Raw genomic sequence first — 144179 nt, forward strand, 5'->3', positions numbered from 1 at the left:
AGGACCCCCCATTGCCCCCCCAATCAAAATTGTCCGAATCCGCCACTGCATTGGACTATATAGCCCTGGTGGTTATTGTATGTATACGAACACAAATAAAGCGGAGATGAGATGAATGGCTGCTGTTATGAGTTATGATTTCTATTCAAAATAACGAACGTTATTTTTATTATTATTAACGGACATTTACCATACCCGTGAAACCGTGAACGGCTAGTGATAACATTAACTAGCTAAGTAATGTAGAGGTGACTTGAGTCAGTTGCATGAATCTACCGTGAACCAAATTAACCTAAAAAACATGAAGTTTAGTACTGTTTTCCGAGCTCATTCACTTTGGGCTTGTAGCCGAGGCCGTTTGCGGGCATCAGGAGGAGGGCTGCTGTGTTGACGGCGCTTAAAAAATTGCCGGGTATCCATTTTTGAATTTTGATGCAGTCTGTTACGTGTTTGAACGAATCTTTAATATGACTCGGGATGACCGAGTTGTCTCAGAGAGTTTTTCTTTCATTTTGTGTTGACCGCACATGTGCATTACGCAGCATATGGGTTCTGAATCGACAGGTGAGGTCCGAGTCTTTTATTCTTCCTGTCAGTCCCATAGAGATGGAAAGAGAAATGATTAGTTCATTTTGCTTAACGAGACTCAAAAATCTGAGTCAGTAAAATGATCCGAACTTCCCACTACTACTGGCAACACCGCAAGAAATTGGTCAACACTGACAGTTGCAGCGCAATATGAAAGACTTCGTCTTAGGTTTCACAACTAAAAACCTATGAAACTAAAAATGAACGATATGAAACTAAAATGACAAAAGCTTAATTTAAAGTGGATTAGGAACTGTAGGCTTTTTAGAGGTGGATAAACTCAATTTAGAGGTGGATAAACGCACTTTGGAGGTGGGTAAACGCGATTTCCGAATTTTGGGAGGTGCATAAACGGCGTTTACGTGCATTTAGCCTCCACTACATCCCTGTATATATATATATATATATATATATATATATATATATATATATATATATATATATATATATATATATATATATATTTGTAAACACTTATTCAATTTCCTATATTTCAATAGCACAACAAGGTTTTGTTGTGGCTCTGAGTGTTGTGTGACTGAATTAAAAAAAAAAAATTGATACACACTGATATCTTACACTGTAAAAATATCTGCATTATGGATCCACACTGCTCAGGCAATGCATACTACAGCATGCTGAAGTTCAATGTATGCAACTGCATGGGTCCTTCTGAGACTACTTTTAATTATGTTGCCTTAAGTGTGTTGGAATGGGGCCGTCAGCAGCAGGTGTCAGCCTCTCTTCCATCCAACTAAGACTTGATAACATGTTTGAAATGTTTGGCTCCATCTCTCTTCCTACTGGTCACTTAATTACTAAGTGCTTTTCACCATTAAGCTCCACAGCTGTTAGGCTGGCGTTTATATTCTCTCCAACACATTGAGCTAAGTTTGCATTACACATACAATATGTATTTGATCCAGCACTCCAGTTCCAGATTGTGACCTCGATCTTCTCATTCTCGGATGAGATTTTCCTCTCTTTGTGCCAATGATCTAAAATGGATTTTGAAAGATGTAAATTTGCTGAAATTATGCTTTTTTTGGCCAAAAGTGAGTTGGGGGCTGTTTTTTGGTGGGTTGCATTTTTGTGCCACTGGCTGGATAAAATATCTATTGTTGCAGTTTCCTTCTCACAGCTTGTTCATGCAAACTGTTTGGGAACATTGATGGCACACCTTTTACTGACCCCATACCCAACTGTTAAAAAGGGAAAAAGTGAAACAGCCTTAGTTTGGCTCTGATATCACATAGCTATCACATGGTTGCCAAACCAATTTAGAAAGCGAAGAGAAAACAAAGTATCGCTCTTCTTTTTTTCCCCCAGATGAAGCTTTGGATGGGGTGAGACCCATGAGAAAATGACTTAGTTCCTGTTCCCTGAAGCTTTGGCTTTTGCTCTTGGCTAAGCTTGGTGATGGTTCTTCATCATTGTTTCAAACAGTTCCAGTGGCAAAATAATGGGCTTTTGGAGGGTTGTCAATGGCTTGGGGAAAAAATGGCCTGCTGTGAGATAGAGTCTGGCCCTGTTTATTTTTTATTTTTTTTTGCTCTCAGTCAGCACCTTTCCTTTTGTTGTTTATTGTACTGTATTAAGAGGACCGATCAAATTTCCAAAGATCAGATATACCGGACTCTATATGTAAATCACTTTAGATATTCTTAAATCAATAAGCCTTTTAAATCTTCTTAAATCTTCAACCTGCGGAGATTTAGAATAAAAAATGAAAGTATTTGTGTAGGGCCATTGTGTAGGATGAAACTGCAATCAAATTAAAATGTCTGTATTGCGAACTAAAGTTTGAATATTTTCTAAAGATCTTGAACTTTTTGAATCATTGCTACATTTTAAAGTTTGCATTGAATTGAATCATATTGCATTGAATTGATACTTTTCACTCATTTTCATAACACTTTTAACCTGTTAGCCAGCACCCCCCATTATAGGACTCACAGCTGAAAGTGCCCTACCTAATTTAAAATTGCAACAGTTCCTTACTTCAGTGTGTTACACATGGTGTCATTGGAAAGAAGACCCTTTGGGCTTTACTGTTTATCAACCAGATTTGATAAAGCTAAAAGATATTAAAAGTTATAGACACTGAAGTGCCTTAGAAATTTTTTTTATTTGATATTAAAATACATGAAATCAGTCCTGGAGCAATCTAGAAAAGTAATGGGTTGAAAGTCACATGTCTCATGGGTTTCTTTTTCAAATCTGAAAATCATAGTTAATTGACAGCGAATTGGGACTCCCAGGAAAAACGGGATGTCTGGTCACCTCATCCCTACCCCTTCGGGTGCTGAGGCCACTGTTTCAGATCGTTTTGTTCACGTTTTGGTAGTCTGTCCATCCACTGCAGCTGCCATACTTTGATTAGATATGCGAACGCCCCTTATCCGATTGCAATCCAATGACAGGGACGCACATTTTTAATGTCCGGTAGTCCTCAAATAAAATTATAGTCCCGTCTTGTCATGTTAATGAAGACTCAGCATAACTTTTGTCATAGTTTTTAATCATCAGACATTAGTTTTAGCTTTTCAACGTCTCGTCTTACAACAGCCTCCACAGGGCAAAGAAGGTAAGCTCTCCATTTAGTATCTATTCTTTCCTTCAGCTGTTCAAAGTGTGCTGATTTAGCACAAATATGGTAACTTATTTTCTTCCCTATTCTTTGGAAATCCATAAATTCAAACCCCTTACTAAAAACACACACAAAAAAAAATATTAGTGTTCTTTTCAAATTCAAATTTTTTTGGTGACAACTTTTAATGCTGGAAAAGTTCTAAATACCAAACCATCAATTAAAACAAAATCTACTGTATAAGTGAAGTGAATACTGGGGGGAAACAAGCTTTAAGGCACTCAACGTGTTAAAAAATAAATAAGTACTGTAATATAATAAAAGTTTAGTCAAATAACATAAAAAAGACCAGACCCCTCGATGCCTGTGAAACTTTTCTCCCTCAAACAGCACGCTAGCGTTACTTCTACACTACAGGCTACACACAGCAATATAAACAACATATCTGCATGTTCTCACATCACATCGTTCTTGTAAAATAATAATAAGTAAATAAACATCAAAATCACTTCGCTGAGAATGAAACACCACTTACCAGCTGCCACGGTGTTGAAAATATCCTCTAAAAATTAAAAAATGCGCGTGTGGCGTGAGTAATCGTCCCGGTCGGTTGAGGTCGTCGTCGTCAGGTGAAAGGTCATCATGTTGGTCATTTTATTTACGGCTAAATTATTATTAATAAATTGTACTAATATTATGATTGGGCATGGGCAGGCATTCACAAAAATGTATGTTATTACAAAAAAAATTCGAGGAAATTTTGCTTTGACAAAAGGGCACTTAAGGGGCAAAGGAGCAGGTGCTCAAGTGAACCGGTTCTTTCGGACAATTGGATCTAATAAACCAGTTGAAAAAAAAAACGGTTCACCGGTTCTTTTGCGCTCGATGTAATGTCATTGGCGATGACTGCCCTTCATTTAAGCCCTCGGTTTACCCGCGCTTATAACATTAGCACAGAATCAGTTCAGAATCAATCACCAAAATAATCAGTTCGGTTCAGATGCTCTGTGTGTCAGTCTGCTTCACGCTGAATCACACATGCTCAGTATCATCAGCTCCTCGGTTCTCGAATCGGACGCGTCTGACAGAAATGGTTCTCGGTTTAGTGTACGAATAAATGCCGAAATATTATTTATTATTGTTCTGCGTAGTTTGAAGATATATATTTTTTAATCTTTATCCCGGATATATATATTTTTTTTTTTCATCAGGAAGAGGATGGGGGGTCAAATGGGGGATCAAAGTGTTTTTTTTGCAGGGTTTTGAGACCCCCCCAAGGCCCTCCCTGGTGCCGCCGGTGGTCCAATGGTGCGCACATTTGGAGAAATAATAATTTTATGACATGTTTGTAAAATATTTTGTCATACAAAATAACATTTCTATTCATTTTGCACTGATTTATGCGATCTGAAGAGCTCAAACAGCTAACAGAGCTAGCGATTACTCTCCTCTTATTGATTCCCATCAGCTATGACATCAGTGCGATATCATTAGTTTGTAAAGCTGTCAATCATCTCACGTGAACCACTTGACCAAAAGGATGACCTTCTGCAATGACGCTGTCTGTGTCATTTGCAGTCTGTGTCATAAATAAAATATATGAAAGCATCTTATCAGCCTTTTCTAAAACTTCTCCAAAGCCTCCCATGATATGGTCTTACAATTATAAAATGCATAATTTTAGAGATATCATTCTCAGATTTGAGATGAAGCATGACCACACTTGTAGCTACACTTTAGTTGTGGTTAGTGTGTAGTTGATATACTACATTCAAAAAAATATTTTATACATTTAATAAATATATTCTTAATATTTGTTGTTTTTGTTTTGCTATAGCATTCAGACTGGGTACCTAAACATTGAATGCATACTAAATAATTTATTTTAATGGTTTGTCTGAAAGGGTTGGTCCAGCTACTTGACAGGATGTGGTGTGCTAAGCTGTTTTTTCTCCATTTTAACTTAATTTTACAGACAGAGGTGAGACAGACAATTATGCAGAGAGCACAGAGCGATAGTGATTGTGTGACCTATATAAGGTGACCATCAGTGATACCCTTGGTAGAAATATCAAATGATAGCCTATAGCGATGTCATCAGGATTCACATACACTGGTAGGCAGTGGCCCACCTTACCGTGACTACGATGTGGTCACCCAGAATTTATAGTTTACCCACCTCTTTTTTTACCACTACACCTCTGTATATATACAACCCGAATTCCGGAAAAGTTGGGACGTTTTTTAAATTTTAATAAAATGAAAACTAAAGGAATTTCAAATCACATGAGCCAATATTTTATTCACAATAGAACATAGATAACGTAGCAAATGTTTAAACTGAGAAATTGTACACTTTTATCCACTTAATTAGCTCATTTAAAATTTAATGCCTGCTACAGGTCTCAAAAAAGTTGGCACGGGGGCAACAAATGGCTAAAAAAGCAAGCAGTTTTGAAAAGATTCAGCTGGGAGAACATCTAGTGATTAATTAAGTTAATTGATATCAGGTCTGTAACATGATTAGCTATAAAAGCTTTGTCTTAGAGAATCAGAGTCTCTCAGAAGTAAAGATGGGCAGAGGCTCTCCAATCTGTGAAAGACTGCGTAAAAATTTTTTGGAAAACTTTAAAAACAATGTTCCTCAACGTCAAATTGCAAAGGCTTTGCAAATCTCATCATCTACAGTGCATAACATCATCAAAAGATTCAGAGAAACTAGAGAAATCTCTGTGCGTAAGGGACAAGGCTGGAGACCTTTATTGGATGCACGTGGTCTTCGGGCTCTCAGACGACACTGCATCACTCATCAGCATGATTGTGTCAATGACATTACTAAATGGGCCCAGGAATACTTTCAGAAACCACTGTCGGTAAACACAATCCGCCGTGCCATCAGCAGATGCCAACTAAAGCTCTATCATGCAAAAAGGAAGCCATATGTGAACATGGTCCAGAAGCGCAGTCGTGTCCTGTGGGCCAAGGCTCATTTAAAATGGACTATTTCAAAGTGGAATAGTGTTTTATGGTCAGACGAGTCCAAATTTGACATTCTTGTTGGAAATCACGGACGCCGTGTCCTCCGGGCTAAAGAGGAGGGAGACCTTCCAGCATGTTATCAGCGTTCAGTTCAAAAGCCAGCATCTCTGATGGTATGGGGGTGCATAAGTGCATACGGTATGGGCAGCTTGCATGTTTTGGAAGGCTCTGTGAATGCTGAAAGGTATATAAAGGTTTTAGAGCAACATATGCTTCCCTCCAAACAACGTCTATTTCAGGGAAGGCCTTGTTTATTTCAGCAGGACAATGCAAAACCACATACTGCAGCTATAACAACAGCATGGCTTCGTCGTAGAAGAGTCCGGGTGCTAACCTGGCCTGCCTGCAGTCCAGATCTTTCACCTATAGAGAACATTTGGCGCATCATTAAACGAAAAATACGTCAAAGACGACCACGAACTCTTCAGCAGCTGGAAATCTATATAAGGCAAGAATGGGACCAAATTCCAACAGCAAAACTCCAGCAACTCATAGCCTCAATGCCCAGACGTCTTCAAACTGTTTTGAAAAGAAAAGGAGATGCTACACCATGGTAAACATGCCCCGTCCCAACTATTTTGAGACCTGTAGCAGAAATCAAAATTGAAATGAGCTCATTTTGTGCATAAAATTGTAAACTTTCTCAGTTTAAACATTTGCTATGTTATCTATGTTCTATTGTGAATAAAATATTGGCTCATGTGATTTGAAAGTCTTTTAGTTTTCATTTTATTAAAATTTAAAAAACGTCCCAACTTTTCCGGAATTCGGGTTGTATATATATATATATATATATATATATATATATATATATATATACAGAAACAAACTCATCTATATCTCCAAAGCCCCAGAGAACTGGCATGAGGGTGAGTACATTTTAACTAATTCAATATTAATTCTGATATGAATCTAACTTAACTAACTATACTAACTCATATTTCCAATGTAAATAATGTTGTTGTCCAAAAAAAAAAAGAAAAGAAAAGAAAGAAAGAAATTGTATTCAGTTGCCTAAAAACAGTGAAAGTTGGGAAAGTTAACCCAACAGGTTGATCAGGACATGTATCAACCTGAAGGGGGTTATTCTGCGATAACAACTGGCTGGATGTACATTATCCCGCTTATTGCTTGACTACTTGCCACATAAGTAAATAATTAGATACAATATATTGATTTGAGTTTAAATATTTGAATGCAAAGCTTCTGTGAACACAGCAGTTGCAAACAAGTGGTAAGTTAGACGTACATTAAACTAGGATGGACATTTAAGGGAAATGGTGCAGTCAAACCACTTATTACACAACATCTCACCACATATAATATCACAATATCTCACAACACAACACAACACAACATCTCAACCACAATATTTTAGACAATTTTTTTTTTAAATCTTACCAATTTGTTAGTTATCTTATAATCCATTACAGCATACAAAACAACTGTAGCAAAATGGCAGCAGCTGCGTTTGTATGAAACAAGAAAGCGAGTCCACCATACCATTTTAAATCAAGTTTTAATATTTTATCAGCTAAACAAATGCAGTTGTTATCGCAGAGTACCCCCCGACAGGTTCTTGTATAACCCTGAAGGGATTTATTCTGCGATTACAACTGCTGGATGTACATTATCCCGCTTATTACACAGATACTTGCCACATGATTAAATAATCAGACACAAATTATGGATTTGAATTGAAATATTTGAACACAAAGCTTTCTCGAAGACAACAGTTGAGAGCAAGCGGTAAGTTCAATCTAGATGGATATTTAAGGGAAAAATGCAGTCATACTGCAACATTTCACCACATAAATAATTATGGCGATAAAAGTTTTAAGGTAAAAATGTTTTCAAATCTTACCAGTTTTTAAGTTATCTGATAATCCATTACAGCATACAAAACAGTCGTAGCAAAATGGCAGCAGCTGCGTTTGTATGGAACAAGAGCGAGTCGACAATACCAGGATGTCATAATTAAATTATTGTACACAACTTTTAAATAAAGTTTTCATATTCTATTAGCTAAACAAAGGCAAAGCTTTCCACCAAGAAAAAACTAAATATTTTTATAATATTTTAAAATAAAGCATTTACTTTTACTTTATTTGCTCAACAACTACCAAACGATTCACTCAACGATTAATTTTTCCAAACCTCTCCTTTGCATGACGCTAATCCACGGTGATTGGTCTACTGCATGCAGCGGGTGTCAGAAACGGAACGCCCATCACCATTACTGGATTACGGTGTTGAAAATTTTTTACAGTGTATGTACAGACAACATGGCTTCAATTTTACCTAATCAATTTGATCCCGAGTCCGATGAGGAAGCATTCAGAGTTGCCGATGAACCAGAAAGTCAATCGCAAACATGACTGGAGCATGACCTTTCTAAATGGTAAGTGTCAATATTGTTTATGGCACTTTGACGTAAACACACGACAGTCTAATTAATTGACAATTTTTTTTTAGGTGCACGTGTGGGAACTGTATCAAAATCTCGCATTGTACACATTTAGGTTGCTGTAGCAGTCATCAGTAAAATGACTTGGACACAAACACAGGGTTGGGGCAATACTGCTGTGGTATTTCTGTAAAAATTTACCTTTACCACTGATTCTTCACAGCCTCGTCTTTTGGCAGTAAAAAAAAAAAAAAAAACATTTAATCTCAGTGTCTTCTTTATTCTATCCACAGGAATTTTCAACAGTATATGATAATGTTTTATGTTGACCCCAACATGAAAAAATTACTTGTTCAAATGACTCAGAGTCTACACTTTCTTTTGAGAGACAAGAACTTTATACACAGTGCACTTTCAGATTGAAAACTTTGCAGGATGTGTTACACACTGCATGAAAGGTAGTTTTCAAAAATCCAAAATAGGGGCACTTTAAAAGCGACATCAAGGCATCAAGGTATACATTTTACCAGTTCATACTTTAGCTGGGAATCAAACCATGCACTTGCTGTTGCTAGTGGCTTTTTGAACAAAAGGAAGGCATTGTTGGGGAAATACATGTTTGTGATTAAGCAAAATTAAATATTTCAATTGATCAATTAAACTGATTAATTACTCTACTACTTAAAAATCTATTTACGTCCCCATGCTGTAGATTGTAACATGTATAACTCAGTGAGTAGTCAAACTTTGAAGTCTGCATCTGATCAAATCTTTGCTTTACATTTTTATGAATAAATACATGTAATAATGAGCTCTATTTTATGCAAATATAACAAAATTGTTTAAGTAGAGATAATTTCAGAGCTTAGTTTGTAGCTCTTTAAAGAGAACATTTGTGTTTTCACATTCTCAATACTAATTGCAAGGCTTTTCTTTACACGTTACTCCCCAAGGTCTTGAGTATTGCACTAGAATCCTTTGCATAAATCACACACCAAATCTAATATGGGTGATTATAGATTATAGATTATTTAAGACTGTGCTGACATCCCTGTGCTTCCCTGAACATTGCCCATTTGGGCGACATGACGTTGAATATCTCTCCCCACAGTAATAACATAATTAAGAGAGACTGGTGGGTGAACATAAATCAATGACAGGAGTTTGTTCAGGCAGGGTGGGCTGTAATAAGTGTGTTTTGGTGGTACATGTACTCTGTCAAGCACTGGAGGATATGTTTAGTAGCACTTCTGAACTGTGTAGGAGGGACAGAGACAAAGATGGAATGAGAAAGTACATGATAAGTTTATTAAAACATATTAGTCCTGCATAGGGTCTTTCACTCTTCATTCTGAATAGATGTATTATATTTCACCTACCAGCAACATAGAAAAAAAAAAAAATCTTTTTGGGAAATGAACTGTGGTTTCCTGTCAGTGTCGTGCAAACCTCCATAGCGCACACAGAGTGTGCTCTGGTCATGCAGACCGTTCTTGAGGTGTCTGGTCTCGACTACTACAACACTGATGAACTCAGATAAATTTGATAATTTGTAAAATGCTTACGAATTGTCATGAAATTGTGTTTGGCTATCCTGATCCTGACATTATTGAATCAGCAGACAAGGAAAAGTATATGGGTTTGTTCAAACAGAACTAATTTTTGCATCTGAAAATGCAAGACCAAGCACTCAGGAATGTTTTTTTTTTTTTTTTTAAGTGCAGTGCAGAATATTTCCCCTGCCATGTTGGAAAAAAAGATGAGAAGCAAAGCAATGGGGGGGTTGAGATAAAAGGATTAGCAAATAAAAACATGTCTCTCCATGACCTTGGAGTGAAATCATTTTGATCAAGTTTCATTTGGTTCTGTGAGCTTTTCAAACAAATGATTAGAAAACATGGTCACATTTAAATACACTGGCTCTGTACTAATCTGTACATGTCTACATATCTTAGTTGGTCAGTCCAAAAATAAATAAATAATAATAATAAAAAATAAATAAATAAAATGCCAGAACCAATTAATATTATCTTTTTCAGTTCAATTCCACAGCTATCATAGCACATGCTAAATGTAACTGAATTAGCATGTATATTTAATAAACAAGTAAGATGTTTTAAGATGTGGTCCCATTGGCAAAATTTGGTGGGGAAAGAAGTCCGTTGTCTGTTGTCAATAGTTTAAAAATATATGAAGCACAGCTCACACAGAAAACATCTTCACAAGCAGCTTTCTGTTAATCAGTGCTTGACTAACTTGAACCTCTCGCGAAATCTGTTTTGGGAAATCTTTTACCCTTGTGCAAAGTTGCCAATCATTTGTATTCCTATTGAACGGACTGAATTTTGTCTGTAAAAATTACTGATAACTATCATACATACACATAAATTCACAGTACACTTTGATTGCTGATTTTAGTCATGCTGATACAGGACAAATAGTAATGTTGGGCAAATCTTGCTCATAATGAAGAAGCTCTATCAGAGTTGTATGAAAGACCACATTTAAGCTTCTCCACTGGCTGGTAAATAGCCATTAGTGCCAAGTTGCTTAAAGGTAGACAGGGGAGCTTTATAGTGGACAATGACTTTGAAATGCAAAGCAGCCTCAGCCAATCAAACATTTACTCAGTGTGCCTTGGAAAAATGGGTACAGTGTTTCTTGATTTAACTCTCATGTCAGACTTCTGCAAAAGTGGCAAACGCACAAACTTTCATTTTAAAGCGAATACAAAAAGAAAAGAGATAAAAGCAAAGATCTTTCATCTTTGGCCATAAAAAGGCATCAAAGAGATTTTGGAGAGCCTGCCACGCCGACATGTTTTGTGTTGCAGGCAAAAGACATTGTTCTTCTAAGCATTTTTACACTTGATGACAACTGGTCATTTCATGAAAGTGAACACAGCTGGAAAGAAGCTAAAGCAACGAGCTGTCCACTATTTGCACCCGGTTTTCACAACACTTTACCTGACTTTACGAAAACTGTTTATGAGGTTGTTTAGCACATTATTGATCATATTCATAATAATGACCATAATCATAAAGAACAGTATTAGTTTAATTTAAACAAATCATGTTTTATGTTTTTTCTTTGTTTTGCTTAAGTCTTTCAACACTGTGCCAACCAAACCAACAACCTTCGCCAACAATGCCGGTGTTGGGGTTGGTTGGCACAATTGGAGAAGACACTTTAGTCAGGGATTTACATAATTTAGGAAATATTCTGTTACATGGAATATGTCTGATTTTTACCCAAGTACTTCAGTTTCAATTTGCATGGATGTGTTATCTTAACATTTGCTCCTCTAGATCTATTCAACAATTAAAATTGTGTGCCAACTATACTGCCTGTCAGTTTAAAAAGTCATTTCCACAAAGCACACAATTTGAGATGTGGTGGGAATGATATTGCAGAAAAATAACAGAGATTTTTTCCAATGATGGAAAGAAACTATGCTAATCAACCCCTTTCTCACCTCCAGAATGAAGGAAGGTTTTTAAAGACAAGAATGATGAAAATACATGAATTGTGATTGGTTTGTGTTACGGGAACAGAAAATGGGATGCCACACAAATTCAAAATTGAAATATTTACAAGCCACAAAGCATATCTGTGACAATATTTCATTAATCCTGTCTTGAGCAGACGGATCTCTCCAACAGACTGAAACTGAATGTTCGTTAAATGTATCTGTCTATTTTAATGCTACAATAACACCATCAGTAATACAAGGTGAAAATGTCTTTTTTTCTTGTATAAAGACACTCGAAAAGCATTACTTTTACTACAACTTGTAAAGATAAAATTAAAATTAAAATTCTAAATAGAATAATTGTTGGATGAAGTCACAACCAAGAACTTATATAATAACACTGAACATAATCAAAAAGTAATCATCATACTGGCTATAATAACAATTAATAATACATTCTCATTTAACATTTAAATTAATCATGCACTTACTAAAAAAAATATATTATTAAGACAAAAATATGTTGACTGGTGTTATTTTGATTTCAAATATTTTTGTGTCTCTCTGTGTTGCTTCCCTCTAAACCTTTTAACACTTTACCAACCAAACCAACAATGTGTGCCAGTAATCCCTGTGTTGGTGTTGATTGGCATTATTGCAAAAGACACTTGAATTAACATTCATAGTCAGGAATTAGCATAATTTAGTAAATCATTTTAAATAAAGACTGCTTATATTTACACATCACTGGGTATTCAGTATTCATCAACTTGGCTCAGCCTGAAAAACAACAGCATGAACATCATTATAATGATTAGTGATGTGTTTAGTTTTTCAAGAAACCAAGTACAACATTATGGAAATACATTACATGCATACATAAAAACATACCATACTTTGTGTCTGCCAATTTTAACTATATGTCATAAGATTCTGACTTTATATTGTATAACTGTAATTATATCTTACAATTATGATGATATTTTTCATATTTGCAAATGCATTTCTCAAACGCTCAACTTTCTTAGAATTTCACCATTATGTCTCACAGTTGTATGTTTTGTAATTGTTACTTTATACCGTATGGTCATTGTAAAGTGTAGTCAAGGTGGATTACTTATCATAATTGTCACTTCATATCTCACAATTTATTCTTCTAATCTTGACTTTATATATTGCAAATGTGACAATTATATTACTATATATTATGCAACATATCATATATATATATATATATATATATATTCAATCATAATTACAACTTTTTATTCTTAGAAATTAATAGATGGAAAGATTAATTGATATTTGCAAATTCATCATAATTGCAACTTTGTCACAATTTTATTTATGATTACACTTTATATTGTCAATTATATATTTTCATTATATAAAACCAAAGCGTCATACTAACAGATATTCAAACCCAACATAATAAACAAGGTTGAGAATGAATGAGGAGGTCAAACACACATTTATTTGCCGTGAGCTGTTCTGTACATTCCTCTCACTCATAAAAAGCAAACACAAACTAAAACCCAGGCCTGGTCCTCTCTCGTCCGTCACTGTCGTCGCTCCTGTTTTATATCCCTCCATCTCCTCCGTGGGACTCGAGACCGGTGGGCCGAGCAGGTGTCACTCATTCCCAATCACTCCACCGGCCTCGCTCCTGTTCCCACGTCTCTCGGCCCCGCCCCACTTGTCACATACCCCCATCGCCCCGCAGGCCGGGGGGTACCCTCAAGACTGCGCTCATCCCCGCACCCCCCCCCCCCCCCCCCCCGGTCCCCCGGTCCATGGGGACCTGCGGGAACCTGGGGGTAGGACAGACGAGGCGAGAGAAAAGGAGATGGAAGGAGGAGCGACAGAGATGAGAGAGGGAAAGAGGAAAAAATAAATAAAAAATTCTGGTTCCCAGACGCACTGCTGCTCGGCCCTCCACCAGCTGGGGGATCTCCTCCGCGGTGCCTGGCGGTGGCACTGGATGGCCCTCGGCGGACGGCACTACACTCCTCCGACGGCTCCTCCGGTTGTGGGCAGCCGGTAGGAGTCCCCCGTTCCCTGCTCCTCCGGATTCCTTCACGGAGGCAGCAGGCTCTGGCCCCCTGTCGAACGGCGCCGACTCCTCCTTTCCCTCACGGACGGCAGCCACCCCTCCACATCACGGGCGGCCAGCAGCGAGCTCGCCCGTCCCCGGCAACTCACTCCAGCCCACCGCCTCGAGCGTCCATGGCGGCACACTCCCTCGCCTGCTCGATGGCACCGCGGATTCACCACAGCGGCGAGGGATCTTCAGCAGCGCGTCCCTCCTTCTCCCGGGTTTCGGCACCACTGTAACGATAAAACTCCATAATCATCGGGAAGAAGGAGGCGGGAACCGGTGGAATAAAGACTTTAATTACAAAATAAACACAAAACAGCGCATCAGCTCCTCACGGACGACTGACGCGCACAAATAAAAACCAAATACAAAATAAAGTCCAGGCCTGGTCCTCTCTCGTCCTTCACTGTCGTCGCTCCTGTTTTATATCCTTCCATCTCCTCCGTGGGACTCGAGACCGGTGGGTCGAGCAGGTGTCGCTCACCTCCAATCACTCCAACGGCCTTGCTCCTGTTCCCACGTCTCTCGGCCCCGCCCCACTCGTCACAACTGTTAACAGCTTCCTCTGTGATGACAGACAATGTGTCAAATCTGACAAATTATTCAGAGTCACAGATGGGATAAGCAAATGAGAAACTTCAGTTGTTCATTGTGGAGCATTCATCCTGCAGTTTCGCATTATAAAGAGCAAGTGTGTCCAATCAAAATTAAATCTTCGCAAAATGTCATCTCCATATATCAGAGTGGAGTGTGGTCCCTCCCTACACATTATGAATGTTAGCGAGGCGAGATCTCTCATTGTCATTCTTTCAATCATTGCATCCCTCAAGCAGCAGGGTGACATTTACTATTCTGGGATGGAGAGATGGATAAAAGTCTTGTACTGGTGACACAGAGCAGATGTTTTTGCTCACCGGAGAATTTCTGAACTCATTCATACGCATTCAAAGACCTTGTGTTAGTTTCAAAGTGAACATACCCTAAATAACAGCTCCAGTGGAGACACATGACTTCGCTGTGGAGTGTTTCACATGCTGCAACAGTCTTTTTCACTCATTGTTACAATTATTATTATTATTATTAATCATTTTCTGTAGACTTCCTCAATTTCAGAGGTTATATTTTAAAAATTAATTAGCCTTGAAAGGAATGAATGATTATATAAAAAGTCACTTTTAAAGAAGTCCTATATAATTAGGCTGGTTCAGGTCACACTTAGACAAGGTTTCTTAGACAAAGTACACTGGAAAGGTTCTTGCAGTTTATATGACGAAAAAAAAAACGAAAAAAAAAAAAACCTTTAGATCATTGTGTCCTGGCTAAATTATGAGTCATCTATCCACAATACTGCTTTTACAGTGAAAAGGCCATCTCAGCTGAACCACGAGACAAAGTCCCATTCACTGCAGATGATAGTGGGCAAGTGAAATATTGCTACTCTGAATGAAGAAACAAACTCATCTATAGTGGTGGCATCATTTCCACAACAACTAATACATTTCAATCCTTCAGATAAATTTTCATCAAAAGTTACTAGACTTGTTTAATAAGGTGACAATGGTCAATAAATATAATTAAGATAAAGATAAACCTATTAATAAATATAACTTGTGTACAGAAAATGTTATTGTGTATCATTAAAAACTGAGCAGTAATTATGTTTGGTATGCAAATTTAATAATATTTAAAATAGTATCTGTGTGTATTCAGCAAACAAGCTTATAAAATAGCAAAAGAAGAAAGCAAAAAAGACAAAGAAGTCTTGTTGACTTTTGAAACAAGCAGCAGCAGGTGATTTAAGAGTTTAATTTTTATTTAAATTGTCTGTAAGTGAGGTTTGATGAGCTGAGAAGTTTCCATTGCTTACAGGAAATTACCACTGTTAAAATACTATAGCTTAAAAAAAATATTCCCATAGTTTCCTCCAGAAAGGACAGCATGTTCTCATACATGTTGTTACTAATACACACACAGGTGCAACTCAAATTGTGAAACTTGTGTATTAAATAAATTCAATTCAGTTGAATTACTGAAATAAATTAACTTTTGCACTACATTCAAATTTATTGAGATGCACCTGTGTATATATAGACAAAGAGTAAAAAACATGCTTAACCTAGGTTTAATGAAATCTGCAGAGTATTGATCTTAAACCTGCAGAATATTACACATGAAAGTAGCTGTACTAAAATTCAAATGTTCAACATCATTTGCATATCTTCAAAGCGGAGCAACACAGATACAACAAGACAAGCCAGAACTGCAGTTTCCCCTCTGCATTTCCATAATTGGTTAATGTAACGACTGGGTGAAGGAGTGGCAGGAAGCAAGTGCAAGATATGAGATGAGATATGAATGAGATTTAATGAAGATAATGAAACAATACAGTACTCAGACACAAATAACGCTGGGAGGAATGCACAGTCCAAGATGGTGGTGATGAATGATGAATCCAGAAGGCGGAGGTGAGTTGGCAGCAGGAGAGGGTGACACAGGAACTGCAGGGAAGCGAGCCGAGGGTAAGTGTATTATCGCTTGTCTTGTAATAAATTCAGACTGCAACAGATGTCAACTGAACTGATGTGCTTTATTCACTATCACTTCACGTGTCTCCGTCGTACTTCCCTTGCACGGCTTACCCCATGACGTACAGCTTACGTCATCACGTATTACACATGTAGAATACATTACATCCCCCTTTTTTTTTTTTCTATCTCAATACTCAATATGGAATTCACCAACAAGCATTATTACTCTGTTTTGTAATTAAACATTTACTCAGATGTCTCAAGTTAGTGCATTTTATAGTCTCTAAATCTTGAAGGATTTTTAACCTCCCTTCCTGATCTTGTGATGATGTTTGGTTTGATTCGTCCTTCAGTTGAACAATCTTGATGTGTGTCTGGATTTATTTCTCTCTCCAGTGTTGCACTTGCGTTTGACTCTGTTTCAAAGTCATCTTGATCATTTGTTGATGGAAATTCTTGTTCTTTTGTCTTTAACAGATGCTTTCTGTTTCTTCTGTAGATCTTTCCATCTGATGTGCGAAGAACATACGATCTTGGCAAGTCATGTTTCCTCAAAACGGTTGCAGGATTCCAGATTTGTCCTTGCTGAACTCTCACTTTGTCTCCTGGTGATATCTCAGGCAACTGCTTGGTGTTTTTGTCATAGTACAATTTTTGCTTTAACTGCCTCTTTTTAAGTTGTTCTTGAACTTTCTTACTTCCTTTTGGAGTCAACAATTTGCTTGAAGTCGACAGTTTGGTTTTCAATCTTCTGACAGACCAATGCCATCTAGTGGAGTATTGCGGTATTCCAGCAATGCAATATATGGATCTCCATTCTCACTTTGTGACTTTGTGAGCATTCTCTTGATGGTTTGGATCATTCTTTCTGCTTGTCCATTAGATTGAGCATATCTCGGACTAGACGTCTGGTGCTCGAACTCCCAGTTTTCTGCAAAACGCTCGAATTCTTGACTGGCATATTGCGGACCATTATCTGATATTACCACATCCGGTATACCATGTCTTGAAAACAGTGATTTCAGTGCTAGGATTACACTTTTGCTGGTAGTGTCATTCAGCTTTGCGATCTCTGGAAATTTGGAGTAGTAGTCCACACACATCAAATATTCATAACCATTGTGCTGAAACAAGTCAGTGCCAACTTTTGCCCATGGTCTTTCTGGCAGTGCATGAGGTATTAGCGGTTCTTTTGCGTGACTGTTTCAATGAGTGTTGCATGTGGCACATTGAGATATCATTTTTTTCAATTTCAGCAGACATTCCGTGCCAATAAATGATGTCTCTCGCTCTTTCCTTGGATTTCATCATGCCCAGATGCGACTCATTAATTTTGTCCAACATTTCTTTTCTCATTCTACTTGGAATGATGAGTTTTGATGCTTTGAACACGAGACCTGATGCATAACTGATTTCCTCTTTAAAAGTCCAATACTTCTGAATGTCTTTGTGCACTGAACTTTTCTCTATAGGCCATCCATTCAGTATGTAGTCTTTCAGTTTCTGCATTTCAAGATCTTCAGCTGTTGTTTTCCTGAACTCTTCCAGTTTCTTTTCAGACACAGGTTGCTGAGGTGTGACACAGTTTACCTCTAGCTCCTCTTCAAGCAGGTCTTCGTTGTGTTCATCAAGGTGAGCACGACTCAATGCGTCTGCTATGTGCATTTCTTTGCCTGGCTTGTACATGACATTCAGATTGTACCTTTGAAGTCTTAGCAACATCCGTTGCAGTCTTAATGGCGTTTGATGCAGAGGTTTTTTGAAGATGCTCTCAAGCGGCTTGTGGTCACTTTCTACTTGGACTTTTCTGCCATATACATATTGGTGGAACTTTTCACATCCATATACAATGGCAAGGAGTTCCTTTTCGATTTGTGCATATCGGCGTTGGCAATCCGTGAGCGCTCTTGATCCATATGCTACAGGTCTCTTGTCTTGAAGCAAAACTGCACCCATGCCTTCAGAGCTGGCATCTACTGACAATGTTAACTGTTTGTTGACATCGTAATATTTCAATGTTGGTGCATTTGTTGCTAGAGCTTTAAGTTGCTTGGTGGTGGGTTGCGTAGAGTGGACGGAGTTCCGGGGAGACACGGACATCCAACGTAGAAACACACAAGAAAGCAAAACATAGGTCACAAACATGAAACAACGCTCTCACGAACACAAGACGCTAGACAAGCCAATGTATAGGGATGAGTAATGAGTGACAGCTGTTGCTGATGACAATTAACGGAGACGCCCACAAACCAATCAGTGCTGACGTGTAACACACAGACTTCATCCACAAAGTGCAAGACCCAGAGATCACGGTTTACCAACCGTGACAGTTAAATGCTGATAAATGAAGGGTGCCATCATTCTCTCAAAGCTCCAAAATTAATATATAATCACCCTGTAACCATCTTTGCTTTTTACAGATGTTTGCTACAGTACCTCTGAATAGCTTTCCATTTGACCTTTTCTGTACTTTATTACTCCAATCAGTCACACAGATCACCCAGAAACATTCAGAATCCATCAAGCACTGAACATAAATACTTTAAGACATTAAAACATGTCTTCCCAGCAGTCAAAATCACAGCATATTATGTTTTTACTCAGTCCTGAATGTCTTACTCTTGTAATTACAACCACTATGTGCTTTATAAAAGATGGAGGTAATGATGATTACGGGCTGCTTTTATGCCTTCTTTTTAAATGTTCCAGATTTTTACAATGTGATCTGGAATAATAAATACAGCTATTCATATTTTTATTTAGTTATTTATTTTTTAATTTAGTTATTATATTTGTAATCTTTTGCAGTATCTCGCCAGTCAAGTCAAGTCACCTTTATTTATATAGCGCTTTTAACAGTACAGATTGTTACAAAGCAACTGAACAGCATTAATTAGGAAAATATTGCAAAAAGGCAGTTCATCATTGAATTCAGTGATGTCTTCATCCAGCTCAGTTCAGTTTAAATAGTATCTGTGCAATCAAGTCGACTATATTGCTGGAAATGAAATGTCCCCAATTAATCAAGCCAGAGGTGACAGCAGCAAGGAACCAAAACTCCATTGGTGGCAGAATGGATAAAAAACACTTTGGGAGAAACCAGGCTCAGTGGGGGGTCAGTTTTCCTCTGGCATGACAAAACCAGCATCTCAGTTCCAGGCTCCAGCAAAGTCAGATTAAGTTTCCTGTGGTCTTGTCTTGTTGGCCATCTAGGAGACAAGGTCTTGACTGTGGATCTGTCTCTGGGGCTCATCTAGTTGTCCTGGTCTCTGCTGTCTTTCAGGGCTGTAGAGGGCTTCTCTAGGTGCTGATCCACCATCTGATCTGGATACGTACTGGATCCAGTTGACTGCAGTGATCCTCTGATCTGGATACAGACTGGATCTGGTGGCTACGGTGACCTCGGAATAAGAGATAAACAGACTAATATCAGCGTAAAACCGTGCTAATATGGTCATACTTCCTGGTTCTAGTAAGAACTGTTGCATTTTGGACTAACTGAAGTTTGTTTTTTTAAGCATGCAGAACAACCACCCAATAAAGCATTACAATAATCTAACCTTGAGGTCATGAATGCATGAATTAACATTTTTGCATTTGACACTGAGTGCCCACGTGTTTAACCTGGTTTACACATAACACATTAACACATTTCTAATATTCAAATCCGTTAAAGGATACTTAGGATACATTAATTAGGAAAACCGGAACTGGGGACACTTCCCATAACACACAATGTACTTGCTACATCGTTAGAAGAATGGCATCTACGCTAATATTAGTCTGTTTCTCTCTTATTCCGAGGTCACCGTAGCCACCAGATCCAGTCTGTATCCAGATCAGAGGGTCACTGCAGTCACCCGGATCCAGTACGTATCCAGACCAATTGTGGATCAGCACCTAGAGAGGACCTCTACAGCCCTGAAAGACAGCGGACACCAGGATAACTAGATGAGCCCCAGATACAGTCAAGACCTTGTCCTTGTTTTAATTTTTTTATTTTTTCCTGATCATTTGAAATGAGAATAATAAAAAAAATTAAACAAAAACTTGCTAATAATACAACCATATTTCAATATCAATATTCAATGGTATTTTATTGTGGCCAGCCTAAGGCACACCTGTGCAATAATCATGCTGTCTAACCAGCATCTTGATATGCCACACCTGAGATGTGGATGTATTATCTCAGCAAAGAGAAATGCTCCCTAACACAGATTTAGACCGATTTGTGAACAATATTTGAGAGAAATATGCCTTTTGTGTACATAGAAAAAGTCTTAGATCTTTGAGTTCAGCTCATGAAAAGTGGGGGCAAAAACAAAAGTGTTGCGTTCATAATTTTGTTCAATGTATGTCACAATGCGAGCAGGAACAGGTCAGGTAAACTGCTAAAGCACTATTAAGTTGCTCAATTCCTCAAAAGTGGTTACCTCAGATGCCATACACGGATGCAGTAATGAGCTCTCTAGCAAACTCAACATGAGCCTCATTAAGTCCCCTGGACAACTTTCAAAATTTCTGTCTGTATGCTTACGGTACTAACTTTTACACTTTAAAAACTGGAGCTTTAACAATATAATAATCTTCACAATCTGAAGGTGAAAGTGCAGAATAACACACTTCTTGAGTCAAGCCAGTAAGCACACTTTGTAAAAGCAGTGTACGTTATTTAATAGGCCAAACTATTGCCTCTGCTATCCACTCAAACAGTATAAACAGTATAGACAACCTGCTCTTACAACTAGAGTAAAACAAATTCTGTCCAGCCTGTCAGTTTCATTTAATAGTCTTGCTAAAATGGACTGGAATGGTCTCCAACAGCAAATGGAGACTCCATCATCTCGGCATGTCATGGCCTTTGTGTTTCTCTACTTCATCACACCACTGTAAAGATTTACTTTTGAAAGGGAAAAAAAATCTGACAGGTCATGAAAACTCGGTGGTCAGAGGTAGGAACACAGTTTGGAGGTTAAAAAAAAAAGGCAAAGCATAATGTAAACCACATCCAATATAATATAAATGCAGGATTTTTATTATTATTATTATTATTATCATTGGTTTTATCAAGTAAGACCAATTTGTTGAATTGTTGGGTTTTTGTTAAATGTGAGCCAAAATCATCACAATTAAAAGAACCAAAGACTTAAACTACTTCAGTCTGTGTGCACTGAATTTATTTAATACACGAGTTGCATTACTGAAATAAATGAACTTTTCCACAACATTCTAACCTATTGAGATGCACCTGTAAATAAATGGGCTGAACGAAAATAAAATTTCAACCTTTTTTCTTTTTTTTTGGAAAAACAGATATACAGTGTTTGCCCAGGTTACAAGAGTACACAAGAAGCCCTGAACAACTTTTTTTTCTATACAGCTTGTCATAGAGAAGACTGTAAACAGAGCAAAAACTGGCCATCATACACTAAACGACTAAAGATCACACACTACAAGACCCAAACACAATAAATGACTTATTGCTAAAATATGTGACAAATGAAAACAATATGTGACTTAAATTATCAAACAAGTTTTGTTGAAGTTGCATTGACAGCTGTTAAATGTTTGTGCCATTCTTAAAAGAAACATTAACAAATGTTCAGTCAATTTAAAATGTTTAGCACACCGAATATTCATCTTGATGGAATGGGGCATCTTATACAGTTTAGGATCATTGAGCAACATCTGCAGATGGAACGGCTATAGTGCCTTGGCAATAAAATAATAATAATAAAAAATAATAATAATAAATTAAAATAATAATAATAATAATAAAACTAAGTTGTACTGTGATCATCCACTTGAGGAGAAGTAGGTAAGTAAATGTTATGTTATAGGCCTATTGATTTTTCAGGGAAACATAGATATCATGAAAGTATTGTTTTCAATAAATGTTTATCATATGTTTCTGGAGCACAAAACTGTTCTTCTATAGCATCACTAACCCCCTTAACAAAACTTATTTTGAAGAGTGTATTGAGTATTGAGAAGAGATGCACTTTTCTGAAAAAGAAGAAGAAGAAAAAAACCTCAAAGAACCACACAAGTATAAGAAACAGGACTAAGCCTGGTCTACAATACCAGAAACACTGATTTGCTTCCAAGAACATATATTTAAAGTTCTGTAGAGGAGAGTTTCACCCCAATACAGGTGAAATACAAGACCAGAAATAACTAATATACAATACAATACAATATTTATTTGTAGAGCACATTTAAAACAACCAAAGTTGACCAAAGTGCTGCACAGAATAGATAAAAACTCAAATACGATGGCTAAAACAAGACTATCAAGTTTAAAACACAACACTAAAAAAACAACAGTTGAATCAATGTTCAAGGGAAGTTGAAAGCTAGAGAGAAGAAATATGTCTTTAGAACAGACTTTAAAGCAGAAATAGAGGGGGCTAATCTGATATGAAGAGGTAGACTATTCCAGAGTTTCGGACCTGTAGTCGCAAATGTACAATCACCTCGTTGTTTAAGTCTACATCTAGGCATGATGAGTAGGCAGATATCTCAAGATCTCAATGTTCCAGAAAGGGTGTATTGATGAAGCAGGTCTGTCAGGTACTGAGGGGCCAAAATGTTGAGGGCTTTATACGTAAATAGAAGTAACCAGTGCAATGCCAATAAAATGTGAGTTACTGACTGATATTGCGGGTGCCAGAAAGAAGTCTAGCAGCAGCACTTTGCACTGTAAATGAACAGAGAAAGCTAGTTGGAAATTACTCTGTCATAAGAAGGGTTTTACCTTAGAATGTTGACGGAGATGATAAAAACATGATTTAACAACAGCACTGATCTGTTTGTCAAATTGTAAGTTATGATCAACCAGAACGCCCAGATTTCTAGTTTCATATGGGGCCAGAGATCCACAATCAACATCTAACACACAATTTTCCTTATGCCCAAATAAAATTATTTCGGTTTTATTTTCGTTTAAATTAAAAAAAATTACTTGAGAGCCAAAGCTTAAATTATTCGAGACAGGCGAAAAGCGGTTGTAAGCCTTTTTTTTTATTATTGAGCTTTAAAGGAATATAGATCTGAGTATCATCAGCATATAGATGAAAGGATACTTTATATTTGTTAAAAATGTAAGCCAGAGGTAGCATATACAGGGTGAACGATACCGGCCCAAGGATTGATCCCTGTGGCACTCCACAATTAAGATGTATACTAGAGGAGGACTGATGACCAGTATGAACACTAATACACCTGTTGGTCCGGTAGGACAGGAACCACTGTAAGACTGTGCCACGGAGGCCCCCAGCACCTGACACGAGCATATCTTAGGTCTTCTAGCCCAGCAATGTTTTGGTGCTACTTACGAACCATTTTTTCTTGTTCGGAGCTGGTGCTTTGGGTGTTGAAAGACAAAGAACTGATTTGAAACTAGTATCTAGCTCTGAACCAGCACCCAAACTGCATTGGTGGTAAAGGGGTATAAGAGTATTTCACAGAGCATTTTAGCACTAAAACTAGCTCCTAAATGTGTAAAACGTCAGGAGTAATGTAGAGAACTCCCAAGTCACTAAGACTAAATCACAAACTATCTTAAAATGGCTGTTGCTGGCAATCTGCCTTGGAATGTAAACATTTTAGAAACATTTGAATATAATGAGCTTTTTAAAAAAATATATTGCCTTAATCGCAAGGGTATTATGACTATTTTATAATTTGTCAGGGGCGCAGTCACATCACAAACAAACCACATATCAAGGTTTTGATGACTCTATGATAGCTGGCCACAGGGAAAATCCAGCTATGCAGGTCAACTCCACCCTTACTCTTAGCTAAACTCTTAGCTAAGAACATTCACTGCTATTTTAGGCTCCCAGAGTGGATAAATCTGAAAACGCAGCCCTTCCGTTTTTGTGTAGACGAATCTGTATATTTTCTGAGAACTTGACATCGTCAGGCCACATCTCGCCCATAGTCAGACACCGCTATGTCATGTAACAGCAACAAAAACATGAACAAACACTGAATGACTGTGTTTTTTTAACTAACATTAACACATATTAATAAATGTATTGTTCCATGTTTGTTTGTATACCGCGTGCAAGGTTTATGTGCATAGTACAAGTCTTCTTCTCCATTTTTTGTGTATCTCTGTGGCAGAATTACAGCGCCACATACTGGTCTAGCATGTGTACTACATAGTTTTGAGTCGGTTTTGTGGTCTCGTGTGGACGCAGATACTTCTTGAAACAAGGAGAAAAAAAAGATTGGATATAGAGAAAGCACCGGCTTCCTGTGGACGTCGACTTAGTAGTAAGAAAAAATGTTTTGTGAATAAAGGCCCTGTATCATAAGTCTGGTAGTAGCAAAACCCACTAAAATAATTACAATCTGAGAACAAAAAAAACTTTGCCAACTCAACTATTTTGAATGGGACACTGTTCTAATTCTGACCTAAATCCTCTGAGATTTTGTGTCAGCAATCAAGTAAATGCTAATAAGTCTAAATAAAACGTGTGAGAATCATTACACATGTGAGTTTTTCACAGCCAAGAGCAAAGCCTGAATCAAACACTTTTCTAAACCAGCCTCACCACTGGAAATGTCTCAGAAGACTCAGAGGAGCATTATGGTCTGGAGGTACAGTTCATTGCCTCTGACAAAACTCCATGTTAACTGCCTGTCTTTCCTGTGTCATATGTGCCTGAAGAGAGTTCACACAAACTCTTCCATTATAGAAACAGTCAAATTGGACAATCTGCTCTTACAACAAGAGTAAAGCAAATTCTGTCAGCTTCATTTAATAGTTTTACCAAAATGGACTGGAATGGTCTCCAACAGCAAATGGAGACTCCATCATCTCTGCACGTCATGGCCTTTGTGCTTCTCTACTTCATCACCCCGCTATAAAGATTTACTTTTGAAAGGAAAAAAAAAGTCTCAGTGAGAACTCAGTGTTGTCCATTAAACTGGTGGCCAGAGACACAGAGGAAAAAAGAAAAAGAAAAGGCAAAGCATAGTGTAAACCACATACAATATAATTTAAATGCAGGAGCAGCAGTACAATCATATCACATCAACTCTGAGTGGCTAATTAAACAAACAAACAAATAAATAAATATAAAGTATTTGGTCTTTTCAGCAAGACTGTTGATGTAAGTGGACGAAGATCCATTCACACGGCGTTTCAGCTGCCTGGCTGCTGCGCTGTCCTTTGCTAGATCAGGTGCTCGCCCTACTTTCCCTTTATCAGTCTGCATCTGAGAATGAAGAAAAGAAAACCTAATGATATGTGACATGTTTCTCTCCCACAGGACCAAACAACATTCCCTGACCTTGACCAGGATATTCTCCGTACAGATCTTTAATGTCAGTGATTCAGAAGCACATGGGGTTGCTTTATCGAATGCAGAACAGCTTACCTCACCGAGCTCAAGAGTTTAGTTTGTGCTCCTCAGGGCCGCCGTAATGAGTTTGGACGCAAGCGGTGAGAATCTTTATTTTCAGCGCGTATTGCTGCTGCATTTGCCCCATAGGGGTAAGTGATGTGCATGCAGAATTGTTAAGAGCCATTGTGTGAAGAATTTTTGATGCGTGTTGGTCTGAGTGTCTGTCGGGACGCTGGTCACTCTGAACTGAATAGCTTACTGTGATACTGATTACTCCATCAGCATCACCACCGCTGTCTCATACAGAAATAGTCCACCTCATTCTCACATTTTAAACATGTAAAGTTTTCTTTCTTCTGAGGAGCAAAAAAATGAATAATGAGGTCTGGAGCTTTCAAACTTCTGTATAACTTATGTGCTGGCAAGTCCTATGAAGCCTTTGTCTGAAAAACGGGCCAACATTTTTGTTTTTATTCAATTAAAAATGTACAAACCTCGCATTTTTTAGTGTGTTCATGTGAGGCTTTTCATGTGAAAAAATTATTAATTCATGAACGATTCAGACTGACCAGGGCCCGGTTCCCTGATAACGTTCACTCTTAGCGCGCTAAGAAGACATCGAAAGATATATCTTACCAAAGTTGTTGATGTTTCTAAGTGTGTTCCCCGAAGTGTCCCTTAGGAAGCTTCTTAGCACGCTGCCTCTTACGTCCGACGTTACGAGCGCTGTCCAAAGTCAGGGTGCTGAATTAGTTGGCATCGATTGCTCAGGAATCGATTTTCCACTTCAAGCGAAGGTGCAATAAAGCGTTAAGAAAGACTACACGTTCTATGCAAATGAAACATTCCTCAAATTATTACAGTAACATTTATTTTAACATAGTTTAAGTTATCAGTAAAATATAGACTATAAATTAAATTATCAAAGGGTCAGAAATGTTCACACGATATGTTGTGACGGTAAGACAAACCGGGTATCCCTCGCTTATCATCCATCCAGTTGTGCCACTTGTGCCGCTTCTTGACATGGGTTTAACGACTTATAAAAATTATATAATACACTTTTATATTAATGACAAGGTACTTAACAATTAGAATTGATTGGCAAGCAGCTGCAGTTACTTCTGTTTAATGCGGTATTGATTGCAAATGGTTTATGTTTTTAATAAAAAACAACCTATCTACAATGAACAGAGAGAGAGAGAGAGAGAGAGAGTTAGATACAAAATATGCTGGGGAAGCAACGTAAAAAAGGGCACCAAGCCTCTCGTCAGAGGAAGTGTTGTTGGACCTTGCCACCAGGTCAGATATCACACCCCTATGGTCCACTATAACCTGCACATTTATGGCCGCGTCTTCCTTTCGCGATAAGTAGCCTACGCCTGATCATTCACTGATAGATTGGCGATAGGGATGAGTGTGCCATCAACCAGGATGCAATCCCCAGCATGGCGCAGAAGGGCGTTGGTGACAGTGTGGACGCACTTCCACACAGAGGTCTTGATTAGGCTGTAGCCCTCTCCCACGAACTCGATGAATCTCTCTGTAGCAAAAAAAAAAAAAGACAAAAAAAAAAAAAAGTAGCGCTGGGCTTCAGGGCTTAAAGCAGAATTCCGCCGCGTCAGCCTGGCCAGCGCAGGTCTGGGAAGGTCCAGCTGCTCCACAAAGAGTTGTCTTGGGAGGGGATTTTTTTTTAATATAGCCACGTCAGGCAAAATGTCAAAAGGGCTTAAGTTTTGCCGGATAAAAAAACTGACATGGACTAAACGGCTCCGAGTCCGGCTCTGTCTTTGATTCAATACAAGAACACGTTGGATCGCTGCCATAGTTGGTCGCTTACTGGACACCACCATGCTTACCCATTTAAAGATCTTAGCCATTTAGAGCCAAATTGTTTGCCAGATTTTAATTATCAAAAAAATGATTGCCAATTCGCTTTAATTACATTAAGAAAAAGCCTAGGCTAATTACCACCTTATTAGTTCTGTAACCACATAAAGTCAATGTGACGAGTGGGGCGGGGCCGAGGGACATGGGAGCGAGGCCGGTGGAGTGATTGGAGATGAGCTACACCTGTTCGACCCGCCGGTCTCGAGGCCCATGGAGGAGATGGAAGGATATAAAACTGGAGCGACGACAGTGAAGGACGAGAGAGGACCAGGCCTGGGCTTTTAGTTGTGTTTTGGTTTTTATTCGCGCGCACCAGTCGTCCGTGAGGGGCTGGTGCGCTGTTTTGTGTTTATTTTGCTTTATTAAAATGTTGTTTGATTGTCCGCCGGTTCCCGCCTCCTTCTTCCCGATGATTAGCAAGGTTTAATTCATTACAGTCAACTTCATAAATATGCCTGTATCCATTGCGAACATAATTTATTATGAGTCTTAAAAAATAACAGAAAATCATTGTTGAGCCACAAAATTGTCAACATACCATAGTTTGACTTGTAGCCTACTTCGCTGCGCTGGTTTCTAAAGACTGCTGTACAGTAGCGTCATGAGCTCAAATAACGCTAAGAGAGAGCTACGAATGGTCCAGACCAACCTTACGAAAGTGTGACTTACAGAAGATATACTTAGCGTACGAACGTGTCGGGAACCGTGCCATAAGGTTAAGAGAGAGGTTAAGGAATAGGTTAAGAACTACTTAGCGATAAGAACGTTTTGGGGAACCGGGCCCAGGTCCTTAAGTTCAGCTCACACAAGTTCACAGCTGTTCTCATACTCATTTTGAGACAATATTTAAGTAAAAATAATTACACTTTAGCATACAAGAAAAAAAAAAAGAAATTATATTATATTTTAAATAAATATATAGAGTGAACTGAATCTGAATGTTTTTGGTAAATAATGTATAGATAAAAATTATAGTAAATGCGGTTAGTTTGACTTTACAGTGCTTTTTTTGCACTTACACAAGACTTATGCACATCTTTATATATCAATTCAGAATTACTTCTATTGTCTGTCGAATATATTGACAAACATTAATGGTAAGCTAAAATATTATATAATGCAATTTCTGTTGAATGTTGTATTTCATGTGTTTAAATATATTTTCTAATACTGCACTAATATGCAGTAAAACACTGCTCAACAAAATGTTAATTGCACCAATTATAACATAATTAAACTTTTAGATTGCATTAAAACTGGTTAGCATTATTACATTTAACTATAAAAATAAGATATGCAACATATGCATTGTATCTTGGCTCCAAAGGGGTTGATCAAAACTCATGGCATCCACATCTCCCACATGGACAGCACTGGACAGATTTTGGAATAGGAAGACTGAGTTTCCCTCCAAGCCACTGGATGCCACCCAGTGCTTTCCACCTCTTATTTGCATAAAGTTTAGTGTTCCTCATCTTTTTGATGGTCTCCCCATCCCACTCCACCGTCAGTTTCACAATCCCATGTGCAAACTGTCTCTCACCTTCCACAGAGAATAAATCGAAATGTTCATTCATCTCCACTCATTCCATTGCATACATTTTGGCTCAAATTACCATCACCAACTTTGTCTCTGACCAACTTCTATTTTCACTTTGATTCCAGAGGACTTGCCAGGATTTTGGGTGAACAAAAGCTAAAACGATGTGAAATCACGGGAGGAGAGGCGGTCTTCACAGCTAGAGGAACACTCAGACAGCCTTTTCTCATGGATCCCCATAAACCCTGGGTGGAGGTGATACTTTCGTCCATGGTCACAGCTGTCCGTCTTTGCTGTTTGATGATGGAGACTGATTGGTCTGGCTGAGTTTCACAGGCTTCTGTGGCCGTTTTAACCCACGATTGGCCGCCTGGGAGCTGCTGTGCAGATGGCTGATTAGGGAAACTTGTTCTGTATTTCTGTGTGAGAAGGAGATGACCGACGTGTTATCCTCATAACAAAGTCTCGTTTTTATTGGCCTTTGTTCTATCCTCTTTCTGTTTCATGAAGGACACTCAAGTAGCTCCTGCCTTTAAAAGAGAAATTTTGCCCTAATTTGAGTTTTTTTTTCTAAAAAAACAAAAAGGACAATATTTTGCTCCAAAGCTCCACAAAAAAAGTTCATTTCTTCATGTTCTAATACATTTTTTTAAACATTTTAAGTTGTACAAACATGAAAACAACAGTGTATTTACAAATTAATTAACATTAACCTAGATTAATAAATGTTGTTCTGTTAGTTTGATATCCACTGAATTAAAATATCTTTATTATTATTATTATTATTATTATTATTATTATTATTATTATAGTATTGCTGACATTAGAAACAATATTACATGTTGTTTTAAGTTAATAATCCAACATAATACTCTAAATTTAGTTATATTTATAGAGGCAAATTGCAGCAAATTAACTGTTTTCTTTGTACAGTATGCAGAAATCTCCAAAATAATAAAAAAAATGAAATTAATTTCTTTCTTTCTTTCTTTCTGCCAGTTAGCATAACTAAAAGACTGGTGAATACAAATGCGAGGCTGTATTTAGTTACTCAATTATACTTTATTTTAGATTTAAAGTCCAGTTTTTTTATTCTGAGCTGTTTTATCATTCTTTTGTTCCATCAGAAAAATACCCCCCCCCCCCCCAGACACACACACATGCTACACTTTATTAAGTTTTGTCAAGTAATCGGCTTCGCTCTATGTTTACCAGCATCCCTGACCTGATCTAATTACAATAGAGAAAAATGTGTTGCTTTGGCGGTGTACTGTAAACTGCATAAAGTTCTTTATCGAAATGTAATTCTATGTGACCAACATCTCCACTAAAGGCAGTTTGACATTAGTATCAATGACACTAACAGGAATGAATAACTTTGAGAAATAAAGCATGGTTTTTATAAGAAAAACTATTTATGGCATATTGGCTACAACCCAAAAAATAAAAAATAAATGCCCAGACTAGTAATATGTATTATATTTTACATGGCTGTAACTTTCAGGTATTATAATAGTTAATGCCTTGCGATTCTTAATGACTTGAGAACTTTTTAGACATGCTATGTACAGTAGTATCAGCTGCCATGGAAATACTGCAAATAGCATGCAAGATATGTACAAATGCTTACAACACACTGCCCAGTTTCATGTCTGGTTTATATTGTCTTATCTGATCTGTCATAATGACAAATGGTGAGTGTGAACAGCTGTAACATTATTGGATCATGCTGTATCGACTGCATTTGTGTAATCACAATATTCTTATCCTTGCCTTTTCCCCCTCTTGCAACACACTAAAATTAATCTCAACCCATTACTGCAGCACAAACAAGGATCAAGTATGTTAAGCTCCGCTGTTTTACATTTCTGTTAATCTACTTCAAAAGAAAACCATTTGAATAACATAGGCACTTTTTAAATAGAGTATTAAATTTAGCTAAATAAATTGTTTGTATTTAGAATGGGCATTCATATTAAAGGTTTACAGTTTTACAATGCTGTAACTAAAATTTGGGACATAAAAGAACAAAATGTGAGCTTCCTGGGACTGTCAAACTGGTGGAAACCCGCCAAGAACCATTTGGCACCCATTAAAAAAAAAAATAATAAAATACAATAAAATTGTGGGTTAAAAATTTAATCAGCAGTCCTTGTGATTGCACTTGTGTCATCCTGATTGTGAGATGCCACAATGGCTTTTTGTCCACAGAGAGGCTGTGTGAAGGACACGGAGGTGATCAGTTACCCATAAAGTGTCCACTCCATCAAGCTCTATCAGATGTCATTACTGACCACAGTTAACGCTGAATACAAAATGGCATAAGCATGAGGATCAGATTCTTTCCCAACTTGTGTTACATTTAAAATATTATTTGGCCATTTTAACAACATCCACAAAAGGATGTCATAAATGCGCATTTAAATGACAAAGTTGCCCATTCGCAATATATATTATTATTTGGAGGTCTACAGGCAACTAAGAAAATGAAATTCAGATCTCACTCAGGGACATCATGAATTCAACGCTGACCTCAATGCTGATTCTCATGTGGTGGCACCATTCGCCAGTTCCATTATAAGCAGTGCACTGGGGAATATGTTCCTCTAAAGAGCTCTTACAGGCAGGGAATACAATCTCAGGGAGGATCTAGGGGCCCCTGAATACCAGTAATAACTTTTGATAAAATCGGATTCAGGCTCAGAGCTAGAGCCAGATATAGAATCCTGATTAAATAAAACTCCACTTAAATCCAATAAATGGTAAAGATAATGTGAAAAAGGATTTATATTAGAAAGAAAGAACAACTCTGATAACGAGTTACTGTACAACAGGCAAACAGATGTCAACATAAACAGGCCATGTTTATGCTCAGATTCACATTAAATGTGTAATTATTTTCATGGAAAAACAGACTTTATTCCAACCACAATGAAAGTGATAGAAGATCTTTTTTTTTATAAATATATTTTTCAATATTTTTATTAATAAATTCTTATGAAAGTGAAGTGACATACAGCCAAGTATGGTGACCCATACTCAGAATTCGTGCTCTGCATTTAACTCATCCAAAGTGCACACACACAGCAGTGAACACACACACCGTGAACACACACCCGGAGCAGTGGGTAGCCAATCGATGCCTTGCTCAAGGGCACCTCAGTCGTGTTATTGCCGGCCCGAGACTCGAACCCACAACCCTAGGGTTAGTATTCAAACTCTCTAACCAGTAGGCCACGACTTCCCCTTTTTATTATTAAACAATAATTGTATTGTTATTCATAATAAAATATGATTGTTGTGTGATTATTACTCATGATATATCCTGTTATGGGGCTAACTAAGCAATCAACTGTATATCTGTTCAGACAAAGTGGGTTCAAATACAGAAATTCTGCTCTTAACTAGGGCCAACGTTGCAATATTACAACATTTCCCTAAAAACATAATAAAATGTAAAATAATAATAATAATTAAATATCGTTAATTTCTACATCAGAGGCCTCCTGAAACAATCTGAGAGGTAAAAAAAATAAAAATAAAAATGTTGCTATTTTTTATTTGTTTTTCTATATTTGGGTATTACAGGGTTAAAGCAACGCTGTGTAATTCAAAAATTTTTCAAAATTTGCTAAATGTATGAGGGAGTACATCATAAATCCCTCTACCAAACTGCCTTTTGGTCTTATCCCAAATCACTATGGTACATTTAAGTGATTATATTTGGACTATTGTAGCCTGTTCGGGTCATCACTGCTGCGGAGTAACACATACCTGTGTGAATCACTATAGACATAAACTAGGTGAAGTAGCACAATTATTTTTATATCTGTCTTAAAAATGTGGAAAATTTTTATTGAAGAGCCAAAATCAAATTCCTAATTTGTTTAATAATAAAAGGCCAACATAAGTTACAATGTAAGTTACAAATTTTTATATATAGAAACATGGGTTCACACAGCAAAATCAAACAGTATTTCGAAAAGTTGAATTGAACTATGCTAAGCCAAAGGTCAGTGAGCTCATGACTGGGACATTCTAGATTTAAACTTGAGTTGTAATGCTAAAGTGTGAACCAGTGATTAGCCTAGCCTAGCATAGGTAACATTTTAGTTTAGGGATTGTCACTCTGCATTATTATTCTGTTTTGCCATATTTTGGATCCATTAATACCCCATACCTAAACTTAACAACTACCTTACTAACTATTGATAAACAACAAATTAGGAGTTTATTGAAAAAAAAAAAAAGAAACAAGCTAATAGTTAATAGTTTATATTTAGAATTGATTGCTAAATTAGGCCTACTAACAGCCATGCCAGTCCTAACAAAAGTTAGCATTCTGTGAGAAGTATTTTAAAGCTGACATGTTAGAACGTGAAACAGGAATTCTGTTAGGCTGCTTCAAGTACAGTCTCCACATTGATGCTGTACTGCCATTTGTTGACATGAATGATCGTCTCTGCAAATTACCCTGATACTAGTGAGTTAGACTGAGTACAACCATATGGAATAGTCAGTTGCTTTTTGTTTGATAAATCATCAATTAGTTTGATATTTATGCTAAAGCATATTACTTTTATATTTGTAAAACCTAGTAGCAAAGTATTTTTCCAAGTACCGGTATAAGGTTTTTAGTTTCAGTGAATATTATGGTGCCACAAATCAGGCACAAAGAGCATTTCTATTGTAAATATTTCAAAGGCCATTTATTTGCATCCATGAATAATTCACAACTTACTAAGATCAAGCGAACTGCCATCCCTATTATTTTATAATTAATATGAATATTTATTCAGAGAGCTGAACATCACTTATTTTCCAGAAAATGCTCTGTGCCTCAATTTCTTTGGTTTTGGGGGTAATTATTTGTAATAATGGATTTTCTTCTGAGCACAGACAAATAAAATAAAGCAAATTGCCCATTAACTCTTGAATGTCATGGTTGTCTTAATTGTTACCCTGCAATTTTGTCCCATCTAACTTTCATACTTGAGGTTTTTAATTCTGAAGAAAAATCTTGCAAACATCCTGTTTTTAGAAGCCCTAAAACATTCACAAATTATTATTATTATTTTCACCAATGATTCTAAATTGTATGTGTGTGTGGGTGTGTGCGTATATATATATATATATATATATATATATATATATATATATATATATATATATATATATATATATATATTTATATATATAGAGGAAATAACATGTATGAATGCCATTGATTCGATGAATACAAAACCACGTGGTTCAAAATTTCACCACATATAATCAACCATTCTTGGTAATCTCTACAATTTGCAAAGATTAGTGCATACAGTAACACTTCCACTAAAATGACTTTGTGGAAAGCTGGTTAAAACTCAAAGTAAATGTGATGATGTTTATGAAAATATCATAAACATGTTACACTCTAGAACATGTTGTGATCTCTCTGCACCAGTGTTATACTTCCTGCTGCTTAAATTGCTATAATTATAATGGAACAAACAACACTCATACATTAGTTATCTAACAGAAGCCAATCAATAAGAGATGAGACAAGTGGCAAGAGCAGATGTTGCTAAAGTATGTCATCTAAACAGCCCACATTCTTTACACATTCTGGCATACTATTAAAAACAACATTGAATTGAAGTGAAAGAAAGAAAGAAAGAAAGAAAGAAAGAAAGATAGTGAGTGAGTGGAATCAAAGGGAAGCCAGATTGTTAGTTTACTGTGTGTGTGTGTGTGTGTGTGTGTGTGTGTGTGTGTGTGTGTGTGTGTGTGTGTGTGTGTGTGTGTGTGTGTGTGTGCAGCACTGGCCTAAGCCTTTGTGGGGCCCTAAGCAGAATTTTATTTGGGGGCCCCTCGGTGTCGCCAATACGACTGATTATTTTCCATGCTTGATTATTCACACACTATAAATCTAACTCACCTATTATTAGTTTAATCACAAGTGATTTTTAATTGTAACAGTAGCAAACCCACAAGAGTGGTCAGGTGTTCATTTGTCTTGTCTCGTCTCATTCTCATGAACCCTGACTCGTGTCTCGTCTCGTCACACCCCTATAAAACAGTATGCAGTAATAACGTGTTGAGTGTAAATTATTATTTTATTTTAAATCATTAAATGGATGCCACCTTATTGGGACAATAAAGCCCTCCATACACCTACACAACCCAATACTTTATTTGTAACTTTTTGCGAATTTCCTTAATTTTCATTGAAAATAAATAATAATAAAAAAATGTCAGAGGATTTTGATATAAGCCAAGAGGAGACTGGCTTTCCTTTGCTAAAGTAAGGACACTTTGCTTCCTTTGCTCCTGTTAACAAACACTGGTTTCCCCAAGATTCACCGGCGCAAGCACAACGCTGATTCCCCGGAACTGCTTCCGTTTTACAACAGTAAGCTCAAGCTAGCTTAAAGTGATTATTACATTTTGAATATGGATATCTTTCTTCTAAAAATGCATTGATTCGCTACAGAAGGACTTTGTTCACCCCCCGGATGTCACGGTTCGTGAATGCACCGTCTCCAGTTGTAGTCATGTTACGTCATGTTGATTGGTTCATGTGGGTGTTGCCGCTGATCGTCTGATCAGCGGCAGGTGCGACTCATTCCAACCGCCTATTTAACGCCCTCTCTTTCGTCTCCTGTTTGTCAGATCGTTGTTTGAGGTTCTTGTGTTGATGTCTGTTCGTGCTCCTGTGTTCCTGTCCTTGCTCGGTTTCCTGTTTCGGTCTTCCTTGGATTATCACAGTCACTCACGGATTATCACCGCCTATCACCGATCTACCACCACCGTCATCGCTACCAACGCACTCAAATCACCTGCTCACCTGTCTGTGCTGCCGTCGTGGTCCCTGCGTCCCTCTCCAGCATCCATTCATCACACCTCCTTTCAATAAACTCCATTTACTTGCATCTGCCTCCTGTCCTCCATTGTTAGCGTCACACCGGAGCCGTCTGAGACACTTTTTTTTAATGGATGTGCTTTTTATCAAACTTCCGATGCAGTACAACACCTGCTGAGTGCCATTCAACAGCTTGAAAGATCAAAGACATTTTTTTTAATAACTCTGACTGGACTCATATGAAAGAAGAAATTCATATACACCTAGGATGACTTCAAGTTGAGTAATTTATGGGCTAATTTTCATTTTATGGTGAACTAACCCTTGAATGTAAATAGCCTCTGCCAACAAGGCAGGCTATTTGCACATAAGGACCCGATATACTTCAAAGAATCGAAGTGATATGACATAATTTCAGGCTGAAATGAAGTTCATTTTAAGTTAATATTGGCAGTTTGAAACAGCTGGCCAAAGCAAACTTTCTGGGGGAGTTTGCTTTGACTCCTAAACCCCTTTGAGCTACCACTGGTCCTCAGTCGGTGGGTGATTTCTGGAACTTCCAGAACCTTCTTTGAAATGCAAATTTATTTATTTATTTATTTATTTATTTTTCGGGTCGTTTCTCATTCAACGGAAGGCAGGTGGCAAGAGAACAATATCTCCAAGTCACAAGCAACATAAATACTGTACACTGTGTCAAATAGTTGAGCTGCCACAGATATATCCGCACCTGTATGATCGCTCGATTGTAAAGATTCAGAGAAAGCATTTAATTCCTAGAAATGTTGCAACAAAGCTTGGTGTCGACGACCCGGAGTTAAGCAAAAAGCGACACAGAGAAACATCAGATGCAAGTTTTCCAAAGCCATGAAAAGAATGGAAGGAAGATAAAAGGCATGTGTTTCAAATACTGCTGCTGCTGTTCATTCAATAAGCAAATTTAAAAGATATACAATAAATGAAATGCCACAGGAACATACAATAATAAACCTTTGTTTTTATCAAATCAGCTCATAAAATATAAAAAGGTGTAATAATTAAAATAATCCAGTTTAATCAATTAAATCAACACTAATTAAATAGTAAAAAGTAACAAACTGACTCCATTATATATTTTTTCTACATCATGCTAAAGTTTTCAGACTATGAGCCATTCACACTTAAAGGACTGATTATGGAAATGGAAAGGTTCTTTTGTATTGCAAACTTGACTTCTTGAGGAAAATCTGCTGCCATCTGCCAGAAGGTTGTCAATGGGAAGAAGGTTTACCTTCAAACATAACAATGACCCAAAGCACACAGCAAAAGTGGATAAAGGAAAAAGGTGAATATGCTTTCATGGCCCAGTCAGAACACATCACCATAAGCAGATGCTCAAATATGCATGGACAGCACTTAACTGATATGGTATTCACTATGATACTGTAGAAAGATTTTTCTTTTTATTGTAGTATCAACTTCACCGGTACTTTAAACATCCCTAGCCAGTATGTTCCTCAAACTAAAATAACCATTTAAAAATGTTTATGTTTTGTTTCTCCACGTGGCATGCATATTGCACAATGATGGCTGACAACATCTCCTTCACTTTTGGGTTCACCTCAAGGCTGATGTGTCTCACCACCAGTTTGACGGAAATTAAACCAGACAGCAGTTAGAGCTTCCCCTAAAGAAAGAGTCTTGGAGAGAGTATGTGCTCATCATTGTGAACAATTACCCAGGCCAAAAGCCCTTCTCATGCTCTTACAAGCTCCGGGACATCTGGACAGAAAGTAGAGGTGTAATGACTGACAGCCCTACCCCCACCTCCCTTTGTTAAAAGTGAGGTTGAAATGCTATGATGAAAGATCACGTGCCTGAGTGAACAGCTTCCTGCAGCTACTTTTGTAGTGATTCTGTTTTCATGCTCTGATGGTGCATGTGGCCAGATGCAGCGGCCTCTAATTGGAAAAGAGGAGCTCAAAGAAGGAAAAAATAAACTCTCTCCTATTTCCTGCCAACTTCATTACTTAGAGCTTAAGACTAATCCTGAGCTCAGGACTCTTTCCATTTAATCTTAAACTTGAGAGTAATTTATCCAAAAAGCTACTGCTGTGCTCCAAATCACTGGTGCAGCATATAAGCAGCACAGTGAAGCTATTTAATTTAGTTTCATTAGACAACAATTAATGAATAAATAAATAAAAGTTTTAGTTTTAAAGAAAACCCTGAAGAGTGTCAGTTCAATAGGGCATGTTTGGCTAATGTCTAGTTATTATTTTCAGAAATGTAGAAAACAGCTTATGAAATGTTAATTGATTACAAGGATTAAATCCACTCAGAATTGAGTATTTTTAATAGTTTTGTTCCTGCATTACTTCTAAAAAAATGCAATGGCCCTAAAAATAATTTGATTAGAAATAAAAAACATTTAATAATATTATTTTGTCATTCATACATTAATTTGATCATTTGTTTAAGCATGATAAACATCATCAAAAACTTGGATAAACATCATAACAATATTCCATAAATATCAAATAACCAATGGAGCAAGTTGAGTGAACAGCTTGTATTACGGTAAATGCTAAATGCAGGTGGTCTACAAAAACAGTAGCACATGCATGGGCGTCAGTTTGGTTTGAAATGTGGTGGGGACAGAGACGCATTCAGAAGTACATTTTCAGAAGTGGTGGGTACAATGATGCATTTTTTTTTTCTCTTTCGCGCAGGTCATGTTTTGAAAGACGTCCTGTATCTTATTAATGTAAATAAATAAAAATGTATACAAAAATGTGATGATGTCCGACTCGTTTTATGAAGAAGAAAGCCGTACAAAGCATTAGACATATGATATATGACCCACTAATCTGCTTCATATCATCATATAAGTACCATGTTGACAATATGACATGGCCATGACGTGGTTTAATGTACCTAAACAATGATTACCAAATTTCTCTTTCATGTTGCTTTTTTATAACCACTGAAAACGGGGAAAAAAATCTAACCCAAAATCGGGCCTCGCTCTACATTATCCCGCTTATTACATGGCTACCCACCAAATAAATCAATAATTTGACACAAAATATTGATTTAAAAAAGAGTTTATTGATTTAAACACGATTGTATTGCTTCCGCTAAAGAAAATAGTTCCGTCTCTACGATTAGAATCCTGCCGCGTCCATACCAACGCTCTGTTTTTCATGGCAACGGTGTTATTATCAAGAAATAACAGACTTCATTCTACAGTGGAATTCAACCAAGCCATGTAATAATTTGATTTAATTCCCAGTACAATTTACCATATCTACACACAACACAACTTAAGCACTACAAATTTTATCAAGATTGAAAAAGCAAAAATACGTGTAGCACAGATGAACACTATTGACTATCACACCATGATCTGACTGCTCTCAATTCACAACAACATGCATCCATCCAATCTACATCAGGCATTTTGACTAAAACTTGATCCATTCCTCATCATCATCATCATCATCATCATCACAACTATTTCAGAATTCAGCAATAGATTCAAGCAATAATTAAACAAGATACTGACTACTCAACAATCATCTTCCCCAACACTTGCTGTATGAACGCAAACCGTAACTAGCTAATTAAGTTGGTGGCTAAGGAAGTCTAACGTAACATTAATTGCAAGAGAAGAATTAAAACAGCCGATCCCTTGTGTGCAAATGCACAAGACCTAGCCATAATACCAGCAAATCTTAATAAACATAAGTTATCGCGTCTTACCTTTGTGTCAATGGTCTGCAGACCCATGCTGTGTGTACAACAACATCCATTTGTTCTACAAGTTATCACTTTGATATGTTATAGTCCATGGCACTAGGATGCAACCTTGTGATATTGTATGAAGGCTAAATGACTTGCTCGTCTATGATACATTCGCCAGAAATTCTGGCCAATCCCAGCAAAGACTAGGTAGCCTCGTTCCCGCTCGTTCACTGTCCATTCCAAACTGTCAACTCATTTGAAAAACATTCTTTAAAAAAAGAAGCGCGATAGTCATATAGACGGTTTCATCGGGCGCACGCGCCTGGACCTAAGTTAACTTCCGGTCTGTGTTGTGTATATCGGTCTGGCTGCAGTGCCTTCTACAAACGCGGTTAAAGTCAAGGCGATGAGTAGACTGAGGGCTCAGGTGGTTGTGCTGCGGGATGTGTTTCCCATACATTTATTTATTTTTGGAAACTCACCACAATTTTAAAACTGATCGATTTTTAAAAAGGCTTCGCTGAATAAACATGAGTAACGTTATGTACTGCACGTTTAATAATAATAATCCCTTACATTTATATGTTTAAATATCAAAACGAGGCACAGGTGTTTTTTATATCGCTGTATTTCTGAAGGAAGACTTGCATGTTATATGCCTGATAAAGCAGCGTGTGTGAGCGTACTTTGTTTACAGCTGTTACTGGGGAAACCTCCATTTCTCGCGCTTTATGTCTATGCTTTAAAACATCTCCTATTGGCAAAGAATGGATTTGCATTCTCATTAAGTCCGCCTGATCCATGCAGCAAACATATTTTGTTTGTTATCAAAAAATATCTACTCTAGAGGGACTTGGCTGATGTTATTGATTCTATTTGGAATTCTACCGGAAGTTAAGTTAGGTCCGCAAAAGCGCGCATGCGCTGTAACGTTTGTTTATGTTGTTGCCGTTGAAACCGGCATATAGAGAAAATAATAACAGTGACACGATGACTCCCCCTCCCCCAACCTAGAACGTATCCCAATGTTACAGTTGTTGCAGTTTTAATGAACAGAAAAGCGTGTAGCCAGCGCAGCAGCAGAACTCGAGGTTTAAAAAAAAAAAAAAAAGTGGTGGGTACAAAATGACTCATGACGAAATCTGGGGGGGACACGTCCCCCCCGTCCCCCCCGAAATCGACGCCTATGAGCACATGAATATGCATATGCTGAAACTTTTTAACATTGCATAAACGTTTGAGACTCTTTTGATTGATGTTATAAGATGTTATATGGTCAGGGACCTTGCAGGAGCAATAATGTGACCTGCTAACCATTTAATTTGTTGACTAGTAAAAATGAATAGCTATGCAAGCCCTAGTTTACATTCATACATCTGCAAAGGTTTCATTTGAGTTCATTCTCAGTGTTGATCCTGCAAAATGTGGATAGTAAACTGATTTTATACACATCTACAAAAAGGTCATGTTCACCATGTGTAGTAATATACTACACAAGACACTGAGTCTACAGTATGTGTCTGTTTATATGCTGGAGGACGTAGAGAGAACGAGAGAGAGAGAGAGAGAGAGAGAGAGAGAGAGAGAGAGAGAGAGAGAGATTGGATCCGACTGTCAATTCAGCACTAGTATTCAGAATTACAGACCATCTCTGCCTGCTCTTCTTGCTCGCTGTCTCTCTCCTCTTTCACATCTCCCGTCTCTTCATCCCCTCAAAACACCATGGCTTTGCAGGTTTAGCACTTCATCGCACACACAGACACACACCCACATACAAATCCACTCTCCAGCTCCAGAGTTCAAAGACTGTATATAAGTGAGATTCTCATCTCTGCCGCTCTTTCTCAAAATGGTGCCACATCAGGCTGTGGAATGGAAAATTTAGGCAAAGGTGATGTGCAGCAAGCGCAAAAAAAAAACAATGGAAAGAGTGAGAGTACGAAGGTCTGTGTATACAGTATTTTAAACACATTAAATCCATCTGGTCAACATTTAACCATAAAATATCCTGTAATATGGACAAGACGAAGATGGAGAGGTTGATGTAGTTGGTGATTGTGACTTTTTTTTTTGTGAAGTGATTTTTCTTAAAGTTGAACACAGTCTGCCATTGGTGCACCGATGAGAATGTCTCCCAAGCACCTTTGGTTTTTCTGTAGCTGGATGTATGAATATACATAGCTCTGTCCATTAACTCCCGAAATCTGAGCCACTGAAGACGAGATGGATTAATTTTATTTTTGAAAAAATATGTGCCACAACTCTACCGAAATTTGTTTATGTCCATTTACACCGGACTGCTTTGTGCATGAAGGTCAGTGTAAAGCATTTTTTTTTGCACAAAAGTTTCTCCTGAAGGATCGATCAGTGCCAACTGTTCATGATCCAGCTACACTTCGGAAAGAAGTAAGTATCATGCATTAAGTTTTCCCAGAGGTGGGTAGACTACCCAAAAACTGTACTCAAGTAAAAGTAAAAGTACTTCTAGAAATATTTACTCAAGTAAAAGTAAAAGTACTAGTCTTGAATAGTTACTTGAGTAAGAGTAAAAGAGTATCGGGAAAAAAATCTACTCAAGTAGTTAGTTACTAGTTACTTTGGGTCATATATACTGAGCCTATTTTTATTTAGATATATAGATAAAATGTATGTAATGTATGTGTGTGTGTATAAATGTATATATTTCATCAGCCTTTACTCCAATTTATGTAATTTATTATAAAACCCTGTCTGTTTACTTAAGTAACAGATATAGGTGTCATGCCATAACATATTTTTAATACGACTGACTTTATATTAAATGTGAATTTAACATTGAAAGTTAATGTGATATAAATATTGCTACTAATCTTTCATTGTTCAGAAAGAGAGCAAATAACATTTACATTATTAAAGATCATTTTCACTGACAGTCTAGATTTCAATCACTCTCAGAAACTCCCATTAAAATCACTGAAACTGTTAACACTGTGAAATCAATATCTTAATTAAAGATTCGTACACACATCTGCACTTTGTTGTTTCTGACGAGAGAATTCGCCAGAAAGAGGTATTCAGTTGATGAGAAGGAAGTGAAGGAAGCACCGCCATTTTAGCGATGACTCATCTGAACGCCTCTGATTGGCCAATGCTTTAATAAGCTCAAAAGAATCATGTGTGATTTGTTATAATGCGCAGTGCTGTAAAAACACATCTATCTCTTGACTCCCCTCTGTTATAAGCCACACACGTACAACAAACTAATGTCACAGTGGTATCGTGTACTGTAATCGAATGTAGCCCAAGTTATTACCTGTTAAACAGTAGACAGCACACGCGGTGTTCATCTAATAAGGATCTCCATCGCAAGCAATGGCCTTTGCAGATTTGCTTTCAATTCAGTGCAGTTCCATAGCCACGTTTTCAACGCTGCTGATGTTAAACGTTACAACTCCGAGTGAACCACTTCAGACGCTCAGCGCGTGCGGCAGGGAACTGAACGACTCATTCAAACTGATTCATGAACTAATTCACTCGTTTGCCAATTGGTTTGATCAAGCCTTTGAACAGAATTGACTCAAAAGAATGAATCATTCGCGAAAGCATTTATAACATTTATTGCATTAAGATAAAGTAACGAGAGGAGCGTCGCCCACAGTAACGAAGTAAAAGTACAGATTTTTCCCCAAAAATTTACTCAAGTAAGAGTATAAAGTACCCATCTTTAAATATACTCCGAAAAGAAATAGTTACCCCAAAAAAATTACTCAAGTAAATGTAACGAAGTAAATGTAACTCGTTACTACCCACCTCCAAATTGCCTTTCTGAAAAAACTTCTTGGCACTAATGTTGCTAAAGCTAACATTGTCTGTCTGTTTTAATTGATGCTGCCTTCACATGCTACCAGAATGATAGTGAATAGGAAATTGGGAGTTAAAACTGCATATGAAAGCAATGTGAAGTCGATCGCTGGAATTGAGTTCTTGAAGCTCCGCCCTCTTCCTCAGAGCACCAGATCATTTGCATTTAAAGGGGAAGACACGGAAATGATGCGTTTTGGCTCATACATTTGGCCAATTTAACAAGCTATAAAAAAATTCTGTAAAGTATTTTGAGTTCACATACGCACTCTGGGGACATCATAGACTCATTTTATATCTTGTGAAAAGGGGCATAATAGGTGCCCTTTAAGTTTACAATAATATAATTGTATTTTTATTTAATACTAGGCCTAACTTTTATTTGTAATAATATTATCACATTATTATTTAATTTATTATAAAAAAATAAAATAAAAAATAAAGTGCAATAATATTCTCTCTCTCTCTCTCTCTCTCTCTCTCTCTCTCTCTATATATATATATATATATATATATATATATATATATAATTTATATATATTTAATGGGTCACGCTATATGCAGTGTGAGGACCAAACCAAATCTACAGGGGGAAAGGGAGTTTTCCAGCAGAAAAGCCTCTTAGGCATAGATCCAGGGTTTTGATATGGGAAACATAAAAGGTTAAGTTTAATGTGCAGTCTGAACACTATCATTCCTGACACTCCTCTTCTCTGTTGCGATGATACACTGGGGTCAGCGGGGTGAATGAATCACAGGATTTCTTCAGGCTTGGGAAATGGTTGCACTCTGTGTCATCTTTGCTGACTAACCATGAAACCCAGAACATGAAACTGTACAAATTCAAGATCAGAGCAGCATCAGAATACCTACAAACCAAAAATGCTGATCTCAACACTTAACTGATCACAGTTTCATATATATCTGCAGCTTAACTATATGTGTTTTTGTTAAATCTTAAATAATGCTGTGTGTTTACCTTTAAAAGTTTAGTTTTCTATTCTCAGTTTACACCAGTGTGATGAATCATAAAGTTACCATCATGATTATTATTCAAAACCCTTTCACCATGCATATAACATTCATTTATTTATTTAAATCACAGCATTCTGTATTTATGCATTTGCATTTTAAAATCAGTATGTAAAGTCATCTGCTTCTGCCATAATTTATTTAAATATATCTAAAACTTGTGTTTATAGCTTTCCAATATAATGTTACTAAAGAGAAGTTAAATGCTTGAAATGGCTTGGTGACTGGCAGTTCTTAAAATATGAATTCCCAAGGTAGGAAAAATACATTTTTCGCTGCTCTGGTGGATGGAAAAAGTAGCTGTAATTATTCGCAAAGGTGTGACTACACACCCCAGCCATGGAAAATTAGCAACCTGCTTTAAACCCCAAAATAAATGACAAAATATGACCTATGTTTTTGGAAAGATACTTTAGATTACAGTCACATTTAAAATATATCAAACAAAATATTCTCTTTGATCATGAAGGTCACGCACTACGCTGTTTTTACAGCTCGTTCACACAGAACTTGTTTTTACAGCATCATTTTGCATATATACTCTCAGAATAAGTAATAGATTGGATCTATGAACGTAACGTAAGTCCAATTTGGACATATTACATCAACTATTTAATGTGACTTACTGCGTTAGTTGTGTTGCTTCTCTAGTGGTCCAGTCGAAAGTCTGTGAGTCAGTAAACAGAACTTTCATTTTTTGAGAATTATCCTTTTAAGGACACTACCTTTTTGTGTGTAAAAGCTTCATATGCCCTACATCATAACATCGTGGTGATTTTGTGGTCATTTTAAGATGTAAGAGTCACAACTGAAATTGTTTATCGACATTCATTTTTCACAGACTAAGAATATGCTAGTTAAGTTTCAGCCATGCCACATTATCGACTAGCACATAAGAAAAAATGCAGTGTGAATATGCATGTGACAAACAAATTTTGGGGAACTTCAGATGAAGAGCATCAGAGTCTTACAAGCTCATCTGATAAGATGTGCAGGGAAGGAGGATTGTTTGATTATAAGAGGACTGGGATGATATTAGGTTACAGTTTTACCAAACTATACCAGTTGTGTTGACATATTAAACCTAAATGTCACGCAATGTTTCTGGTTTACTGGTTGTCCAATATCAACTGTGAATGTGTTTTCTAAATTCCCAGATTAGTCACAACATAAAGAGCTTCTAACAGTGATTCAGAGCTTTTCTTTTTTTGATCAACAACCAAATGTCTCCATTTTCAAGAACGCTTCAGTCCCTATAGGCCTTAACTAACATGAATATTCATGTAATAAAGGCATCCACACGTGGCTGTTCTTTTTTTTTTTTTGTGCACACTCTTTAAAAGGAAACTGTCTCTATTTAGAGCTTTCAGACAGAATGTTTCTTTCATTCAGGTGTGCATTATCAGTTACATTTAAATGTGCCATCTACAGCAGCACGGATTACATTGATAATGAGCTATTTACTGGTGTTATAGTGACGTCTAGTGGAAGGGAGAGTTGTGTTTGACATGATTAACAGTTGAGAGATGGAAGGACAGAAAAAAAGCTGTAAGTAATGGAATCAGTTCAGTTCTCATCGAAATACGATATGTATTACCTTCTTTGGATTTTGTCTGAAATCAACAAAAAGAGAGGTACAGATTTTAAAATCCCTAATATTATGCATTTTTTATAGGTCATATCACATTCAAATAGTGCTACTTTAATGGCAACAGGAGCTGATCTGAAACACATACAATACAATTAGGACAAATGATAGAGAAAAAAAAAAATAATAAGCATGTTAATAGTGTACATGCTATAATGACAAATTATTTTTGCCAATACATTGTACAATTTTTATAGCAAGTATTATATACATTTTTTATGACAGACAAATGCCACTACTTTATGCAATCATATACCCAGTGCCTAAAGTTGCTAGATACCTATCTAGATAGAACAGGTCAGTATCCAGTTACATCAGTTAACTTTAGCATTCCAGGTGTTAGCTATCATTTGAACATGCACAGCAGCACTATCCACCTAGGAAAAACAAGTTAGTTGACAAATGGCTTGTAAAGACTAACCCCCAAGGATAAGAATTTCCTGCAGGCAGTATCTTCATCTGTCCATATCTGCTTTGACTTCTTTTTAAGACACACCTATTAAGTTAATTATGGAAGGAGGGAGCTGAGCCGGTTTTCTAGTCAGGAAAACAAAGTGAAAATCAATAAAAATCAGGGAAACTGATGATTTCGACTGAAAACATGTGTTACTGTAACATGGGAGCCGATGAGACGTGAGCAGGCTTTTATTCACAGACAGTGACATGGTCATTGCATTGGGTCAAACAATAAAAAACAGGTATATAGAGGGCAAAACACAAGATTAATCCTGAAACAGGCAGAGATAAATCTACAGCAAACGTAATCCAACAGGGCAAAGCAAAGGGAGATAATCCAGGTACACAGGCAGGAATCAGGTAACAATGAGACAAGACTAGACTATGACAACATAATATGGCTCTGTATCACAGCTAACACTGTGAAAGAGAGAAATGCAGAACAATACTTGAGATCAGACAGAAAACAAACACAGAAAGGCTTGGTACGCCGCTAACACTAGGAGAGAGCAAAACACTAAACAATACTCTGCAGCTTGAAACTGATCTAAGTGAGTGTTATATAGTGAATGTGTGATGAGTTACAGCTGTGTGCAATCAGTGCATACAGCTGTGAGTGTGTAATCAGTGTGTTCAGCTGTATGTGTGTAATTAGTGCAATGGATGATGGGAACTGTAGTCCGGGGTGACGTGCAACAGTTAGTGTGGTGCAAAAGTCCATGTAGTGAGTGGGTGACCTCTGGTGGTGAGTGAATGGAAGTTCATAGACCAGATCATAACTTGGCTCTGATTGGTCTAATTGAATGTAGCGTGCTTAAAAGAAAACATTTTTACTGGCAATGACAAGTAAAAGAAATGAAATACAGAGAATAACAAAACAAATAGGCTCCAAAATCTACACAGATATATGTATATATATATAATTATTCATTAACACTACTGTTACTACTAAGGAAGATATGTTAATTAATCAGTATGTAATTGTGTCATACCTACTGAAGAACTACTATTAATTATCTACTAGTTAGGGTTCAAGAAAAATAACTATGAAGTAACTACTAATGAACAGTTATACACAATTTCATTGAATTGTGACCCTTTCATATAAAAGTTATTAGCAGGAGCAGTAGTAGTAGTAGTAGTATGAAAATGCAATATTAATAAATGCAATACATTTTACAGAGGTTTTGCCTGTGTAGTGAATTGTTTTGTGAGTGTGTTTTGTAAGAAATCAACTTCCAGTAGGAACCCCACCACGACTCCAGTGCCTTGCGATAATTACCTTAGTTTTTATATTTTATATATATATAGAACTGTATGTGTGCCTCATCAGCATATACCACATTACCATTAATTCAATTTCTTTATGTAAGGCAAAGCCTGAGGAAAAGTGAAAATACAGGTAACCAATTAGTAATTAATAAATAGTTAAATAATTCTGCAGGACTTATTTTGAACCTGAAACATTATGCCTATTCTAAAGTGAAAATATTGGGAACCTATTAGTAATTAATAAAGAATTATTAGATAATTCCTCAAGAATTACTTAGGACCTGAAACAGTATTCTAAAGTGAAAACATAGGGAACCCATTAGTAATTAATAAAGAATTATCAGATAATTCATATTTTATTCCATTTTAACATGTATACTGCCAACATTTAAACTAATTTAACAAACATTTTATAATCAAAACTTAAACATTTAGAAGCAAACAAAATGCATATTTCTTTTCCATTATAGGCTAATAAGTGGACTTTAACAAAGTTGCTACTGTAGTAGTACTTTGTACTTGTCCTTTTACTCAAGTTATTTTTCTTGAACCCTAACTAGTAGAAGATTAATAGTAGTTCTTCAGTAGGTACACTGTAAAATATTTCCAGGATTTCACAATATATAACTGTAATATTTCACAGGTAATTACATTATTACCACTTCACAGGCTTTAACTGTGATATTTCACAATACCATACCGTATTTAGACTTTTACTGTGAAAATAATGCAGGCGCGGGGCTTTTACAAGAAACTACTGTGAATTCCGTCATTTTCGCGCTGCAACTGCGTCATCTGAGCTCCCCCGGAGCTCCCTGGCCTGATCTCCTTCATGGTCTCACTCGACGGATTCAGTAAGTGTTTAATTTCAAACTTTGTCAATTTGATGACTGTTTTTAATATGAAATTTCATGTTATTTAAAAGTATGAACCAAATTAGCGTTAGTTAAGTTCTGTTTCATGTTTTTGTAACTTAGCTGGAGCAGACTCGCGTCTAGGTTTGAGCGCGCAAATTTGAATGATCAGACGTTGGTTGTGTTAATAAGTGTATAGCTAGTAGTACCATATTAAGTTATTAACTGTGAGGCTTCACGTTAACTACACCGTCAAAATTGAACTATAGCTTTGCTTAATGCTTTTCTTAGTTAACGTTCGTTACTCTAACAGCGCTCTCTTTTCCCACAGCATTTTTCTACCACCGGGAAATAAAGTTATAAGGTAAGCTGTGGCCTTAATGTGTGTATTATGACAGTTATGATCAACTAGATACATTATAGTGTTGTGGATTTGTGCAAAGGTGGAATAAATTAATCTCAAATTAGTAATGTTAGCTAGCTGGGCGTCGTCCATATTTTTCTGCCGTGTGTGTGAAACGGAGCAGCCGTTGTCTGTCTCGTCAACAGAAAAAATAAAGTGCATTTTATTATAAAAAAGATATAGGAAAATAAACGTGTAAATGATGTAAATTGTTGTGTGCAAATGCATTGCCTGGGTAAATCACACACATCTAACTTACTTTGTTGCAGGACTATTCTTGACTGTGTGTTTGTGATGTAAATGATTTTCAGTTGCTGTTAAGTTATTTAAATGGTTGCTGTTTAATTGAATCCAAGTAATGTCACCTTGTTAAAACTGAGCTAACTTTAGTTTTGCTCAGTACTGCAACAGCAGTGACCCACTGAAGGTGATGACTAGGAACTGAAACCTTTTTAATCCCACTTGAATTAAACTAACATCTTTCTTCTCTGTCTTTTTGTTTATATGTGCTTCTTGGGCATCAACCCAGAGACAGGTACAAAATCAAAGAGGCAGAGAGGACACATCAACCAGCAAGTCTGGACACTGATCAGGAAGCTCATTGACTTTGAATGGATGTCAGTCTAATGTAAGTTGTGTTCCAACTTCAGAACAGACTAACGAAACTAACGACTAACGAGTCTTTGTTTTAAGCTAGAATTAGTTATGCAGTAAGATGTTTACTTAAGCTATTAAAGGGTTAGTTTCTCTCAAAAATGTAAAGTCTCATTAATTACACTCCCTCATGATGTTCCAAACAATTTTGTTCAACACAAATTAAGATAATTTTAAGAAGTCCGAGAGCTTTCTGATCTAGCTTATAGACTGCAATGTTATAACCGCTTTGAAGCCCCAGAAAGGTGGCTTGGGAAAAGCACAAAAAAGTCCTGGCACAAAAAAGTCCAGGCAGAAAGCGCTGTCATAAGGATGTAGTGTAACAATGCCCAGTTCCAGGAATGCACTCATATTTTGTTGGTAGTACCAGTTTGCAACAATTATTAGTTAACAGTAAGTTGTTAACAGTTCGGAAAAAAATAAATTATTTGTCGTTACACTACATCTTTATGCAGCGCTTTCTGCCAGGACTTTTACGTGCTTTTCCCAAGCCACTGAAGTGACGTCGACGTCTGGGTTAGCGGTAGCATGAGCCGTCAGGCAAGTGTTATTTAAATAAACTAATGATGTACTTTCAAACTTTCCAAAGCCTTGTTTTATGAGTACAGAACCTATTTGTACTACTGTAGAAGTTTGGCACCATTCTGGGCATTATTAGTGGGGTAATTTACCAGATACAGCCTATGATCCATTAGCGCCTGCACTAAGCCATCCGGCTGATATCTCTAAATAAGCTCTAACTTTAATAATGTTCAACCAAGGGTAAAAAGGCTTCTGGGGGGTGTTTGGCTCGAGGTCATGGTGCAAAGGATTCTAGGTTGATTTTACTCCGAACCATCCCTTTAAGACCTTTATCGGCCGATACCGAGTACCAATCTGATACCAGTGTTAAATTGTTAATATATTCTATTTTCACTGTGATGAAGAGACAGACTTGACTTGAACATTGCATCCCTAGGCAAAACATGGCGAACAGATTCCTATCACCATTCCATGTCTGAAAAAATCTCACTCCATTATTAAAATTAATAGCAAAATATGTTTAGAAATGTAAACGCCATAAAGTAAACTCAAAATTCATCAACAGCATATTATAAATGTAAACAGTACTTATTAAAGGAACAGTTCACCCAAAAAAATTTTTTTTGCTGATAATTTATAGTTTATTTCTTCATCAGAACAGAATTTAAGATTTTTAGGGTTTCATTTCAGGCTAAAGTGAATGGAGCATCCAATGATGGAATGACAATCCAAAATACAAATATAAATTATCAGCAAATTTTAATTTTTAAGTTAACCATTTCTTTGAGTACTGCACATTATTACAAACTGCTCTGAAACCACGAGTCATGAATGAACTCAAACCTGGTGGATGTGCAACAGTTTTCACTTTCAAACGTGCAATTGCATGTCTTAAAACTGTCACTTTTTGAAGTTTAATAATCCCATTTCACTGTATATCGTGACTCCTGTCTTTCCGTCCATAAAATTAAGACTGTTTTTAAAACACCTTGGGTAAGAGGGTAAAATTCCTGTTTCTGCATATCTACCTTCCTGCAGAGTTCAGTCTGATCCAACAAAAGGTAGATATCCAGCTACAGGAATGAGCACTTCTTACCCTAAGGTGTTTTGCATGTGCTGTTGTGGTCAGCAAATAGCAAATTAGAAAAACTAAATGGATTATTGAAAAATAATCCGTGTAAAATATATTCTAATGTTAGACTGTATTTTCAAATATATAACAAAAATAGGGAATCTCTCAGACTTTTAAATGTTTTTTTTTTTTTTTTTTGTGGTCTTAGGTGCTTCCTGGTCATCAACCCTGATACAGGATCTAAATCCAAGAAGAAGCAGGGAGGCATCAATCAGTAAGTGTGTTCTCTGCTGCGCAAACTTGTGGATTTTGAATGGATGGCAACATAATCAGATTTTGTGTTATAGGAGAACTCCGGTCAATTTTAACATTGAGCTAATTTTTTTGTAAATTTGGAGTGCTGTCAATAGAGAGAACAACAACAAAAATCGGTGTTGCCTACACTTTTTATCCTCTTTTTAAAATGTGCACCCTGTTCACTTCAACGGGGCAATGTTTAAACCTGCTTTTACCCTCTTAACATCCTTGATGTGTCATTACAAGTGCACAGCCAATGTGAGTGATTCCTTCAGAGTGAACACGAGTGAATCTGACTGCAGTAGATGTGAAAAATATGAATAAAAATGAAGTTTTTGTTTAGTATATGTTTAGTTACCTATGATCACGCGCGTGAACTCGACAATCGACTACTTTGGACTTCAACCGAAAACTGGATGTAAATACAGGTACGAGCGCTGGCCGAATTAACTTCATTTTTATTCATATTTTTCACATCTACTGCAGTCAGATTCACTCGTGTTCACTCTGAAGGAATCACTCACATTGGCTGTGCACTTGTAATGACACATCAAGGATGTTAAGAGGGTAAAAGCAGGTTTAAACATTGCCCGTTGCCGACTCCTGCCCGCTGTTATGCAATGACTCTTGCAACGTTTGTTATGATATTGTTGTATTAATTTTATTGAAAATAAAATAAATTGTGGAAACTATTGTTTAATCTTTTTTTTACTACTTTTATGTCATCATATTGCATTACTGTATTAAATTGTAAGTTTACAGTTAATTACTGGCTACTGATTGCATTACTTTTAAAGCTGAAACACAATAAATTACTGTTCAAGTTACAGCTGATAACTATATTTATACAGTTATGCACTGTGAAATTACAGTAATGATGTGATATCAATAACTGTGAAATGACTGTACACAACTGTAATTTTACTGTAATTTACATTAAATGTCTTACTGTAAATTACTGTGAAAGTAATGCAATTAGTAGCCAGTAATTTACTGTAAAATCACAGCAGAATTTTTAACAGTGTATGACAGAATTCATTAGTTATTGATTAGCTAACTGTTACTTAACACAATCATAAAATTATATTACATACTGATTAGTTAACACATCTTCCTAGTTAATAGTAGTGAGTTAAGTCTTAATGAATAATCACCTGTTAGTTCTTCAATAATTTCTTATTAGTTATGCAGTAAGTAAGAAACAGTATTCTAAAGTGTTACCCTGTCCTGCAGTTTGCAGCACAGAGAACATTATATCAGCAGACCCTTAGAAACAAGACATTGTTGAGTATAGGCCACAGATTGTGTTTACTGTTAGCTGTTTATCACCACTCTTTTAATATATGTTTATTTAGTTTGAATCCCCACAAATTTTCTTGACCAGAATAACTAATGACTATATTCTGTTGATTTACATTGTCGTCCTTCGCCTGTATTGCTGATGATGTGGTTTTTCATTTACTCTTCACATGTTTGGAGGCACATTTGCAGGTAATGAAATAACGAATAATTAAATAATCTCTCTCGCTCGATGACTTTGACCGTGTCTTTGTGTACTTCTGTTTAGCTGAGTTTCTAAGTTTCTTAAAAGTTGTCAGCATGAACAAATGTAAGTTTGTTATCCTATACCCTATACATAATAAATTAAAAATGTGCTCGAAGACAAATGCCTTATCAGAAAGGCATGACTACCACTGGGTAATAAGAATAAATATTTATTAGACAGATGTTAAGAAATGCAGTTGTTATCATTATTTCACAACTTGCAACTGTGCCTTGCAAATTGCATTTGGCACCAGTATTTCAGGCATGCTTGTGCTGTTTCTTTGTTTTGTCTATTGCTAATAAAACAAAGCAGACAGCATCTGAAAATAATACTATCAACGGGCCTAATTCATTTATAGTGAATCCCTCCCTGTAATATTTATTAGAGATATAGAATATGAAGTATAAGGAAGTTAAAAACAATTTTTGTCACTGAGATCTTTTCTGGAAGTGGCACATCAATTCTACTTCATACCCTCAAAAGAAAAGAAAAAAAAACACACACAAAATAAAACAAGCATCGAATTTCACCACTCTATGACAGAGTAGCAGATTGGTGAATCAACAATACACTCTCAGAAATAAAGGTACAAAAGTTGTCACTGGGGTGGTACCTTTTCAATGTTTGTACCTATTAGGTTCTAATATGCACACTTTAATTACTAATATGCACCTTTAAGGTACCAAAATAAACCCTTTAAGTACAAACATGTACCCTTTGAAAAGATACCGCCCCAGTGACAGCTTTTGTACCTTTATTTCTGAGATTGTAGAATATTAGAGTATTGATTTATTGGAGCCACCTGCCATTTTGTGGTCAGACTTAGATCGCCTGCAGGAACATTTAGTTAATAAATATAACTTCTCAATTACAATTGTGTTAGGTAGGCACTTGTTTGTAAATTGCTTGTCCCTTTTAAGGTTTACTAGGCCTAAATACAAATGGGGAAATCAGTCTGAGACTGCACCTGAAATTGCATATTTACCACTCAAAAAATAGCTTGTTCAGTAAACTTCATTGAATTCAGGAAAACTTTTCCACGCAAAAACAGTAGTTCGGGTCTATTCAACAAGACTAAAAAGTTAAGTTAAACAAATAATATTAAGTTGGTTCATCAAAACATTTGTTTCATTATGTCTGTTTTTGTTTATATATCTATTTCCTCTTAAACTGTCCACCTCCCCCGGCTTCACTTGTCTAGATATGCTACACTATTTTATGATGTCTTAAATGCTCACAGAACTTTTTTGACAGTTGTCATGACTGAAATATACATATCACTGACCTATGTAAATCTCTGCTCTCTTCTTTCTCTCCTCACATCGAGGCTGATGTCTTCAAGCTTCTCCAATTTAACCAACCTACCACTTGCCCTCTGGACCTTATTGCTTATCTTCTATGAGTTATCTCTCCTACACTCACCTGCAGTGGCAGACACCATCAATCCATCACTCCTCACTATGCTTTTCCTCGCCACAATCAAGCAAGCAGAAGAACCTACACTTAACCCCACACTAGTGGAAAATTACAGGCCAGTTTATCTTCTCCCATTCCCATTGACGTGAAGTGACCTTAAAAGAGCATCCATGAGCTTCCAACATGACAACTGCATGTTGTCTTGTAGCTTAGCTTATTTTATAAGTGATATTGCTCTCTACTTAACCAAAAAATAATAAAAGCAGAGAAAACTTCAAATTCCAAATTCAGTTATCTCTTTGTTATCAATCTTGTATCAAATGCCTAGTGCTCTTGATTACAAGACAGAAGTATGCTTATTTCCTGCAAATATGATTTATAAAAATATAATAATGAAAATGGTAACCCCACTTCTCTAGGTATTAAAATATACAAATACAACCCTTGTGTTGTTTTGCTTAATGTAACTGCAATGTCTTTGCATGCTATGTCCATGTTTGTTTATTTATTTAAGTGAAAATTGAGTTATTAAGAAATTCCATGCCAACTAGCAGTAGAGAAGATCGGCTGTGAACGCTCACTGTCACTCAGTCCCTCCAGATCCCCATTCTTGGGACAAATGACCAGCCTGACTGTCTCTGAGTGGATCTCGCTTAGAAAGCCTATTGGACCAGCAACTCAAAATACAAAAACGTCTCGGTTACGTCTGTAACCTCGGTTCCCCGAGAAGGGAACGAGATGATACGTCGATAACGCTTTGGGAACGCATTCTGCGTGAGTGCGTCTGAAGCATCCATGTCAACTAGTCCAATGGCGAGAGTGAGCGTCAGGAGTGACGTCACGACCAGGAATTGATAAAAACCCCAACCGGAGCAACCGGTGTTAGCTTCGACAGTGCCGAAGCAAGTCGATCACAGGAACGAAGGAAGTATGGCAGGGAGACGCATCGTCTCGTTCCCTTCTCGGGGAACCGAGGTTACAGACGTAACCGAGACGTTCCCCATCGAGGGAGAGACGATGCGTCGATAACGCTTTGGAACGAGAATACCCAAACCGCCATATTGCAAGTGCATGAGTGTCAGCCAGAAAAAAACAACGGCTCAAGAATTAAAAACCTGAGACCCGGGAGTAGCGTCCAGGTCTAGGCTATAAAACCTGACGAATGTGAGTGGCGAGGACCAGCCTGCCGCATCGCAAACATCCTGAAGAGAGGCCCCAGATAATAAGGCTCTAGAGGCCGCAATACTCCTAGTAGAATGAGCTCTGACCCCCAAAGGGCACGGTAGGTCAGAAGACTCATAGGCAAGAAGGATAGCCCCAACTATCCACTTACTAAGTGTCTGTTTAGTGGCAGGAAGACCTATCTTAGGTGACCCGAAACAAACAAACAGCTGATCGGATTTCCGAAAAGAAGAAGTCCGATGAACATAAGTGTCCAATGCTTTACAAGGGTTGTAAAGCCTAAATGGCCACCACGTAAACTTTTAAGGTGGATGGACATAGACCAGAAGTGAAGCAGTCTTGTAAAAACTCAAGAACTGAGCCAACAGAGCAGTGGACGGGGTCACACTGATGTTGGTAACACCAAGAAGAAAAAACATTCCATTTGAGTCTATAAAGTTTGCTCGTAGCTGGAGCTCTGGAGCTAAGAATGGTCTCCACAACCTCAGTTGAGAGACCACTCTCTATGAGTTGCGCCCCCTCAGAGGCCACACCCAAAGCTTCCAAATCTCTGGTCGGTGGTGAAATATAGTGCCCTGGCCTGAGATAGAAGGTCTTTCCTGATCGGGATCTCCAAGGGAGGACCGTCGAGGAGATGAATCAGGTCCGCAAACCAGATTCGACTCAGCCAGTGTGTAGCTACGAGAAGTAGACTTACTCCATCCTGGCGGACTCTCTCCAGAACTCCTGGGAGCAGAGCAACAGGGGGAAAGGCGTACAGACGTAGCCTCGGCCACGTCTGTACCATAGCGTCCAACCCCAGGGGGGCTGGATGAGTAAGGGAGAACCATAGTGGACAGTGCGTCATGTACTGAGACGCAAACAGATCCACTTCTGCTTGGCCATAAGATTCCCATATGAGCTCCACCACCTCGGGGTGAAGCCTCCATTCCCCTGACCTCAGCACCTGCCTCGACAGGGTGTCTGCTCCATTATTCTGAGTCCCTGGTATATACATTGCCCCCAGAGAGCGTAATTTTCCCAGTGACCACAGAAGGATCTGGTGCGCTAATTTGCAGAGTGGGCGCGAGCGCAGACCCCCCTGACGGTTGATGTAAGAGACCACCAATGTATTGTCTGTGCGGACCAGCACATGATGGTCCCTCAGGTCTGGCAGGAAGTGCCTCAAAGCTTTGAAGACCGCCATCATCTCCAGGCAGTTGATGTGCCAAGAGTGATGATGGCTCTCCCACAGACCCTATGCTGAGCAGCCTTCCATTACCGCTCCCCAGCCGGTAAGGGAAGCATCTGTCGAGATGGTAACCCGATGACAAAGAGCTCCCAATACCGGACCCTGGGACAGGAACCAGTGTTCTCTCCATATGACCAAGGCGCGGAGACACCGCCGCGTGACCTTGATCATACGAAGTGGGTTTCCCCTCGGGGAGAACCCTCTGGTCCTGAGCCACCACTGTAAAGGTCTCATGCCCAGCAGGCCAAAGGGGATCACATTGGACGCTGCTGCCATGAGACCCAACAATCTCTCGAACTGTTTTGCAGTGCGTGACTGGCCTAGCTTTAGCTCTGATGTGGCTGTGAGGATGTTGGCTACACGAGCGGGCGAAAGAGCGGCTCGCATCGTGACCGAATCCCATACCACCCCAAGAAAAGTGGTCCTCTGTAATGGAGATAGCACACTCTTCTTGTTATTGAGCCTCAAACCCAACTTCTGCATATGAGCGAGGACGACATCTCGATGCCGAACCGCCAACTGTTCTGATTCCGCTAAAATCAACCAGTCGTCCAAGTAATTCAGAATATGTATGCCCTGCAGCCTGAGCGGGGCCAGAGTTGCATCTACGCATTTCGTGAATGTGCGGGGTGAGAGAGCTAGACCGAAGGGAAGTACCCGATACTGGTATTCTTTGCCCCCGAAAGAAAACCTTAGGAACTTCCTGTGCTGAGGGAGGATGGAGATATGGAAGTACGCATGTTTTAGGTCTATCGTGACAAACCAGTCCTCGGATCTGATTTGAGTCACGATCTGTTTGAGTGTCAGCATCTTGAATTTTAATTTCTGAACTGTACGATTCAACAGACGAAGATCTAAAATGGGACGCAGCCCTCCATCCTTTTTTGGAACAATGAAATAACGGCTGTAAAAACCCGATGCCCTGTCGGGAGAATACACCTGCTCTATAGCATTTTTTGCTAAAAGAAATTTCACTTCTTGCTCCATGACCAGAGCCTGCTCGGGATGCACTACTGTGAGCAACACCCCGTTGTAGCGAGGGGGACGAGAACCGAACTGGATTCTGTAACCCTTCTCTACTATCTGCAGGACCCATTGAGATATATTCGGCAGACTTTTCCATTCTGTCAGACATTCTACTAAGGGAACCAGCCTCTCGAGGCTGGCCTCTGGTGTAATTTGAACAGCTAGTGCGGGGACCTGAAGCCGAAACGCAGGAACCACCCGAGCTAACTGCTCTTGAACCCCCCTCAGAGGGAGCGAGCCCGACGCAGCGTCTGGGAGACATAGCGCCAGAGACCCGCTGGAGACCGCTGCGCCCCGAGGCACCAAGGGTGGCGGGGTTGGCAGGATGGCCCCGTGAGAGCACCCGAGACCGGACGGGCACCGTATACTGAGGTGTACACCGCACCGTCTCGATTGGGGCTGCCCTCACAGGTCTGACCCATTTGGCGTCAGGACCTTTTCTTCTGAGCCGAAGCTTTCTTAGTAAGAAGAACTGTCCTCAGATCCGGCTTCTGCTTAGATTGCTTTGGCTGTGAGTGCTGGCTCGGTCCCCGTGATTTTTGAGGAGGAGCGCGAGACGCAACACTCTCTTTTTGAAAAACACGATATGAGGAGCAAGAAGGCTGGGGCTGCCTTGCACGCCCAGCAGCATCAGGAATAGATCGGCGAGGGAGAAAACTTTTAAAAGCTTCAGATTGCTTTTTATTTTCTTGAAATCTTTCAACCACTTCATTCACAGCATCACCAAACAGACCTTCATGAGAAATGGGAGCGTCTAAAAGAAAAGATCTATCTTTATCTTTAATATCTGAAAGATTAAGCCAAAGGTGTCTTTCTGTAGAAACCAAAGCAGCCATAGATCTACCAATAGCACGTGCTGTTTCTTTAGTCGCCCTGAGAGATAAATCCGTAGCCCGACGAAGTTCGCGAATTTCGTCACGGCTGACTCCCTCACTGTTATCTAACTCCCCCAGCAGCTCAGCCTGATAAGCCTGAAGCAAAGCCATAGAGTGAAGGCAAGCTCCAGCCTGACCTGCTGCTGTGTAAGCTTTACCCACTAAATTAGATGTGATCTTTAAAGGCTTCGTGGGCAAAGTCGGGTTCTTAATAGATGACGCTGAACCAGGGGAAAGATATCTCGCGAGCGTCTGTTCCGCCCGGGGCTTCGCTTCATAACCATTTTCTTTCAGCTCTCTTATATCAGAATAAATGCGCACTTGAGGGCTGAAAAGACTTGATGAATATGGCTTATTCCACGATCTAGACAGCTCACTGTGAAGGTCAGGGAAAAAAGGCAGACCCTGTGATGTAGGAGATGTTTTAGAAGACAGAAAACGTTCGTCTAATTTGCTTTTAGGACGAGCGCTCTGTTTATCAGATGGCCAAGATATATGTAACTTATCTACAGCTCGTGTTAATACATCAACCAACTCCTCATATGCTGGGGAAAGAGGTGGCGAATCCTCTTCCCCCCTGATTGTGTCACCTTCACTGCCCGTTACATCTAACTCCTCGGAGCTAGAGCAGCGAAGCAATGAGCTCTCCCCCCGGGCGGAAGAAGGCGCGGGGTGGGCTTCCGACACCGGAGTTTGAGCTGGATCTCCCAGGTAAGGGAGGAGAAAGAGCCCTCGGACCTGTCTCCAACCCCGCTGAGAGATCCATTTGCGAACCCCAGGAATGCATTCTCCGTTCTGCCTCGGCAGAAGCGGGTCCTGCACCCTGAGGAGCGCGAGGCTCGCCGCTCTTCTCATCAAAGAGTGACAAGCGGGAGCGGAGCATGCGAAGCGAAAGCTTCTCACAATGCGGGCAATCAGTCTCCTCGAAGGCTGATAAGGCATGCTCCACTCCCAAACAAACACAAAGCTCGTGTGTATCTGTCACACCCAGGGGCTGGCTATGCTTTAACTAAGCCACACCCCTTCTCAACTTCCACCTCGAGGAGGTCCCCAAACCCGACCCAATGGCCAAACAACACGAGAACAAGTAAGTGATAAAACAATCTTTATTTAAATATCTAAAAATAGCTTGGGGAATAGGGAAAGGGCAATTAAAACTAAACTCTGACTCGGCCCTCCAGATGGGCTATGGCCGGGAAGAGGTCAGGGAGCAAGGGGGCCACGGGGATCCGGGGCGTGGGACTCGGGCCCCGGCCTGAGTCTTAGGTATCCGTAGCGCCCTCCTTCTTCCTCCTCTTCGCTGAATACAGCTCACGGTAAGTACTGGTTCACACAGTTCGTTCTCGAGGTGCTCACTCTCTTTCTCTTCCTCCACAGGCAACGGCTGGGACACACAGGCACAGTTAGTTCAGCTTGGTTCTGCTCTCACCTCTTCGCTGATTACAGCTCACAGTAAGTACTGGTTCACACAGTTCGTTCCTTGGGTGCTCACTCGCTTTCTCTTTCTCCACAGGCAGCGGCGTAAGTACAGGTTTCCTCAGTCTCTCCTCGTGTTACCCACTCTCTCTCCTTTTCTCTCCACAGGTATCAACTTGGGCACAATAGCACAGTTAGTTTGCTTTGAATGGCTCTCACCTCTGGGCTGGACACAGCGTACTGTAAGTACAGGGTTCGCTCTATTCCTCCTCGTGTTATTCACTCTCTCTCTCCTTTTCTCTCCACAGGTATCAACTTGGGCACAATAGCACAGTTAGTTTGCTTTGAATGGCTCTCACCTCTGGGCTGGACACAGCGTACTGTAAGTACAGGGTTCGCTCTATTCCTCCTCGTGTTATTCACTCTCTCTCTCCTTTTCTCTCCACAGGTATCAACTTGGGCACAATAGCACAGTTAGTTTGCTTTGAATGGCTCTCACCTCTGGGCTGGACACAGCGTACTGTAAGTACAGGGTTCGCTCTATTCCTCCTCGTGTTATTCACCTCTCTCTCCTTTTCTCTCCACAGGTATCAACTTGGGCACAATAGCACAGTTAGTTTGCTTTAAATGGCTCTCACCTCTGGGCTGGACACAGCGTACTGTAAGTACAGGGTTCGCTCTATTCCTCCTCGTGTTATTCCCTCTCTCTCCTTTTCTCTCCACAGATATCAACTTGGGCACAATAGCACCGTTAGTTTGCTTTGAATGGCTCTCACCTCTGGGCTGAACACAGCGCACTGTAAGTACAGGTTTCCTCTGTTTCTCCTTGTGTTACTCACTCTCTTTCCTTTCCTCTCCACAGGTATCAACTTGGACACAAAACACAGTTACTCTGCTTTGGATGGCTTTCACCTCTGGGCTGGACACAGCGTACTGTAAGTACAGGGTTCGCTCTATTCCTCCTCGTGTTATTCACTCTCTCTCTCCTTTTCTCTCCACAGGTATCAACTTGGGCACAATAGCACAGTTAGTTTGCTTTGAATGGCTCTCACCTCTGGGCTGAACACAGCGCACTGTAAGTACAGGTTTCCTCTGTTTCTCCTTGTGTTACTCACTCTCTTTCCTTTCCTCTCCACAGGTATCAACTTGGACACAAAACACAGTTACTCTGCTTTGGATGGCTTTCACCTCTGGGCTGGACACAGCGTACCGTGCTATCTCCGGAGATCTGAAGCACGCTCACAACATATACTGTACTGAACTAGGCTAGGACCAGCAATCTCCTTGTCCTCCCACGCCGAAGTGCGTGAAGGCGGGGGTTTATCTGACAGGACACACGGCAATACACAGCAGCCCACAGCAATATACAGCACCACGTCAAAATTATAGGTTTTCACAGCACGAAGACTCACCCACCACACTCAGTGTACGGAAAGGACACCCGTCTTCCTTCACTTCGCTTGGTTCGGATCTGGCGATGGAATATGCGGCCTAGCTAGTGATGTCGTCGTTGTGACTACTTCAATAAGTATTCCTTCGGCTCTCCCACCACACTATATTAGGGGTAGGGCCGCCCTCCTCCTCCTGGAGAGATCTACACAACGCCAGGTCAATATACAGGGCACTTTCGACTGGCTCTTAGTACTCACATCAATGCCACTTCCAATCCCCTTTTTCACGTCGTCTCAGTTCGCCGTATAATCTGTTCACTTCTCAACCTTTAAGGTTCGCGATGTCTTCACAATCATACAATTCCAGCCTGAGGGAGAGAGAGAGTTAGACAGCTACCAGCAGCGTACCAAGACGGGCACAACCCAGTGCTTCACACACACCAAAAAGAGCTTCCCAGACTGGGAAATAACTTGGCCTTAAGTACTGCCTTGTCCAGCGTATCCTCCAATCACCAACCGCTGTCCCTAACTAGGCACAGGTGCATCGAATTCCCTGATTTTCCTTCTTACGGCGCTACCGGAAGTTCCGGTGTTCTGTTTTTCCGGTCCGGGCGGAAACGCTTCCGGGCGGAACCAAACTTCCCGAATTTTGGTTCCGCCCCTAAAGATCGTCACCTTGTGACATCCTCCCCCGCCAATCCGTTCTAGTCCCTAGAACGTCCTCGGGCTGTCCACTCCCCATAGCGGGCAGGGGGTCGGCCTCGGTTCTCTCGCTGGGATCGTCTCACTGGTGAATCGGGCTCAGCTTGTTCAGGGGCTGCTTCTGGTTCTCTCGGGGCGATCGGGGGTGGTGCCACCACGGGTCTCCCTGGTACCACAGCCCAACCTTCAATCCAGGGGGCCGCTGGTACAGGTTCCGTGGGGACTTCTTCCACGGCTTCAGGGTAGTTAGGGCATGGGCGAATCATGTTCCGGTGCACCACACGGTCGGGGCCTGACTTCCCTTCTGGCCGGATGGTATAGACCGGCTGCCCCGGCCTCTGCTGCCGGCAGACTACATAAGGGGTGGCCTCCCAACGGTCACTCAGTTTCCCCTTCCCCTGCCGCCGATTATCTCTCACCAACACCCTCTCTCCTGGCAGTAGAGGGGCTTCTCTAGCAGTCCGATCATACAACCGCTTACTTTTCTCTCCTGCCGTCTGTATCCTTTTCGACACCTGCTCGTAGGCGAAATGCAAGCGCTGGTGATGGCGCCCCACCCACTCCGTTACACTTGCTTCCTCTTGGTCGGCTATCACTCCTAGGACCAGGTCAGTAGGCATTCGTATGTGTCTGCCAAACATCAGGTAAGTGGGAGCGTAACCCGTAGTACTATGTATACTGTTGTTATAGGCCTGTAGGAGGTTTGGCAAGGCACTCACCCAATCGTCCTGCCGTTGTTGGTCCAAGGTCCCCAGCAGCCCCAATAGGGTCTGATTGAATCTCTCACAGCCGCCGTTCCCCTGAGGATGATACGAAGTGGTGTGAGTTTTCGTGCAACCGTACAACTGGCATAGTTCTCTAATTACCCTGGACTCAAAGTTGGCTCCTTGATCGGAGTGCAGAAACTCCGGGCATCCGAACGTCTGGAAGACGGCCCGCCATAAAACTGTAGCGGTGGTGGTTGCAGTCTGGTCGAGGGTGGGGATAGCCCAAGCGTACTTTGTGAACAAATCCGTTATTACCAAGATGTTCTGGTAGCGATCTCGTGGTCGGCCCAGTGTCAAGAAGTCCATAGCCATGATATGAAGGGGGGCCTTCGCATGGATGGGTACCATTGGCGCTCGGACCTCCCGTCTGGACTTAAACAATATGCATCTCGGGCAAGCTTGAATTAGGGCGTGCACCGATGCCTCTAGCCCGGGCCAAAAGAAGAATCTCCTAAGCAGGGACACGGTCCTCTCCTGTCCCTGATGCCCCAACTGGTTGTGGTACGCCGAAACTAAAGCCGTTACCTCATCTGCGGGTACCACGATCTGGCGTACTTCTTCGCCCAACTTCGGGTCACTGACCCTTCTGCACAAAACGCCATCTCTCAGCTCCAGCCTGTCCCATTGCCCCAGCAGCCTCCTCCCAGTATCCGTCTGGGCTAACCTCTCCGCTGGCGTCAGCCGTCGGCCCTGTTCCAGCCATTCTCTTACCAGCCGCACATCTTGATCCCTGGCCTGTCTCTCCCTCCACCGACGGGGATCCCATCCCCAGTTCTCAGGCACGGCCTCTTGTCTGCTGCCTGGTGCCTCTACTGCTCCTACCATATAGCCCTCCTCCGGGCTGGCCCCTCCGGGGCTTTCCGCTTCGGGCAGCCTTGAGAGGACGTCCGCGTTCGTGTGTTCACGCCCTGGTCGGTACTGTAGTTGATAGTCAAAGTTGGCCAGTTGGGCCACCCACCGCTGCTCCACGGCTCCCAGCTTCGCCGTCTGTAAGTGTACTAATGGGTTATTGTCTGTAATGATCGTCACCTTGGCACCCCAGAGGTAGTCTTTAAATTTCTCACTTAGGGCCCACTTCAACGCCAGCAGCTCCAATTTGAAAGAACTATAGTTCGCATCGTTCCTCTCGGCTGGGTGGAGGCTCCGGCTGGCGTACGCGATGACCCTCTCAACTCCGTCCTGCCGTTGAGCCAACACCGCTCCCAGCCCGAGATTGCTGGCATCTGTATACAAAAGGAATGGTTTTGTGAAATCTGCGTATGCCAAGATAGGGGCCTGTAGCAGCTCCTGCTTCAATGTCTGGAACGCCGACTCACAATTTGCATCCCAGTCTACGTTGGGCGACCCCCGGCCCCGGTTACGACCTGTGCCAACCAGCAACTGATTAAGGGGTTTAGCAATTTTTGAAAAGTCCTTTATGAAACGCCTATAGTATCCCACAAATCCTAAAAAGGATCGCACTTGCCTCACTGTCCTCGGGGCCTTCCAGTCCTTCACGGCCGATACCTTTCCAGGATCTACGGACACTCCAGCCGCACTGACCACGTGGCCCAGAAAGTTGACTTCTCTCCGTAGTAAGTGACACTTATTGGGCTGTAGTTTCAATCCGTACTTCTCCATGGCCCGAAAGACTTCCTCGAGGTGCCTCAGGTGTGAATCAAAATCTGGGGAGTAGACAATCACATCATCCAGGTAAACTAATACTGACTCCATTAACTGACCTCCCAAGCACCGCTGCATCAGCCGCTGGAAGGTGGCCGGAGCGTTACAGAGCCCGAAAGGCATCCGGTCCCATTCAAATAGTCCAAACGGGGTTGTAAAGGCAGTCTTCTCCCGGTCTGCTTCGGCCACCTGCACCTGCCAGTAGCCACTGGCCAAATCTAGGGTAGAGTACCATGCCGACTGCGTGAGGCTGGCAAGCGAATCTTCGATCCGTGGCAAAGGGAAAGCGTCTTTCTTAGTCACGAGGTTCAGCTTACGGTAGTCCACGCAGAATCTCCAAGCCCCCGTCTTCTTTTGCACCAGCACTATGGGGGCCGCCCACGGGCTGCTGCTTTCCCTAACAACTCCTTGCTTCAGCATGCCTTGCAGGAGTGTACGTACCTCGGTATACAAAGTGGGCGGAATTGGGCGATACCTCTCCCGGCTGGGCCCTGCATCCCCGGTAGGTATATGATGTTGTACCACCTGGGTGCATCCGTAGTCTTCGTCGTGGGTGGCGAACACATGCTGCCATCTCCGAAGGAGGGCCTGTAACTTCTGTGTCTGTGCTTGCTCTAAATCCTCCCCTTGTAACGACTCACCCGCCAGGTGGCTCGGCACACTCCTCTCCATACCACCCCATGGGGTGTCTACTTGTGTCAGGGCCACCTCGATGACAGTGGGGCACACCTGACGAAAACTAATATCCCTCTCTTCCCTTACTTGGTGGGATGTAACCGTTGTCAGACGGGCTAATCGTTGGTGCCGATGTAGTTGCACCGCGTATGGATGTACATTCCGTATCCTCACGGGGACTCTCCCCCGCCGGACCGTCGATAATCCTCGTGCCACTTCCACTTGTGGACAATCCACATGGGGCTCCACCAGCACCCACTCTTCTGGGCCCGCTCTTCGGGGCGGTACTCGCGCCCACACAACAGCCTCACTTTTTGCGGGGACAGACAAAGCAAAACGACACATCACTCTTCCTACCTCTTCCTGTTCCCTGCGGACTTGGCTCATTTGCACCCTTCGACAGTCAGCTACCACACACTCCCACTTGGGCCTCTCTGCAGGTGGTATCTTCGATACGGGCCTAGCCCGAAATAGCTCTTCCCAGCAATCAGCGAGGACATTCATGCCCAACAGGGCTCGATGTACACCCAGACAATGGTCTTGCACGATAATCACACCTTTCTGGGGGACCATCACTCCGTGAACCTCTAGGTCCGTCAATCGGTAGCCAATATATGGGATGTCGAGGCCGTTTGCGCCCTTCAGAGTAAGCCAGGGGGCCTCCGCCCCTGGTGCCCCTTGTTTCCCAAACACTTCTTCGGATAAACTCTCAGCAAACAACGTCACTTGGGAGCCTGTGTCTACCAGGCATTGAATCTCCTTGCCGCACACTCTCACCTTCGCCACGGGGCTACGCCCAATCATCTGGCTCCTAGAGCCATATCCTCTTCCAGGGTCTTCTCGAGGGGTCCCGGCCACACGACCCACAGTGGCCGGCCGACCTAAAAACCCCCTTCTGACGCCCTGCGGGGCCCACACTGACGGCTATAGTGACCTGGTTTGCCACAGCGGTTACAGATGGGTCGCCCTTGCTCGTCCCATTCGAAACGGGGCCGGTTAAAGTGGTTCGGGCGCCTGAACGGCTCTCGGCCTCCCTCTGAGTACACTCGGTCTCGGGGCGCCGGCCGTGGTTCCTCCCGCGCCCGTCCTTGGCGCAATTCTCCTACGAGGGCTTTAGACAGTTCAGACATCTGATCGCGGACATCTTTCAAAAGTTCAGCCTTCAGTGCTTGCTTCCAGTCAGGGCCTCCGGGTTGTGCTGGTGCTACTTCACTGACAACCGCACACACTGGGGAACCACTCACCTCAGTCTCATCACCTTCCAGGGCCAGTGCCTCTTTCTTCAGATCTTCGAACGTAAGACCCGGGTCCCTTCGAAACTGGATACGTAGGCTCTGTCTCACCGGACCCTCCTTCAACCCCAGAAGAAACTGGTCCCGCAATAGAGTCTCTCCATCTCCCAACCCGTGGTCCCGACGGGTCTGTAGTCGGGCGAATTGCTCTCGCAACCTCAGGGCGAAAGCTCTAATCGGTTGGCGGGGGCCCTGCTTACAATTGAAGAACTGGGAGCGAAGGACAGCTACGGGGGTGTGGTCACCATACTGTTCAGTGAGGAACTGGAACACGGTTTGGGCGTTAGCTCTAACGGCTTCGGGGGCGGCATACACCTCTCGCCGCGCTTCTCCATCCAGGGAGTTTAACACAAATTGAAGCCGCTGGGCTGCACTAAGGCCCTGTAGGTCGGCCAAGTACTCTAGTTGAGCCTTCCATTCAAACAATCGTACCTCGGATTCTGTCCCCCCATATTTTTGAATCCAGGGGCTCCCCATAAAAACGGGCATGGCACGGGGTTGGGCTGAAAGCCCCGCGTTGTCGGTCATTGGACGACCTTGGTTACTCAACTCGAGGTGGAAACCCTGCCGACTACGCCAAAACTGTCACACCCAGGGGCTGGCTATGCTTTAACTAAGCCACACCCCTTCTCAACTTCCACCTCGAGGAGGTCCCCAAACCCGACCCAATGGCCAAACAACACGAGAACAAGTAAGTGATAAAACAATCTTTATTTAAATATCTAAAAATAGCTTGGGGAATAGGGAAAGGGCAATTAAAACTAAACTCTGACTCGGCCCTCCAGATGGGCTATGGCCGGGAAGAGGTCAGGGAGCAAGGGGGCCACGGGGATCCGGGGCGTGGGACTCGGGCCCCGGCCTGAGTCTTAGGTATCCGTAGCGCCCTCCTTCTTCCTCCTCTTCGCTGAATACAGCTCACGGTAAGTACTGGTTCACACAGTTCGTTCTCGAGGTGCTCACTCTCTTTCTCTTCCTCCACAGGCAACGGCTGGGACACACAGGCACAGTTAGTTCAGCTTGGTTCTGCTCTCACCTCTTCGCTGATTACAGCTCACAGTAAGTACTGGTTCACACAGTTCGTTCCTTGGGTGCTCACTCGCTTTCTCTTTCTCCACAGGCAGCGGCGTAAGTACAGGTTTCCTCAGTCTCTCCTCGTGTTACCCACTCTCTCTCCTTTTCTCTCCACAGGTATCAACTTGGGCACAATAGCACAGTTAGTTTGCTTTGAATGGCTCTCACCTCTGGGCTGGACACAGCGTACTGTAAGTACAGGGTTCGCTCTATTCCTCCTCGTGTTATTCACTCTCTCTCTCCTTTTCTCTCCACAGGTATCAACTTGGGCACAATAGCACAGTTAGTTTGCTTTGAATGGCTCTCACCTCTGGGCTGGACACAGCGTACTGTAAGTACAGGGTTCGCTCTATTCCTCCTCGTGTTATTCACTCTCTCTCTCCTTTTCTCTCCACAGGTATCAACTTGGGCACAATAGCACAGTTAGTTTGCTTTGAATGGCTCTCACCTCTGGGCTGGACACAGCGTACTGTAAGTACAGGGTTCGCTCTATTCCTCCTCGTGTTATTCACCTCTCTCTCCTTTTCTCTCCACAGGTATCAACTTGGGCACAATAGCACAGTTAGTTTGCTTTAAATGGCTCTCACCTCTGGGCTGGACACAGCGTACTGTAAGTACAGGGTTCGCTCTATTCCTCCTCGTGTTATTCCCTCTCTCTCCTTTTCTCTCCACAGATATCAACTTGGGCACAATAGCACCGTTAGTTTGCTTTGAATGGCTCTCACCTCTGGGCTGAACACAGCGCACTGTAAGTACAGGTTTCCTCTGTTTCTCCTTGTGTTACTCACTCTCTTTCCTTTCCTCTCCACAGGTATCAACTTGGACACAAAACACAGTTACTCTGCTTTGGATGGCTTTCACCTCTGGGCTGGACACAGCGTACTGTAAGTACAGGGTTCGCTCTATTCCTCCTCGTGTTATTCACTCTCTCTCTCCTTTTCTCTCCACAGGTATCAACTTGGGCACAATAGCACAGTTAGTTTGCTTTGAATGGCTCTCACCTCTGGGCTGAACACAGCGCACTGTAAGTACAGGTTTCCTCTGTTTCTCCTTGTGTTACTCACTCTCTTTCCTTTCCTCTCCACAGGTATCAACTTGGACACAAAACACAGTTACTCTGCTTTGGATGGCTTTCACCTCTGGGCTGGACACAGCGTACCGTGCTATCTCCGGAGATCTGAAGCACGCTCACAACATATACTGTACTGAACTAGGCTAGGACCAGCAATCTCCTTGTCCTCCCACGCCGAAGTGCGTGAAGGCGGGGGTTTATCTGACAGGACACACGGCAATACACAGCAGCCCACAGCAATATACAGCACCACGTCAAAATTATAGGTTTTCACAGCACGAAGACTCACCCACCACACTCAGTGTACGGAAAGGACACCCGTCTTCCTTCACTTCGCTTGGTTCGGATCTGGCGATGGAATATGCGGCCTAGCTAGTGATGTCGTCGTTGTGACTACTTCAATAAGTATTCCTTCGGCTCTCCCACCACACTATATTAGGGGTAGGGCCGCCCTCCTCCTCCTGGAGAGATCTACACAACGCCAGGTCAATATACAGGGCACTTTCGACTGGCTCTTAGTACTCACATCAATGCCACTTCCAATCCCCTTTTTCACGTCGTCTCAGTTCGCCGTATAATCTGTTCACTTCTCAACCTTTAAGGTTCGCGATGTCTTCACAATCATACAATTCCAGCCTGAGGGAGAGAGAGAGTTAGACAGCTACCAGCAGCGTACCAAGACGGGCACAACCCAGTGCTTCACACACACCAAAAAGAGCTTCCCAGACTGGGAAATAACTTGGCCTTAAGTACTGCCTTGTCCAGCGTATCCTCCAATCACCAACCGCTGTCCCTAACTAGGCACAGGTGCATCGAATTCCCTGATTTTCCTTCTTACGGCGCTACCGGAAGTTCCGGTGTTCTGTTTTTCCGGTCCGGGCGGAAACGCTTCCGGGCGGAACCAAACTTCCCGAATTTTGGTTCCGCCCCTAAAGATCGTCACCTTGTGACATATCCCCACCCGTTAAATAACGCGGGTAGGGAGAAGCACACGGTTTGAATATTTGCTTCGCCATGATATATAAACTTTGAACAAGACAACAGTAAATATGACAGACAGGTTTGACACAGATCGCTTGCTGAGGCACAGAAAGCTAACACCGGTTGCTCTGGTTGGGGTTTTTATCAATTCCTGATGATGATGATAATATAATTATGTGTTCCATCCAAATACAGTAGCCTATGTTTTAAACTATAATATTGAGGAATGAATGGCACTGAATTGATGAAAAAGTAAAAAAATAAAATAAAATAAAGTAATTTTCCTTGTCATTGGATTTAAATACTTGTTATACACTTCTCTGGCTGTTCAAAGACATTTGAACCATTATAGTCTGATGGACAGAGACTGCTTTTGCAATTTTAGTAATTTTGCCTTTTATACTTTTTTTTCTTCAGATATATCTGCAAATGTTAGCACTAGGTTATAAGTTAGATTAAAGTATACATAATTGAAGAGTTCAGATGCAAAAGCCTCTAAATGCCATCTGAAATTTTCATCTAAAATTAAGATTTTTATCAGGCTCCTATATTTATGTTCAGTTATTTCACTTTAATAGCCTGGAAAAGGACCTGCACATTGCCATTAAAGTAAAATGACTCAACCTAAGCATAGGAGCTTGACAAAAATCCTAATTTTAGATGAAAATTTCAGATGGCACTTAGAGGCTTTTGCATCTGAACTCTTCAATTGCTGTCCAATGAAAAGCACATAATTCCACCTTTGGCAATTTTAATGGAACAGACAGAGGAGTTTATATATATATATATATATATATATATATATATATATATATATATATATATATATATATATATATATATATATATATATATATATATATATATATATATATTACTATTATTAGTAATAGTTATATTACTAAATGTGACTGATTTTGTTCTTTCTCTTTTGTATGGGTTTCAAATAAAATGCATTAAAAACAATATGAGATTAATTGGAAATCTAGTTCAATTAGTCTTTTGATTCTGAACAACCACATTGTAATGCTGAGGATGAGGGAGGGCATGATCCAAATACAGCACAAACTTTATTACACCTCAAAACATTGCAGCCATCAAATGATCAAGACCTGACAAACAAGCTTGCCAGATCTGCATAACAAAACCAGACCAATTGGTACATGAAACTAGCCAAAACTAGCCTAATTGTGCTCGGGGGAAAATGACTATCAAAATCACTGCAAATGTGAATTATAGGGGGTCAAAGCCTCCTTCCAGGGTGTTCCACCTCAGTCAAAATCAATAAAAGTCTTGGTTCAATAAAAATGAACGAAACTTTTCAAAGATTCGTTTTCGCTAATCGTGGATTCTGAATGCATTGCCACAGATTTTGTTTACGCTTCACATTTAGTCTTTTTTTGGTGTTTTGACACAAACTTCTCGTGGGGGCGGGCTTAACAGTGATCTACTTTGATTGGATAGTGAGCTTTTGATGGACAGGTTCTCTCTGACCGGGAAGTACACGCTCTAAAAAAACACTGGGTTAAACCCAATTTGGGTTGGTATTAACCCAAGGGCTGGGTAAATATAGGATAGAATCCATCTTGGTTTAATTTTACCCAGCAAATTAGGTTGTTTATTTAACCCAGCATAAGGGGTTGATTTAACCCAGATGAAGTTTATTAATTTTTACTATATTAATTGCTTATTTTTTTACTTCATACATTAAATAATGTTTACAGATTAATTTAAATTCTCTAAATTTTTCTAAAATAATCCACACATAATCCACAAAACTGTTTGGATATTAACTTCCTTTATTTTCCTTTAATTATCATTTACAGCATTTTTTATATAGTTTACAGAAAGGCTATACATATTGCCCATAAAGGCTATACATATTGCCCATATTTAAACTCATATAACAAACAATAAAGCTAAAAATGAAACGTTAAACAGAAGTAATTTACGTGTTATTAACCAGTCTCTGTTGTTCTGTTTTCACCGTAACTGCGCTGCATCGCGCTGGTTCTCGAGCCCGAGCTGGAGTCGTGTTCGGCGAGGAACTTCTCACACCTGAGGCCCCCCCCTGTGTTTCACTCATACAGCCAAAATATACTGCGATTGCCTTTATAACCGGCCCAAAAACAAACAGTAAACAGCTCTGAGGGAATATTTGTATTCTGTATCTTTATGAATAAAATAGTTTATTTTATGCTAAGCATCAGGCTTTTCCATCACTCGAAAAGGCAGCGACACTCGTTAAAGGTGATTGATTGATATTCAGCACAGTAATGATTTTATAGATAAAGTAAAATTTATACAAACCTGTATTTTACCAACGAATGCATCAATTTGATGGTGCTAAAAACTGCTCTCTCCAGAAGAGAAGTAAATACACGCGATAAATAACTCAACCGCTGGGTTAAGTCTGACCCAGGATCTGAGTAATACAAAAACTACCCAAACATTGGGTTGTTACATTTGACCCAGGAGCTGCAAAATAACCCAAACACTGAGTTGTTACGTTTGACCCAGGAGCTGGGTAACACAAAAACTGCCCAAACACTGAAAACATAACCCCAAAAAATAGCCCAAAAGTCTCAACCCAGCATTTGGATTAAAAAAATAACCCCAGATTTTTTAGAGTGCAGACCCCACACAGACTCAGCCAATAATTGCAAAGGGGCAATGGCCCTAGGCACCGGGTGGCGGGATTAAAATAACAACAAAAGCAACAAATTGTTAATTATTAACTTGCCTCAAGTCCATATATGTAACTAATTCCATTAATGCTTTACTTTATAATTCCAGAATTTATATTCTGATGTTAGACTGCACTGAACACATAGATAAAATCTAGATCTATAGCAATACTACGCAATAGTAAATCGAAGGAACGCAATAGTAATCATGTGCATGTTTTAGTACAGTGAGGGAATGAATTAGTAAATCAAATTAGTTTTTTCTTGCATGTCATGTGCAGCGCTCCGTAGATTTCTCAGTGAATCACTGCTGTAATTTTGATAAACATAAACTGAACAATACAAACAGCTGCTTTCTTCAGTTCAGACTCAGGAAGTGAAGTTTACACCACCAAGGCCATTTTCTTGTCTGAGATATGGGTGATGGATAAAGGCCCCATCAGGGATAAATTAACCTGTGTAACTGCGCAGATGCAGTTCGATCATTGGGATGCAAGGACACAGCCTCTGTCACATTGTCACTGACTTAATGTGTTTACTATTCACACAGGATAGTAAAATACTCAAGTTCAGAGCACCAAAGGTGATTTACACACAGAACATGACAAAAAATAAAATAAAATATACATACCTGGGACATAACAGGACCATAGGTTTGTAAAATTGCAGCTCTATGATGCATAACATAGTTTCAGTGTTTAAAAGCAGGCTATATGGCTTTTGGACTGTTTGCAGTTGACAGGGACAGGTCTATTTTTATAGCAGTTAAACTCTCAGTACTCTTAACAGTGTCAGGAACATGCTCAGGTTCTGAACTGTGTTAATCATTGACAGATCACTCTGAAACAGTCATCTCATGAGGGATGTCTGAAGCTCCATCACAGTTGGTATCCTGCATTTCATTTCTTTTATGTGTTCCATCCATTTGTAGTAACCATTCTGATGTCTTTGAAACAGGATCAGTATTGTCCTTCAGAGCAGAATCAAGGGCACTACCACGGGTAGCACAGTAGGAATTTGATCAAACAGATTCCTATTCATCATCCCAGGTTAATAAATTCACTGGAAGCAAGAGATTTCTGTCCACTGCTTTTTCTCTGTGAGAAACTTTCAACTTTCTTCATGCCTTTCACTCCACGATTTGCCAGCAGAACTCTATCTGCTACTGCTAAGGGTGTACCTCTGGACTTTCAATTGTAAATGATGACATGATGGTTCTGTTCTTTGAGACTGTGTTTCCAGGCATTTTCAGCAGGTGGGCTCAAGTCCCATCCTTGAATACCTATCCTTTGCCATTGATGTCTTCAGCATTCGAGAGGTTACAGGGAGCATCCATCTTCACAAAATTGGATTTACGTAATGCTTATCATTTGGTCCGCATCAGGAAGGGGGATGAGTGGAAAACCGCCTTTAACACCCCTAGAGGGCACTTTGAATATTTGGTGATGCCGTTCAGGCTTTCCAACTCGGCAGGGGTTTTCCAAGCACTCGTGAATGACATGTTGAGAGACATGGTAGATCAGTTTATATATGTTTACCTGGATGACATACTGATTTTTTCTTAATCTCTCCAGGAACATGTGCAACATGTCAGACGAGTGCTCCAACGATTACTTGAGAATAGTCGTTTTGTCAAGGCGGAGAAATGCATATTCCATGCAGAGTCGGTTCCCTTCCTAGGATATATAGTCTCATCTGAGGGAATACGTATGGATCCTGACAAGGTTAAGGCTGTGATAGATTGGCCAAGTCCAGATTCCCGTAAGGCCCTACAGCAGTTTCTGGGGTTCGCCAATTTTTATCGTTGTTTTATTCGTAATTTCAGCCAACTAGTCTCACCTCTGACTGCCTTGACCTCCCCCAGTACTCCATTCAGGTGGTCGAATACAGCCGAAACTGTATTTTCCAACCTCAAGAGCCGCTTCGTTTCGGCTCCCATCTTAATAGCCCCTGACCCCACACGGCATGTCGTGGTGGAGGTCGACGCATCAGAGATGGGAGTAGGTGCAGTTCTTTCCCAACGTGCTGCCTCAGACGAAAAGATGCATCCCTGCACGTTTTTTTCACATCGTTTATCTCCTGTTGAATGTAATTATGACATTGGTAACAGAGAATTGTTGGCCGTCAAATTAGCATTAGAGGAGTGGGGTCACTGGTTGGAGGTGTCAGGGGTACTTTTCATCGTTTGGACCGATCATAAGAACTTAGAATACATTAGAACTGCCAAAAGACTCAATTCCAGGCAGGCTCGGTGGGCACTTTTTTTCAGTCATTTTGATTTTTCTCTGTCGTACCGCCCAGATTCCAAAAACGTCAAAACCGATTCTTTGTCACGTCTTTTTGATCTTTCCGAACACCCGGTGATTCCCGAGTGTATTTTACCTGAGAATATAGTCATCTCAGCACTCGTATGGGAGGTCGAATCGAAGGTCAAGACGGCCTTAGAAGGGGTAACGCCTCCGCCCGGATGCCTACCAAATCGTTTATTTGTGCCGGAGGAGTTACGGTCCGACGTTATTCAGTGGGGTCACTGCTTTAATGTAGCTTGTCATCCAGGGATAAGCCGCAACAAGAGTTTAGTAAAGCAACGATTCTGGTGGCCACTTATGGCTCGCGACGTTCACGATTTTGTTTTGGCTTGGTAAGTGGCAAGTCGTCTAACCGACCTCCGGATGGGCTTCTTCAATCGCTGTCTGTCCCTTCGAGACCCTGGTCACATATAGCTCTAGATTTTGTTACCGCCCTCCCGCCCTCTAATGGCATGATGGTCATTTTGACCATAGTGGACCGGTTCTCGAAGGCGGCACATTTCATTCCCTTGCCCAAATTACCTACATCCAAGGAGACATCGGTGACTGTTATTGATCATGTCTTTTGGTTACATGGCCTCCCGGTAGACGTGGTTTCTGTCTGTTCCAATTTATATCCAAATTTTGGAAAGAATTTTGTAAATTGTTAGGAGCGACGGTTACTCTGTGTTTGGGTTATCACCCTCAGAGTAACGGTCAGTCTGAGCGAGCCAATCAGGATTTAGAGAGAACGTTGCGATGTTTAGTCTCCAAGAATCCTTCTTCCTGGAGCCAACAACTCTCTATGGTTCAGTACGCTCATAACTCGTTACCAGTGTCAGCCACGGGCCTTTCTCCATTTCAGTGTAGCATAGGTTACCAGCCACCTGTTTTTCCTAGTCTGGAATCTGAAGTCACGGTCCTCTTTGCTCACGCGTTTGTCCAGCGGTGCCACCGCACCTGGACCAGAGCCCGCGAGACTCTGCTCCAAGTGAGGGAGCGCACTAAGGCCAAGGCCGATCGCCACCGGTCGAAACCTCCCGTATACATCGTGGGTCAAAAAGTGTGGCTTTCTACTAACAACATTCCGCTCCGTTCCATTTCTGATAAATTAGCTCCCAAATTTATTGGCCCGTTTCCTGTCACCAAGATCATTAGTCCGCCTCAAACTACCTCCGGCGTACAGGAGGATTCATCCCGCCTTCCATGTGTCCAAAATTAAGCCCGTGTTTTATTCATGCATTAATCTGCCTACCCCGGTTCCCCCACTGCCGCGGCTCGTAGATGGGGAGCCAACTTATTCGGTTAATCGGATTCTGGACTCGAGACGGAGGGGACGAGGATTCCAGTATTTGGTGGACTGGGAAGGTTACGGTCTCGAGGAGAGGAGTTGGGTACCTGCTAGGGACATACTGGATCACTCCCTGATTGATGATTACAATCAGCAGGTAGGCCCGTCTGGGAACTCCAGGAGGCGTTCCTAGAGGGGAGGGTACTGTCACAGTTGGTAAACCGTGATCTCGGGTTTTGCACTATGTGGGTGGAGTTTGTGTGTTTCACGTCAGCACTGATTGTTTCATGTGGGCGTCTCCGCTAATTGTTCATCAGCACAAGTTCCCCTGTCTTCATGTTCATTGTTTGTTTGCTTTCATTAAATACTATTTAACTCGCACTTGCTTCCTTCTCTTCCTTTTATGAATCGTTGCAGAGTCACACTATGCATTAGGTCTTGCTTTAAAGTTTGGAAAGCAGTTTCGCATTCACTAGTCCAATCCTCAGGTGAAAGTTTGATGACACTGAGTGACATCATCATCCTCATAAAGGTTGCTGGATTGTTTGTCAAACCCTGAGGTAAATAATTGTATTTGTAGAGGCTGAAAGGAGAAGAAAAAGCAGTGTACGTCTATAATATTCCCTTGTTTGCAGAGCATAAGAAGCCAGAAGTCAAGTCCATGGTCGAAAAGAAAACATTTCCTCCCAGGGCTGCGAGTGCATCTGATTGGTGTGGTAGTGGGTGGGCATTTCTTACTGTCTTCGCATTTAGCCATCTAAAATCTGTGCAGACACGAAGGTCACCGTTCTTTTTCCACACCAAAATGATCAGAGATGCATATTCACTCTGAGATTTCCTTATAATGCCTTTCACTTCCATCACATTCAAGACAGTGCGCAGCTTATTGTAATGGCATCGATAACTGTCGATAAAGGAGTCGAAATGGCTTCTCATCCACTAAGTGAATTTTGTGGACAAGATCAGTGGCTTTCCCACAGTCCATTTTTCCACAAGAAAAGTTTGACTCATACTTTACAATGAGATCTAGAAGCCTATCCTTCCACTCATCTGTCAATTCACAAACATTCAAATCCTGCAGTCCGAACTTATCCAGCACGTTTGCCCTCTTATCACTGGTCCGCACATGACTCACTGGAGCACACTGAACATTACTCTTCATGGATTCAGGAGTAGACAACTCTGCTATACAAGTGAAAACATCCACGATTTTAGTGTTTTCCTAAACCCTTTAGGTTTTTTCCTAAAACATTAGATTTTGACATCTTAATTTCAAAAGGCTATATATTAAAAGTGATAAAAGATGGAGAATTTCTGTAAATTCTATAAATATTAAGGATGACCCAGTGTTTGTGTAGGGATTATGTAAGGATTACCCCCTTCTAATTTGCATATTATGACGTCATATGGTGGCGACCATCTTGAATTATAGAATTTTCATGAAAAGTCACGTTTAAATGATCAAATGCAGCACTTCTTTCCCCCCAAAATGTCCCTTACCTTCTGTGTGCTATATTGCACAATACTAAATGCTCAGGTAAATAGTAAGTAGTAAACAAACTGTGTAAACCATTACTAATAACAGCTTCATGACAGACAGGCAGCAGCTAGTGAGGCTGGGAAAATACACATCCAGCACCCATACAATCAGCACCGGAGGGCTGCGTTCTCTCCCCACTGCTCTTCTTCCTGTACACTAATGATTGCACATCTAAGGACCCCTCTGTCAAGCTCCTGAAGTTTGTGTAAGCCCTCTCTCCCGGGTCCTCTCCGTCGCTCCTCGCACTCACTCCGAGCGGGGCTTGAACCCGGTACTCCGGCATGGGAGGCGGACTCACTAACAAGGAGGCTAAATGGCTACAGCCACTAACGTCTGTCGCTAGTGCGTCTCTTGAGATCGGGGAGTGAGGTTTACCTGCACAGCACTACTCGCTGGCCTCCGTTACATTTGCAGATGACACCACACTCATCAGCCTCATTCAGGACGGTGACGAGTCTGCTTACAGACAGTAGGTTAAAGAGCTGGCTGTCTGGTGCACTCTCAACAACCTGGAGCTTAACACGCTCACAACAGTGGAGATGATCATGGACTTCTAGAAGCCTATCCTTCCACTCATCTGTCAATTCACAAACATTCAAATCCTGCAGTCCGAACTTATCCAGCACGTTTGCCCTCTTATCACTGGTCCGCACATGACTCACTGGAGCACACTGAACATTACTCTTCATGGATTCAGGAGTAGACAACTCTGCTATACAAGTGAAAACATCCACGATTTTAGTGTTTTCCTAAACCCTTGTCAATTCACAAACAGAGAAACCCCCCTGCACTCCCCCCACTCACCCTCATGAACAGCACTGTGACTGCAGTGGAGTCATACAGGTTCCTGGGCACCAGAATCTATCAGGTAAAGCCCTGCATTTCAGCCCGAGCCCGACAGGCCCCGACTTATTTATGCCCCTAGGGCCGGGCTTCGGGCCAATTTTCACGTTTTAGCTCACATGCGGGCCGGGCCTCGGGCCTTTTTTGGGTTATCCTTCTATTTATATTTTTAGACGTTAATAAAAAAAAAAAGAGAAGTTGACGTCGACGATAGAAAAACAAACATAGACATTTCATAACCTTATAACTTTCATAATCTGATAATTCAACCCGTTATAATTATACTGACATACTGACATGACAGTCTCACGCACGCACGCACGCTTTTCCGTCAGCGCGACCCACGATTATACTTCTCTTATATCCACTTATTCTAGTAGTAGCTATTATCCTCTAAATTAATGTATTAATCATAGCCTAGTTGGCCAACTAATAATTATAGAATGATGATTCATGCAGCGGCGAGCATTTCTGTGTCTGCACCTGTTGTTGCGGGACACTCAGGAAAGAAGAGAGCGCTGGCCGAGTTTGAAAACATTGTGGAGCAGGACGAGGATGACGACGATGAAGTACAGCAATACATGCGCCTCAATCACAACATGGAAGGTGATGGACGAGATGTGCTACTATGGTGGAAACAGCACGAGACCCTGCTACTGCAACTGTCAGGACTAGCTCGCTCTGTGTTTAGTGTCCCGCCATCAGCAGCAGCGAACGTGTCTTCAGCGTAGCGGGAAGAGTGATAGAAGAGAGGAGGACTGGGTTAAAACTTTCCACTCTGGATGCTATTCTTTTTCTCCACGATGCTCTGTAAGAGACTGTTCTAACTTTTCATTTGACTGGACTTTATTTTCGCTTAAATGTTGGAAACTAATGGAAAAAAGAATGGACATGTTCTGTGGTGCATTTTTGAGGTAAGATAACCTGCAAGTTTGTTTTTAATTAATTTAATTTGTTTAGATTGTAGGCTATTTCTCATTTCGTTTGCGAGCGCTGTTGCGAGCCTGCCTCAGGATTTCAATTTTTTTTTTTTTTTTTACTCACTGTGGTTTAATAAATAAACATATATTAAACCAACTGTCTGTGTGATATGCTTGAAGTGTTTTATATCTATGGATTTTATTGTAGCCAAGTAAAGTATTAGCGTTAATTTGAGAGGCTTAATTGATTAAATATGTTTTAGGCTACTCGCTGTCGGCTCGGCTGATTAACGTAAATCTTCATTTTAAAAAAAATGCTCCAAACATTTTTCTAAATTAACTTGATAAAGAAATGAAATGAAACATAACAGAAAACTGACCCCTTTTTTAATTGTTGCAAATAGGGCAGGCTTCTGCTGTGTAATAAAATTAATAAATAAATAAATAAAAACACGGGCTCGTGTCGGACTCGGGCTGATAATTCTGATGAGCTGTCGGACACGGGTCGGGCTAGGGCCTGAGCGTCTCGGGCCAGGGCCGGGCTCGGGCCTAGATTTGAGGCCCGTGCAGAGCTCTACTCTCAGGACCTGAAGTGGGACGTTCACATTGACTCGAGAAAGAGTTAATCTTTCGTTCGTTATCTGGCTCGGTTCAGTGTTCATCTTCAGTTCTCTCTTCACAGCAGTTCAGTCAGTGTACTGTTTGAGTAAATTAATTACTCCGGGATATTGGTTTGTTTTAACTCAGAGGGAGTGTCAGCCATGTTAAAAAAGTTAACAGCTAAAGTAATTTGTGGATTAATGCTTATTTTGCATGGGGGGGCAAAGGGGTGGCAAGAGGTCTTGGCAGGGTGGCAGGGGTACATGGAATCCCTATATATGAATTGCTTTAAAAAAAAACACAAAAACACTTTTAAACTACAGTAGTTATTGTTTAATCATGCCCTTACACACTACAACGTTTTTTAATTCACAACACACACACCAGTTATGTTTAGACTACTTAATTCTATTGTATTTGTTATTTCCCCAGTTGTAACCTGGTTTCATTGCTGTGATATCTGAGAGGAATTGGATTTAATAGGACTGCTTAGGCTTAGCTAATCAAATGATCGATCTCCTAACTGGCACTGTATTGTGTGTTGTAACATAACAGCCCAAACTAAAATTGGGTATTTTTATTTAAAGTAATTAATTAATTATTAAAGCGATTTAAGGGAATAAAGAAAAAGAAAGGCTTGTTGTATTAGTGAAATAATTGTAACTATTTGCAACTAATATTTTATTTGTAATTTACATAAATGAATCAAGGAAATTATAGCATATTTTCAATTCAAAAAGGCAAAATTTTACAAATAAATAAAAAAAGTTGAACTTTTCTATTGTAAAACAGTCAAATATTAAATGATCTACTTACATTTTACCAGGCATTTGTTAACTTATTTAATAATTTTGACATTGATGAGCTAGACCGCTGAACTTTTAGTCTTCCTAACAACAAACAGAGCGTTGCGTAATGTAGTGCATCAGAGCAGCATCAATAATAATATCAAGGGAATCTCTTATCTGCATCTTAAGTGTATTGCCAATAATAATGACATGTTTGCGAACGTGAACTCGGTGAGCTCGCGCAAAACACATCTTCAGCACAGCGACTCATTTAAACGCCTCTGATTGGCCGATGTGATCAACAGACATGTCTGTGATTGGCTACAATGCTCAACGTTGCAAAAGCACGTCAAAAGTACCTTTAAAGGGGAAAATATAAATAAAAATGTAATATGCACTGTTTATGATTAGTTAATCGCGGCCGCTGTAATCTTATTCACATTTGTTTTTCTGATGAATTGTTTTGCTCTGTGAGAAAGACAATTTAACAAAATATTCGGGGCTTTACTAAAAACTTTCGGGGCTTAAGCCCCATTAGCCCAGCCCTAGCGCTGCCCCTCAATATTTTATATTTTTTATTAAGCTGTTCTTGTCTTTACTAAAATCAAAATCAGGTTAATCAAAGAGAAGAGTGCTCTTACAAATCACGAGGGAGCGATTTGACAGCTGATTTTGCCTAACATAATAGACTCGCTGCTTTTGCTGATGCTGAATCGTCTTTAGCATACAATACATTCATTACAAATGTAACTTTAAGTTAAACGTGTGTTTAAACTACACCTGGGGAAACTCACTTCACCTTCAGAGGATCTGTCCGGGGCAGCTCAGTCTCTGGTTGCAGGGCCACCGCACCAAAGCAGACTCGCTGTGTGTATGAGCCAGACTGAGCGAACGCCGCTCTGCACGTTTGAATCAGGGACGTAACTAAGTATTTGAGGGGCAGGGGGGAAGGGCGAATAATACATTTAAAATTAAAAAATAAATTGTTCACTTTTGGTAAATGTATTGGACATAATGGTGGGTTGTTTTTGTAAGTACAGTTTTTGGATCATTAAAGTTAGGGGGGCAGCTGGGGGGGCAAGGCTCTAGAGTGGGGGGGCACCTCCGCCCATGGGTACTGATCTTTTGGCAGTGCACATCTTGTCGTGCTTACATTTTTACAGAGAGGACTGCCAGCTTGAATTACCTGTTCAGACACACAAACATTCCATTAGCATTGTACTTTACTATAGTTAATTAGCATTATACTTATTCTGTCGGTACACTCTTGAGAAAAAATGGTTCTAAACAGTACCAGAAAATGGTTCTTAGGCTTGTAACAATAGCAGAACCCTTTTTAGAGGTAAATAGAAAATGGTTCTAAAGAGTACCAGAAAGGGGTTCTTTGGCGTGTAAAAATAGCAGAACCCTTTTTAGTTGTAAATTAAAAAAATAACCATGTTTTGAAAATGCTATATAAAACCTTAATGTAGTTATAAATAACATATCTAATGATATCTTCATTATTAGTAGTATATTAACATTTATATAATTATTTATATGATTTATTAATATTGTTTTTTACTCCTCTATCTGCATGGTATTACAATATTCTGCAGTGTCTGTTAGGGTTTTCCATAAAAACAACAACAACAACAACAACATGTCAATTAGGTACTTTAATTTATTAATGAAAAAAAAGACCATGCATTAAATATTTTTGTTACTTAGTGGTGAGGAAGAGAGAGGTATCCTTAAGTGTAAAGGGATGGTCACACTTAAATGTTCTCTTAAACTGAAAAAAATAGAGGAAAAATACATGATTTGTAAGAAACCAGTTACATTTTGAAAGTTAAAAGTTAGAAATTTTAATAAAGAAATCATTGACCTACTGAGAGCATGTTGACAGTGTGTGTAGTTGGCTAGCTGACAACCAGAAAATCAGTAGGCCTAATGAGCCATTTTTTTAGAGTGTAGCCTCTGTTAGAAATAACTAAGTAATTATTATAAAACACAATATGGATTATAAAGAAAATTTCTCTGTTACTTATTTATAGGAGAAGAGGAGTATCCTCAGATAGAGCTGCTCACACTTACATGTGATAAAACAGGACAGAAAAGAATGTTTTTTTTTTTTGAAAACCAGATACAAGTGTAAAGTTAATTTTTTAATTTAAATTTAAGAATGAAACAATTTACCTGTTGATAGTGTCAGTCGGGAGCTGGATTGCTGAACTCAAGTAACTAAGTAATGAAGTGCTTTGACAGTTAGACTACAGAAAACAAAGGGGCAGGAATGAAGAACCCTAAACTCTGACAGAAAGAACCATTTCAGCAATTAAAGGCTTCATCAGGATGCTATGGCTCTAAATAGAACTTGTGCTACATGTAAAGAACCTTTAAAGAACCATCTTTTTCAGAGTGTAAATTAAAGGGCTTTGCTATCCAGAGACCCTTTCTGGCCTTCTGGCAAAGAATGCTATGAGGGAAAATAAAATTTTGATTTCAGTGTGAATTGATGAATTAAATTGATTTTCAATATTTTACCATACTTATGTATATTCAAACATGTAAACATTTATGTGGAGCACAGATTCAGATTCCAGTAAGATGATAGTGGCTTGGTATTGTAATTTTTGGGCTGTAGTTCTGTTAGTGAGTTTGAGGTCTCTGTCTGATCATGTGGTGTTCTGTAGGTGTACATCACCTGTGACCTAAAGGCTTTAATGGCCTCAACCCCCACGTCTCCAGAGAACAAGGCTTGCTCCTTCTCAAATGGGTATTGATTGTTTTATTTTCCCCCATTTCTCTCTCTCTCTCTCTCTCTTCCACCCCCCCCCCCCCCCCCCACACACACACACACAAAAGGCAACTTTCCCCAAAATTACCTGGATTTTACAATAGCTAAATGTTTAATATTTGCCCTAAATAGGCAATTACTGACTAAAAAATTTGTATGTGTTGAAGTGCCATGGGGCTGGAAGGGAAAAGGGCTGTGAAAAGAGTCACTTAACCACCTAATGCTGGGTACACACCAAAAGATAATCGGTCTTATTTTGGGCTGATTACCACACACTATAGGAGCAAAACTGTTAAATCTATGATTTTTTTTACCCTCATGTTTGTGGTCTATCAAATTTTTAAATCATATAAGATTTAAAAATTTTTGGTATGTACCCAGCATGAGTAAAACCATCAGCGCTGTTTATAATGGGGTCTATAGTTATACTAAACATCTGTTTCGTTTAATTAAATGTACGATACTTGCATAGTCTTAACCTAGAATCAGTGTTGGGATGCAGTCTCGAATGAAAGTCTTGATGATTTGGAGGTGGAGGTTCGGTGGTGTAGCAGTTCCAGGTTTGAACTCCAAAAATGTCTGGACTCTATGGTGATTGGGAGTTTCTTCCCAGTGGAAAGTGAGAAAGAGCTAAGAGAGATATCAGCTGAGATCCTAGGATCTTTGGCATGTGCTTAGCTCTAGATCATCCTCCTAATCCTCTTAGGATCTAAAAGAACCACAGACTGAAGGCGAGTCACTGATGTGAGGCCTTTAAGGTCTGAGAAGATTCACGCCTCTTAGGATGGGCTTGTCCAATGAGAAAGGCTGAAATTCGAAGCGGATGATTGGAAATAAGGGCGAGTTTTACGACCCTTTGTGTGAGGACATGCTAATTTGCATATGGAACTTGATTAGGTGTTGATGCACAAACTACTAAAGGTTCTTAGAACACTAATATGTTGAATATGTATAAACATATAGTATACACTCTCAAATGGATCATCAGAAGACAAATTCATAGAGACCAAGCAAGGTGTATGTAAGGTTACAAGAATGTGTGGTTCTGTCATAAGCATTCATAAACAGTATACAGTACAAAATACACTATACAAGAACAGCAATAATAAACCCAATGACCTAAAGGATATGTGTTTTCATTCAAATTAAGGTTTTCCTATGAACTAATTAGGGAAGAGAGAAATTTATATGGGCATTGTGTGTCTTTCCTTGGGGTAAATGATTTTTTAGTTGTTCTCTTTCCACATTCCTTTGGGCAATAAAACCAGTGATATCAACATTTTTGCTATGGAATCTGGGCCTGTTCTGTCTTTCTGAGGTGAAAGATGCATTTCGGGGGAAGGTTCCATAGACCCTCAGGGTTTTTCTTAGAACTGGAGCTTGTAGCCTAGAATTTTTCTTTCTAAATTATGTGAAAATCATCTTGTTTACTCACTCACAGAAAACAATATATTGATTTAAATTTTCTGAGACACTTTTTGTTGGTAAAAGTCATATAGTAGTAGGCGAGTAGGCGTCAACTATCATGAATATCATTGTGATTTACACCTGAGAAGACAAAGGCCTGCATAATGAGCTGCATAATGAGCCGTTCAGTCAGCTGTGCCACTGAGAGGGAAGAGTTACAAGAAAGAATGCGAGGACAATATAAATCTATATAATTTTATGTTTGTAGTTTATTTAGAATATATTTGATTATCCCACAACATAATTTAATATCCACTTGGGGGAGCAGTTAAACAGTTTATTAGGAACAATCAAAGCTGACTTTCAAACTAATTTTTTGCACCATTACTCAAGTCACAGGATACAGAAAACAGGATACAGGTTTAACTCTTTTGAAATACTTCTGCTAAATGTTACACTGTCAGACATGCAAAAGAAGTCTAATGTATCTCTTGCTCTGGCTACTGTGTATAGACCACCAGGGCCGTATACAGAATTCCTAAAAGAATTTGCAGATTTCCTCTCAGACCTTCTAGTTACAGTTGATAAGGCGCTAATCATGGGAGATTTTAATATTCACTTTGATAATGCAAATGATACATTAGGACTTGCGTTTACTGACCTAATAAACTCCTTTGGAGTCAAGCAAAATGTCACCGGGCCCACTCATCGTTTTAATCATACACTAGATCTAATTATATTGCATGGAATCGATCTTACTGCTATAGATATTGTACCCCAAAGTGATGATATTACAGACCATTTCCTTGTATCGTGCATGCTGCGTATAACTGATATTAACTATATGTCTCAGCGTTACCGTCTGGGCAGAACTATTGTTCCAGCCACCAAAGACAGATTCGCAAATAACCTGCCTGATCTATCTCAACTGCTATTTGTACCCAAAAATACACATGAATTAGACGAAATTACTGACAACATGGGCACTATTTTCTCTAATACATTAGAAGCTGTTGCCCCCATCAAATTGAAAAAGGTTAGAGAAAAACGTACTGTGCCATTGTATAACAGTAATACTCACTCTCTCAAGAAAGTAACTCGTAGTCTTGAACGCAAATGGAGAAAAACTAACTTGGGAGTTTTTAAAATTGCATGGAAAAACAGTATGTCCAGCTATAGACAGGCTCTAAAAACTCCTAGGGCAGAGCATATCCACAAACTCATTGAAAATAACCAAAACAATCCAAGGTTTTTATTTAGCACAGTGGCTAAATTAACAAATTACCAGACGCCACCTGATTCAAATATTCCACCAACGTTAAATAGTAATGACTTTATGAATTTCTTCACTGATAAAATAGATAACATTAGAAATACAATAGCGAATGTAGATTCTACAGCGTCTAACACTTCAGTTTCATCCATCGCACCCAAAGATAAACTGCAGTGCTTTACAAATATAGGACAGGAAGAGCTAAATAAACTTATCACTGTATCTAAACCAACAACATGTTTATTAGATCCTGTACCCACTAAATTACTAAAAGAGCTGTTACCTGTAGCCGAAGAACCGCTTCTCAATATCATTAACTCATCCTTTATCTTTAGGTCACGTCCCAAAACCATTCAAGCTGGCGGTTATCAAGCCTCTTATTAAGAAACCAAAACTAGATTCTAGTGTACTGGCAAATTATAGGCCTATTTCAAATCTTCCATTTATGTCTAAAATTTTAGAAAAAGTTGTGTCTGCTCAATTGAGCACCTTCCTGCATAAAAATGATCTGTATGAAGAATTTCAGTCAGGTTTTAGGCCCCACCATAGCACAGAAACTGCACTTGTTAAAATTACAAATGACCTGCTTCTTGCGTCAGATCAAGGCTGCATCTCATTTCTAGTCTTACTTGATCTTAGTGCTGCGTTCGACACCATAGATCATGACATACTCATAGATCGATTACAAAACTATACAGGTATTCAAGGGCAGGCTCTAAGATGGTTTAGATCCTACCTGTCCGATCGCTACCATTTGTCACACATTGTCATCTCATTTATCATCAGTAAAATATGGAGTGCCACAAGGATCCGTCCTAGGTCCCCTTCTATTTTCAATATACATGTTGCCCCTTGGTAATATTATTAGAAAATACGGAATTAGCTTCCACTGTTATGCTGATGATACTCAGCTATTGGGGAAGTCGTGTCCTAATGGTTAGAGAGTCGGACTCCCAATCGAAAGGTTGTGAGTTCGAGTCCCGGGCCGGCAGGAATTGTGGGTGGGGGGAGTGCATGTACAGTTCTCTCTCCACCTTCAATACCACGACTTAGGTGCCCTTGAGCAAGGCATCGAACCCCCAACTGCTCCCCGGGCGCCGCAGCATAAATGCCTGCCCACTGCTCTGGGTGTGTGTTCACAGTGTTTGTGTGTGTTCACTGCTCTGTGTGTGTGCACTTCGGATGGGTTAAATGCAGAGCACAAATTCTGAGTATGGGTCACCATACTTGGCTGAATGTCACTTCACTTTCACTTTTTTTTTTCACTTTAAATATCTCAACGAGACCAGATGAAACTTCCCAATTATCTAAGCTAACAGAGTGTGTTAAAAATGTAAAAGATTGGATGACAAATAATTTTCTCCAATTAAATTCGGATAAGACAGAGATATTAATTATTGGACCAAAAAATACCACACAGAATCTTGTAGATTACAATCTGCAACTAGACGGATGTACTGTTACTTCTTCTACAGTCAGAAATCTGGGTGTTATATTGGACAGCAATTTGTCTTTTGAAAATCATATTTCCAATGTTACAAAAACTGCATTCTTCCATCTTAGAAACATTGCCAAGCTACGAAACATGTTTTCTGTTTCTGATGCAGAAAAGCTAGTTCATGCTTTCATGACCTCTAGACTGGACTATTGTAATGCACTTCTAGGTGGTTGTCCTGCTTCGTCAATAAACAAGCTACAGGTAGTCCAAAATGCAGCAGCTAGAGTCCTTACCAGGTCAAGAAAATATGATCATATTACCCCAATTTTACAGTCTCTGCACTGGCTACCTATTAAGTTCCGTATCAGTTACAAATTATCATTACTTACCTATAAGGCCCTAAATGGTTTAGCTCCTGCGTACCTAACTAGCCTTCTACCACGCTACAACCCATCACGCACCCTAAGGTCACAAAACGCTGGACTTTTGGTAGTTCCTAGGATAGCAAAGTCCACTAAAGGAGGTAGAGCTTTTTCACATTTGGCTCCCAAACTCTGGAATAGCCTTCCTGATAATGTTCGGGGTTCAGACACACTCTCTCTGTTTTTCTCTCTCTTTCGCCAAGCATTCGAATAATGTATCTCTTAAATTGTGAGTGTAGTTGCATCTGCATTTTTATTCTTTAGCTTGGGTTAAACTAATTTTACTTTGTTGGATCAGCAGCTATGCTAATGATGTCTCTATTTTGTTTCTATGTTTTGCCACGGGATTTACATCCCGTGGTAACTAGGATTTACACAAGCTCCAGTCTGGATCCAGAACACCTGAGAAGAGATGATGCTGACCCTCAGAGGACCCCAGATGATCCTAACCTTTAATCACCAAACAGAACTAACAATTATTGCTACATGTGTGACTGCATCATATGATTACTATTAATTAATAATATTGATAGTTCATCATCTAGCTGACTACGTCTTGTATTATTTGTATTATTTTATTTTTCTAAAATCCTGTCAAACGTGCACAAACTACTAGCTACTACTAAATATTGTAGAAACATAATTTTCTGTAAAATTGCTTTGTAACGATTTGTATTGTAAAAAGCGCTATACAAATAAACTAAATAAATAAAGAGAGACTTACTCATGTTTACTATCTCTGCTGAATAAAGTGCTTATTTTTATTTATTTTTTTTATGAGGAAATCCATTTCTCAAATCCTCAACCACATCACATCTTTTTGGGGTGAATTATGTCTTATTTCTCTCATCGCGAAGCAAACAGTTAAATAAAAACTTGAAGAACAGTCTGGCTGCTTTTTCTTCTGTGGGCGTATTCAAGCCGTGTGCTTCAGTTTGAATCTTAATAGCGCGGGGGCGTGGTCACATTAGATATAATGAAGGGAGACGTGAAAATGGGCATTGTGTTGTTTTCATATGGATTACTTTATCACAGAGTATCTGTTTTCGGCGGCACTTGTTTAGTTTAAAAGTAGACATGTCAAGCTTTCTATAGATATCTCTCTCATGTCTCTTCGTTGAGTATTCACAGAGTTACAGTTCATTTTAATGACGTGTTTGTAAATGAAGATGAGTGCAGACAAAGGCTGCAGACAGCACACCTTGTTTGTTATCTTTATTTTATTAGTGCACAAAGTTTTGTTGTTATTATGTCTGTATCCAAAAAAAAAAGTAGACCCTTTACAGATTTGATTGATGTATTGCTCTTATCTGTACGATTAAAACTGAAAGTGTAATTTAAGTTCTTTTCGGGGTTATCAGGAAAAATGACTCATAACGCGTATCCGAGTTAATCGACTCCAGAGGGTTAAATATCACAAAGAAAAAAAAGTGTGTCTGATCGGTCCAGACGCTACAAATATCCCCCCTTTTGAACGTTGTTGAACAATCAGACATGCACCTGCCACTCACGGCTGGGAGACAGTGGTGGCTCTCTTGCTGATGTTGCCTCCAGGAGTGGTTGTGGTGCTATGGTGGATACTTTCAGGTGGCGTGCTGTGGTGATGTAAGCTGTAGCAAAGTGCTAGGGTGACCACATGCGCCGTTCAGACGGGACACGCCCCGGCCAGGATTTTAATATTGCCTAAAATATCCAGGTTGTGTGACATTCATGAGCTATAGAGAGCAGAGCAGAAAGCTCCTAATGCTTTCAATTCGTGTGGGTCTTCATTTCAAAGTGTGGGTCTTCAGGCTTATGCAACAGGTGTCGAGGTTGTGTCACCTATCATCCTGAATTGAGTTGGTCTGGGTAAGTTGGTACTTTTGGGTATTGTTAGCCAGTAGGCTATCCGTGGTGCCTGTGTTTTGGAACAGTTGGGTTCAACTCTCACTGGTGACAGTGCAGGTGGCTCCAGGGTTCACATGGAATTGTGCTGGAGATGGAGTGTGAAGAGAGTTCAGATTGACCTAGTGATGGGAGTTCAGATTGACCTAGTGATGGTGGCAGGAGGCCAGCAGGTCGTTGTTAGCCCTCTGTTTTGCTCGAACATCACTAGAAATCTGATGTTTGCAGTGTCGCTTTGCTCTTGTGGTGGCACCGACTTGAGCTTGCCTGAGTTGTATTGGTAGAGGTTTTGCAGTTGGGCATGCGGGTTCATGCTCCATCCAACGTTATCTGGCTACTTCTATGGTGTCGACCAGATTTAAGGGATGCTCCTCCCTTGGAGGGGTCTAATTCTGGTTTGCGTCAGGCAAGGAGTCAGAAGTTTGTCCTTCCCCGTACTCCTCAGTTGAGTTTTTTGAGAGACACTCTACGTGTCTTTTCAGAGTTTGTCTGAATTGATAATCTTCCTTCTGTGGCTGCAGAGGTTTCTAGGAAACTGATTTGTGAAGCATCAAGCAGAAGCCTTGTGTCTGTGTACAGGGGTGAGGGGGTTTACAATGCTGGCAGTGTGACGCACAGCAGGGTGACTTTTACTTAAGTCCATGTACAGTCTGTAAAACTGTTTCAGTTATCTCAGAACCATGTAAAGCTCCTCTTTAATGTTGCAGAATTGCTAAGTCAGGATCTCTGGCCTTCTAAGGCTGTAGCTCTGGTGTCTCTCTCATTAAGTTCCACATACGCTGTTTTTAACAGTGACATTGTGTGAAACAGTTCTCTTTCTAAGTCTTGTTTGATGGCTTTTTTCCAGCTGTGCTTGGTGTCCAGCAGCTATTAGAGTCTCCTGAAGACTGTTGATTTCCTTCTGTTGGGCCATTCTGTAAGGTTCTTTGCATCCGTTCTGTGCCTTCTCTCACTGAGCAGGTGTCAGTTCCCTGTAGAACTCTGTGACTTGCATGTTTAGGTAATTTACTGAAATCATGTCTGAGGCCCTTGAGGGTGTGGGCAAAGGAGAGGAAGATGCTGGTCATATCCTGGCGGCTTTGGACTGAAGGATGTCCATCACAGTGCTCTACTGGATTTCCAGGTGGTCCTAGCGAGCTGGCAGGGCTGGATGTCTGTGGAATGTCTGCAACATATGGGCACACTTGTGGGAACACCAGGGAGAGAGAGGCAGAAGGCAAATGTAAGTTTGTACAAAGGTGTTAACCTGTTAGCCTGCACCCAGAAGCGGGCGTCCTCAACTCCCCGTGTTCGCACATGTTAATGTTTACGAATAGATTAAATGAAACGGGGCAAACTATATATCATTATAAAGATCTAAACCTCAAGCATTGACGACAGATCGCTGTTTTTCAGTGGAAAGCTTATAAAGACTGTATTTGCTACATTTGTGTAAGCAATACACATCAAAACAGGAAGAATAAAAACGCAGTACATACCAGATTCGTCCAAATAACGAGTCATAAACACATCCACAGCTGTAAATCCCGGTTTAGTTAGGAAGGTAAGGGTCCACTGAACGACGTCTCATGGAGCACGTTTAGTCCAATGAAGCAATAACATTGTAATATGGCTGATAACTCCTTTGTTTACATTTCAGTTCTTCAGGGACAGAACTCTTTGTGTCCGTATTGGAATAACTCATGCTCAGAAATTGCGTCTTGGTAGAAAAAAATGGCATGATTTTGTAGCATACAGTGTCACAAACAGAATGAGAGGACCCACAAAAAAAGTGAAAGAAAGGCGAAAGAATTTTAGGGTTCTCTCGTGATGGCTTGTTACGTGCGCTGTGTCGCACCTGTCATCTGATGGAGGCAGAAATTAGCGATCACCTTTTTCTTTGTTTGTTTTATTTTTCAATAGTTTTCATATATGTGTGAGTGTGTTTCATGTTGAATGTGCCTGCATGATTACCATCTGAGTGCAAATCAGCTTGCTATTACTGTGTAATCACAGCTATCAATGTAAATGCCATTTATATGAATAGAGAGTGGTTTATTGACTTTATGGCGCATTTGTATTATTACCATCTCTATAACTGGCCATCAGCACATATTTTCATTGTAATTCATTGGAAATGCTGCATTTCTAGCAATCTCAGGATGTTCTGTAATTGGAATACAAAGTTAAATCTTTTTTTATTTTTCTTACTCAAACTATTCTTATTGTATTTTTCTAGTGCTCAAATAAATCACGGATATGATGTCTAAGTTTCTGTGTAGTGTTTTATAATTGAAAAAAATAAACATGCAGTGGTATGTTTAATGACTAAATAGTTTGTAGAAGCCTTCAATCCAGTTAGTAAATATTTTTTTTATATTGGGAGGGGGGGACTAGACAGTCTAATTTTTTTTTTGCAGGAATATAATTTTTCGTGATATCTTCTTCAGATTTGAAATAAAAACTCATGAGACATGTGACTTTAGACATTACTTTTCTAGATTGCTCCAGGACTGATTTTATATATTTTATATCAAATAAAGAAAACATATTTCAAGGCACTTCAGTGTCTATAACTTTTAATATTTCAAAAATATCAAATCTGGTTGATAAAAAGTAAAGCCCAAAGGGTCTTTTTTCCAAAGACACCAAAATTATGTGTGTAACACACTGAAGTAAGGAACTTACAATTTTAAGTTAGGTAGGGAACTTTCAGCTGTGAGTCACATAATCGGGGGTGCTGGCTAACAGGTTAAGCTATCGGTCATTAGGAACGGCTGTGTAAGCCGTGTGAGGTCTGAATAGCTGGTGAGGGGCAACTAGTGAGGTAATGTTATGTTTTTGTGTTTGTGAACACAAAGAGAGAGTTTGAGTAATTTTGTTGATGGGGCTGTAAGCATGGGTCATCTAATGACAGTTATAATCCTGCTATAATCCTATACCGAGAGGGAAGATGGTGATGGTCAAAAAAACAAAAATAAGTTAAAAGTGAAACGAAAAGGCCTAATAGCTGTAGGAAACCAAAAGGACAAATAAATAAATTGATTTAAGTAAATTAGAACATTAGTACATTCACGCTAAGCAAAGGTAAATTAAAGAAAATAAAATTAAAGAGAGGCAGAATGAAGCCAAAATAAAAATAATACAAATTAAACCAAAGTTTGTTGGGAGGGACCTACCTAACATAAACAGGAAATGAAACCAGGTATGAGGGGGTGAAGGAGATTGAGAGGAGAGGGAGAGAGTTACACTTTACACTGACACCTATCTAATTGTTAGTCAGATGCTATAGAATATAAATACTTTGGATGTTAAAATATGTCCCCAAGAGATGTTTACTGTTTGTTTATGGGCAGGATATAGAGGCAATCACAGTATATTTTGGGTAAGAGTGAAACACAGGGCAACAGTCTTGGCCATTAGCAGTTCCACACCAAGCATGATTCCAATGCAGGCATGAGAACCAGTGTAGTTACGGTGGAAACAGAATCACAGGAACTGGTTGATTACATGTGAATTACTTGTTTAACAATGTTATTGTGCAAACCAGTGGAGTATTTCACAGAGTTTGAGAGGATTTAAGTTCATTTGTAAACAATTCATGTATTAAGTAAAAAATAATATAGTATTATAGTAAAAATTAATCAATCTATTTGCTGGCTGTGTCTACAACAATTCCTGAATGCCTTGTTACTGGAATTGGCTATGTATTATGACTTAAGTCTCTCCTGTTGCGTAGACCATTTCTGCAAAGAGGTCCTCGCTGTCTATTTCTGCACGAGCATCCTCTGTATAAGAGCAAGAATGTAAACGGACACATTTTCTTACTATGCTCAAACGCTAAGAATTTCATCATATTTTTTTCTAATATGTTATTATTTTACTTTTCTCAGGACATATATGTAAGGCAATTAGTTCTAACTTAGCTATGTGACATTAATTTTCTTTGATAACTCTCTTTTTCTGTGTGTTGATCATAAAAGTATTCTATCTTGGAACTTGTACTAATCAAGGCCTTTCTATATAGTCTGATGTGTTTTATGTATTTCCGGTCTATAGACATCACTACCTCTCTGGATTTCCTTCTAAACATTGTAAATCTTTTGACTTGGAGGTTATAATTACTACAATTCTGTTAAAAATGTAGTTTGTCCCCTGTGACGTTGATGTCCTTGACAGTGTATGGTCACACATAACGTCTGCTTTAATGTCATGCAAAAATATTTGTGTAAGGACTTTCTTTATGCTTTTACAGGGTTCAATAGGTATTAAGTTTATTAGCTTTATTAGGCATCATTGTTAAAAGTAAAGTGTTCTAATCTTCTGCAAGGGTAATGTATTTTCAAGATGTATTTTCCTATCTTTATCCTAGTTCCATACATTCCTAATATTTATTTTACTAATCATGTGGCATCTGAGCTGTCATATTTACCTCACCAGTATTCACAATTGTCTCTATTTTACAGTTTTGAACTTCCCGCTATTGATGAAATAGCAAGCTTTATCAAACAATCTAAGTCTTCCACTTGTCAGCTAGATCCACTTCCCACTCACCTGGTCAAAGCTTGTTTATCTTCTGTACTTGGTATAGTAACTGATATACATTCATCTCTCACCTCTGGTGTGGTTCCTTCATATTTTAAGGTTGCTGTAATCACTCCAAGACTTAAGAAACCTGGAGCTGACATTAATAATTTTGTCAATTTTTGCCCAATTTCCAATTTGCCCTTTCTCTCAAAAATTTGGGAAAAAGTTGTTGCATCTCAGGTTCATTCTTATCTCCTAAAAATGAAAATTTCCAATCTGGTTTTCGCCCTTAGTACAGAGACTGCTATGGTAAAAGTTGTTAATGATCTGCTGATGTCAACCAATTCTGGACTTTTAACTATACTTATTCTACTCGATTTAACTGCAGCCTTTGGTACAATTTCACATCAAGTTCTCTTATATAGATTACTCTCTGTATGAATCACTGGTATCCCAATTTTAGATCATATGTTTCACCTGTTACAGCTGGTGTTCCTCAAGGCTCTGTTTTGGGACCGGTTTTATTTATTATTTATTTACTACCCCTTGGTAACATTTTTCAGTCTGTGTATCTCCATTTACGGAACATCAGTGTCCATTTCTCACCCCAAATTCCACAGCAGTTCTTGTACAAGCTCTAGTTACCTTACGCATTGATTACTGTAACTCTCTTCTTTTTGGTCTGCCTAACAAACTCCTTCAAAGACTTAAATTGGTCCAGAATTCAGCTGCCCGTATAATCAGTAGAACCATATCACTTCAGTTCTCTACCATCTGCACTGGCTTCCTGTTAAATATCGAGTAGATTATAAGATTTTACTTCTCACTTTTAAAGCTCTTCATAATTGTGCACCACAATATCTCTCAGATCTTCTTCATCTGTTACACTTGTTGTACCTTCTGCTCGTTTAGCCACTATGGGGTCTAGGACATTTAGTTGTTCTGCTCCTAATCTCTGGAATTCTCTTCCACAATCTATACGAGAAAGTGACTGACTACTTTTAAATCATGTCTTAAAACTCACCTGTTTAAATTAGCTTTTTCTGATCAATTTTAAACTATTTACTATAATATAATTGTTGTTTGTTTTATTGTTGTCTTGATTTAAAAAATGACAGTAAAAACAGATTTTTCAGTTAAAGGCAGTTCATTATTGAATTCAGTGATGTCATTATCCAGCTCAGTTCAATATAAATAGTATCTGTGCAATCAAGTCAACAATATTGCTATATCAGAGCAGAGGCGACAGCAGCAAGGAACCAAAACTCCATCAGTGAAAGAATGGAGAAAAAACCTAGGGGAAAAACCAGGCTCATTCGCGGGGTCAGTTCTCCTCTAACTCTGCTACGTTGGTCATCAGGTAAGTTTGTAAATTACTGTTTATGAAGTTCAGCCTATCGTGGCCTTCACATGTCATGGCCTATTGGGATTTCATTAACAACTGAGTATCTCTTCTACTTATGGTCAACCTGATCTGGCTCAATATCTATTTTTGGGGGATAGGTTTCCTCTGTGGGTTCCGGCAGTAAGATGGAATTATATCAAGTGTGTGCAGGAGTCTAACCTAAAGAATGTTTATGTATCTGTGTATATTGTTACGTGCTTGAAATTTTTGGGGGATGTTTCATAACATTTAAGTGAGACACAGCTGGCACTGGGGCAAACCATGAAAGAAAGAGATCTGGCAACAGGCAATGACGTACAAAACACAATCTATTTATTTTGAGAGCTGCAGATTAGCAGTTCCTAAAAAAATGATTTAAGCAATTATGGGAAAAAGGAGAAAACTTAGTGACGCCAAAACAAAGAAATAATCGAAAGAAAAAATAACCCTGATAACTTAATCCCAAACCCACTAATCTAACTATTAAACAGAAACTTCAGCTATTCGACCCCCAACATAAACTACCCTAATTAATAACAAAAGTACATAGGCGGCAGTCACACCCTACCTAGAATTAACAAAAGAAAACGTCTCAGGTTACGCATGTAACCATGGTTCCCTGAGAATAGGGAATAGGTTACATACATAACCATGAGACGTTCTCCTTCAGGAAAGAAACAGCTGAGTCTTTACTCAGTTTCAAAAAACATCTAAAGACACACCTATTTTCGCCAGCACTTGACCAACTAATACTAGCACTTCTCTATTCTTTTCTTCACTTCTCTATTCTTCACTATTCTTTTCTATTCTTGAAAAAAACACATAGATACATGTTCTGTGCTAGACTAACTGAGACTTGTCATGGCACTTCTATACTTGTTCTCTTGTTGGTCTGATTGTTTCTATTGTTCTCATTTGTAAGTCGCTTCGGAAAAAAGCATCTGCTAAATGATTAAATGTAAAATGTGACATTCTGTAGTTGTTTCGCATATTCATCTTTTAATCATATTTGCAGATGTCTTGACTCCACAGCAGAGAAAGCAATTTTGTCTTTACTGTGCCAATACTAATGGAGGGCACTATGTGTGTGTGTGTGTGTGTGTGTGTGTGTGTTTATATATATATATATATATATATATATATATATATATATATATGTGTAATTTCCCATTAATATTTTACAATAATTATTATTTAAAATATATATACTTTATAATATATATTGATGCATATTAAGGCCTTTGTACCATGAAAACAACAGCAGCCTGTCAGAGGACATACTTTGTTTAATCTGATGATGATAATAATGATAATAATAATAATTATTATCATTATCATCATCATCATTATCATTATTATTATATAAAACTATGGTTTACAAAATTAAACTTTACAAAACAAGATGAATAAATCTGTACACACTGGAAACGCCAGCTTATTTGTCATGTCATTGTATAAATAATGACAGATTTGAATGTGTGTATGTTTTATTTTTTTATTTTTTTATCATCCAAGATGGCAGCATCCACGACAGCACGAGCGTTTGTTTAGAGTCAATATTGAATGTTTGAGTGAAGTTTTAGTTTTTCTGTGAATTTTGAAATATCCGTACAGATTGCAGAAGGATTGCATGGTACTTTTCTGATTGCTTTCTGTGGTAGAGTTCGTTTGGGAATCCTACTTTGCTTGGGCCTGGATCGGTGGACCCATCTGGGCAGTTGTGGGGCATCGACAGGTGGAATGCTTCCTTTGAACGGAGCTGTGGAATTTCCTTGCTGGTGACGGGAGTGGGGTTTTGGCTCTGTGTGGTCCTCTACAGATCCGCGTGGAACAATCTTACACTGCCTTGTTGGGCTACCCATTGCATTGTTTGTTGTGGTTCTCCCATTCGTGGAATTTGATTGCAACATCGCAGAATTTTTTGGGGGACGGCGAAGAGGCGTATCGCTCCTGAATGGCATTTTTAAGAGTAGCTCTCAAAAGGTATGGATAGATCTCATCTGGAGGAACCTCCTCGGATATCGGTTTTTCTGAGAAATTACACCACTTATTCCTTGTGACTACTGGCTCTGTTCTGTTGGACTATAAGAACTGCTTTATTGTCCTAAATCACATTTTTACTTATGCTTATATTGATTCTCGTTATATGCCTCGAAAAAGGCAGTGCCTTGTTTTTATTTTATTGTTGATCTCGGGAAATGTACATCCTAATCCTGGCCCTAATATTAATAGCCTTAGTACTCCTGAAGATTTTAAATCCAGGTCGGGTCTGGGTTTTATTCACTTAAATGCTTGTAGTCTGTTGCCAAAAATGGATTGGTCAGGATATGGGCTACTCAAACAAATGCAGATGTTGTAGTAATTTCCAAAACCTGGCTAAAAAAAAAAATCTATTTTAGATAAGGACATCATGATTAATGGCTATAGAGTTTTCCGTTGTGATTGTTTAATTAAGGGGGGTGGGGTTGCAATTTATGTTAAGACTAAATTTAACACCAGGATATTATTTTCTAAATCTATTGTTAAACAATTTGAGATCTTAGCATTAAATCTTGAAACAGCCATATATTATTATTATTTATTATATAAGTTATATTAATGTTATTGGCTGTTACAGACCCCCTTCTGCAGTTGTTGATGCTTTGCCAAATTTAATGGAATTTTTAAATGAACTTGATTACAGTGACACTGTTTTAGTGGGAGATTTAAATTGGGACTGGTTATCCTCTCTGTCTGATGATTTAAAAAATCACTGTAATGGTTTAAATCTTACACAGATAATAAATAGTCCCACTAGATTTAATAAAATAAATCCTAACAAATCCACTCTTATTGATTTGTTTTGACAAACACACCTCACAAATTTTCAGATGTAGGTGTGTGTCGCAGGTCAGAGCGGACCACCAATTTAACGGGTCTCGCTCCTCCCTCTAACTTCCACCTCGAAGGAGGTCCCACAACACCCCAATGAACGCACAGACAACCAAGATTAAAATTTAACAATTTTATTTATTTGAAAGTTTGGGGAAAAAGGGAGGGGAAACTTTAAAACTACTAATGACTCAAACTATTTTTGTCCACAGATACGGATTCCAGTCCTCGATAACACTACTCTTCAGCCCTTCCTCGACAGCTCCACTTCAGCCCTTAATTTCCAGCCGACTCCACTCCAGGTAAGTTTAAAGCAAGAGCTAGGCGGTTGACGTGCAGGGACTTTCTTGCTTGGGGGGGGGTCGGGGGTAGATTTCAAGACCCAAGGCTGGGCTGTTGGCTTACTGGGGTCCTTGCCCTCAAATAAGTACAGAGTTCCATACACAGGTGGATGAGCACAAGCTGGGCTATTAGCTCACCGGGGCTCTAGCGTTCAGGTAAGTACAGAGTTCAATACACAGGTGAGTATTCACAGGGCTGGGCTGTTATCGTGCAGGGGTTCTAGCTCTCAGGTAAGTACAGTGTTCAATACACAGGTGGATATTCACAGGGCTGGGCTGTTAGCGTGCAGGGGTTATAGCTCCCAGGTAAGTACAGAGTTCAAAACACAGGTGGGTATTCACAGGGCTGAGCTGTTGGCGTGCAGGGGTTCTAGCTCTCAGGTAAGTACAAAGTTCAATACACAGGTGAGTATTCACAGGGCTGGGCTGTTAGCGTGCAAGGGTTCTAGCTCTCAGGTAAGTACAGTGTTCAATACACAGGTGGATATTCACAGGGCTGGGCTGTTAGCGTGCAGGGGTTCTAGCTCTCAGGTAAGTACAGAGTTCAATCCACAGGTGGGTATTCACAGGGCTGGGCTGTTAACTGGCTACTCACCACTGAAGATATTCAGAGGTCAGTATTCCAAGCAGATACGGGTTTGGTCGATGACTGACGGCTGGTGGGCCTTACAGGTGAGACTGCAAACAATACTGGGCTTCCCGCCCAGCTTGGCAGGAGGGCACACGGGGGAGGATCGGCTGTTGTCCTTCGCTTCCCTCGTCGAAGAGACAGCACAGACGTCACGCACAAGGCCGGTGGTTGCTGACAAGGCAAATGACACAACGTCACGTGGATGCAAGGGTAAGGCTTTGATTTAAAAGCTTAGAGATCGCTGCGTGGGCTACGTCATCCAACCTCCTCCAGAGGCGCCTCCAACACGTCCAAGCTCCAGCTTACTTAAGGTAAAGACTGTGGTCGCCACCAATACACTGCTCCTCTCCGTCAGATCTTTTCCTACGACAGGGGACACAGCCACGGACAAACACCACACACCACAAAGGCACTACAATTCTTCTCGTGTGTACACTTCAATATATCAGCACTCACCGCACTCCACACATTCAGTGAAAAGAAAAGGAAGGTCCGTGGTGTATTCCTGTTTCGGGCTCCGAGTCCTGGCGGGGCGTGTCAGATGGACGAAGGCAGGGGGCAGACCACGGCAGGCGTATATATCGTACACCGGAGTCTCTCAGTCTTTCCCAGCGATCTCCAACACAAGGCACTACTATCAACCCTGAGTAAACACACGAGCACTGAGGATTATTAGATCAACACAAGAGGGGGGGGGGTTGGGGGGGTGGTTACCCACTGCTACGGGGAAATATGCAGTCGGAACTATTAAAGGTAGTTAGTCTCCCTCCACGTCCGTCATCCACTCTCCACAATATACAAGGAATGTTCATGAAGTCTTCACCTGCCAGTACACAGTGTTGTCCTCTCCCAATACAAATTCAATGATCTCCTTCACCCAGGGGCCTTCCAAACATAGCATCGCTCCTTCAACTCAATCCACAATAAGATGTAAACACAACATACAAAAAGGTTGATCACTTAACTTCCTCCGCACTTCCAATATCCACTTTCCTTGGATTCTCCGTTGCAGCCCGTAAATCACAACAGCCACGCCACGCCCTGCCACGCCACTTCTGTATCGTGTGGAACAACAGCAGAACTAAAACTACCCCTTCCTGTTCATAAACCAGCCCCTTTTATATCTCTGCTTCCTTCCCGATCCTCCAATCGTTATCCGACACGTCCTCTTCCCACACCTGACGTGTATCTGGGATAATTTCCCCGCCTTGGGCCAACCGGAACAAAACTCGTGTTTCACTTAAATTAGTCCGGGCGGAAATATTTCCCACACTCCAGTTCCGGAAAGTGCTGAAATCGGTATGTACCACAATTTGTCATAATGAATTACTTCCATGTATTTTTAAGGATAAAACAGTCCTATCAGAAAAGTCTGCAATTTTAGAGTGCTTTAATAAGCACTTTGTGGAAGCAGGTTCCTTGTTTGAACGTCAACTCCTTGCAAACAAATCAACATTAACAAACTGTTTTAATTCGCCAGTTCCGCCCCAGAAATAGGTGGCAAGTAAAGAGCCCTTTTGTCTAAAGCTTTTCTCCGTCGCTGATGTGAAAACAGCTCTTATTGCTTTGGACCCTAGTAAATCTTCTGGTCCTGATACTTTAGAGCCTTATTTTTTCCAAATAGCTGCTGATTTTATTGCTGAACCAATTGCAATTGTTTTTAATCAAACCCTGGTTAACAATGAGATACCAAGAATTTGGAAATCAGCATATGTACTCCCTCTTTTAAAGGGAGGAGATTCCGCGTGTTTGGATAATTATAAACCAATTTCCAAATTACCGATTTTAGCTAAAGTGTTAGAAACATTGGTTGTTGATCAGTTAAAAGACTATTTGGTTTCCAATCATATTTTGTCTGATGTACAGTCTGGATTTCGAAGGCAGCATAGTACTACTACTGCTGCAATGAAGGTCATTAATGACATTAGTGAGGCAATGGACAGCAAGAACACTTGTGTAGCTCTTTTTATAGATTTAGCCAAAGCATTTGATACAGTGGACCATTGCATTTTGCTGGAAAAGCTACGAAATATTGGTTTTTCTGACCATACTGTCGATTGGTTTACTAACTACTTGGCTGATAGAACTCAGTGTGTATATTTAGAAAATTCCAAATCAGAAACTCTGAGTGTATCTTGTGGAGTACCGCAAGGATCAGTCTTGGATCCAATTTTATTTACTATTTATATTAATAACTTGGGTGATGGCATTTCTCAGGCTCATTTCCATTTTTATGCTGACGATACCGTTATTTATTGTGAAGCTGCGACTTTACACCAAGCTTTTTCTTATTTACAATCTGCTTTTCACCTTGTCCAGTTACAACTGCATCAGCTTAAACTAGTTTTGAATGTTGAGAAAACTAAGATTATGCTTTACTCAAAATCTAAGAAGTCTTCAGACAGTTTACAAAGTATTTTTACTATACATGGTGAGCAGATCGAACAAATTAAATTGTATAAATATCTGGGTATATTAATTGATGATCAGCTTTCATTTTAAGTTGCACATTGATAAACTGGTACAAAAGCTCAAATTAAAAATAGGATTTTATTTTAGAAACAAAGCCTGTTTTTTTTGGAAAACTAGAAGAAGATTAGTTGCTGCCACTTTCCTCCCTGCACTTGATTATGGTGAGTTGCTTTATAGAAATGCGCCTGATAAATGGTTGTCTTTGTTGGATACTGTCTCCCATAATGCATTAAGATTTGTGACTGGATGTAAGGCACAGTTACTCATTGCGCAGCTCGCGAGCCGCATGCGGCTCGTCAAGCTATAACTGGCGGCTTACAGTATCACACTGCCACTTGCCTTCAGAGCATGTGAGGCGGGAGCGAGCGGGAAGCGAGCGGGCTGATCTTGGACAGAGCGCAGAGCGGCAATTTCAAAAGGACGGTGGACGGAGCATCGCATTTCCCGCTCCAATTTCGCTCTGCTCACACCACGAGTCTGAAGCATGCTCATTAAAGTCATCAACAGTAGACTATTTTCAAGCAAAACTCGGCTCAATAATGGAGTTCAAAAAGTAAAATGAGAATTCATACAGGTGTAGCCTATCAATATAAGTCGCTCCGGAGTAGCCTATAAGGCGCATCAGTCAAAAAATGCGCCATGAAGAATAAAAAACATATAGGCCTAGCCTCGCACTGGACTATAAGTCGCATTTATTTAGAAATGTATAAAAAAATTTTTAAAAAAAAATCTTATGGACGGGACAGTTCTCCGTTACGGACGTGAGCGCTCTGACAGCGGCACTAAGACTGCTTTAAAACTTTCACTGAGACCTCAAACAGAAAGCACAAAGCCTGTCTTTAAATTTGATTTCGTTTTGTATTAATTGTATCTTAATTTTAATCAAGGTTTCATCAACCAATTGTCTGGATTTAATAAGAAGTAAATAGAAAATAGATAACCACGATAGGAAGGAGCCGGTGTGAACCTGGAGTTTGTCTCATGAATGAACCGAAACTCAGCGTATAGCCTACTTGCCTCACAGACCCGACAAATAGGCTATATGTCTACTTTTAAACAAAACAATTCAAAACGAAAGAAAACAGACTGCTCTCCCTCCCGTATGAAATGTGCATTTCTCTCAGGCGCGTTCACTACTGCGAAGATCACAAGTCAGCATCTTTCTAGCCGACAGACATTTAAAAATTAAACAAAAAAATTAAATGTCTTCTGCTATATTTTACATATTCATAATCATTAATTTTGCCGGTTCGTTGTGACAGCTTTTAGGTGCCCTTAAATGTTACATGAATGCATCAGCACTGAAAACAGAGATTTTTTTTTCTTTTGGGGGCATTTTGTTTGACATGAATGCCAGCTTTCGCTCATCCCACTATTAAAGTAAATCTGTTCTTAAACGAAAACGTGTTATTTCTTTTTTGTGGGATGTCCAATTTATATGTAGAAATGCACATTTGCAAAGGTGACTTAGTATGTTGTCGTAAAAGTGGCTCGCCTTTTGATTTTGCTCTGCCAATGTGGCTCTTGTGAAAAAAATAGTGAGGATCACTGATGTAAGGCATCAGTACATCATTGTACTTTGTACAAAATGACAAACTGGCCCTCATTGTCAGTGAGGAGGCATATACATTGGCTTATTTTTATTTATAAGTCTATGCTGCATATGCTTCCATCTTATCTTTGCTCCTATATGTCACGTAATGTTAGTTCTTATAATTTACGCTCTGGTAATATGTACTTGTTATCTGTACCTACAGTTCGTACAGAGCTTGGTAAGAAGGCTTTTAGTTATGCAGCCCCGTCCACTTGGAATACATTACAGTCTGAATTGCAATTGCGAACTCTGATTGGTGAATTTAAGCAACACATGAAAGTCTTGGAAATAGATGCCATTAATTGTTGTCACTTTTTTTAAAATAATTAAATAGTGTTAAACCTATGGTTAGTATATATTGTACTTTTAAGTAGTCTGATGTTGATGTTGTTTGTTTATGTATCTGAGGATATTGTTTAAATGTCTCTTGTTGTTGTGTATATGTTTGGTGATAATATTTGTAATTATGTGCTGTTAAAATGCTGCCATTTTGGCCAGGTCTCTCTTGAAAAAGAGGTTTTAAATCTCAATGAGATCATCTGGTTAAATAAAGAAATATATATTTATATATATATATATATATATATATATATATATATATATATATATATATATATATATATATATGTGTGTATATATATATATATATATATACACACACACACACACACACACACACACAAAAAAAAACTGATTTGAAGAAAATTAAGTAGAAGAGGATAAATTAAAAAAAAAAAGGAAATTGGAATGACTTTATTTGTAATTAAATATTCCTTCAAGTATTTGAGCTCCTCTTACCAAAAAGTAGTATACTTCGAGTTTATTTTACTATGTATACTTAAGTAAAGTTCAAGCATATTTTTAAGTATACTTTATGTAGCAAGTATACAAATATCAGTGTTCTAGTAGTATACTTGTAAGTGTATTGTTTTAATACTCCTTGGGACTAAATTGGCCCACTTTCTAGTATATAAAATTATAACAGTAGCAAACATTGAGTATACAACTAGTTTACCTCTGTTTATAGTTTGTACTGCAATTGTACTAAAAGTGAACTTATAGGTATACTGATAGTTTGCTAATTAAATACTTTGTACACTCTGAAGTATAGTCTCAGTAAACTACTAGTTTAATAGTTTTGTTCTGCAAGTATAGTCATAAGTTTTCTTTAAGTGAACTTTACATCATACTTTAAGTATACTACTATGTCCCTATTTAGGTTCAAATTTGTATAGATTGTGTTATATGAATATCTGAACATACAAAACATCCAAAGAAAGAACAGGGTATCTGCTTGTAAACAAAAAAAAAATTGTATTCTAGCTTCATGCATTATTTTTTAAAACACTTTAATGTGGGTAAGTTTAATAAAAAAATAAAGAAATAACATTTTGAACAAAGAGCTGAATAAAGACTGAATTGGATTCAGAATGATAATCAAAATCTAGATGGAGTCTAGATTTTATTCCCTAACATCACAGTTTTTATGCTGTTTCATGTCAGATGGTTGTGTTAGATCACATGTGTTAGTATCTGTTGTTTCTTTTTTCTTCTTCACTTGTTCTGTGAAGAATTCTGTGCACAGGATGTGAACTAGCGCCCTCTACCATATAATAATGAAAACACTGATTCTAGGAGTATAGCTCAAATATATTTAGACTTTTTGTAAGTATACGTCAAGTATACTTAAATGTCATTATAAGTATATTTCTGAGGAGTACATAAAGCCCATTTCTGAGAAGTACATGAAATGTAAACTAAAAGCATACTTTCCTATTTTTATTTTAAAAGAAGTATACTAAAGCACACTTGAATAAACTTCCTTTTTGTAAGGGTCATGCAAGATCATCCGAATGAAGAGAGTAGGTCCTCAGAAAAAAATGTGATGGATAATATTTTTCTGCTACTCTGTTTCCAAAAATGTTCAGTTGTTAAAATGAATGAGGCAAAGTCTGGAAGTAAAATATTTAAGAATCAGTTCATTCACCAGGATCTCATAAATAATTTATTTAACACATCCCAGAATACTGCTGGCTTAAGTATAGCAATCCATTCAAAATTAAACTCAAATCCAACAGAATTACACTCATTCATCTCCAAATTTGAACGCAAGAACCTAAGATTCATTCCAAAAAAAGGCCAGTAAGAGGAAGACAAATAATGTGTTGAGATGCAGCCAACAGAAAAAGGGTTTCTCTGAAGGACTTCAGGAACTAGAGTTTCAAGATTCACACTGTTTTCTACTTTTTCTGGGATCTGACAGATTGAAACTGATGGAAAGATGAGGTTTTGAAGGTTCCTTCTGAGAAATGATGGCCTTTTGTCATTCATTCATAGACTTAGCTGGACTTTGGTTTAGCTTGAGTCTATCAAGAGCCAAACTTCCATGTCAGAGTGGAATGAGGAATCTGGCATGAAAAAAGATGGATGCTTTTGTCCTCAGGTCTAAGGAAACACAGATGTATGCACTTACTGGATTTTTCAACACACACACACAGTCAGGGCTGCAGCTGAATTGTGAGGTGATCAAACAAGGCTTTGGTTTCATTAAAAAAAAAAATTATAGTCATTTTTCAGTTCTCACATTAGACGTGTATCATCATTAGCTTCAGCAATAATGCTCATGTTTGCACTCATGTGAACTTTCCTTCCAAATGGATGCACCTTAGATGTTTAAATATCAAATCCCTATAGCAAATGTGTTCATGGAAATAAAGCATTTTTAAAAAGGATAATATCTATTTAAAAGTGTGAAGAGGCAGGTTGGAAAAACATAGGAATGATGGTGCAGTCACAATAACACGACAACACAAGTGCAAGGTAATTTATTTCCAATGTCCACAGTCCCAAAATACGCATATTTTAACCAAAACCAATAAATAAATAAATATTTACAGAATATTTACAACCAGTGCTTGGCTGAGCTACCTTCTACTGGCATGGCCTACACTACCAATTGTCCTCCTCAACTTGCCTCTATGAGAACTAAACCAACCCTTTTATAGCTTAGAGAGAGAAAAGAGAGTAACCATTTGAGGGTAAGAACAAGGTAAGGAATAATTTTTCAACCTTCTACAAAAAGGTAAGTTAATTATACACGCATTTGTCACGGGTATACAAGTCTTGAATAAAATTATGCATACATTTTCAGTTAGGACATAAAGCACGTCCTGATTTTGCTGAGTTAGATGTGTTCCTAGGTCAACATATTTTGTTGACCCTGGAACAACATTTTACTCCAAACATTTATTCTTGACCATATCCCTACACCTAAACCTAACCTTAACCATGAGCAATCCCTAAAATCAGAGGAAATGATAGATGAATGACACTGATGTACAAGCACCAAACAGTGATTTTAAGCATAAACTTCACAAAATCTATAAACTGGTTCTTCAAATCTGATTGGTTAATCACAATGTTGTTCCAGGGACAACAAAGATGTTGTCCCAGGAACATGTCTCACTTGGTAAAATTAGATTCTGTGGACATAAACATAACCACATAGCTAACCTTCTGCCAAGCTAGCAGAAGGTTTGCACATGTGCAGCCCATGAAAGTTCCTGTCTTAAGAATTTACGAACATTTTGACCCTTCTCATCTGCCATACTCATAGCAGATCCAACACGGAAGATGCAACAAGCAAGAAACCTCAAAACACGAACAGAGACACAAACTGACAAATATACAGATAAGTAAATACATTTTTTTTTATAATTAAACCTGTCTGGTGTGTGTGTGTGTGTGTGTGTGTGATTATTGAAAAGGTTATAGCAGGGATATGTAAAGATTAAAGTTAGTGTATGCATGTATTTGAACATAACAGTAGTACAAATCCAAGCGTGCACCTGAGGGAAAGGCTATAAACTGTAAATGTATGCATGATGATGTATATATAAAACTAATGTATGACTGGAGTTCAAGTGTTGTCTTGGTCAGTGAGCCAGTGACAGAATCCTCTGTCACACAAAGTTAGGGTCTAGGGACTAAACATGAATGAATGAATGAATAAGCTACAAGAGGCTGTGCTGTATTGTGAATAAGTCACAGCTGAAAGTGTAGTCATAGTCTTCACTAGCCAGACTGAAGGCATAAGGTCTGGAAACCATGGCTGTATTTGTTCCATTCAAAGGACATTAAAGTGTGTGAGACATTCATTTAAATTGTGTTTATTAACACAGGTATATTATGTCACATGTAGTTTGAGAATGTTAATTGGAACACGCATGGATGGATCTCTCTTCTAACATGTTGGTTACACATAAGAACCTCATGTCCCACTTGTCTGCCCCAACAAAACACCAGTGTTGAGTTTGAAATCTTATTATTCCTCAAGTGTTGAGTAACCTGTCACACTTACCTTTAATGGCAGATCGGTCAGATCCACAGCTATGATTTACTCTGCAGCTAACTTCATTGATGTTGATTCTTCTCCTAAATCCCAGTAACTCTTTGTTGGCAGTGGCTGTGTGGGTCCTTCGACCCTCCGGCTCCACCTTGGTCAGTCGTCGACCATCCGCCGCCTCGGGACTCCATTCCTCTGGCTTCACCTCGTCACTCCATCCCTCCGGCTCTGTCAGGCTCCTCCTTCCCTCTGGTTCCACCTCCATCCTCAGTCACTCCGGCTCCACAGCGGTCTTCCAGGACCCCGCCTCCGCCTTGGTCGCCTGAGCCTTCTGCTCCACCTAAGCCCTCCGGATCCTTGACGGCACCCTGGCTCTGCGGCTGCGCTGCTCCATCTTGGGCTCCTCACCCACCGGTGCAGTTTTCGCCTGTCGGCCCCCTGGTGTCATCAGCTCATTCTCCAACATGGCTCCTCCCGCCGTCTCTGGAGGACCATCTGGCTCCTCCTGCTCCGGGCTCCTCCCTGGATCCTCCCTCCATCCACTCCGCCCTGGTTCCATCCTCATTGCTCCCTCTTTGCCTGCTCCTCCCCCGCCTCCAGAACACCCACCCTCCCTCCGCTGGTATTCCTCTTGCGGTGCGAGGACGCACCTTTCCGGGAGGGGGCGAACTGTTATGTTCATGGATTTCTGTTCCCTTATTTGGTCACTTTCCTTTTCTTGTTTTGGTTAATTGATTATTCCCCACCTGTCTCCAGTTCCCTCATTACCTCCTGTGTGTTTAAATACCCGGTCTGTTCAGTTATCCCTGGTCCGTGATTGTATACTGCTGTATCTGTAACTTAACCTATTGTCTATGTTAATGCTATATTGGTATACGTATATTTGTGAGTGTTAACCTAAGATTGCATTGTAAATGTAGTATATTGTCTGTAATCTCCTTCGTCATCCAGTAAACTCCTCATTTGTTCCAGATCCTCCTCTAGCACTTTTTTCTTACGTTAGCACACACCCTTACTTGTAACAGCATGATTTTCTTTTCTATTTTTTCTTTATTTTTCTCACAGAGTATAAATTGGTATTTATACTTGAAAAAATATGTATGACTTTACATTTTGTCATTTTACAAATTATAATGTAAAGAAAAAAAACTGTAATGTTGCAGTATTATATTTTCAATAACCATTCATTAATTCATTGATTTTTTTTTAAATAATATTATTAACTTTTCATCAACAAAAGGGAAGCGGGGGCTCACACACAAAAATATGCTGGCCTGTCGTGAGTATTTAATGCTGATGAGTTTAACTGGATTTAAACACTTAACTTTAATTTAATGTGTAAGGTTATGTAACCATTTTCATGTCCATTTTCATTAATAACTTCAAAAAGGTGCTCACCTGATTTCAGTGCTGATCACCTTTAGATGCTCTATACCTCAGTGGTTACAAAGGCCTGATGAAAGCCAGAAATTATTATTCAGATTGTAAAATGGGTCTATAATGTGACAGCAAACTCCTCTATGGTCACCCTACACAACTGCATTATAAATCAGTGCTGCACCCACTTTGCAATCAGTCATTACACACATACAACCACATGACGGAGGACATGGGGAGGTTGATTGAAATCTTGTGGGACAACATGGTGCTGTCTTTTGAATCTCTGGTCACTCACACCATGACTGTCCTCTGAGGCTCGCATGAAGGGACTTCTCTGTGTAGCCAGGTGCAAATTGACAGGAATTGATTTTTGCTCTGATTGAAATGCTGTCTTCATGATGTGCTTGACTCAGCTTAAGCAGACACCTGCTATAGATCCACACAAAGCTGTCTTCATCTTGGCCACGAAAGCGTTCAACCTATTCACGTTGGCAGCCTTCATAAAAGCATAAGAAAAGAGTGTTTTTTTATCATTGTTATATTAAAATTATAGTATGTACAGGTGCATCTCAAAAAATATATAATGGAAAAGGTCTTTATTTTTTTACTTTAATAAAAAAAAAGAAAACTTGTGTTCTAGATTCATTGCACACAAACTGAAATATATATATATATATATATATATATATATATATATATATATATTTTTTTTTTTTATATATATATATTTTTTTTTATTCTGATGGTTACGACTTGCAGTGTAGGAAAATAAAACAATTTAATATCTAAAAAGAATTGAATATTAAATTTTGAGCATGGTTAGTTTGATAGATTTTGAGTATAAATACTGGGTATTATCAGAGGTGGTTAGTAACGAGTCAATTCTGTTTAAAGGCTTGTTCAAACCAGTTGGCTAACCATTTTATTGGTTCGTGAATCAGTTTGAATGATTCATTCAGTATCCTGTTGCGCGGTGTGCGCGCTGAGCGTTTGAAATGGTTCACTTCACTCAGAGTTGTAACGTTTAAGAACAGTAAGAGCATTGAAGACGTGTCTGGATCTGCACTGAATTGAAAGCAAATCTGCAAAGGCTATTATTTGCTTGCGATGAAGATCTGTATTGGATGAACACCACGTGCGCTGTCTACGGTTCAACAGGCGGGCTACACTCGATTACAATACACCATACCACTTTGACATTAGTTTGTTGTACGTGTAACTTATAACAGAGGGGAACCAAGATGAATGCAGCTTCCAAAAGGGAAAAAAATAGCTGATTAATATTTTTTTATATTTGATACAATCACACTGACGTGACAACTCAGTGAGTCATATCATTAGCTATGGGAGGCCGTTTGAGGCGAAACCCTTTGAAAACTTGTGATTCACACTGAAACACTTGCGATACTCACTGAAACACTTGGGATACTCACTGAAACACTTGCGATACACACTGAAACTCTTGCGATACTCACTGAAACACTTGCGATACACACTGAAACACTTGCAATACTCACTGAAACACTTGCAATACACACTGAAACACTTGTGCGTATAAGTGAAACACTATATATCTGTGCAAATATATAAAAACTTTGAAACATTCTCGCGTGTGAGAGAGCATTAACATTTTCAGTGTGTCCGGAAGTCGTTTCATTGCAAACGGAAGTTATACTACTTCTTCTTCTTTGGTTTTATGGCGGCTAGCACCAAAGTTAGGTGCATTATCGCCACCTACTGTATTGGAGTGTGAAGCAGAGTTTACCCTTTCAAAACGTGAAAAAAGTAATAATAATATAAAAAAAATAAATAAATACATATATATATATGAAATATATTCGTTGGACTAATTAATTATATTTGGAAAATAAAAAACAATTGTGAAATATAATGATATGCGTTCAACAAGGTAGCCTAATAACCCAAACGACATAACAGGCAACGCCCCTGACACCCCCGAAGAAGAAAAAAACACCAACTTATATGTTTATGTTAGGCTACTCAGTCAGGCGCTCGCTCACTCAGCAATACAGGCTGAAGGCGCGTTGCAAAATGGCCAATGCGTTTAACAGGGAATCCAAAGTGCACCCAAACACCAGACCTGTTGGTTATTGGAGGATCTTCTATTTCTGGTCTGTTAAACGCATAAGCCATTTTGCAACGAGCCTTCAGCGTGTACTGTGTGAGCGAGCGCCTTACTCTGTAGTGCAGTGATCCTCACTATTTTTTTCACAAGAGCCACATTGGCAGAGCAAAATCAAAAGGCGAGCCACTTTTACAACAACATACTAAGTCACCTTTGCAAATGTGCATTTCTACATATAAATTGGACATCCCACAAAAAAGAAATAACACGGCCAATACATTTTCGTTTAAGAACAGATTTACTTTAGTAGTGGGATGAGCGAAAGCTTGCATGCATGTCAAACAAAATGCCCCCAAAAGAAAAAAAAATCTCTATGTTTTCAGTGCTGATGCATTCATGTAACATTTAAGGGCACCTAAAAGCTGTCACAACGAACCGGCAAAATTAATTATTATGAATATGTAAAATATAGCAGAAGACATTTAATTTTTTTTATGTCTGTCGGCTAGAAAGATGCTGACTCGTGATCTTCGCAGTAGTGAACGCGCCTGAGAGAAATGCACATTTCATACGGGAGGGAGAGCAGTCTGTTTTCTTTCGTTTTGAATTGTTTTGTTTAAAAGTAGACATATAGCCTATTTGTCGGGTCTGTGAGGCAAGTAGGCTATACGCTGAGTTTCGGTTCATTCATGAGACAAACTCCAGGTTCACACCGGCTCCTTCGTATCGTGGTTATCTATTTTCTATTTACTTCTTATTAAATCCAAACAATTGGTTGATGAAACCTTGATTAAAATTAAGATACAATTAATACAAAACGAAATCAAATTTAAAGACAGGCTTTGTGCTTTCTGTTTGAGGTCTCAGTGAAAGTTTTAAAGCAGTCTTAGTGCGACTTATATTGATAGGCTACACCTGTATGAATTCTCATTTTACTTTTTGAACTCCATTATTGAGCCGAGTTTTGCTTGAAAATAGTCTACTGTTGATGACTGTGCAAGACTAATGGATTCAGGGTCAGGCTTGAATGAGCATGCTTCAGACTCATGGTGTGAGCAGAGCGAAATTGGAGCGGGAAATGCCACGCTCCGTCCACCGTCCTTTTGAAATTGCTGCTCTGCACTCTGTCCAAGATCCGCCCGCTCGCTCCCGCCTCACTACTCTGAAGGCAAGTGGCAGTGTGATACTGTAAGCTACTATGCGAGCCACCAGTTATAGCTTGACGAGCCGCGCAATGAGTAACTGTGCTGTAGTGGAAAACGTAGGTTTTAAGAACATGCTTAATGTAATTGAGCCCCGTTACAATATTCCTTCACGAGCTCATTTCAGACAGACCGTAATTCCTGCTTTGTTCCAAAAAACATAAGCCCTATAGAGAACCAATTGAGTAAAAACACACTCAATATAAAGAGTTATAGAGTTCCATATAAAAAGTTACATCTTTGTATTTGTTCATAACTAATATAACATTTTCATTTTTTTTTATAAGGAGCTGTTTTTGTTTTATACAGTATGCTGCTAAGAAAACACCATAGAAGATGGGTAAAGAATAGCTCCATCATTGTTCAATGTAAAAAAAAAAACATACTTTCTTAGTTTTAATAAATACATTTTTTTTATAAAAATCAAGGAAATTTATCTGCTAATTTTTTCTTTTTGCTGTATCTAAAACGTACCGAACCGTGACACCAGTGTATTGTATCGAACCGAACCGTGAATTTTGTGAACCGTTACACCCCTTATATATATATATATATATATATATATATATATATATATATATATATATATATATATATTTTTTTTTTTTTTTTTTTTTTACATAAATACAATTAAACCCACTAACCGTAAGTTATAGCTCAAATATTCTCCTCATATATTCGGACTAAATGAACCGAAGGACACGGAAAGAAAATGTAAAAAAAATAAAAAATAAATCAGAATTGTCAATAACACACGAGTGATCACATACGAAAAAGCCTAGTGTAAAGAATAACAACAAATACCTAATTTTTTAAACAAGTTTGGAAGGAGCCATATACGTGGAGAATATTTGAGCTATAACTTCCTGTTGCAATGAAACGACTTCCGGACACACTGAAACTGTTTATGCTCTCTCACACGCGAGAATGTTTGAAAGTGCAGTCTTTGTGCAGGCACAACAGTACGTGGGCGATTACAGGGCATATGCAAAGAGTTTCTATGTAACCGCATGTCTTTCATATATTTGCAAAGATATATAGTGTTTCACATGTATGGGCAAGTAATTCACTTGTACACACAAGTGTTTCAGTGTGTATCGCAAGTGTTTCAGTGTGTATCCCAAGTGATTCACTTGTACACGCAAGTGTTTCAGTGTGTATCGCAAGTGTTTCAGTGTGTATTGCAAGTGATTCACTTGTACACGCAAGTGTTTCAGTGTGTATCGCAAGTGTTTCAGTGTGTATTGCAAGTGATTCACTTGTACGACAAGTGTTTCAGTGTGTATCACAAGTTTTCAATGGGTTTCGCCTCAAACGGCCTCCCATAATTAGCTGCTAAATTCGTATCTGCATTCGCTGGCTGGCGGTGAGCCAGAGACAGACGCGTTTTTACAGCAGTGTCCATTATAACCAATCACACAAGATTCTGTTAAGCTTATTAAAGCATTGGCCAATCAGAGGTGTTCAGATGAGTCATCGCTGAAATGCCGGTGCTTCCTTCACTCGCTCAATGACGGAATACCTCTTTCTGGCGAATTCTCTCGTCAGAAATAACAAAGTGCAGATGTGTGTGTACGAATCTGTAAATAAGATATTGATTTCACAGTGTTAACAGGTTTAGTGATTTTAATGGGAGTTTCTGAGAGTGATTGATAGACTGTAAGTGAAAATGATCTTTGATAATGTAAATGTTATTTTCTCTCTTTCTGAACAATGAAAGATTAGTAGCAGTTTTTATATCACATTGACTTTCAATGTCAAATTCACATTTAATATAAAGTAAGTCGTATTAAAATATGTTATGTCATGACACCTATATTACTTAAGTAAACAGACAGGTTGTTTATAATAAATTACATAATTAGGCTACTTTGACCATTGCATATTATAATTATTAACAATTTATGAAAAAAAAAATTAATAATGCTTAATAATAATTTGCCAATATGCTGTGGCTGCCGTGTTTCACATGATGACCCCCCTATGCCTAGACACAATTAATAATGATATTACCACAATATTTACGCTTGCAGAAATATACGTTTGTTTACATTTTGCAGAACAGATGAAAGAAGATCCGTCAATGTGCATTTGGTTCGTTATGTTCAGTAACTTAGCGGTCATGTGAGGAGTTTTCACTCTTCTTTGTGTCAGAGGTTATTTATACATATATAATACATACTTATATAATTTATTTCGTGATGCAAATCAGAATTTTTATCAGCTGTTACTCCAGTTTTCAGAGTTGGTCTGTTTGATCCTTCAAAATGTAATTCTAATATATTGATTTATTACCAGTGCTGGAAACTGTTTTGCTGCTTAATATTTTTTTGGAATCTGTGAGATTTTGTTTAGGATTATTTGATGAATAGAAAGATAAAAAGAACATCATTGATAGTTAATCAACATATTGGAATGATTTCTAAAGGATTATGTGATGTGATGTACATTGAAGACTGGAGTAAAGGCTGATGAAATATATATATATATATATATATATATATATATATATATATATATATATATATATATAATGTAATGAATTAAACTCTAATAATCATCGGGAAGAAGGAGGCGGGAACCGGCGGACAATCAAATGAAACTTTAATAATCACAAAATAAACAAAACAGCGCACCAGCCCCTCACGGACGACTGATGCGCACAAAATAAAAACCAAAACACAACTAAAAGCCCAGACCTGGTCCTCTCTCGTCCTTCACTGTCGTCGCTCCAGTTTTATATCCTTCCATCTCCTTCGTGGGACTCGAGACCGGCGGTGGGCCGCAGGTGCCACTGATTTGCCCAATCATTGCCGGCCTCACTCCTTGTTCCCACGTCCCTCGGCCCCGCCCCACTCGCCACATACCCCCATCGCCCCTTGCAGGCCGGGGGGTACCGCTCTACTCCCCCCCCCCCCTCCCTACCTCCGGGGGGGACCGCTCACGGGAACCTGGGGGTAGGACAGACGAGGCGAGAGAAAAGGAGATGGAAGGAGGAGTGACAGAGACGAGAGAGGGGAGACAAAAAAAAAATCCGGTTCCCAGATGCACTGCTGCTCGGCGCTCCACCGGCTGGGCGATCTCCTCCGCGGTGCCTGGCGGTGGCACTGGACGGCCCTCGCCGGACGGCAAGACACTCTTCCGCCGCCCGGTGGACGGCGACGGCGACGGCTCCTCCGGTTTTGGGCAGCCGGCAGGATTCCCCCATTCCCTGCTCCTCCCCGTTCAGGCGGACGGCAGCAGGCTCCGGCTCTCTGGCGAATGGCGCCGACTCCTCCGCTCCCTCACGGACGGCAGGCCGCCCCTCCAGATAGCGGGCGGTCGGGAGCGAGCTCGCCCGTCCCCGGCAACTCGCTCCAGCCCACCGCCTCGAGCGTCCATGGCGGCATCCTCCTCGCCTGCTCTGTGGCACCGCGGATTCCCCACAGCGGCGAGGGATCTTCAGCAGCGCGTCCCTCCTTCTCCCGGGCTTCGGCACCAATGTAATGAATTAAACTCTAATAATCATCGGGAAGAAGGAGGCAGGAACCGGCGGATAATCAAATGAAACTTTAATAATCACAAAATAAACAAAACAGCATACCAGCCCCTCACGGACGACTGATGCGCACAAAATAAAAACCAAAGCACAACTAAAAGCCCAGCCCTGGTCCTTTCTCATCCTTCACTGTCGTCGCTTCAGTTTTATATCCTTCCATCTCCTACGTGGGACTCGAGACCGGCGGTGGGCCGCAGATGCCACTGATTTGCCCAATCATTGCCGGCCTCACTCCTTGTTCCCACGTCCCTCGGCCCTGCCCCACTCGCCACAATATATATATATACATACATACAGACACATACATTACATACATTTTATCTATATATCTAAATAGACTCAGTATATATGACCCATAGTAACTAGTAACTAACTACTTGAGTACATTTTTTATCCGATACTCTTTTACTCTTACTCAAGTAACTATTCAGACTAGTACTTTTACTTTTACTTGAGTAAATATTTCTAAAAGTACTTTTACTTTTACTTGAGTACTGTTTTTGGGTACTCTACCCACCTCTGGGTATTATGGGGAAGTCTACTGACTTGACAGTTGTCCAGAAGACAATCATCAACACCCTCCACAAGGAGGTTAAGCCACAGAAGGTCATTGCTGAAAGAACTTGCTGTTCAAATATATATTCATAGAAAGCTGACTGGATGGAAAAAAGTGTGGTGGGAAAAGGTGCACAAGCAACAGGGATAATCACTGCCTTGGGAAAATTGTCAGGAAAAGCCTTTTTCTAGAACTTGGGAGGGCTTCACAAGGAGTGGACTGAAATCGGAGTCAGCACATCAAGAGTCACCACACTCAGACGTTTTCAGGAAAAGGGCTACAGCTGTCACATTCCTAGAACCAAGCCACTCATGAACCAGAAAGAAAAAAAAAAAAAAACGTCAGAAGCATTTCACCTGGGGTAAGGAGAAAAAGAACTGGACTGTTCAGTGGTCCACAGTCCTCTTTTCAGATGAAAGTAAATTTAGCATTTCATTTGGAAATCAAGGTCTAGAGTCTGGAGGAAGGCTGGAGAGGCACAGAATCCAAAGTACAGTGTTAAGTTTCTAAAGTCAGTGATGATTTGGGGTGCCGTGATGTCTGTGTGAAGTAGATGAAATGGGGACATGCAGAAACAAGCAATTATTTTAATATTACTCTCTTTGTGCTTTAATATGAATATGACACATCTCATATCTACTTTTGACTTTTTCCATCAGATTGCACGTTTTACGTGACATCCTCGTTATACTGTAAATTCCATGTTCATGACTGCACCGGGATTCCCTCTGCATCACTGAAATAATATGGCCTTGATTTATAACTGTTTATAAATGTGACACGCCTTCATCTGCATGGAGGGATGGTGTCCACGAATATGAGTGAAGATGTTGGATGTATTGCCCATTTTTGCAGCCACTTTGCTTCCACATTTTTTGCAAATTGGATCCTTCCTCAAAGACAAAGCATTAGTTTTTTTTGTATCCGAAGTATTCCTATACTGCAGATTTTTTACTTTTTTTGGCAGGGATGGAGATTAGATATAATCTCCGTCTCTGCAATTTGCTCAGCTGTATGTGCGTATAAGCAGCCAATTGAATGCATAATGAATCGACTGAGCTGAAATAAGTTGCATGTGCAGGGGTGAGATTTTTATGGCATGATTACCCTCCACGTTCAAACTGTTATAAACCGTCATACTGGTATATCATTACAACCCTACCTCCTCATTTGTCCCCCTATTTATTCTCCTTGTGTCTGCAGTCCTGTGCTGGTCCTTTGTTCAAATGTCAGATGTATTAGTGGTATGCGTTGTATTTACCCGTGTTGCTGAGGCCTGCCTTGCCTTGCTGTGTGGTGCCCTGTGCCTGGCCTGTAGAGATGGTAAGATGGAGCCTCATGAAACATTTGGCTCTTTTCAGCCAAGTGGTTCACAAAGGGTTCATTTCTCGGTTCTTAATTTGCTCACACTACCACCTGGTGGCCAAAGAGTGTAAAACAAGCAGATACATTACAGATGACCTGATGTGATCTGTGATACATGGTATTTTGCATCAGTTAAGGCTTAGAAATAATAGTGAAGAAGAAAAAAAAAATCTATTTCCACATGGACTAATCTATTTATATGAATATGATGAATATTGTCTATTGTTATATATAATGATTATATAACATAATATAACACAACTGTGTAATAAACACATTGGCTTGAAATGAATGGGGCTATCAAACTTGTTTAAATCAAGTCTTTCCTCATAATAGGCAGGAGGGGCAATATTATTAGTCTAAAGCTGGAAAGTGGCTGGGTTAAACAGGGCAGTGGACTGTGAAATTTGGAAGTTTTGAACCGCTTCCTAAATCAGTCAGGCCAAGTGAGGGTTTTGGATGTCATCAATGATTTCATTGCTCTAAAGCGATACAAGTCTCGATACGTGCTTCACTGAAAGCTGCCAGGATTTCTCGACACATGCTCCGAAGCCTCGGCACAGAACGTAACATCACTACTGACCTGGACTCAAATGTGAACTCAGCGGAGAATGGGCAACCTCCAATTACTGTACCACAGTAAACAACGAATCGGATAGTGGACAAGTCTGTTCTGGTGTTCCTCAGGGGTCTGTCTTGGGTCCTACATTGTTTAGTGTTTATATGCTTCCTTCCAAATGTGAACTCAGCGGAGAATGGGCAACCTCCAATTACTGTACCACAGTAAACAACAAATCGGATAGTGGACAAGTCTGTTCTGGTGTTCCTCAGGGGTCTGTCTTGGGTCCTACATTGTTTAGTGTTTATATGCTTCCTTTGGGGCAAATAATTAGGAAATATGGTCTGGGGTATCATTTTTACGCTGATGATACTCAAATTTACATTAGCTCTAAATCAGACCCAACTGTCACCTCAAAAATTCTCTCGGAATGTGTGCAGGAAATGAAAACATGGATGCATCATAATTTTTTAAAACTAATTCTTCTAAAACAGAGATTCTACTTATTGGCACACCAGCAGCTACTCGCAAAGGAAATCATTTTAATTTGACCATAGATGAAAGTGTTTTAGCTCCATCTACTAGCGCTCGTAACCTTGGTGTGATTTTTGACGCTCGTCTAACATTAGACTCTCACATTAAGAGTGTTACCAAATCTGCATTCCACCATCTAAGAAACATTGCAAAAATTAGGCCCTACCTTACTCTACCTGACGCGGAAAGGCTAATTCATGCATTTGTTACTTCTAGGATTGATTATTGTAATGCGCTTTTTGTCGGTTTACCTGTCAAATCTATTAAACGCTTGCAGTACATCCAGAATTCAGCAGCACGCGTGCTTACATATACATCATCTCGTCAGCACATTACAGGTGTGCTTTATAGTTTACATTGGCTACCTGTCCAGTCTCGTATTGCTTTTAAAACTCTCACATTAACTTATAAAGCTATGCACGAAACAGCTCCTTCTTATATCTGTGATTTAGTTAGCCTGTATACGCCTTCTCGTTCCCTCCGGTCTACGGATTCTCTAACTCTTCAGCAGCCCCCCTGCAGATTAAAATCTATGGGGGAAAGAGCGTTCTCTGTTGCGGCACCCAGGTTATGGAATGCACTTCCTTTTGCTATTAGGGATGCTCCTACATTAACCAGTTTCAGGAAATTGTTAAAAACACATCTTTTTAAAATTGCTTATTTTAATCATGAATAGTATTTTACTGTGTTGTATTGTAATGATTATTTTGTATTACTCTTGTACTTTTGTATTTTACTTGTTTTCTTTGTAGCGCTTTGGGTTTTAGAAAAGCGCATTATAAATAAAATGTATTATTATTATTATTATTACCAGCCTCCACTACCAGCAGCCCCCTCTACCAGCGTATGATCAAAGTAGCAGCATTGAGTTCCCTCCATCAACAGGGGACTGACCTGAGGGAATTTGGCTTGAAGTTCAGTAGTGCTGCGGATGGGCTGGATTTTATTGATGCAGCTGTCAAGGACTTGTTCACCTATGCCCTTGATGAGACCATCAGCACATAGAGGAGGTTTGGCAAGGAGCACCTGTCTTTTGGTTATTTTTGGACTTTCTAGCCTACGACGGGAGACAGTCAGTTCTGAAAAAGGAGGTGTCTTTTCATGACATGGCCACCAGTTCAGAGCTTCTTAATAACATGGCCGCCAATCCAGCGCCTCATCACAAAATAGCCACCAGAAGATTAAGAGAAAATAGAGATTTCATTCTCACAAAAAAAAAAAAAAAAAAAAAAAAAAACCCCAAAAAAATCCTTGGGGAATCCAGAACCTGCTAGCAGGGTAATCTTCTCACAAGGAGGGACAATAAAGCAGAGATTATAAAGGAAAGGGGGAATGAGCGACAGGTGAGGGAGAAACAGCTTGTGATCTGTTCATCCCCACCACAAGATCAGAGCTGATTGCCCAGGTCAAAAGTTGAAAATGAGAAAAATAACACAGACAACAGGGGAAGCCAAAGAGGCACCTTGAACCATGAAACAAACACATACCCACATGCACATATTATTATACATTGTAAATGTTTAAGAAAAAAAAATAAGGCAAAAAAAAAGCATTTTACATAATGAAAGCTTCTAAATGCATGGGTTTTCTTTAAATACTTATACGTAATTATTCAAGAATTTTAGTTTATTATTATTATTATTATTATTATTATTATTATTATTATTTACAAGATTAAGAGATTTATTAGAAAAATGAGTTGATTTTAAATTTCATGGCATCAACACATCTCAAAAAAGTTGGGACAAGGCCATATTTACCACAGTGTGGCATCCCCTCTTCTTTTTATAACAGTGTGCCTGGGGACTGAGGAGACAAGTTGCAAGTTTTGGAATAGGAATGTTGTCCTATTTTTGTCTAATACAGGCTTCGGTGCTCAACTGTCTTAGGTCTTCTTTGTCGCATCTTCCTCTTTATGATCCGCCAAATGTTTTCTATGGGTGAAAGATCTGGACTGCAGGCTGGCCTTTTCAGTACCCGGATCCTTCTTCTACACAGCCATGATGTTGTAATTGATGCAGTATGTGGTCTGGCATTGTCATGTTGGAAAATGCAAGGTCTTCCCTGAAAGAGACGATGTCTAGATGGGAGCAGATGTTTTTCTAGAACTTGGATTTACCTTTCAGCATTGATGGTGCCTTTCCAGATGTGTAAGCTGCCCATGCCACATGCACTCATGCAACCCCATACTATCAGAGATGCAGGCTTCTGAACAATGTTTTCTGGAAGTATTCCTGAGCCCATGTTTTGATTTCCATTACAGTAGCATTCCTGTATGTGATGCAGTGCTGTCTAAGGGCCTGAAGTTTACGGGCATCCAGTATGGTTTTCGGCCTTGATCCTTACGGACAGAGATTGTTCCAGACTCTCTGAATCTTTGGATGATATTATGCACTGTAGATGATGAGAACTTCGAACTCTTTGCAATTTTTCTCAAATAAACTCCTTTCTGATATTGCTCCACTATTTTTCACCACAGCATTGGGGGGAATTTGGTGATCCTCTGCCCATCTTGACTTCTGAGAGACACTGCCACTTCTGAGAGGCTCTTTTTATACCCAGTCATGTTGCCAATTGACCTAATAAGTTGCAAATTGGTCCTCCAGCTGTTCCTTATATGTACATTTAACTTTTCTGGCCTCTTATTGCTACCTGTCCCAACTGTTTTGCAATGTATAGCTCTCATGAAATCCAAAATGAGCCAATATTTGGCATGACATTTCAAAATGTCTCACATTTGATATGTTATCTATATTCTATTGTGAATAAAATGTAAGTTTATGAGATTTGTAAATTATTCCATTCCTTTTTTACTTACAATTTGTACATTGTCCCAACTTTTTTAGAATCAGGTTTGTAAAATAGTGTTCAACATTGTCAAAATTGTGTATTTGAGAATCTAGCTCAGACCAAAATTGCTATAGGGCAATGGTGCTCTTCACCTCCACCTGTCTGGGATAAAAATTCCCAGCAATTATCCAGCTGTGATCCTTGGAGAGTCTTTGACCACTCAGACTCTCCTCCTCACATTGCATTAAGAAAATACAAACACATTAGCCAATGTACTGTAGGTGCACTCAAAATATTTTCAAATTTTCTTTTGATTGGAACTTCTTAATTATATCCAGTGCTTTAGTTGTTTTCTTCTCTCTTTTTTTTTTTTTTTGTTTGTTTGTTTTTGTTTTGACTTTCTATTTTGAATTATTTTCTTGACTTTGATCTTTTTAAAGGTCATCATTTGGTTGCTGCTCATCGAACTTGTTCATCATGTTAGCAGAAAGTTATTTTATTAAACTCAGTGCTTTTTTTCTCTCTCTCTCTAGTATGGCCCTGTAGTGGCAGAATTCCTTGTATGGGCACTTCCCCAGGACATACACACATCAACCGGAGTGAGAGCAAGTGCACGCCAATGTGCTTCATTCATTAAGAATTGTTAATCAAGTCTTATGCAAATAAAATTTTACATAAGTTATATACATACATGCATTTCACAACGACATTATTATCTGTTCTATTTCTTGGCAGCAAAGGTTTTCCGCCTTAGATGGCATTGCACTGCACTTACCACATGTACATATTTTAAAATGGGCAAATATGCAAAAAAAATTACGACAACATCATGAAATATGAAGAATGCAATATTACTCCATATGTACTCAAGATTAACATGAGATTGGCAGAAACTGTGTGTGTTATGTCTGCTTTAAATATGGTGCCAGGTATTAGGCAAATTCATTATAAACAAAGGAAGTACAATACAATACAATACGATGGAAATAATAATATCAAAACCAAAGAAAGTTGGCAGATATAATGCTATGGAATTCTGAATGATGCAAGAATGATAAAATATTATTAGGTTTAGGTGTTATTTAAAATGATGGATGCATAAAATTACTAAAATAATGAATGATGCATATCTAATGTACTAAAATTACTAGCATAATACTAGGTCAACTGCACAGAAAATTCACTTGGTCACAAATTGAAAACAACTAAATTTATTTTAATTTCAAATGGCAGCTGCTCTTTAACCTTTTTTATAAGATGTCATAAGAGTGAACACTTCCAAGCCCCTCCCTAAAGACTGTCATGGGCCGTCATGCTAACCAACCAAAACTCGACCCCTTGGAAAAGACAGTTGGGTCCAGTTTGATTAGTGCTGCATTGCATGTTGTTCATCAAAAAAAATAGTTCAAGATGACGGAAGTCAAAAGGCCTGATTCAAACATCCTGCATCTTCAGCACAAATGGCACATGTTAATTTTGATATTTACTATTTTTGCCTTGTGCCACATGCTGTGCTCAGCAGAAGATTTTGTTGAACATGCATTGTCAACTAGTTTATGAACAGTCTTCTGCAGTAAAGATTTTTATGAGGCAACATAAAATGATGAAGTGAACTACTCGCTTATTGTTTGAGAAAAATGTTGCTGTAAGTTTCACACAACTTCTTATTCAGAACATCACAGCATGTTCAGTAAATCTGACTGAATCCAGATTATTTAAGCAGGTTATAGTTTCAGTTTGAGGTTATGTTCGATTTCAAGTAGATTAATTAAAAGTAGAAGTAAAAAAGTTAAGTAAAAAGCTAAAGTTGACAGTGTTACTTCACTGTTGCCACCACTTATATTTAATTATTTCAAAATCAAGAATTTGGAGGTTTGAGTAAGAATAATTTGCAAGAGTGTGATTAGCACTGTAAAAGTATTTCTGACATTTAACTGACTTTGGGACGATGAAGCCAGAAGTGCAAGAATTTTAACTCTTTTCTCGGTTTTAGGACTCCTGCAGAATTGTATTTTAAAGGTGCACTGCTGAATTCTGGCCTCTGTTGCCATTGTGGTTGAATCAAGTTAGAATTGTCTGGGTAAAGCAAGAAAGCTTTTTTTCTTCTTCTTAATTTAGCCATTCAATACTTTTTTATTGTTAATTTTTGCACTCACACACACACACACATGCACGCACACACACACACACACACACACACACACACACACACACACACACACACAAACAATATATAATCATAATAATGAAATACAAATGTTTTATGAATGTGAATGTCTGATTATAATCTATGATCTTGCATTACCTTCATTATCCTCTTTAAATCACTGTGTAATAGTCACCTATTTCTGCCTTTATGTACAGCTTTTTGAGGTGATGATAAACATGCTTTGGTGTATTGTTTTTCTCTTCACATGAAAAAAAGCATACTGTTGTATCAGATGCCTGTGGTGTAATCACGGACTAATATATGGTCTTTTATTTGTTTTTTTCATCTCGTCATTGTTATGTCACGCAATATGGTTTTAAGGGGAATGGGAAGTGATGTGTAAAAAAGGGAACTCCGGAGTCCAAACGGGCTTCTCGCCACGCTGGGCCTTATATTTTTGTTCTGTGTCTTTTTCCTCTCGCGGAGGAGACTGTAGTTCCATACGGACAATTGATGTCTCTTGAATGAACATTCGGTCTGCTGGCCAGGACACTGGGACATTGGGACATTGGGGTTTTGAGGGTTAAATGTGTGGGATAATTTGAGAATGTTTGTTTGCTGTGTCGTTGTGCGGCCGCGCCTCTATCTGTGAAATAAGCGCATGTTGTTGCCCGTTTGGGTATTGTAATGTGATATATCTCTTAATACACTTGGTTGAGCTTATGTTTCATTGTTTTTTCGTTAATATATAATTAATTCAAGTCTACATACATGTAGATCTTATGCTATGTATTTTTTCTTTATTGGATATTTAACGAAAGTAAGTTGTTACTGTCTTTATTTACATCAGTAGGTATCAGATCCGCCCGTTACCTTATATTTTGCGTGCAGTACTTTTCTCTTGCTTTGATAGCGTAAGGGATTTCGTTACAGAGTGGTGTCCAGTACGGGGATCTTGGATGATTTTGTTTCTGGTTTTGTTGTGAATGTATACCTATTTTTCCTACTGTAAAATATTTCTAAGTTGTTTACTCTGGGATTTCATTACAAATACTGTTGGTACATGCTGCGGAAAAAGGTGAAAATAATGATAGCAAAGAAACACACACAGGTTTTTGAGATTTTTATTTTCTGTTGAGTTAAATTGTGTAAGCAGTGTAAAAAGGAGAAATAGCCTATATAGTAGTTTACTAAGGTTACTTCAGTCAATATATATATATATATATATATATATATATATATATATATATATATATATATTTATGTTTACACAGTCTTTCCACATTCACTCAAGGCACGTTAATTACTTTGCATTATTGCTGCATTGCATTATTTACCCACCCTTGTTGACTTAATTATTCACACCATTAATGGCTGCCCCAAACCAGCAGGGGACCAAGGTGGTAGATGATGGGCCCCAAGATGATGCCACCTCTCTTATAGACTGCGATCCCGAACCCATCCCTTCTGAGGAAGCTGACCCATATCTCCACGTTACCACTAGACACAACCAAAGTGGTGTCACAGAAATAACCACCTTGTTGGACTCTCTGTATCTAGATCCACCGGCAGAAGAACAACCACCACTGGATGTGGATGAGGATGCTGAAGGAGTCTTGATGGGTGAACAAATCCAGGAGCTTCAGTTTAAGATGGAGACCTTGGAAAACCGTCTCAAAGACTCAAATGACAGCACACTCCACAGGGAGGAGGGTCTCAGAGCATCTATGGAGGCAATGCTTAAGGAGGCCAAAGATTATGTCGACATTAAGTTGCAGAGACTTGATCAGGTGTTGGTGGACTGCTTAAAGCGGTGGGATGAAGAACTGGAAACAAAGGTTCGTAACAGAAAACGTTCCTCTTGGCGGCCAGCTAGTTTCTCCACACCTACGGGCTTTTTATCTGCTGATCAGGGTATGTCTAAAGGGGATATCACCCTTCCACCATCTGGTGCAGCTATAGCTAAACCCTCTATTAGAATGGAGTTTCCCCTGTTCGGGGAGTCGAGGGAGTCTACTGATGTCACTGATTTCATTGAGCAGTGTGAGAACTTTCTCACCCTCAGGCCACTGAGTGACTTTGAGCTGGTAGGCACACTCAATGCTGTTCTTAAAGGGCCTGCGCGGAGCTGATGGTTGGCTTCTCGTGGCAAGATTTCCAACTGGGAAGGATTTAAAAGTGCTTTTCTTGAGGCTTTCCTGCCCACTGATTACCAGACAGAGATTGAGGATCAGCTCCACTCACAGGTGCAGTCACCCTCCCAGTGCATTTGGGATTTTGCCTACAATCATCGGGCACTCTGTCTGAAGTGGAGACCAGATATGAAGGAAGACGAGATTGTGCGACGCATCCTTAATGCATGTAACCCAAGGCTGGCCAGTGGTTTGCGGGGTATCGTGTCTACCATGGAACAGGTGGTCAAGGTGGGATCGCTTATTGAGAAGGATTGGAGTAACTCTAAGGATTATTGGAGTCGTGTACAACAATCCCATCCTTCAGACCGCTCTTCTAAAAAACCTAGCAACAAACCTGAACACGGACAAGGCCGGGGTCATAGTGGGGATGTGGCCACCGTTTTCGGTACCCCAACCCTCCTGGTGGTGCCAATAGCCATCCGAGGCTCCAGTGGTGATGCTGTCCTTGATTCGGGGTGCACATACTCATTAATGAGTAAAACTCTGTGGAACAACATAAAAAGGGCCGGTGAGACACTGACTGCAAGTGAAATTCCAAGGTTCATGATGGCAAATGGCCAAGAGAGTAAAGCTAAAGGGACAACCACCTTACTCCTCTCCCTTCATGATGCCCATATCACTGTTAGCATACATGTTACATGTACACATGTACACTGTTAGCATACATGTTAGTGATGATCAACTTTGCATGCCCTTACTGCTGGGTTTAGATTTCATGTGCGCCAGTCAAATTGTTCTGAAGCCCCACCTGAGAAAATATGTGATGCCAGGCGGCAAAGAGTATCGGTTCTTGCCTAAGGGTCGTGAGGCCCTGTGTTGGAGACATGCAGAGCCTACAATTAATTTTTATATGGCAGTGATGGATGAGGTCGGTAACAAACTTCCTCCAGTTCCGCTGTTTGACGCACTGCCTGAGCTGGTTAGACCACTGCTGCAGAAGTGGCCCACAGTTTGGACAGATTCCACAGGTGCCACCGACGTCATAAAACATAAGATCTTGACTACTGACGAGCTGCCAATATGGAGGAGAGCTTCTAGAGTGTCAACACAAAAGCAAGCGGTTATTGAGGAACAGATGAAGAAAATGCTCAAAAATGGTGTCATAGAGCCTTCCACTTCTGCTTGGGCCTCCCCAGTGGTTTTGACGCCTAAGAAGGATGGAACGCTCTGTTTTTGTGTGGACTTCAGAGGACTTAATGCCAAAACACACCATGATGCTTACCCAATGCCACTGATTCATGAGATCTTAGAGTCCATCCACGGAGCACAATATTTTAGCTCGCTTGACCTTCAGAATGGGTACTGGCAGGTGGCCATGGATGATGAAAGCAAACAAAAAACAGCTATGATCACACACCTAGGCCTATTCCAATTTAAGGTCATGCCTTTTGGGCTGAGAAATGCTGGTGCCACCTTTCAACGTTTGATGGAGAATGTTCTGGGGGAGTTGAAGGGCCAAACCGGTTTCGTCTACATAGATGACATTATTGTCTTCTCCAAGACTCATGAGCAGCACCTGGGTGACTTGGAGGCAGTGTATAAAAAACTTCATCAGGCCCACCTAACTCTGAATGTTGCAAAATGCCACCTCATGCAAACTCAACTTACCTTCCTAGGACATGTGGTCTCAGGTAAAGGCGTGGAAATGGAGACAGCAAAGGTGGAGGCCATTACAGCTTACCCAGCCCCAACAGATCTGAAAAGTCTCCAGAGATTCCTGGGGTTGGTGGGCTGGTACCATAAGTTCATTCCTCGGCTGTCAGACATTGTTGCTCCTCTTAATAACCTCAAGAAAAAAGGAGTCAAGTGGGAGTGGAATGAGCAGTGTCAGGTTGCTTTTGAATGTCTTAAATGGTTGCTGCAGTCCCCACCAGTGCTGACTCAGCCAGAGCCACAGTCTGGTTTTCAGGTGGACTGTGACTCCAGTGATGTAGGTTTGGGGGCTGTTTTGATGCAGACAATCGAGGGTGAAGACAGAGCCATTGCATTTGCCTCAAGAGCTCTCCATGGCGCTGAGTGGAGATATTCCACCTCAGAAAAAGAGTTCTTGGCTGTCGTATGGGCGGTGGAAAAGTGGCATCATTACATTGAAGGAGAGGTATTTGATGTGTATACAGACCACAGCGCACTGGCCTGGGCATTCAACTGTCCCAAGACGTCATCACGGCTCACAAGATGGACTTTGCGTCTACAGGCATTCACCTTCCGAGTGCATATAAAAAAGGCTGCTGTAATGTAGTTCCTGATGCTCTGTCCCGAGTTCCTCTTCCACAGGATGGGAGGGTACGTGTGGCAGTTGCAAAATCTTATTGGTCTGACCTACCTCAGTCGCTTCAGGACATCGGAAAAGCTCAGCAGACAGACCCCTTATGCCAAGATCTTGGTCACACTATTGGTCAGCATTCACCTGATCTCCTCCATTACCAGCAGAAGCAGGGAGTATTATACCGGGGTGTACCGTCTAAATATGGCGGCTTTAATTACCAACTGGTTGTTCCTGCTAACCTAGTTGTGAAGTTTCTGTCTTACTTCCACGACAGTCCGTTGGGAGGTCACCTATGAAGGATGAAGACCCTCCTGAAGATCCTAGAGGTGGCCTGGTGGCCCACAATTCGCAAGGATGTTTGGACCCGTGTCCGAGCTTGCCATATCTGTCAACAGTACAAGGGTTCGAATGAAAAGCCTGCTGGTTTTCTTCAATCGCCAGAAGTCAAAGTACCAGGGGAGATGATAGGAGTGGACTTTATGGGGCCATTCCCTCTCAGTAAAGCCCGGAATTCAGTTTTAATGGTGGTTGTCGACTATTTTAGTAAGTGGGTGGAACTGTTTGCATTGAAGGATGCCAAGACACCAAAGGTCTGCCAGATCTTGAAGAATGACATCTTTACACGTTGGGGGGTGCCTGCCTTCCTTGTGTCCGACTGGGGGCCACAATTCACTAGTTACTTATTATCCAGCCTGTGTGAATCATGGGGTGTCACCCAAAAGCTCACGACAGCAAACCATCCCCAGACAAACCTTACGGAGAGGGTCAACAGGACCCTTAAGACTATGATGGCCTCCTTTGTAGGCGAACATCATCAGGACTGGGATCGGTGGCTGTTGGAGTTCCGGTTGGCTATCAACACTGCCGTGCATGAGACCACTGGTGTGTCCCCTGCTGCGCTGGCTTTGGGGCGCAGTCTTAAAGGCCTGTTAGAATGCCTTATCCACAAATCTCCTGCACCCAATACATCTACATACCACACAGTACATTCACATACATTATTACTGAAGGAGGTCGAACAACATGTGGGAATGGCAAAAGCCAGACAAGCCAGATACTATAATGCACGACGCAAAGATGTACACTTTGCAGTTGGGGATCTGGTCTGGGTTAGGTCACATCCTCTGTCTAAAGCATCAGCTAAAGGAGACTGTAGTTCCATACGGACAATTGATGTCTCTTGAATGAACATTTGGTCTGCTGGCCAGGACACTGGGACATTGGGACATTGGGACATTGGGGTTTTGAGGGTTAAATGTGTGGGATAATTTGAGAAGTTTGTTTGCTGTGTCGGAGTGCGGCCGCGCCTCTATCTGTGAAATAAGCACATGTTGTTGCCCGTTTGGGTATTATAATGTTATATATCTCTTAATATACTTGGTTGAAATTATGTTTCATTGTTTTTTCGTTAATATATAATTAATTCAAGTCTACATACATGTAGATCTTATGCTATATATTTTTTCTTTATTGATTATTTAAAGAGTAACTATACCCTAAACCAACTTTTTTTAGTTAGTGATCTATAAGAATGGGGTTTTATTAGTGCTGTTCATTGATTCGAGTAACTTTTTAGACATTTGAGTATAAAGTGTTTTAATTCTATAATATAAGGTGTAAAAACGTGTGAGTGCTGCCCTCTTCAGGTTGAACGGTGGCTACTGCAGTTGATTTTTCCTATTGGATGTTGCGGTGGCAAGTGACGTAAGCGGTGGCAGGTGACGTAAGCGGTTTCCAGCTCACCACGCCCCTTGGTACAAGCTACCACGCCCTTGGCAGTATAAAACCATCAAAATCACTGTAGTGAGTCAGGACTCAGGAGCTGGAATTGCGAGTATTGGTAACGACCAGGATAGACTATTATAGCATCTATTTAGCATAGCAATTATATAGTTATTTAGATCTTCAAGTTGGCGTAGATTTATCTGTATTTAGTACAGTGGTCAGGATGGTGTGTGTAGTGTTGCTGGTTGCGACAGCACTGCTGGACTGCATAGTTTACCAGCAGACTTTAAAATTAAGCGCCAGTGGTTGCATGCACTTGGCCTGGAAGACCGTGAGTTCCCGCCTAGAGCTCGAGTGTGCAAACTGCATTTTACACGGGATTGCTTCTCCAACGCAATGGAGGTGGAAATGGGATTCTCCACACAGCTCGCGCTGAAAAGCGACGCGGTGCGGGAGTTAAGAGCGCAGTTTGAGCCAGCGCCTCGAATTGATATGAACAGACACCTCGACACCCTCCACTTCAGGTGAAAGTGGGGGAGAAAAGTCCTCTACTTCAAATGATCGCTCTGTTGCAAAGCTACTTGCGTCGTTACAGTCACTCTCCATTTTAGCGTCTCTGACAGCAGCTGTCAATCAATCCGTCACTGCGAGTCTCAGGATCACACCGCACTCGCTCAGCCCCGCCCTAGGTTCGTCCCCTCTATCTCCGCTGTGATCTGCCCACTTTTCAGCATTTTTCAAATATTGTCAGTGGGTGGAGTCAGGCTCTGAGCAGGGGTTTAGTTACACTTTAACGAAAGTAAGCTGTTACTGTCTTTATTTACATCAGTAGGTATCAGATCCGCCCGTTACCTTATATTTTGCGTGCAGTACTTTTCTCTTGCTTTGATAGCGTAAGGGCATTTGTTACAACTGGACTGTTGTTTGTATCTGATTTGTGAACAGGATTATAGAATAAACCGCCTCATTCGGATCCTATACTATGTTTTCTTGTGACATGAGCCTTATAATCCTCAGCAGACAAACTGGGATTTCTGTTTTATCCAGGGTTCATCACCGCATTATGGCATGAGACCATGGGATGTGTCCTGCTGACCTCAGTCTTGCAGAGATGATTGAGACAGCAATCCTGTTATCAGAGTTTCATGTGGATATTCATCAAAACCAGTAGTTGCAGTAATCAGAGGATCTCACCTGACCCATTCTGTGACAGTTACTAAACCTGACCAGGCGTGTGTTTCCCAAAAGCATAGTTAACTAACTATGGTTGATAATTCCATTTAACTGTATTGGTAATGATAGAACTTGCGACCATAGTTGCTTTTGGAAAACATACCCCAGAATGACTAAACCATTATTTTCTCCTGTTCTTATATAATTTAAATACTATAGTGAAGTTGACAAATTTTTCTATTCCTCAAGGTTATAGGATAATTCTGAACTCCACATTCAAGAGAGACAGCAAGGAGGGGTTGTGTAGGTAAACCTCATTCCTTTGTCCTCAAGAGGCACATTATAATCTGGATTTTGCACTAGTTAGTGTGTCCATCTCTCATGCTGATTGATGCTAGTTTGCATCTCGCTTAGAGTGAGTAGGACCAGTTGTGTTGGTGCCGTGACCCCAGTGGGTGTAAAGTTTAGGGGAGGTGAGTATAACAGAGTCTAGCTAGGAGGAGTTTTGCACATTCCCAACACATTCTCACTCCCAACTCGTCACATATTGACGCATTGTCACAAAACCCCTTGGTGTCACTTTTTAACGACCAGGTTACCCCTTTAGCATGTTTTTTGAAGTGCAGTGTACTCCATTGCTGTAGGTTTTGTGCCTTATTTATCAAATCAAGATGCATTTAATTATTTGCATGCATTTGTAAAAAATAGACAAGTTTTAAATACAATTATTATTTCATAGATATTTTGAAGTACCTAGCCTCATCTCTACCCTAAATCTAACCACTTCTCAACAATATAAAGTCACGTGTATTTATTGCAAAAAAAAAAGAAAAAAGTCTGTATAAAAGTATTACAATCTAGCAGCATAAGCCTGTGTATTATAACATCCCTGTACTTCAAAAGCCTATTTGTTATTATTATTATTTTTTCTCCTCTGAGAGCACTTGCTTTGCATGTAGCTACAATCACCCACAGGCTTATTTTTTTTTTTTTTATTGATATTTCCATCTGTTTTTGTTATTCAGCCTCAGTTGACTGACTGCTAACCTGATAGTCTCAAAATAAAATAAAATAAAATAAAAAAATAAAATAAAATAAAATAAAATAAAATAAAATAAAATTAAATTAAATTAAATAAAATTAAATAAAATTAAATAAAATTAAATAAAATTAAATTAAATTAAATTAAATAAAATTAAATAAAATTAAATATTGATCCAACTGAATTCTGAGCTCTCAAGCAGCTCAAACCATGGTCTCGCCTCACACCATGCTGTCAGGTGCTGTGCTTGCTTGATCAAGTTTATCCTTATCTCATATTTTCTCAAAAGTGTTGTGGGACAACACGGTGGTCTCTTGCTAACCTCAGAATTGGAATTATATATATATATATATATATATATATATATATATATATATATATATATATATATATATATATATAAATATTTAATTATATATTTAATATATATTATATATATATATAATGGACTGGTGAACAGATGTTTTTGCAGGTTCTTTTCTGGAACTCTGAGCATCTACAGTATATATTTATTTGATTTCTTCATATCTCAGAGACTTTAACACAGTCCAGCACTTGCCATTCAAATAAATTGGAATGCTAGCATCTACCTTTCTCTGTCTTCCTGGATTGTTCCCATGTATTTTGTTTATTAGTCTTGTTAACCCAGTCTTAACCCATTGTTATAGCCCTCTTATTTCTTAAGCTGTATTCACATTAATACAGATAAATCTGAAAACATTCACCCTTTCGTCTATACTGTGTTTTTTTATTAATGGAAAACTGAGTTTTTTGAAAACAATATTCCAAGTGGATACATAAAAAACTGTTTTCATTTTTTTTTTCATTGTAGTTTGTGCTGTGAGAACTGCAACCCAGGCTTACTGTAAAAACATGCAACATTTCTGCACAATGATATTATGTTGCTTCTTACCTGTTTCATGACACTTTCAAAGTGAAATATTCAGTAAGTAGTGCTAAAAGCATGTTTTCTCTGAAACAAATGAATGTGAATCTGGCAATGTTTTATTACGCTGGCTGTACACATACAGTATCCCAGCAATTCCAAAATGAAATACATAATGAGTGGCACCAACAGGTTAAAGCTCTATGAAAATTAAATACCACCTACACTAAACCCTACACTTAACCTAAACAAGCACTCCACATTGCAAGTGTAATGCTGTAACATGTGTTTGACCATGTAAGCTTTCTATGTCAGAAAAGCCATATATATGACAATGTGATGCAAATGACAGTGTATTAGTTTACAAATCATGCATTGCGATAAAAGTGTTTTGAGGTCATAACATAGTATTGTGCAAGGAACCACATGAAATTTGCCCAAGTAATCATAATTTAGGTGAAAAGGCATACATGTTGTTGGTGTTTTACTGCCACTAGTGTGGAGTTTTGCAAAAAAAAACAAATAATAATAATAATTGTAGTAAGAGATGTTTTTTCCTATGAGCCTATGTATTTGAAAACAATGATGCATGTGATTCAGTCAAGTGATGCATTAAAAAAAAACACACATGATTTATGACATTTTAGGAATGGACATTAAGGTGTTTTAAGTTTTTCAGATGCTCCAATGTGGACAAGCAACTTTTTCCTACTAAAAATGCTTGTCTGGACAGAGAACATGGGTGAATGTGGTTTACATTTTGAATCTTATGTTATTTTACAATAGACCAAGATTCTAAGAGTAACAATGCTGAAAGTGAAAGTGAAAGTTGTGACATTTGCCAGGTATGATAACCAAACTCAGAATGGGTGCTCTGCATTTAATCAATCAATCAATCAATCTATCTATCTATCTATCTATCTATCTATCTATCTATCTATCTATCTATCTATCTATCTATCTATCGTATGTATCCATTTCCATGTAATATCATCACTCCCACATCTCTTTTAAAATAAGTTTGAAAAGGCAAAAAAGGCATAACTTTTGTAAATTGACGTTCTCTACATGAGAATAACAAGCTGCTCTACTTTGACAATGTAATTTATCAAGTAAAATAATTCTATCAATGACAATGATGATTTTGGGGACAGGAAATTTAAATTTTCTTAATGTTATTTCCTGAACTCCACAGAAGACAATATTCTTTAATGTCATTCTAAATGTAAAATATAAGAATGTACAACATTTCACCGTATTTAACTACCAAACACTAATGAGCCCAGGTGTCCGGAGACTTGTGTTTTCTTTGTCTGGTTGCATAAAATTCAACACTAATGTAAATGTATACTCTAATAATGACTTCCATTGTCATGTGAAACAATAGTGATAATGTGGATCACAAAATTAGAATGAATTTTAAAGGTACAGTCTAGCTATTGTTATGCCATCTGCAGCTTGTGTGAAAGCTGGGGAGATATATGAATATGTATAGTTCTGCTTCTCTGGATGGGTTGATTGCTGTGATGTTCAGATGTCCAAGAATTATGAATTATGAATCTCTTCCCAAAATGTTATTTGTAAACAAAACGATTGAACCGTCTCAACACCCCCACTCTCACCCTGCTAATAAGGTCTGATTATGCTTTGAAGTGGAAGAGCATTATTTCCATAGACCATCTTTAATCCAGGTAGACTGAAGACCTTTGTGTTTTGTTATGTTTGTGTTTGATGTTTAATTTATGGCACATTTCCAGGAGCACAATATAGCAGGAAAGGGAATCGGTTTTGCCAGGTGCTTTTATTTATTTATTTATTTATTTTCTCCACTCTCTTCCTTTTTTATGACTTATTGATGATGGCTGGAGGAAAAATAAGCAGCTTCACTTTTATAACAGTTCTCTTGAATCTGATCAGAATTTCATATATAACAGTCACTGGGTGTTTTCATTGTTTATATCACTTCCCTTGTCTTTGTTAGAGCATTTCAGACAGGCTGTCAGTCTGTGCTTTGGTGGTTGAGATTTTACAGTGACTCTTTATGCAGGTAACATCATTAAGATGGTAAGAAGCAGCAAGTGACTCTCTATGAGTGAGTCATTGAATCATTAACTGATATATCCAAATGCTGATTCATTTGGGAATGAAACAAGTAACTGTCTATAAGAATGAGTCATTGAATTGATAATTGAAACAATATGTTTCAAAATGCTAATTCATTCTGGAATGAAGCACATGACTGCCTTTATGCTTTAGTAATTTAATCATTCACTCAACTGATTCATTCAATAATGCTGATTCATTCAGGAATGAAGCACATAGTTGTCTTTGTGAATAAGTTGTTCGATCAATCATTCAATCAATTTGTTAAACAGTGCTTCTTCTTTACATTATTTTAAATGAGTCTACCCCCCAATATTACTGTTATAAACATAAGCCACATCCAAAAGGTAAAGGGGGAGGTGTTGCTACAAATGATAGTATAAAACAAAGTTATACAACAAAAAAAGATACTTGAGCTTGAACGCTCCTCTGTTATTACCACTCCATGGAATGCAGGCCATGTTTGCAGAAATCCACAGGTTTGTTGGTTTAATAGGATATCTGTTCAAATGACGTAGCTCATTTGACATAGATCATTTAAGATGAAATTAAATTAATGCCATAATTTTTCAAGATGCAATAGAGTAATTCCACAAAAAGAGTACCCTTTTTCCCATGAACATTTGTATACTAAACACATCTATAAGTAAATGTTTAACTTGTCAAACTCATTAATTCAACATTCATTTAATTTGTATACATATTTATACATTATATATTTTATGTGACAATGGTGTAATCTTCAGAACTGAAAGGAGATATACATACATGTATAGCCAGTAATAGATATTAAATGTAAATAATTTGAATTAAATATTTTTCAATTTTATTTAATAATTGTATTTAAATTAATTATATAAACAGTAATTTCAAATAAAACAACATAATTTAACTGCATATTTACCACTATTTACTGTCCCATTCAAAATAATAATTAAGATTTTAAGTAAGATATCTTATTCTCAACAAAGCTGCATTTATTTAATGGAAATACAGTATAACCGCCTTATTGTGAAATATCATCACAATTCAAATGAGATTTAATTATATTTCAATATATTTTAAAATTCAATTTATTCATTTAACACTGAATTGTTAGCAGCCATTACTCCAGTCTTCAGTGACACATGAACATTCAGAAACTATCATGATATGGTGATAAAATATCTAAATCATTAATAATAAAGATCAGTCATTTAAAATAATCATATAATCAGAGGAAAAAGGTTAAACTCTGACAAATTCTGCATTCCTAATACATTTCATAAGTTCTAGATTAATCAAACGTTACATATCTGTTATTTTCGCATAAAATCACTTGATATTATTTATTTATGTAGGTAGGTAGGTAGAAAGCAATAATGTTTATTTAAAATGTCATGTTGTTTTCTCTTGAATGCTAATGAAAGGAGACCATAAGTTTGATAACATATATTATAAATAATAACTATTATTATAGTTTAATATATATTATTAGTAGCTTGAAATAGTGCAATACAATTTATTGGCTCCTAAACACATGCCTCATCTGTTTCAAATCATACTTACATGTCACCTTTGCAAAATGAGAAATGCATGGACTGATTAAAGTAGCAAGTCGCCGCCAGTAATCAGCACATATGTTATTGTTTAGAAGCGTTTCTCTCTGATGTAGCTACATGTCATTAATACAATCATTCTGGGCTTCATTTGTTTGTTGTGTTTGCTGGTGTCCTGTTGTGGCCATATGATGTCTATCATCACTTCTATCACCCGTCTGTGACTCTGCCTGCCGGTAATTCATAGCATGCCCACAGAATCCATTTAGTTTCAATTAACTCTTCTACCATCCACCCCAGGGCCACGGCCCTTGCCTATCCGTAGATCTGCCAGCATCGAGCGTTCACCTGCCTTGTCCTTAAACTTGTGTCCCATTTCGTAGATTTAGTGGAAAGGGTCTGTCTCGAAGTGAATGCCACAGTTTTGTGTGGCCTTACTGAGCATGAAAGTCATTAGTAGTGTTAAATGGTCAGTGAATTTGGGAGGCTTGGCTGCTTTTCTTGGTGCTTAATAGCCAACTGAAAGAAAATTAGCATCTGCTGTGCTGAGAGACCAGGGTGTTCTCTCATATTCTCTCTCTCACGCTCACTCGCAGCCTTTCTCTTAATATTCGGACAGAGAATCAACAGTGCCACCTTGTGAATAAAAAAAATCTGATCGATGAGCACTGCTGTTTAATTTAAGCAGCTTTTAATGGGTGAGGGACACATAGTGCAGCATGATAATGGCTAAAGGTCTTGGCTAGACAGAGTAATGGAGTTTTAGATGCAGTTAAACAGATATCAGTAGTGTGTGTTGTCTCTGAATTTATGCAGGCAGGGGTGTTTGTTGTCAGTTCTTTGCACACAAGAACACCAAATAAAGCAATGTTCATAGTCCAGCAAGCAAGTTGTGCACAAAATGAAGCAGTCATTCCTTCTGTGCAGAACATTTTCAAGGCCACATCATGTTTGTCTTAATATATTAGATGCGATATTAAATGTATATATATTTTTTTTTTTTTATGAGCGAATGTTATCATTTTTTGCCATGTCAACTTTTAAAATGAACAAAACCTACGATTTATTAAGAAATACTCCAGGTGTTGTTGTTGTTTTTTTTTTTTCTCAAGTTGTTCCAAACCTGTATGGATTTCTTTCTTTTGCTGAACACAAAAAAACAACATTAAGAAGCTGTAGGCCCGGTCAGACCTGTATGATCAGACCAGCACTCCAAGAACTATCTTTTTTTTTTCAGACAGGGCTACCTGCTGTTTGGAAGATTATCTAACCTGATTAGATAAGACTACCTAACCTAAATTCAATTGCTGATAGGTTGCAATTTAATCTATTTTTCTTCTATAAAATATTCCACTATGACTGAATGCATTATTATATAAAATATAACACATACTAGGTTATGACTGAATGCATTAAGTCTGGTTTATTTTTAATAATTGTATTTGTAAATAGAAATTGTTCAGTTACTTAAATATTTTCATAGTCATTTATTGTATTCCTAATTATTAAGGATTTATCACACTCTTTGGTATTGAGTTAGGGGATGAACATTAACTTTATATTTACATACAATATATAGTACTCTGAGTCATCTTCTCATACCAATTTTTTGTATTACTTTTTCATGAGGTCCTACAAGTCATCAAGTTGTAAACAATGCAGAGAAAAATGGTGAAATAAAGAATTTGGTTAATAATGTACAACCCATTCTCACTCCAAAGGCGTCAAAAACCGAAGCATGGTCAAGTGCCCCTAGCGTCACTTTTATGACGCCAAATGTGCCTTTAGGCGTCGCAATATCGACGCACTACGACCTTCATTGCTTTCAGTGGGAAACTTTTGGCGTCAGGATTTCGACGCGAGGACATGAGATGTTTATCGCTATGAAATCACGTTCAAGAAGTCTCATTCAGCACACATCGCGATACTTGCCACCAGTTTAAAAGTGGCACGGGTTGGGTGAGTAATCGTAAATACGCTCTTTTAATGCCTTTTATGAAATGTATTCTGTCTTCTTTATTAATCAGATTAGCGCCATATGTTTAATCGCTGTATTACATCGGTCATCAGCGGCTGTCTTTGAGTTTCATTGCGTTTAAATAAATGAACACAGCTGTTAACTGGGGTGATTAAACTCTATCGGTCACGTGACGTGCCATAGACCTTCGATCCGTTTTATATTAATTTCAGGTTCAATAATGTAAGTTGTATTTGTAGTAAAATCATGGTTATCACGACACTTACAATAGTAATAAATTAAATGAATAAAACACAGTAAACGGGACATTTACCATGTTTTTACCACAGTAACTGTAGTTTTGCTATGGTATATTAATAATCAACACAACAATACAATAATCACTAAACCAGCTATGTTTGTATCACTGTAATGTTAGTGTTTTTATGTGCTTTTATATGACAGATGTCACAGTAATCATATGTTCTGTACCATGCTTTTAATACCTTTTAATGTAAATAAAATAAATAAATAAATAAATAATAAAAAAAATTATTTTTCCATCCTGCAGTTCATTCATATCAGTTTATATCTAAATATTTTGCTCACAGATCATTATTAACATTCTGTATATAATTCAATTTTATTTTCTCTGACTCTCCCCTTTTTTATTATTTTTATTTTTAGCTGAAAAGACATAAAGGCAGTCAGCCCAGTGGTGTTTCTTGAGAGGTATTCCTTCAGAAATGGAGAAGGCAGAAAGCTGCGGAGGCAGACATTTTGCAGCAGTAAGTCTGTGATAGTTTGTCCCTTTTATCAAACATTCCTGCTGTTACCATTTGTACAGCATTTGTTGTTTCTTAAACTGTTGCACTGTCCAAATACCCACACTTGCCATCTTTGCACTTGACCACTTGATTACTTATTTGACGTCTTTCCTGTATTTGGCCTAGTGTTCGAGTGAGCATGATGACCACAAGTGTGTGTCGAACTTGACCTGATGACTGTGGTTCCCAATCCTGGTCCGGGAGAACCCCAACACAGCATGGTTTTGGTGTCTCTCTTATCTGACAAACACACTTTTGAGGTCTTGGAGTCTTCACTGATGAGCTGATGAGTTGAATCAGGTGTGTTTGAACAGGGAGACATCTCAAATGTGCAGTGTTGGGGTTCTCCAGGACCAGGATAGGGAGCCACTGCCTTATGGGACACACTTACTGTATGTGTTTACAGAGATTTTTAATATCTAATTATCAATATTTCACATACTGTACATTGGACAGCTTTCCGTGACCTCTTGTGAGATCTCGGCAAAAAGTCTGACGATTTATTCCAAAACACGATGCATGATGGGATACACTAAGCATTGTATAGTGCTCCGGAGCAGTATTGGAGAGGTTTAGTGTGTGTTAAGGACGCTGTGCTTTGGCATTATTAAGACCGGGGACAGTCTTGTGCACACACTGTCACGTACACACACTCTCAAGTGGCCAAGACTGCAAGTGTGGGTATCTGGACAGGGTCAAAGTCTTAAAAATGAACCCTAAACACAGTCGCACATCACAGTCTTAATAATTCAGTTTAACACTTGTATGATATTGTCTCATCTGACACTATCAAAAGAATTCATATGACTATAGCTTGCTATTAATTACTTGCTTTTAATAATGGATGCATTTAACATTTAATTATACAGCATCTTTACAGAGGCTGCTTTTATGGTCTAAACAAAACCCAGTGTAATGTATAAGTTGAATGTAATGTAATATTTTCTTCCTTTCTGTCTTACAGGATTGTTTGCAGATAACACTGTAGTTCTCCATCATGCACAAGGACTCACCTCGTTAACTCTTTGATCCAGGGACCATTTCTGTGTGTGTGGGGGATAGTGATTAGACTTTGCAGTGGTTTGATTTTTGCAGAAGATGTAACTTTGTTTTAATTAAGCTTATAATGAATACATTACAAAACCAGTGATGAAAACAATAGTTAAAAATAGTATTTTTTGTATTGATAAAGCATTGTGTTCTCTTTTCCAAGCTTCATACAGTAAACTTTACTTGGTGTCTTCCTAATGCTTTTATCATTTAAAAAAGCATCAGTTCTCATCAGGAGTTTTAGTAAAGGAGATATTCATACACAGTCATCCCCTAGTTCCAGTCATGAAGTGAATTCATGATGTTATTGTCAAAGGTAGCAGGTGTTTGTTTCACTTTCTCTGTCTTCCATTGTTCGGACAATCAGTGTTTATTTGATGCTGTGCTGATAGAGTTTTATAGATGATATTGCACACTTGACATGCATGTCTTCATGATGTTATTTTGTGAGTTTGAAACATTTACATTGTGTTGTATAACATTTTGGTCAATTTAATTTTTGAGAAAATGTATCTTTTTCCAGTGTTCTCTGAAAGACATACTGTATTTACGGTTTTGATTTTTAATAAAAGCATTTTCATTTGCATGCTGAAAACAGTTAACGTTTACAACATAACTGCCTTTTTATTCTTTATGGTGGCAAAAACGAGCTTGGTGACAGAGGATGCAGTGCTGTAATTTGGACACGCTGTCTTTAAATGAGTTTGACATCAATAAATACTGGAAGATCCTTACAAAACTATGCATGTTCATTATGCTTTATGTATTTATTTGTTCATTCATTCATTTTTTCTTTTTTGTTTTTATTCCTAGAGTTCAAATGGTAGAGAATGGTAAATCAAAGAAACACAAATGTGAACAATTTTAACTTTAAAACACAATGTAATATACAATGTAAATTTTAGAAGCACATCATTCGATTAGTAAATATATTTGTCTTTGGTCAAAAAAAAAAATCTAAATCTTAAAAATCTGTTTTATATTTAATGAGGAAATCTATCTGTTGGATACAACTGCGAGTGCTGGGCATGTGCACATCAATATTGCCCAATTTTTGTCAAGCTGAACAACGGAGGAAGGTGTAGACGTTAGTAAAACAGAATCTAATAAGTAGCAAGCTTAATCTATTGTTAACCGAATCTATCCCTTCAGCCGAAAAACGAAAGACATCTGTCATAAATGGATAAGGAAGTGTGACGCCGCTGCTCAGCTTTGATGTCATTGGCTGTGAATTTTCAGGACAGTCTGTGGTTGGACTATCTTTTAACCCATATTAAACAGCGCATCATGTTAAAAAGTATGTTTTGCTGCTAGCATCACATTAGTAATATATTAAGTCAACAATGAAGTGTTGCTATGTTGAGAAAAATTACCTCTTTAGCGAGATCCTATCCCTAACCCTAAGCATAACTTCAATGAACTACAAAAAACAGCCCCCTAGTGTTGCCTTTCCATAGATAGAACGACGGAGGCTTGTGGGTAATGTAGTTTAAAACTTTTTATTAACGAAACGAAATAAATTATTTATTTTAAGGAAAACTGGATATCTAAATATGTTCAATGTGCAAACCTCTTTAATATATATGAGAGGCAGGGTGAAATGTGGTATTTTACAGTGAGCAATATTTAAAATGCCTTTATGCTAGCTTTCCATTTATTTCTGAAAACTGAGTTCAACATTATTTGATCAGCATAGCATAAGTAGTAATCCTGCAGATTTTCTCTGTGATACGTTAATTGGACTCTGATTTACAGCCATTTGAAATGTACAGTTTTTGGCTCTTTCGGGGGGTGCTACTGGGCCCCTGGGGGTAGAAGGGCAGTAAAACCTACATATATGTATTCTCCTCATCATGGACAACAAACTGAGCTGAGTCACATTTATATCTGACAGTTTTCACAGTCCTCTGTTTTCTATTCTTACATCATTGCCATTATACCTTTTGACAGGACATTGTGAGGCCATCTGATGAAACATGGACAAAATTAGAAAGAAATTATTTAATAATGAAAATAATAGATTATTTCTTTGATTTTTGAAGTAAATGGCAATAAATATAATGGATGAACCTGCAACAACTTTATCTATTCCCCACTGTAAAGCAGTAATCAAGGACAATTTATACTGTGATACTTCACTATTACACAAGGACAAATTCATGCAGTGCTAAGAATACTAATATATATATATATATATATATATATATATATATAAACTAATTAGCAAAAATCAGTGTAAAAATGTCCTCCTCACCCCCGTGTCTTGCTCCTCAGATGCTGGACATCAGTAATGTGCTCTAGGTTTTAATGCTGTTCAAGATCCATGTTGATCATTCCTGCTACATTCTCAGTTATCCCTCAAGTGTTTGTAACAATAAAGCCCATGGCACCATCTTGTAATGCAAAATAATTAATCTCGTAACTCCCTTTATTTCACAAAAAATTTGCATATTTGTTACTAAAATAATAAAAAATAAAAAAATAACTTTCTGGTGTACTGATGTCCAGGATGTTATTA

The sequence above is a fragment of the Carassius carassius genome, chromosome 18, assembly GCF_963082965.1.
Source record: "Carassius carassius chromosome 18, fCarCar2.1, whole genome shotgun sequence".
NCBI classification, from domain to species: Eukaryota; Metazoa; Chordata; class Actinopteri; order Cypriniformes; family Cyprinidae; genus Carassius; species Carassius carassius.